The sequence below is a fragment of the Solanum dulcamara genome, chromosome 4, assembly GCF_947179165.1.
Source record: "Solanum dulcamara chromosome 4, daSolDulc1.2, whole genome shotgun sequence".
NCBI classification, from domain to species: domain Eukaryota; kingdom Viridiplantae; phylum Streptophyta; class Magnoliopsida; order Solanales; family Solanaceae; genus Solanum; species Solanum dulcamara.
In genome coordinates, this window is record NC_077240.1 from 48,788,212 (window position 1) to 48,932,390 (window position 144,179).

Below are 144,179 nucleotides of genomic sequence, written 5' to 3' on the forward strand. Positions count from 1 at the left end.
CGTCAGTTGATTTTCTCTTACGCTTGTACTTCTCTTGTCCACTTTCCCCTTTTTAGGGTGTACCCATGTCATCCTCCATTTATTTTTAACTATTCACACGCGAATGATTCTTACTCCAACATATTTAACGTGCTGTACTATATCTACATCTTCTGTTAAATCATCCCCACGTTAGGTTGCCTTTCTAGGAAACCCTAGCATAACCGTAGGGTGTTTTAGTATTCGCAATGTATCATATAAAATCACATCTAATGATTGATACTCGAGTAATATCTGTAATGTAGCAGTGCATTCAAAGCCACATTCCATTCATCCCAATCAGTAATTAGCGAGGGCTCATAATTGGTGCAAATTCCCCACTCGAGTGTACTTATACTTTAATGACTCATGTTTCAAGCTTCGTCATTATACTAACTTTATTCCCATGGATACATCTTATTCTTCTAATAACCTCGTAATACAGCAGTTGTTCTACAAATCGACATACCCTCTCCTTGCAGGATCTCACTAACCATCAAGGTGGAGTCACGTATATTAACTTCATTATGCCTTCTGAACTTTCGTCTTTGTCATGTGCTTCAGGCTCCCTTCTAATCCTTCTTAAAACCATATTAACTTCATTGTAATAGGGGCCTTATCTTATTACTCTTTCATCATACTATACTTTCAATTCGTAACTGTCTATCTCCCTTTTTGTTTGGTACTCATACTTAATTAATCACATCTATCTTAAACGCCTATATTATAACTTCTCTATTATTCCTCCAGCTCATTTCCATTTTTGGTTGGGCGCAAGGAATTCCATATTACTCTTTATTTCCTTGTACTAGCTATCTTTTTTGTCATCACACAACCTTTATTCAAAACTTTCCTTACTAAGCTTTACTTATTCTCACAACGGTTTTTGTTATATTCACCTGGTACCCTGTTCACATTCAGTCCCATAGTATAACACCGCTTGACTTTCTTCACGATTCTTACTATGGGCTACCTACCTTTCTTAGCTAGTATTATCCTTAATGTTTCACAAGCTGTCTTATTAACACTTCATATCCGTCACAATTCTTTATCCCTCGTACTCTTGTCTTAATCATACTATTACTTCCTTCAACTATAACTTGTCATAGTTTATCCCTATGTATCACTTCAGGCAATGCCTTACTATATCATTTTATCCCGATCTATCAGTCCTCTCTAAGTCATCTTCTTTGGCTTATAGGTCCTTTATAACTTCGTTCTACTATTCCAGTATCGACCTCTAAGTTTCTATTGCCAATAACTCAGCAATTAACTTATTTCTCGAGTTCAGCCATACTCGTTTAGTCAAATCTCATCATTATTGCGAGAACAACCTTTCAAGACATACTACAACCCTGTATCTCATTCTCCTCTTATTTCTAGGAAAATTTGGGTAGAGTTTCCTCTGTATTTCTTACTATCTCAATAGCTGCACACAGAAAATACCAACAATGCCTCACAGGGCACACACATATATATTCGTATCGTATCATATCGCAGCCACCCAGGGCACACATATATATTCATATCATCTCATATCGTAGTCACACAGGGCGCCCACATTAGCAGTATGAACATGGACTTACCTCGTATGTCCCCTCAAACTGCACCTGTTGCACTTTCTTGTATAATTTTCCTTTCATTTTCCAACTTTATATATCAATTGTATTGCAACACCTTACCTGAAATAGGTCCTTCGTGCCTTTGCTTACCTGCGTGCTTCGTAACATCCAATATTGTCAGTTACCTTCTTCTATTGGCGTTGTCCTCCTGCTAAAATCGCAGGTTAGTATGAGGAATTTCATTTCCTATGGCTCGGCTCTATCGCACGATCTTAGATATGAAAGAAAGTAACATCCTAAATGTCCTATAGCCTCCTATCTATAGATGTGGTGCACAACACACCGATAAACAAGACTCTACTAGACACGGTCTGTAGACACTCCAAGGACGAACTGCTCTGATACTACTTCTGTCACGACCCAACCTCGTAGGCCGCGACTGGGGTCCGACCTGGACCCACGTATACCTACCTATCAGTTGTAGTAAAATTGAACCATGAACAAGGTGATACAACTCATACAAAACTCCAATGAGTTAAAACTTTTCCGTGTACGTATGGCCTCCTTTACTCGTCTCATAACACATAAGGGCATGCAAGCCGACAAGGCTGCTATAACAAAAAAACATTCACAACATGCCGTATAGGCACAATCGAAACGAACTCACAAACAACCCACATCCATATGTCTATAGACCTCTAGGAATAGTAACAGCAACATATGGCGGGACAGGGACCCCGCCGTACCCCTGAATGTACAAATATATACATTAAGTGACCAGTATCAAAAATTAAGCTCCAGAACAGTGAAGCACTTCCGACATAGCTGAGAGGAACTCCTAAGCTAACGGATCTCCAGAATAAACATCTGTACCTGCGGGCATGAAATGCAGCCCCTCGAGAAAAAGAGGGGTCAGTACGATATATGTACTGAGTATGTAAAGCATAACACATCGTAACTGAGGCCATAACTAAAATAGGGATGCAGGGGACAAGTATAACAACTTAACGAATTGCTGTACCTGCACCTTAGGACACGTAAATCATACACATCATCATATGTTGTGCCCGGCCCTCTAGTAAACTCGGTGTCATAAGCATTTTCTTACCACATCCAACCAACAACAACAACCTGCATCTCATATACAAGTAGAACATGGCAGCATTACACAATATAAACTCCACCCAACTTGCTGAAAATTGTAATACCAAAATAGGGTTTCTAGTTTCTATTTTGCGAAATCTTTAACCATACGAAGAGTGGAATCTTGTGGCTGCAACAAGAAGCTCCCAAACCTATTTTAGAACACATTTAGACCTTTCAACAGACACCACACAACCATAAGCAGCCTCCAAACACACCACGCCTCACTTCGACTACAATTTAACTACGGCGACTTCAATTTAGATTGTTTCTTTCGCTGAGCATCCCCACGTTTTTTTCATACTTACAGCAGTATAAAAGGTACATAATACACTCCATAACAACCTCATAAAGTCCAAATTTAAATGAGAAACCTTACCTTACCCGAAATTTGCCAAAACACGCCAAAACCCGCCTAGGAAAATCTCTTGATGTGCTGAAACGGAGTGGACTGTTTGCTGTCCGTTTGGTGCTGCTCCAAACATTAAATTAACATTATAAACACACTAATAACATGTAAAAACCCTTAAAAATGTGGGAGAAGAGAATCAAGCCATAGCTTATCAAATGGCCTTCAAAACACGCTGAAAAATTAACTTCGGAACCTTCTTGACGCGGCTGAAAGGTTGTGGCTGCTTGTTACTCATTTTTGCTGCCCCAAATAGGTAAGCTACGTTTTTAACCACCTCCACTTGATATAATAATACTTTATCTAATTAATTTACGGAGAGAAATCGGGACGTACCTATTTTTCTCCTCCAAGCCGTCATGTTTTTCTCTCTTGTTCTAGGGTTTGTTCTTGAGTTTTTTGCTGAAGCTTAATGGATCAGAACTGAAGTATAAGACACATATACATGTATATATGTGGTCCTAGGAGGTTACACGTTTCATCCCCATATGGTGACACGTGTCCATCCCCTATTGGGACACGGATCCATGCCTTACCCCTAGGCTGCCACGTGTCCTTGTGGGCCCCACCTCCCAAGTAGGTGGGTCACCTACTTGAACCTAAGTAGGTGAGTCACCTGCTTGCTTGAGGTCTGCCATATGTCGCTCCTCCATTGGCTTCCATGTCATCTTTTCCCCTTCCTCGTGGGTTCGTAATCTCGTCTTATTTTAGGAGCCTATGTAATCCATGCTACGTAAGCTTGGTATGTCCTTAAGCAACTCAAGTATGTAAGACGTCTAAGTTGGTATCTTACGTAGGTAAATCGAGTCCTACGACTCATTATTTGGCCTCCAATTCCTTTCGGATTCTTATGACTCCATTTCCAACCTTCCTTCTCACGAGGTATCACAATTTTCTTTCCTTAGAGTTGTTTGATAGTGTCGTAGCTTATCTAGCTCACATGATAGTGTCTAAGGAACTTAAGAAGACATTCCGAGCTCGAGAGTGTGGGGTGTAACATCCACTTCATCGAATGACCTTATAATAGTCCAACAATTACAACAACACTATATCCTTAACTACTTTTAGTCCTTCAATTCAAAAAGAATTTAGTCCTTCAATTTAACAAGAATAACAACCCACCCAAAGCATCCCCTAACTAAAAACATAAAGAGATGCCCGATACTCTCATGAACACCTACGAACATGCCAAATAGACCATCTACGTTCATTATACATTACTTAATACATTCTTTTCGTCAAGTTCATGAACTACTCCAACAATAACACGTTAACAACATCACCTTCTTATGTGCAAGAAAATTACATTAACATCATATAAACTTCTACAACAGCCCACACAATAATTACAACTTCTACTTTAACCATTTAATTCCTTCATTCTCATTACATAACCCATGACAATAACAACCAAAATATTAATCCAATTCAACTCACCGACTTTAATTAAAACAGCCCCTACGGTTTCAACAATATTCCAACGCCCACATACGTAATTTTATATATCCAATTCACTTTTACACATTCACAACACATCCAAATTTATCCTAAAACATATAAAATATGATTAATTCTTACCTTAACAAGTTGGTTTCTTAAGGTTGCTGAAACTTGTGGATTACACGTTAGGCCTTCTTCCTTCTCCAATTATTAGTTCATGTTGTTAATCACCTCCAATTAATCAAAAACTACCTTACAAAATTTATGTGGGGATCGGAATTTGGGAGCTTGATTTGCTCAACCATGGCCGTGAGTTGCCATGGCTTGGACTCTCCTTGTTTTTCTCTATATTTCTAATGGTTGAAGATGAAAGAAATGAGCTTCTTAGTCATCAAATTAAGTATATATAGGTTGACTAGGGGTTGGACACGTGTCCACTTTTATGACATGTGTCCATTGTTGACATGTGTCCCATTATCATTCACACACCAATCAGATTCTGCCACATGTCTTGGTGGGGCCCACTTAGTGGTCTAATTAAGTTAATTAATCATAATTAATCACTAATCCCTACTTAATTCCTGCCACAAGTTTGTAAGTAATTGCATCACCCACTTGCCCTTTTCATTTAAAATGTAGCCCACCTATTTTAAGTAGGTGCATCTACTTGTTCTTTTCGTAGGTTAGCAATTAGTCTTATCTTAAGAGCCTGTATGATCCTTGCTATTTAAGATAGACGTGTAATCAAGTAGCTTAATTATGTAAGACATCCATACTAGTATCTTAAGCAAGTAGGTGGATTACTATGACAAATTATTTGACCTTGAACCCATTTCAAATCCTTCCAAACCTATTTCAAACCATGACTACCCATATAGAACTAGTCTATGCAAAATATGAGGCGTTACAACCTCCCCTCCTTAGGATCATTTTGATAACGTCATGGATAACATGGATCACATGGAAGCTTTAGAGAAGCTTAAAAACATTCAAATGTACAAAAGTATGGGATATAACATCCTTTCCCCCTTTAGAACATTCATTCTCAAATGTTAACTAGACTCATAAGGTCTTACAAGGATTCCGAGAAGTCTTTGTAATAGTTATCACATATAGTTTTTTTATTAATCAATATAACCAATTTAGGGGTTTAGAGTACCTATGGTTATAGGGAACAAGTGAGGATACTTGTTCTTTATCTCCTTTTTGTCTTTCTAGTTCATCTCTTCTCTATTTTTGTTTTGCCACAATACTTTGACAGAAGTCACGTCCTTGGTACACAACCATCTGACTTGGCGATCGAGTATAGCCATAGGGTTTTCCTCATAGGACAGATCCTTCGTCACTTGGATATCATCAATGGGGAATACTTTAGAGGGATCACCAATACATTTGTGAAGCATCGACACATGAAAGACTGGGTGCACTTCTTTCAAATTACATGGTAGGTCCAACTCATATGCAACCTTGCCCACCTTACAAATAATCTGATAAGGCCCAATGTACCTCGGGCTAAGTTTTCCTTTCTTGCCGAATCTCATTACACCCTTCATGGGTGACACCTTCAAGAACACCCAATTATTAACCTAAACCTCTAAGGATCGTTGTCGATTATCAGCATATGATTTATGTCGATTCTAGGCCTCTAATAGTCTCTCCTGAATGAGCTTCACTTTATTAATAGATTGCTGAATCATGTTTGGGTCTATTAGTTTAGTCTCACCAAAATCAAACCAATTAATAGGTGACCTACACTTCCTTCCGTACAAGAATCGAATGGTGCCACCTAAATACTTGAATGGTAGTTGTTACTATGAGCAAATTCAATAAATGGCAAATGATCATCCCAGCTACCTATCAAGTCAATAATATAGGCCTGTAGCATATCTTGTAGTGTCTGAATAGTGAGCTCAGCCTGTCTGTCAGTCTGAGGGTGAAATGTTGTGCTGAGATTCACTTGTGTCCCCAATCCCTCCTAGAAGGATCTCCAGAAGTTAGTTGTGAACTGGGATCCTCTATCGGAGATAATAGCTATGGGAACCCCATGTATCTCACTATCTCCTTAAGGTACAACCTGGAATAGTCCTCAGCTGAATATGTAGTCCTAACTGGTAGAAAGTGGGTAGATTTTGTAAACCTATCAATGATGACCCAAATAGAGTCATATTTTTGCAAAGTGCGAGGTAAACCCATGAAGAAGTCCATATTGATCACCTCCCATTTCCTTGTCAGAATCTCCATCCCCTATAATAATCCCTCAGGCTTCTGATGCTCAATCTTAACTTGTTGGCAATTTAGACACTAGGCTACGAACTCTGCTATGTCCTTCTTCATGCAATCCCACCAATATAAATATCTAAGGTCATGATACATCTTTGTTGACCCTGGATGAACAGAATAATGGGAATAGTGTTCCTCTCCCATAAACTGTTGCCATAGCCCTATAATCTTAGGTACACATAATCTGCCCAATATCTTAGCACTCCATCAGGTGTGATCTCAAATGGGGTATTTTCCTTTTGAAGGGCTGCATCCCTATATTGTGCCAGAACAGGGTGGGGGTCCTCGTATTGGCATAGCTTTACTTCTCCCTTGATAGAGTATTCAGCAATTTCTCGAATAAAAACTCCACCATCATCGGAATTAGCCAAATGGACTCCAACGTTAACTAACTAGAAAATCTCATGGACTATCTTATTCCATTCTGGTTGTACGTCTGCCAAGCTACCCATAGATTTATGGTTGACTGCATATGCTAGTACAGTTGCTATCCCTGGGTGGTATAAAATGTCAACATCATAATCTTTCAGCAACTGTAGCCACCTTCTCTGCAAAAATTCAGCTTCTTTTGCTTAAATATATATTAGAGACTTTTTTTATCCATGTAGATATCAACATGTATGCCATATAGATAATGCATCCATATTTCCAAAGAATGAATTACTTCTACTAACTCCAGATCATGAGTTGGATAATTTCTTTCGTGCTTTTTCAGCTGCCAGGAGGCATAGGCTATTACTCTACCATGTTGCATCAATACACAACCTAGCCTAACACTGGAAGCATCACAACAAATGACATAGCCATCTAGTCCTTCAGGAAGAGTTAGAACTGGGGTCATCGTCAACTTATCTTTCAGCAACTGAAAGCTTCGTTCACAAGCATCGGTCCACTAGAACTTACCCTCCTTCTAAGTTAGTCTTCTTAAAGGTACTGAAATCGAAGCAAAGTTCTCTACGAATCTCCTGTAATATCCTGATAGCCCTAGAAAACTACGTACCTCAGTAGGTGTTGTAGGTCTAGGCCAAGTCTTTACGGCCTCAATTTTCTATGTATCTACTCGAATACCATCAGTTCCAATAATATGCCCCAAGAATGCTACTGAAGTCAACCAGAATTCACATTTAAATAACTTGGCATACAATTTCTTGTGCTGGAGCACCCCAAGTACTGTCCTTTAATGATTTGCATGCTTCTCTTCCGATCGTGAATAGTCCAGAATATCATCAATAAATACAATCATGAGCAGTTCTACGAATGGCTTGAACACTCAGTTCATTAGATCCATAAACACTATTGGAGCATTGGTTAGCCAAAAAGAAATCACCCTAAACTCATAATTCCCGTATCGGGTCCTAAACGTAGTCTTTGAAATATCTACTTCCTTTAGTCGTACGTGATGATAGCCTGACCGCAGGTCTATCTTCGAGAAACACTTAGCACCCTGTAACTGGTCAAATAAATCATCAATCTTGGGGAGGGAGTATCTATTCTTTTAGTTGCCTATAATTAATACACATTCGCAGCGACACATCTTTCTTTCTCATAAATAGTACTGGTGCTCCCCAAGGTGACGTGTTAGCCAAATAAAGCCCTTTTCTAATAAGTCTTTTAATTTCCCTTTTAATTCTTTTAGCTCTACGGGTGCCAATTTATAGGGAAGAATAGATATAGGTTGAGTATCTAGCAATACATCTATGGTAATCTCTATCTCCCAATCAGGAGGAAAACCTGAAAGTTCATATGGAATACATCTGGAAATTCATTAACTACTGGAACTGACCGAAGAGTCAGTACCTCTGCTTTTAAGTTATGCACATGAACTAGATGATAAATAAAACCCTTTCTAATCATCTTCCTTGCCTTGACGTATGAGATAAACTTACCCCTCAGCGATGCCATATTCCCCAGCCATTTTATAATTGACTCCCTTGGGAACTGAAATCAAACTACTTTTTCTCTACAATCAATATTTGCATAACAAGAAGCTAACCAATCCATGCCTATAATAACATTAAGTTGTGTCATATCTAACTTTATCAAATCTGCGTTGGTGTGACGACTATATATAATCACCGAAAAATCTCTATACACTTGCTTAGTTATAACAGAATCTCCTACCGGTGTAGCTACTTCAAATGGTTCTATCAATTCAGGTTTTATCCCAATTCTATTAGCAATAAAGGGAGATATATATGATAAGGTGGATCTTGGCTCTATCAATGTATATACATCCCGAGATAAAATTAATATACCTGTAACCATGTTTGGTGATGCCTCTTGCTCCTGTCTACTAGCCAAGGCATATATGCGATTCGAAAGGCTGCTAGAGCTAGGAGCTCTACTATGGCTTCTACCATGGCCTGCTAGTGTCTGGTTACCCTTCCCCCTAGGGCGCATAGCCATAGAAGAAGATGAAACAGCAAATAACCCAGTAGGCTGAGCAGCACCACTTGGACTACCCCCGAATAGACACTCCCTCATAATATGGCCTTGACGGCCTCAAGTAAAGCAAGAACATATAGTTAAGCGGCATTCCCCAAAATGGGGCCTACCACAACATGAACATAGAGGCAAAGGTGGCCTCGACTAGCGCGAACCCCTATTCATCTGTGAACCTGCAACCCTGGAGCTCTGACCGGCTCCTGAATACCCTATGCTATTGAATATCCTACATGTGAACTAGGGGGGTGCACTTTGGGATGACTGAGAAGGATATCTACTATACTGCTGAGGCTGCCCACCTCGAAACTCACCCAAATAACCAGTCGATCTAGCTCTCTTATGCTGGCCTCTATCATGATCTCTATCGGGATGACACCCTCTTTGCCGATCCTCTACCCCCTGTGCATATGTCTGTATCCGAGCAATATCCATACCTGGCTGAGAAGCTATTACCATATAACTAATAGTCAAATAACGATCCAGCCTCATCACATAATGATGCACTTTATCAACCATATCATCTACAATAGTGGGTGCATGTCTCACCAATGAATCAAACTCAAGACTATAATCTTGAATAGTCTTGCCATTCTGCCTCAAATATAAGAATCTATCAACTCTAGCTGGTTTCATCGCCAAAGGTAGAAAGTGACCAAGGAAGGCCTCCACAAACTCATCCTATACCACTGGAGGAGTACCCTCACCCCTAGACAACTCCCAAGATTTATACCAATTAACGGCTACGTCACATAGCTGATATGAATCCAACTCAACAGACTCAGCCTTAGAATCCCTAATTATCCTTAACGTATATTGCACCTGTCAGATAAACTCCAGCGGGTCATCCGCAGGCCTCGACCCATAGAACACTGGAGGGTTACAAGTCAAGAAGTCACGAACACTTAGACTATCATGTCTATCTACATAATCAACTCTTAGCCCATGCCTGTGAGCCTGTCCTACCATTAATCTGGTTAGTAACTGAACTGTGTCTCTCATGGCTCTATCCTCCACCCGTGGCTAGGGAGCGGAAGGCTCAGGTACTGGGGCTTCAAGAGTTTGCGGTGGAGCCGCCACCTGATCTGTAACTACTGCTTCTCTAAGCTCCTCTGGAGGTGGTAGTGCAACAGAGCTCGCTGACTGAAGTATAATCTCGGGCACGGACTGGTCACTAGCCCTAGTAACTCTCTGAGTCCAACTAGTCTCTCCTGCTACTAATTTTCCCTTCTAGGCAGTTGTCGCTTTCGTTTGAGGCATAGCTGTAAACATAATAATTTGTTGGGGGGATTATCGTGATAATATAGCTCTATCGCACGATCTAGAATAAGAAGGAAAGAAAACATTCTAAATGTCCTATAGCCTCCTATTTATAGATGTGGTGCACAACACACTGATAGAAAAGACTCCACTAGACATGGCCTGTAGACACTCCGAAGTTCAACTTCTTTGATACCACTTTTTTCACGACCCAACCCTATAGGCCGTGACTAGTGCCCAAACTGGACACTCGTGTACACACCTTCTATCTATAGTCAATCTGCAACTAGATATGACATGAAACTTATATGGATGAAATGCTGTCTCAAAACTATCACACATATATATATAAAGCCACATTTCTCCTGAGAAGTCACAACCATAAAAAGATAACATAGTACGTAAGTTGACAGAGCTGCCACTACATACAACATACCAAAATATATATATATGCAAACCGACATGGCTGTCACTCCAAATGGGAATGTTCCAAAATACAAGTCATATAGACACAACTGAACACATATACACACAAGCCACACATATATCTATAGAACTCTAAGAGTATCAACAATATCATATAATGGTACAGGGACCCACCATACCCCTAAATAAACATATATGTACATCAAAAGGATTTGTACCAAAAGTCTAGGCTCCGGGACAATAGAGTACTCCAAGACAGCTGAATAAAAGTCCTAAGCTGGCGGATCACCAAAGCGAGTATTTGCACCTGCGGGCATGAAACATAGCCCCCTCCCCCTCCAAAAAGAGGGGGTCAATACGAAATACATACTGAGCATATAAACTATAAAATACCATAAGAAACATCATAACTAAAGTAGAGAGTCTAACAGACAAGTATGATAATCAAGAACTTACTATACCTGTGCCTTCCGAAACAAATTATGCCTATCATTATCACATAACATGCCCGACCCATTATGGGACTCGGTGCCATAATTATATCATTATATTATCATATCATCATATACATATACCATACCCATCCCTCTAGTAAGGGACTCAGTGAACAAAGTCCTGCGTACGTATACCGTACGCGGCCCATCATGGGACTCAGTGCCATAACCATATCATTGCATCATTATATCATCATATAGCATACCCGGGCCCCTATTAAGGGACTCAATGGATAATGTAGTAAAATGTGCGTAATAACATACCTGGCCTGGGACTAGGTGTGAGATGTAATAACAGCATGCACGAGCAGAGTATTGAGTAACCATATGCATTTAGATCATCATTCGAAACTCAATAGAGAAGTAGACTAATCAATACTTGAGTATTAGGGCGACAGTCATGTTCAGTACTCTTTGAATATTATTATGAACTATATTCAATAAAGCTTCATGGATCATAGACACGTATCAAGATAATACGAGACAGCTTATAAATATTAAGGACATTAATCATTATAGAATCTTTAAGAATAGGGACTTTCACATACCAACTACTGTAAAACGTATAGAAGCCTCATGGCAGTAGCTCAACTACTTTAAGAGTTTTAACGTCAAGAAGTGAATAAGAATCATGAATCTACTCAGAATCGATGAATAGAATTACCCCAAAGCTCATATCATATATCACTTATATCTAAGACATGCCAAAAGAAAGAAGGGATAACTGTACATACCTTCAATGCTTATCCGTAATACAATACGTATACGCTGCCCGCAGTCTCAACCTATATTGAGATATCAAGAACTGTGGTTAAGCTATGTGAAGGTTTCAAAACGTACTCCAATGTTTGCAGCTCATTTCTAGAAAATTAGGCGGCATTTCCCTTATATTCAAACCAACTACGTAACAACCAAGTCAACATCAACAGCCATATATTCAAGTACTATATCAAAGATAGACAAACCATGATTCAAAAATATTTCGAAATAGTCCACACAATACGACGTTCCATAATTTTTAACGTAACAACTACGATGTAATCAAGTTACTCTTAATAATATATAGCCACTACACTTCATTGAATGACCTTATAATAGTCCAATAATTACAACAACACTATAGCCTTAACTTCTCTTAGTCCTTCAATTCAACAAGAACAACAACACACCTAAAGCAGCCCCTAACTAACAACGTAAAGAGATACCCGATGCTCTCACAAATACCTACGAACATGCCAAATGTGCCATCTACGTTCATTATACATTATTTAATACATTCTTTTCATCTAAGTTCATGAACTACACCAGCAACCACAAGTTAAAAACATCACCTTCTTATGTGCAAAAAATTAACATTAACATTATATAAACTTCTACAACAGCCCACACAATAATTATAACTTTCACTTAAACCATTTAATTCCTTCATTCTCATTACATAACCCATGACAATAACAACCAAAATATTAATCCAATTCAACTCATCGACTTTAATTAAAACAACCCCTAAAACTTCAACAACATTCCAACACCCACATACATAATTTAATATATTCAATTCATTTTTACTCATTCACAACATGTCCAAATTCAACCTAAAACATATAGAAAATGATTAACTCTTACCTTAACAAGTTGGCTTCTTAAGTTGGCTAAAGCATGTGGATTACATGTTAGGCCTTCTTGCTGCTCCAATGATTAGTTCACATTGTTAATCACCTCCAATTGATCGAAACTACCTTAGAAAATTTATGTGGGGATCGGAATTTAGGAACTTGATTTGCTTATCCATGGCCGTGAGTTGCCATAGTTTGGACTCTCCTTCTTTTTCTCTATATTTCCAATGGTTGAAGATGAAAGAAATGAGTTTCTTAGTCATCAAATTGGGTATATATAGGCTGCCTAGGGGTTGGACATGTTTCCACCCTTATGACATATGTCTATTGTTGACATGTGTCACATTATCATCCACACACTAATCAGATTCTGCCACATTTCTTGGTGGGGCCCACTTAGTGGTCTAATTAAGTTAATTAATCACTAATCCTCACTTAATTCCTACCACAAGTTTGTAAGTAGTTGCATCACGTACTTGCCCTTTTTATATAAAATGCAGCCCACCTATTCCAAGTAGGTGCATCACCTACTTGTTCTTTTTGTGGATTAGTAATTAGTCTTATCTTTAGAACCTGTGTGATCCTTGCTACTTAATCTAGACGGGTAATCAAGTGGCTTAATTATCTAATACATCCAAACTAGTAGCTTAAGTACGTTGGTCGATTACTATGACAAATTATTTAGCCTTAAACCCTTTTCAAATCCTTTCAAACCATCACTACCCATATAGAACTAGTTTATGCAAAATATGAGGCATTACATCCTTCCCTTCTTAGGATCATTTTGATAACTTCATGGATAACACGGATCAAATGCAGCTTTAGAGCTTAAAATATTCCAATATACAAAAGTACGGAATATAACAGTGAGTCTATTTTATCTTAAAGAGTCTATCATGATTGTAAAGTGTCTATTGATCATAAGGATACCTCTACAAACTTAGTTGAGTTAGACAAGGTTAACTTTGATTTCATTTTTGGCTTGGACTGGCTTTATGCTATTATGCCTCATTTTATTTTAGAACCCGAATTGTCAAGTTTCAGTTTCTGAATGAGGTAGTTATTTAGTGGAAGGGTAGTTTAACTTTGCCTAAGGGTCGATTCATTTCATACTTTAATGCCAGAAAGTTAGTCTCTAAGGGGTGTATCTACCACATTGTTCGAGTTAGAGATGATAGTGTAGAGACACCATCCCTTCTATCAGATCCTGTAGTTGAATGAGTTTCTTAAAGTCTTTCTTGAGGATTTGCCTGGATTCCCTCCTGATAGGGAGATAGACTGTGGAACATATATTCTTCATGATATTCAGCCTATCTATATTTCTCCATATACAATGGATCTCGCACATTTAAAAGAGTTAAAGAAAAAATTCAGAGATCTCTTACATAAAGAATTCATTAGGCCGAGTATCTCACCTTAGGGCGCTCCTTTCCTATTCTTGCAAAAGAAAGATGGTTTATTAAGTATGTGAATTTACTATCATTAGTTGAACAAGGTTACCATAAATAATAAGTATCCTCTTCCGAGAATAGATGACTTGTTTGACCAACTTGAACGTGCCACTTGTTTCTCCAAGATAGACCTCAGATTGGGCTATCATTAGTTAAAGTAAGAGGAGGTAACATTCCAAAGACAACCTTCAGAACCAGATATGGTCACCATGAGTTCCTAGTTATGTATTTCGGTTTGAATGACACTCAGGCACTATTTAGGGATTCATGAATAGAGTTTTCAAACAATACTTGAACATGTTTGTTATCGTCTTTATCAATGATATTCTGATCTATTTGAGAAGTGAACAGTAGCATGCTAACCATCTCAGAATAGCCCTCCAAACTCTCACGTAAAAGGAGTTATATGCTAAGTTTTCAAAGTGTGAGTTCTGGCTTGCATCTTTGGCATTCTTAGGCTATATTAGGTATTTGAGTGGATTCGCAGAAAATTGAAGCCATTAAGAATTGTCCTAGACCCACATCTCCGATAGACATAAAAAGTTTTTTGGGTTTGGAAGGTTTCTATTGGAGTTTTGTGGAGGTATTTTAATCTATATTGTCGTCATTGACTAAGTTGACTCAGAAAAAGACAGTTTCAATGGTCTGATGATTATAAGAAGATCTTCCAAGAGCTAAAGACAAGGTTGACTACTGCTCCAATTTTATCCCTACTAGAAGGAATAAATGGCTTTATCATATATTGTGATGTGTCTAGAGTTGGATTATGTCGCGACCCAAGCTATGACCTAAGTGTGGCACAAAAATTAGGATTCCTGAAGAAAACCTAATCAAGCCTCTTAGCATATCATAAGCATACAATTAACAATAAAGCGGAAACTCAAAATCCAAGAACATAGCATAGAAAGAATGAAGTAACACAACATAGATTCCATACACATATGCAACATGCCTTTATATGAACTAACATAGGCGGGGACTAGGACATGTTTCTAGCAAACCCTCAAAGAAAAGTAATGACATAACATGGACTAGTCTCAGTGTATCATCATAGTCAATGAAAAAAGAAGAAAAGATAGACCCAGCTTGCCCTTGAAGCATGAAGACTCACCAAACAATCTTCGACAAATCACCAACTAGCCACAAGAATAGGATGGAGCGTCCGTCCCTACATTGTGATATAAAATAGGCAATGAAATATGCGTTAGTATATTGCAATGTACTAATTATGTAAGCAATATAATATAAAATAAAATCATGTTGTGCAAATAACCATTTCAAATAGCATGATAAAGAGGTAGTAAAATCAAAAGTAGACATGAGAAGGATAAATGCACAATTAACCATAAGTGTATAACGTAAAAGTAATGGCTAGGATTGGTCAAGTAAATCATAATAAGGGACTATACATATGTGGGATATAACTATAACCGAAAATAATATCATGCGAGCAATAACATGAAATCCCAGTGTCTCCCTATACAACAGAAAAAAGAGAATCAACTTGCTAAGGTAGACTCTACCCCGCTAAATGGGTAAGCATGCTACATGTGGATCCACTAGCTAGGTCATATTGGCAATGATCCTATGGATGCAACGTAGTTAAGGGACTATAGATTGCTACTAAGGACCCCTTAGGTCGAGTTTCCACCTCAAAGACCTCTTGATGCTAAGTTAATATCCCACGGAATACATATCATCATCATAAATCAAACTCTTCATAAATCATAGTTCATACTTTTATTGAAAACATAAACTTATCATGTGGAAAGAAAATCAAAAGCTACCAATCCAATTCATAAAACTCGTTCATAAGAATAACTCATTATCTTGTTATTTGTGTAATGTGGGTGCAGGCCTTCCATCATTATAGATCTTATTTCATAAAGAGTGTCATTAGGGTCTTAATTCACCATTAAGTATCTTAAGTCACCCTTTTTTCATAAACTTGCTTGAAAACTTGAAATTTCATGATCTTGACTTATACTTGAAATAAGGTGAAAGCATGAATTCAAAATCAATTGACTTAGAAATCATGAAATTGAATTAAATACATGCATGATCATATAATTTATATCAAACCATACATAATTCATGAAACTAATATTAACTGAAAGTATAATTGAAAATATGAACCCTAAAGACTAATGTAGAAAATTCATAGAAAATTCTTTTCCATGCAATAATCATTAAATCATGTTGAAATTGGTTCAAAATCATAATTCATGTAATTGAAATTGATATCACAAAACCCATAAAATGCATACTTGAATTGATTGAAAAAGTTGAGAATTTATAGCCACATTCGTGGAGCACTGTAGCCGCATTCGCGAAGGCCAATGTCCTAGTCATTTAATAAAGACCAAGGATGATTTTCAGCTCCATTTCCAAACTTCTAACGTAGATATCTCCTCCATGTTAAGCTCAAATTAGGTGATTCTAAAGTCCAAATTCAAGAGATTTCCGTGGGGTATCTAGTGGTGAGCTCAAAAATGTGAGGGGAAACATAGTGTGAGGTAAACACTTGTATTTAGCTATTGCTTTAGTGATTTTTTGAGTAAATAATTATTGAATTTTGGAGAATTGTAACTTGGCCAATTTAACTCCGTTTTTAGTAATTTTTTAGGCTAGATTATGGGGGTTTTCACTCAGAACGTTGTAGTATAATTTGTTTGATTTGAGGGAGTTTCTTTCTTGAGTTATAGCTATCAAAGAATCTGCCATTTTCATCTTTTTGTTGGAATTCTGTGAATTTTAGTTACATGCACGTCTTGCGTCGTTTTTCCACCATGAATTGTGTAATGTTGATTTGTGAGATTAGGGTGATTTTTAGAACCAATTTTTGGATCCCACATTTCCCGTTTTATTTCCCAAAATTGGTCCACCTCCGAATTTGATAATTTTAGTGTTAGAACGATTGTATTAATGTTTTGATTCTATTCTTGATAGCATGGAAGCATTCGGAGGCCGCTCAGAAAGGAAAACCTATGGTTTAGTGAGTTAGAGCGTGTGTGATCGGCTTACAGGTAGGCTACGGTTTTTCCCTCATAAAACTGAGCATGTTTAGGCAATTGCACATTGATTTTATGAGTTTGGAGGGGTTTGGGTGTCAAGCATGTTAAGTTCCTAGAATCCAAGTCTTAGGCCTTATTTCAAGTAATTGTTGTGTCGAGCATGCTTAAGTTCCTAGAATCCAAGTCTTAGGCCTTATTTCAAGTAACTGTTGGACTGTGTAAGCATGACTCATGTGGTTGTTGGTTGTTTTTATCTTGCAATGATTGTTCTTCCAGTGGTTTTATGTTTGGAAGCATGTTTGGCCATAGTCTAGGCTTAGACCAGTATTGCCTTATACTTGCGTGGTTTTGGTGTTATTTTGCCTTAGAGGTTTTCCGATGTCATTTCGGATGGTTAACTCCCTGTAGACTGATATAGCAGACTTGAGTCTGATAGTTTGAGCCTTAGTTTGGCAGTAACTCAGCTTATGACCTTACCTCCATAATATCTTATTCTCCTATCTGTCCTCTATCATTCGGTTCTTGATTTTTAGAAGCTTCTCGGCAATTCTGGTTATATTTGGTTTGGGCTGGAACGGTGCATTGATGACACTTGGGTTAGGTATATTTCTCGTTATGCATAGTTGGTCGCTGATTCTAACTCGATCTGGCTCCTCAGCTACAAGTACCCGATCAAAATTTTTGGGGTCCTTCTTACTTGTGTTCAGGCTTTCTAGCTACAGTTACTCAGTTAAAGTCTGTTGTCTAGCTTACAAGTGCTCAACCTTTGGCTACAGTTACCCAATTAAAGCCTATTGCCTAGCCTACTCATGTGAACTCATTAGCTATAATTACCCAGTTACAGTCTATGCTCTAACTTGTACGTGGTTAAATTCCTGATTTCCTGATGAATCTTCGGTTAATTCTTTATCTACTATAGTTATGGGTTGAGGTGTGAGGGTTGGAGATGGTTCATTTTAAGTCCAGGAAATAGTGATGTTAGTAAAATCCTTTGGTTCTATTCATTTTCTTTTAGTTATTCTTGCATCTGTCGGGCTTATGGGAGTCCGTGCAGGTGGTTTCTCTTTATTTTTGCACGAGTATACCGTCGGGTTTATGGGAGCCCAGTGGAGTTAGTTAAAATCTTTCTCTTTGTTTACTAGTACGCTCGTTTACATACCCACTTTTAATTCTTGTCATGTCTTTGATAGTTATCCTTGACTCGCATTTCAGTTTTCTTTTGTTTATCTTGCTCAGTCGGCCTATGATTCCTACTGGGAACCTTTTTCTTATACTCATACTATACTCTGCATCTATTTTTTATGATGCAGGTCTAAGTACTAGACACTGACGTTTATTTGAGCCAGTTGTAGTCGAGATCAGAGGCGAGGGTGAGCACATAACATCCTGGATTTACCAACCTTATTCTGTATATACATTTTATCTGTCTTTTAATTTTTGAGACAGCTTTGTTTTCGTGGTCCAAATATGAAACTTGTGCCTTAAGTGATTGATATACGAAATATGGGGATAATTCCATTCATAGAACTCCAAGTATGAATCATAAGTCTTATTCACTTCTCGATGGTAGAATTTTTATACTAGTTGAGTTATTTCCTCTCAAGGCTTCTATATGATGGAGAGTAGTAAGTATGTGAAGTTATCTCCTTTCTCTTGGCATGTTTTGGCATAAGTACGTAAAGCTACCCTTCTTGATATGTATTTGACATAGGTGTGGTGCTAGGATGGTAAGGTAATGCAATAAGAAGGTTATGATATCCAGCCCATGATGGGCCGGGTACGATATATGTAAATGATGACTCTTCGAGAAAAAGTAGAGACTAGGTAAAGCCTATTCTTTCTCTTTCTTTGGCATGTCCTAATTGTAAGTAAAATACGATATGAGCTCTTGGGTAACTCCACTCTTAAGTCTTAAATGTAATTCGTATCTCTTATTCACTTTTGAATGTCAAACTCTTATAGTAGGTTGAACTACTTTCCTTGAACTCCACAGGTTCAAAAGTACTGGATACATAAGCTCCTAGTCCTAAGGACGATGTGACGACGGGTATCCCTGATTCTATGAACTGTTAGTATTACTTTAGTACATGTCTAGGGTCCCCGAGATCCTAAGTGATATAGACCTTAATGGCATTTAGAAAGCACTCGAGATGGCTACACTACTATTCTGGTCCTTAGACGATAGCTTAATCTTCTTACATTGTTAAGTCTCTGATAATGATTTAGATTGTATATGGTTACTCACTACCTTACTCGTGTATACTATAATACATCTTTCACCGAGTCCCATAAAGGGTTGGGTATGGTATATGATGATATAATGACACTAAGTCTTATAAAGGGCCGGGTACGATATATAATATATGGATCGGGTCGAATGTTCCTCGGTATTACTATATAATATACGGATCAGGCCGAACGTTCCTCGGTATTACTATATAATATATGGATCGGGCCGAACGTTCCTCAACATTACTATATAATATACGAATCGGGCCGAACATTCCTCGGTATTACTATATGATATGTGGATCGGACCAAACATTCCTCGGTATTACTATATAATATACGGATCAGGCTGAACATTCCTCGGTATTACTATATGATATGTGGATTAGACCAAATATTCCTCGGCATTACTATATGGTATATAGATCGGGTCGTACGTTCCTCGGCATTATTATATGAGATAGCATTAATAGTATACAGATGCTTATGATAACAGAGTGATGTAGTCGTTACACCAATTCCTCGAATGGGACGGGTACAGTACATGATGATAGTATGTACGACCTTATGTTATAAGCTACAGGTATAGTAAATGATTGGATGTCACACTTGCCCCTGCATCCCTACGCCAATTGTAATTACGTTATGATGTCTATGCTTTACATACTCAGTACATATGTCATATTGAACCCCCGTTTCTCGGGGGAAGGGGGTTGCGTTCATGCCCGCAGGTACAGATGCACACTTTGGGGATCCGCCAGTGTAGGAGTTCCACTCATCAGTTCAGAAGCGTTCCATAGTGCCGGAGCCTAGTTTTGGTATTAACCCTCGATATATATATTTATTTGTTCACGGGTATGGCGAGGGCCCTGTCCTGCCTTATGTTACTGTTCTTACTCTTAGAGGTCTGTGGACATATATGTGGGTTGCGTATATGTACGTATGTATAGTTGTGTCGATATGCTATGATAGCCTCGTCAGCTTATATATTATCTTGCCTGTTGGCACACTATGACTCAAATAAGAGACAGGTTTACTTATGGTTAGCAAGGGTATACACGAGTGTACAGTTCGGAAACTCTTCGCGGCCTATGGAGTTGGGTCGTGACAAAAGTGGTATCAGAGCGGTTTGGTCCTCGGAATATCTACAGACCATGTCTAGTAGAGTCTGGTTTATTGGTGTGTGGTGCACCACATCTATAAACAGGAGGCTACAGGAAATTTAGGATGTTAACTTTCTTTCTTATCTTAGATCGTGCTATAGATCCGAGTCATAGGAAAACTCCTTATACTAACTTTGGACTATAGCAGAAGGATGACATCAACCGGAGAAAGTAATTGACGATATTGGAAGTTACAAAGCACGCCGGTAAGCAAGGGCATGAAAGGTATCTGTTGGATAAGGTATTGACATATGATTGAAACATAAATTCAAAAACTGAAAGGAAGGTAGACCGGAAAGTGTAACGGATGCAGGTTGAGTCGGACACACGAGGTAAGTCCATTATTTCCATACTATTGTTGATATTGAAAGCCCTGTATGGCTGCGATATGAGATGATATTGAAAGCCCTGTGTGGCTGTGATAGGATATAAATATATATATATTGGCCTTGTGAGGCATTGTTGGTATTTCCTACGTGTAGGTTTTGGGGATACTAAGGAGTATAGAGGAAACTCTGTCGAAATTTTTCTAGAACAAAAAAAAGGGGGGGAATGAAATATAGATTCTTAATATGTCTTGAAAGTTGATACCGAGTACCCCTATTATGTTAAACTAAAGCTGTAAAAGGTACCCTCCAGGTCGTTAATGAGGGGCACCCTTTTTACTTTAGAAATTTTATTTCAGATAAACAAAAGCCTATCTGAGAAGTAAAGTTCAGACTAAGATATCTTCAGCTATATTTCGCCTTAGGAAAAGCTCACGTTGAGGGGAAAGATGCCCGATGATAGAGTTTCATTATTGTTGGAAAGTATAGAACCCTCAACACTTATTAGAGGACAAGATAAGTTGTTTATGACTCAAGAATAGAAGGACTACTACAAGGAGCACTCAAGATAGACGTGATCAATTAAGTATGAATATCAGACGAAAAAGAGAATAGATAGCTATGAACTAAAGGTGTAGTATATCAAATGTGTTGGAACAGAAATATATGCATATGAAAAGTTGAAAATAAACAAGAGAATGACGTGGGTACACCCTAAAAGGGAGGAAGCGGACAATAGAAATACAAGCGTAAGAGAAAATCAACTAACGCTATCATATGTAAATGCGAATGATTAAACTTCAAACGAGATCCCATAAAGGATGGATGTGATCATACCAGCAATAACGAACCGGATCTCATCAGAACTCCAAAGTTAAGCGTGCTTGGGAGAGAGTAGTACTAGGATTGGTGACCCCTTGGGAAGTGAAAGAGAAAATGAAACACAAGTATCCGTACCTATTCCCTACGTCTACAAGTAATCCTCACCTTTGGAACTCTGATATTGATTGCTCGATGAAAGTATATGTTATGACAATGGGATAGAGAAACTCTCCATATAGTCGGTATAAGATTCGGAAGAAGGTTTTGGTTCACATTCGAGGACGAATATTCTAAAGGGGGGAAGGATGTTACACCCCATACTTTTGTACCTTGAAAGACTTGTATCTTGAGATGTTTTGAGTTTCTTGAAGGTTCTCAAGCTTTTTAAGCTTCTTAAGTTTTTATTTAACCTTCTTAAGTTTCTTGAAAGGATCGTAAGTATCATATAAGTTGTCATGTGAGCCGGATAATCAATGACTCTATCAAATAACTCTAAAGAAGGGAGAATGTGGCACCCCATAGAAGGGAAGATTGGAAATATGGTTATGAGAATTCAGAAGGAATTGGAGGCCAAGTAATGAGTCGTAGGACTCGACTTACTTACGTAAGCTACCAATTTGAAAATCTTATATACTTAAGCTACTTGAGTACATACCAAGGTTACATAGTAAGGATTACATAGGTTCATAAAGCAAGACGAGATTATGAACCCATGAGGAGGAAAAGAAAGCGACACGTGGCAGCCCATGAGAGAGTGTCATGTGGCAGCATGAGGAAGTGCCATGCGGCAGAAACTGCAGCAAGGGGTGGGCCCCCACATGCCATGTGGCATCCCCTAAGTGTAGGGGGTGATGTGTTGGCCCTATAAGGGCTTGACATGTGTCACCACTTAGGGGTTGACACATGTCACCCCTTAAGGTGGCCTATATATAGATATGTTTGAATACTTTTAAGTCATACTTATCCTTTAAGTTTCTTTTTATCCAAAAAAATTCAAGAAAAGTCTAGAAAAAAAAAGAAGAGAAACTTCAGCTAGAGAGAAGAGAGAGCTTCGGTTTTGGAGGAGAAAAAGAGGTAAGTCTCTAATTTCTTTCTGCGAATTAATTACCTAGGGTGCACCACGATGTTATGAAGGTGTTAGTAATAAAAATTTATGGTTTCGAGAAACCCAAAACATTATCAAATAGCCACGAAGTTTTAGGCGCACTAAAGAAACTTCCGAGGCAAGTTTTGGCAAGTTTCGGACAAGGTAAGGCTTTCTCTTTCAAATTGAAGTTTATGATGTTATTATGGGGTATATTACATGTCTTAAATGAGGATGGAAGTGTAATAATTACATAAGGATACTTGACATTAGAAACAAACTAAATTGATGTCGCTAGCGTTAAATCAAAGTCGAGTAGTAGGTTGTCGTTGTGGTGCTGTGGGTGCAGCTGGTTGGGTTGCATGTTGCAGGGATTCAAAGTGTTTTAACAAGGGTGTGGGTTCTGATGCTTTCAGTCACACGACCCTCCGTTTGGTATGGTTAAAGATTTTGCAAAACAAAGATTAAAAACTCTATTTTTGTATCGTAGTTTGGAGCTAGTTGTTTTGAGCTTGTATTGTGTAAGGTTGAAGTGATTTACTTGTAAATATGCTACTGTTTGTTGTTTTTGGTATGGTTGTTGACATTGTTTCTGAGTTGAATTCTCGGGGATGTTGAAGTTATAGGGGAGATGCTACCCGATTTTCGGTAGGTTTGGAACTAGTAACAAACTAGTCGAGGGTAACGGATAAGGAAATAAATCCTATGATTACTTGGGTGTAAAGTTGGAAATAGGAAAGTGAAAGTTCATTAACCTTAGTATTATGTTTATGTTAAATAGGTTCAAGAGACGACGAGGCGAACGTGTAAGAGTAATTCATAAGAGATATGTGAAGTTATCCTTCTTTTTTTTTGGCATGTCTTAGCCTTAAGTGATTGATATACGAAATGTGGGGATAATTCCATTCATAGAACTCCAAGTATGACTCATAAGTCTTATTCACTTCTCGATGGTAGAATTTCTATACTAGTTGAGTTATTGCCTCTCAAGGCTTCTATATGATGGAGAGTAGTAAGTATGTGAAGTTATCTCCTTTCTCATGGCATATTTTGGCATAAGTACGTAAAGCTACCCTTTTTTATATGTATTTGACATAAGTGTGGTGCTAGGATGGTAAGGTAATGCAATAAGAAGGTTATGATACTGATCCCATGATGAGCCGGGTACGATATATGTAAATGATGACTCCTTGAGAAAAAGTAGAGACTAGGTAAAGCCTATTCTTTCTCTTCCTTTGGCATGTCCTAATTGTAAGTAAAATATGATACGAGCTCTAGGGTAACTCCACTCTTAAGTCCTAAATGTAATTTGTATCTCTTATTCACTTTTGAAGGTCAAACTCTTGTAGTAGGTTGAACTACTTTCCTTGAACTCCACAGGTTCAGAAGTACTGGATACATAAGCTCCTAGTCCTAAGGACGATGTGACGACGGGTATCCCTGATTCTATGAACTGTTAGTATTACTTTAGTACATGTCTAGGGTCCCTGAGATCCTAAGTGGTATAGGCCTTAATGGCATTTAGAAGGCACTCGAGATAGTTACACTACTATTCTGGTCCTCAAACGATAGCTTAATCTTCTTACATTATCGAGTCTCTGATAATGATTTAGATTTTATATGGTTACTCACTACCGTACTTGTGTATACTGTAATACATCTTTCACCGAGTCTCATAAAGGGCCGGGTATGGTATATGATGATATGATGACACCGAGTCCCACAAAGGGTCGGGTATGGTATATAATATATGGATCAGGCCGAACGTTCCTCGGTATTACTATATAATATATGGATCGGGCTGAACGCTCCTCGGTATTACTATATAATATACGAATCGGGCCAAACATTCCTCGGTATTACTATATGATATGTGGATCGGACCAAACATTCCTCGGTATTACTATATAATATACGGATCAGGCTGAACATTCCTCGGTATTACTATATGATATGTGGATCAGACCAAACGTTTCTCGGCATTACTATATGGTATATAGATCGGGTCGTACGTTTCTTGGCATTATTATATGAGATAGCACTAATAGTATACAGATACTTATGATAACAGAGTGATGTAGTCGTTACACCAAGTCCCCAAACGGGACGGGTACAGTACGTGATGATTGTATGTATGACCTTATGTTATAAGCTACAGGTACAGTAAATGATTGGATGTCACACTTGCCCCTGCATCCCTACGTCAATTGTAATTTCCTTATGATGTCTATGCTTTACATACTTAGTACATATATCGTACTGAACCCCCTTTTCTTGGGGGAGGGGGGGCTGCGTTCATGCCCACAGTACAGATGCACACTTTGGGGATCCGTCAGCGTAAGAGTTCCACTCATTAGTTCAAAAGCGCTATATAGTGCCGGAGCCTAGTTTTGGTACTAACCCTCGATGTATATATTTATTTGTTCACGGGTATGGCGGGGCCCCTGTCCTGCCTTATGTTACTGTTGTTACTCTTAGAGGTTTGTGGACATGTATGTGGGTTGTATATATGTATGTATGTACAGTTGTGCTGATATGCTATGATAGCCTCGTCGGCTTATATATTATCTTGCATGTTGGCACACTATGACTCAAATAGGAGACATATTTACTTATGGTTAGCAAGGGTATACACGAGTGTCCAGTTTGGGCACCCGTCGCAGCATACGGAGTTGGTTCATAACATGTACTCTGTTACTAGTAACTCTGTAAAGGTGACTTCCAGGTTTTGGGAGAGATTCTTTTTGGTTTGTATATATTTAGTTGCTTCCACCCATTCATGCATGCTCCTGTTATTTTCCTTACTTTTTTAGATTAAATTGTTGGTCTTCTACCCTGACATCCCATTGCTCATGGTTCTGGTATATGGGTCGGCTTACCTACTAGTGAGTCATAAGAGCCGCCATTATGAGCTGAGAAATCAAGTCATGACAAGTTGGTATCAGAGCCCAGATTCACCGGTATCACTTGTACAAAGCTAATGTCTAGTAGAGTCTTGCAGATCGGCGCAGAGATGTCTGTTACTTATCTTTAGAAGGATACATAATATCTTATGAATGGGTCTCCTTAGTATCGCTGTCGTGTAGTGTGTGTCTTATTGGTTTTTGGAAATCTCAGTTTTTCCACTCTTTTATAAAATGGCTCGCATGTATAGTGTAGGTAGAGGCCGACCACGGGGTTATGCTAGGGTTGCAACACCAGAGTGGTACTGAGAGAAGATTCAGGAGTTGGAGGTGGAGCCACTAGTAGCTCTAGCATATCAGTAGTTGGTGAGCCCGGGACCAATTAAGCCACCGCCCGAGCCATCCGTAGCTCCAGACCTATTGGCGGGGCTCGCCCATATTTTGGCTACCATTAGGGGTATGCGACAGTCCATAGCTCCAACTGATCTAGTACCACAGGACCAGCAAGCACCAGCACCATCGGTTGTTCAGTAGCCACTGGCACCAACCGCTCAGCCTGATGATTTGGAGGGCATCATGCCACTCTGGGAGTAGAAGATGCTCTGGGTGTTCTGTAGAATATTACCATCGAGGTTTTCTAGGGTTGTGGGTGAGGATGCCCCCGGGTTTCTACTTTTCGCTAGCGGCTACATACCTTGGGCTTAATGGAGTTGAGAGGAGCTGACTTCACTCCTTATCAGTTAGCCGATCCTGCCAGTAAGTAGTGTCATACCTACCTAACGACCAGGCCAGTTGGGTCCCCATCGATCATATGAGATGAGTTTTCAAAGGCTTTCTTAGCTCGGTTTATCCCTCAGAGCGCTAGATATCAGCTTCGAGATCGGTTCTCATGGTTGGAGCAGGGCTCCATGACTGTGTGAGAGTACGAGGCCTGAATCTATGAGCTATCCAGGCATGCTACCATGGTACTCCCCACAGAGGAGGAGAGACTTCGGTGCTTCATCAGGAATTAACCCTCCAGTTGTAGATCAAGACTCAGTCTTTAGTCTCAGCGGGCCTCTCATTTATAGAGGTGGTAGACCATGCCTGCACGCTTGAAAAGCTCCATTGCGAGCCCCAAGGGGGAAGCGACAAGACAGCTAGGCAGGAAGATAGCCGTGATGGGCGCCATTTTAGACCTTGGGAATCCTATGATAGATCTTGCCAGAGATTTCAATCGGGTCAGTACAACAACCTTTTCCAAGCCTTTCTTCAGACATCGGAGGGTGATTAGCACTGTCAGATTAGTTCTAGTGTCAGTCCAAGTCAGAGCCGAGGTGGTTTGCAAATGAATTCTTCAGGACAGGGTGGCCGACCTCCAACTTGGGGTCTGACTTAGACCCCCGTATACCTAACTATTAGATATGAGTACAGTATACAAGAACTCCAGTGGTGATCGCACTTTCATATACACATGGCCTCTATCATTTGCATCATACCATGAAAGGGCATGCAAGCCGACAAGGCTGCCATAACGTACCAACATATATAATATGTCACATGGACACAGCTAAAACAAATCGGTAAAGAACCAACATACATATCTACGGACCCTTAAGAGTATGAACGATAACATATGGTGGGACAGGGCCCCCGCCGTACCCCTGAATAACAAAAAAAATATATACATCAAGGGACTAGTACCAAAACTAGGCTCCGATACAATGGAGTTTCTCCTAACTTGCTGATTGGAGACCTAAGCTGGTGGGTCTCCAAAATGTGTGTCTGTATCTACGGGCATGAAACTCAGCCCCCCCGAGGAAAGGAGGGTCAGTACGATATATGTACTGAGTATATAAAGTATAACATATCATAAATAATAACACAGTTGGAGTAGAGGCTCAGGAGTCAAATGTGGTATCCAAGGAACCACTGCACATGTACCTTGTGAATCATAAAATCATGCATGCTCATATCACATATTATAGCCGGCCCCCTTAGGGACTCGGTGAAACACATACCTGTAGGACCATCATTACCTTATCACATCACATCATCATATATATACATACATATCCGGCCTTCTAGTGAGGGGCGCGGTGAACAATCATATCATTGCATTATCATGTCATTACGTAGCGTACCCGGCCCTTTAATGAGGGACTCAGTAGACAATGCAGTGAACTATGCATGATTATGTATCCGGCATGATACTCGGTGATAGAAGTGTTACAGTATGCACGAGCAGAGTAGTGAGAAACCATACATAATTTAAATCATCATTTGAGACTCAATAGGATAAGAAGAGTAAGCTATGACCCAAAAGAACTGTTTAGGATCCCAACGGACACCCGCTTTCAAGTCATACAGTCTGAGGACCAGAGTAGTAATGTAATCATCTCAGGTGCCCTCTAAATGCCATTAGGGGCCATATCAATTGGGATCTCAAGGGCCATAGACATGTACTAAGGTAATGCTAACCGCTTATGAAATAAAAAACACCAGTTACCATGTGGTCCTTAAGGCTAGGATCTTATACCTCCGTTACTTCTTAACATATAGAAGGTGCAAGGAACATAGCTTAACTATTTCAAGAGTTTGATATCCAAAAGTGAATAAGAGACATGAAGCCCATTCGGAACTTCGGAATGGAATTACCCCAGAGCTCGAATCATATTTAACTTACATCTAAGACATGCCAAAAGAAGAGAAAGGATAAACTTTACATATTCTCCACCTTCCCTCATGTAGTCATCATATACATATGTGCCGAAGAATGTACGGCCTGATCCTTATATAGTAACATGTGCCGAGGGACGTTCGGCCCGATACTTATATACATATACCATACCCATCCCATCAAGGGACTCGGTACTATAAACATCTCATCATAACATTCTATTTACGTCAAGGACATATTGAGAGAAAAGAAGGGTAGCTTTACATACCTTCTTATAGATTAACTATAATCCAGCTTGCCTCGTTATCTCCTTAACCTATTAACATGAAAGTAATACTAAGATTAATAACCTTTCACTTTCCAATTTCTAAATCTACAACCAAGTATCCATAGGAATCATTTCCTTATCCATTTCCTTTGACTAGTTTATTACTAGTTCCAAAGTTAGCGGAAATCGGGTAGCATCTTCCCTATAACTTGCCCTATCCAAATTCTAATCTTAGAAGATATATTACAAAAAACAACCAGAATCTATATACAATCAAATTACTCCAATACAATGCAATACAAGTTCTATACAACTCGCCCAAAACCACGATACCAAAATAAGGTTTTCTATCTCTATTTCGTAAAACCTTTAACCACACGAACCAGAGGGTTGTGTGGATGAAACCAGAAGCACCCACACCCCTTTTGAAACACTTTCCATCCCTGCAACACATAACCAAACCATCTCCAACTGCAGCACCACAACCACAATATACTACTCGACTTCGATTTAACTAGAACGACTTCAATTTAGTTAGTTTTTCACGTCAAGTATACTTATGAAATTTTCCTACTTCCATATTCATTTAACACATGTAATATACTCCATAAAACAACATTAACTCCAACCCGAAAGGGAGAACCTTACTTTGCCAAAAATTGCAAAAACTCGCCTCGAAAGTTTTTTGACGTGGCTGAAAATGTAGTGGCTGCTCGTTACCTTTTTGGTGCTACTCCGAACAGTAAATTTACATCATTAACACCTTCATTTCATATTATAATTAATTCACGGAATGAAATCGAAAGACTTACCTTTTTTTTGGCTCCAAACCCGTAGCGCTCTCTTTCTAGTTCTAGGGTTTCTTTCCTTTTTTTTGTTTTGAATTTTGGAGGAAGAAGTGAATTAATAGTCATCAAACATGTATATATATACACCTCCTTAGGAGGTGACACATGTCACCCCCTAAGGGTGACACGTGTCCAGCCCCCATTAGGCCAACACATCCATGCCTCCAATCAGGGGCTGCCACGTGATAGGTGGGGTCCACCCCAAGCAGGTGGGCCACCTTCTTGGTCCAAAAAGGTGCATCACCTACTTCCACGTGGCCTCTTCACCTGCTTCCATATGTCACACTCCCTTGCTGCCACATGTCTCCTTCTCCCCCTTTCATAGGCTCGTAATCTCATTTTACTTTAAGAACCTATGTAATTCTTGCTACATAAGCTCAGCATGTAATCAAGTAGCTTAAGTATGTAATACATCCAAGTCGGTAGCTTACGCAAGTAAGTCGAGTCCTATGACTCATTACTTGGCCTTCAACTTCTTTCGGATTCTTATAACCCTATTTCCAATCTTTCCTATTATGGGGTATCTCGTTCTCTTTTTCTTAGAGTTATTTGATAGCGTGGTATATAATCTAGATCACATAGCACTTTAAAAGAGACGTAAGACAATGTCCCAAGGTGCGAAAGTATGGGGTATAACAGTATGACCCGCCTAACGGGGTAGAGTCTACCTTGGCAAGTAGATTCCCCTTTTTCTTTGCTGTATGGGGAGACAACGGGATTTCATGTTATAGATCGCATGGTATTATTGTTGGTTATGGTTCCTATCCCACATATGTATGATCTCTTATGTATGCTATGGTTTTAAATTATGCTCTTTAAATGTTTTGGTCAATATAATTTTCTCATGACTTTACTTATTGCATTTTATCCTGTGTTTTGCTTGACCATTGCATTCTATGATTTACGTTGCATATCACACCCTCATACTTAGTACATTCCAATGTACTAATGTATACTTTTTGCCTACATTATCTCATAATATAGGGGTTGAGGTTGAAGATCATACTCGTCTGCATAGCTAGTTAAGCTTTCCTATCTAGTGATGTTTGTGGTGAGTCCTCATTTATTGGGGACTAGTTATCAAGTTAGTTACTATTTTCAAAGACTTTTGTTATGTTTCATATTGAGGGTGAGCTAGGGACATGTCTTAGCCCCCACCCATTTTCATAAGTAGAGGCATCTAGTTGGATAAATGTTTCGAGTTTATGTTGTCATGTGACGTTCTTAAATTTTTATTCATAGTTTAGACTCTCTTATGATGTTTCCTCTTTTTCTTTACCTTATGTATGCTTATGATATGTACAAGAGGCTTGGTTGGAGCCCTTCGGGGTTTCAATCGTCGTGTTATGACTAGGCCCTAGGTCGGGTCATGATAACTTTATACATTAGTCTACTAAGCCTTTACAAGATAGACAAACTTACCCTTAACTATTATACAATACCAAAATGCATCTACTAAAGACTTAATAAAGCCCCGAATCAACTTGGAGCTCACCAAAAGTAGTTGAGTGTCATGTGCTCCTATTGAGAAGGTCTACTAGACAAAGTACTTGTACCTGCAATGTGAAATGCAACGTCCCCCAAGAGGGACATCAGTATGAAAGAATGTATCGACTATATAAGGCAGTAGCACGTGTAAAACAAGGGCTCAAATTAAATCAAGTATTAGTATATAAATATGTAGGTAAGGATGAAAGACCACCTTTGTTTACTCTTGGGGGATCATGTACATTATATTATTTTCTTTACTCTTCTTTTCTTTGTAATCTTTATTAGGCATATGATACAATGACTAACTGATCAGTGGTATAAGAGGATGACCCATGGTAGGCATTTTAATCCCTGGGATGTTGTCCTTATATATAAAAATTGGGATTGACCCACGCTAGGATTCGGCCCCTAGGCTGCCACCCTTATACACAAATTGGGATCGACCCATGCTAGGCTTTTGCCCTTGGGCTTCCACCCTTACACACAATTGCTTCAGGTAGTTTCTTTAATCTTTGAGATTGCTTCTTTAGTGGTAATAATCATTTTTGAGCTTTAGAACTACCTTAATTTTTGTAACTTATTCTTTTAACTTAAACTCTTCAAGAACTTCTACTTCCCTTCACTCTTAAACCAAAGAAGAAAAGAAGAGTTTCTTAATAACCCAGAAAAGATAGCAGTTAACTTGTGGAAACATTCTGCCCTATACTTATATGTAAGGAAGAATAACATGCTTTCTTAGTCTTTCATGGAAGAATTAAGCTAAATCCATAAGCGTTTTCACTTACCTTGGCTACAAAGATGGGGGTTTCTTCAAGAAACCTAGGAGGAATTGTAAGGTTGTTGTTCTTATGAACAAGGAAAAAACCTTGATTTCTATTCCTTTAGAATGAAGGAGATTATCTCCTTATAAGGTTACAAGAAAACTATACATGGAAAAATACTATACATGGTAAGTACTATCCATGGTAAATACAACTAAAGAAGATTATATACTAATATTATGTAATTAACTATATATGGAGAGATTGTAATTGATGGTGATTAACATCCTCCCTCAAACTGATGGTGGTCAACCAACAATTTTCCAATAAAAAACTGATGACGTTTCTTCATTTTACACTTGGTGAAAAAAACCGCCAGTTGATCTCTAGAAAAAACATGAGAAAGAGAAATATCACTGTCATCAATTTTTTCCCAAACAAAGTGACAATCAATCTCGATGTGCTTGGTTCATTTATGAAAAATAGGATTGGAGGCAATCTTTACAACATTTTCATTGTCAAAATATATGGGTGTAGGAGAGGAAAAATGATTTCCAAAATCAGTCAATAAAAAGTAGTCGACATGGCACAATATTCTGCTTTAGTCGATGATTTGGATGTTGTTGCTTGTTTCTTTGACTTCCAAGACAACAAAGAATTGCCAAGAAATACACAATACCTAGTGGTTGAATGAGAGTGTCGAGGCACCCACTATAATCAGCATCCGAGAAGGCATACAAGAGAGTAGGTGAATTATGACTATAATGCATGCCCATCGTTGTGGTTGATTGAAGATAAATGTAGAAGACAATGAACAACCGTAAGATGAAAGGGTCGAGGGTCAGACACAAACTGACTAAGATAACAATATGAGCAATGTCAGGTCGAGCGACAGTTAATTAGACCAAGCTCCCAACAAGACATCGATAAAGGGTCGGGTCTGAGAGAGGTTCCCATTAGTCTTAGAGTAATGAGTGTTATGTTCCATGAGTGTATCTATATTGGTTATATTAGTCAAGTGAGTCATGTCTAAGCTTTATTTGGTATACTTTCCTTGGTAGAAGAAGTAGCCACAAGCATTGCGAGAGATTTCCAGACCAAGAAAGTAAGACGCATGCCCCAAATCCTTCATTAGGAATAAAGATTGTAACATAGGTTTAAGCTGCAAAATAACTTCGACATCATCCCAGTAATCAAGAGATCATCAATATAGATTAGCACAAAACCGTCTCTCGTGGTAAGGGAGAGATAAAGGAAAAATAATCATTGTGACTCTGTCAATAGCCACCTCGTAGAAAAACTAAGGCTTCAACTTTGTAAACCAAGCATGTGGAGCTTACTTCAAGATATAAATAGACTTCTGCAGTTTGCATACCATGGATGGAGGAGTGGAGAAGCCAGGAAGAGGTTTCATATACACTGTCTCAAATAGCTCACCATTAAGAAAGGCATTAGTGGCATCCATCTGCGAGATGTCATACTGTCAAACTACCGCAACGACTAATAATGTACGAAAGTAGTCATTTTAGCCATATGAGAGAAAGTTTCCTCATAATCGATCCCATATTTTTGCTTAAAACCTTGTGCCACCAAGCGAGCTTTATATCAACCCAACGTGCCATCAAACTTTTGCTTCAAAGTATAGACCCATTTACACCCAAATACTGTTTGATCTGATAGGGTTGGAACTAGAAACCACGTATGATTTTGGGCTAGTGCATCAAGTTCCATTTGCATAGCCAAGTTCTATTGTGTATTCTTTGTTGTCAGTCGCCTACTTGTAAGATCTAGGAATTAAGATGTGATCAAGTGAGGACAAAAAAGATAATCGAAAAAGATGTTTACTGACACATCCAGAATGAGTAGTGACTACACTATATAATGATTGAAAAGAGGGAAAAACATGAGTAGAAGGGGGTATACCTGGATCCGAAGATGGAAAATGAGGAGTAGCATACAAGGGAGCTATCGCATAGGGATCAAGCTCATCATCAAAGTAGGACGACAATAGAGTCGAGTGACAAATGGCATTTGTAGGTCTTTAGTTGAGTGAAAGAAGAATGAGTCCTCAAAGAAGAGAACATTGTGTGAGATCCTCATCTATATAGCATCTCATTCATAACAACAATAGCCTTATTGAGTGTTTGAATATCCCAAAAAATACATTTGCGGACTTGACATCAATTTTAGTATACTCAAATCTTGGAAGAGTCTTTGTACCAAAAAACTTCTATAGAGGGGACTGATATTGGAGAACCGTAGTGGGCATCCAATTAATGAGGTATACTATCATGTGAACACCATCAGCCTAATATAATATGGCAAATTATCATGAAGTTGAAGTGCACGGGCAGTTTCAATTTTATGATGATGTTTCTTCTCCGCAACACCATTTTTCTAAGACTGATTAGGACATGTTTTCTGATGAATAGCACCTTTAGTAGCCAAGAAATGTTCAAAATCTTTAGAAATGTATTCACCACCTGAGTCCGTGCGAAGGATCTTTATATTTTCTCAAATTGAGTGCACACCATGATATAGAAATACATAAAGTTTCTGAATACCTCAGACTTGTGTTGAATAAAGTAAACTAATATAAATCGAGATACATTATCCATAAAATATTACATAATATGAATTGCCAAAAAGTGACTTGAAGCTCGCAGGTCTTCAAACATCAGAATGAATAAGTTCAAATGGAGAGATAGTATGATGTATACTTTTATGAAATTGCCACAAATGTGATTTTTCAAGAGTATAAGATTCACAATCAATACTAACATTATCCTTAAAATTAATCTTAGACACTAAATCGCCAGAGGAAAACAAAGACTTTAAATTTTGAGTATTAGGATGTCCCAACCGCCTATGCCACAATTTCCAAAGAGCATTGGCTGAGTTGATATCCTGAGAAGACAGAGCAAGAAAACATTTGTAAGAGTTGGAGGATGAGCCCAGATCCAAGATGAAGAGTTCTCCTTGTCTACGGCCCTGACCAATCACCTTCCCAGTTCTCAGATCCTGAATAAGACAACCATTAGGTGAGAAAAAAATTAAGCATCATTGGTTAACAAGCTGATTAACAGAAATCAAATTAATAGGTGATATAGGGACATAAAGAGCATTAGATAAGACTAAAAGAGGAGAATCAGGGAAAGATAAATTGTAAAGTTCCACTTCTTTGAATCTTGAGGTTCATTCCATTGGCAACAGTGATAGTACTAGGGACAAAAAAAGGCTAGGAGGAAGAAAAGGTTGTCAAGTCACCAACCATGTGATGAGTGGCACCCAAATCTATAATCTAAGTAGTAGTCGACTTAGGCTTTCCAAAACCTGCAACATAAAGACCTTTGAGAAGTTGTTGCATGAGGTCAGCAGGTATAAGAGATGAGGAACCATCAGGAGGATTGACAGCAGAGGTAAAAATAGTGGGAGTGATCCGATGGTAGGTACGTGGTAGACGAATTCGATAATTTTTTATCAGATGACCATTTTTCTTGCAATATCGACAAAATAATTTAGAGGTAAACCCTATTTGGTTGCGGCAATGAGAAACATAGTATCCCTTTTCATGACAGTTGAAACACATAGTAGATAGGTAATAATATTTCCCTTTGTAAGAAACGGGGAATTATGAGGGGAATTCTGAGAAGAGAGAGAGGCAAGACTAGTCTCTTCGACAAAAAGATCATCAAGGACATTATCAAGCGACGAGGTTAAGTTGTGGTTGAGAATAAAGGCTCGAATACGTTCAAACTCTGGTCGTAACTTCATAAGGAATGTACGACAATGAGATTCTTTATCACAAGTTAAGGACCACGTCGAGCGCCGCTGCCACAATACTTGTGTCATTAATTATGTCCATCTCATTCCAAATCAACATGATGGAATAATAAAATTCTTAAATGCTAGTGGACTCTTGAGAAAGAGATGTGAGAGATTGTTCTAGTTGATAAATTTGTGCATCATTATTACGCTGATAGGTCCTTTGAAGGTATTCCCACATCGCACAAGCAGAGGACATAAGGGTGAGATTCAGAGCAATGGTGCTGTAGACGGACTCCATGATCCAAGTATGTACCTTTGCCTCAGACACACACCATTTGGAAATGATTGTTGAATTGTCGGTTGTGGCTTCTGGTTTGGGCAAGGTAACATGAACCCAAAGCTCTTTTACCTCAAGAAAATTTCAAAAAATATGAAACCCACAAAAAATAGTTCTTTCCATCAAGTTTCATTATTGGGTGTTGATTATGTGAATCCATTGGAATAGACTGGAAAGAAAAATACTCAAGTAGAAGGAGAAGGAAAAGAGGAAAGGCAGAGAAAAAAATATTCAAAGCGCTGATACCATATGAACAAGGGGAAAACCTTGATTTTATTTCTTTAGAATGAAGAAGATTATCTCCTTATAAGGTTACAATAAAACTATACATGGTAAGTACTATACATGGTAAGTACTATACATGGTAAATACAATTAAAGAAGATTATATACAAATATTATGTAATGAACCATATATGGTAGGTAGAGATTGTAATTGATTGTGATTAACCGTTCTAAGACTTGAGAGAAATGGAGAAAGTTGGAGTTAAAATCTGAAGTGTGTGTGTGAAAATAAAGTTTTGGATCTTTTCCAAGTACAATTTTTAGTTATATTTGAAATTTTCATGGCCAAATACTGTTTTTAGAATGGAGTGAAATAATTTTCCAAAAAAAGTGAAAATTCTTATGGCCAAACATTTGGAATGAAGTATAAAAGGTTATTTGAAAATTGCAAATTAAAGTTGTGTGTTGGTTTGGTTTGGGGGGTAGGGGATTTTTTTCTGTTTGAAGAAACTATTTTCCCATGGGAAGTTTGTGAATAATTAATTCTTTGATAACGAGCAAGGTATCCATCTAAAATGTAGTGTAACACTTCAAAATAAGCTTCCATAGAAACTAGGCGATCCAAGAAGTTTTACGATCCCTTGTACTCTGAGAGGGGCTCATTATGAAAAAGTATTATGTGATTCAAGTGCTTCGATAAACCTTATGCCTTTTTCAATTTTCAGAAAATTGAAACGTAGGTTGAATTTTTATATTAGGTGTTTAAATAATCTTTTTTGCAAAGTATAAAAGATTGTTCTTCTACGTGTTATGTCATGAAAGTATTTGATTCATAACCAACTTATTCTAGGACATTTTACTCTACATTTGTAAGTCTACAATTATCTAATACAATAATTTCAAAGGGAGTAATCTAGAAACCAGGTCTCTTTAATGCTGAATGTTGAATGTGTAAAGCAACTTCTAATATTGACCCAAAAAGAATCTTTCTAATGAAGAAGCTATTTTGTTCCCTTGTTCTGAATAAATTAAGTTTCTTGTCCTCCAATCAAAATTCCCCAACCCCAAAAATGATTTTGGAAAGTAGATGTATAAATTTTGCTAGTGGAATTTATCCACTCACACTCAACTTTCGTCCTTACCCGAGTGTTACCGAGCAACACACCTTAGCAGCACGCTTCCATCTATTCTTACACCCTTTGCTTGTTGCCACCGCTCTAGCTTCCCCCATTTCTGCCACTCCAAATGTTGCCTGCCCAATCTTTGCCAGCGACTAAACCCAGCTCTTCCCTTTTCGACTTCATCGATCCTAATTGAGGCTCCTTTTTCCTCAATCATCTAATTCAGTCCTTCTGCTACTGCGAATCTGGTATATATCCTCGTTTTGTATTATTCACAGTATTAATGCTGGTGAAAGCAATTAAATAAACGCTGAAACGATTTGCACTGATGTTCAAAAGCAATAATGTTACCGCCAGGCTTTTTGAGCGCCAGATTTGCACCCCTGCTCCTGGCACCAGCGTATTTCTCGTCTTCTCTTCTTGTTCTCCCTTTTGATTTCCCTTGTTTCATATTTTCATCCCTGTTGTTTTATTTATGCTTACTGTGAACTTGATTGAACTGCTGAACCCTTTATAATTCAACTGCAAGTTGCAATTCTGAGAGTAATACTTGCTTTGGAATGTTTCTTAACCTTTTCAATAGTGGGTGATTTTGTCACCGAAAACGGTGTTCTGTATTATTACGTTAAATTGTGAAAATGTTTTGTAAGGAATTTCTTTTTCCGCCACAGGGGAGAAAAGTATTCCCCTCACTTATGGGCAGGGGCGGGACCACATGGAGATGTATGGATGCTCCAGTACCATACTCTCAAACTCTTATGTATTTGTAATGTCACTAGTATTACGATATATTTTTAGCGAGCAGCCATGGCAACAAAGTTGTTGGGTGCATTAGCTGAAAGGCAAGACAAAGTCTCACAAACATTTTCAGGAGGGATCAATACTATGCTTTTCCATTTAAATTCATCTCAGTCCGGCATTAATAATAAGTACTAGCAGTTTTATATATTCTCAACATGCATTAAAAAAAATCTCTAATAGGCCTATAAAACTCCTAGAAAGCATATGACCTAAAGTATATGTATTAACAAGACTAAAACATATAATAAAAACAACTACACTGTAATCCCAAATTAGTTGGAAGTCGACTAGTTGGATCCTCGATACCATAAATGATCTGTTTGCGTTCCGTAATATTTCATTACTCCATACATAGGGACTAATACATATTTCCAACTAATTGAAATCACGTATATAGATTTTATTCTTCCCTGACGCCCTATCTTTCGCTAAATCTACATGGACTCAGAGATTGCAGGTCTTTCGAGAAATTCTTTTAATATGAATTTTGGTCTACCTCATCCCAGTTTAACACATTAACTCATCATGATTCACACTGATTGACTGGTGCATTTGAGGTCGAAGCAAGACATGACCAAATGTCCAAGTCATCTCAACCGACCTTATCTCATTTTATCTTTAATGTGTACTACTTGCACCTCTTGCGAACGTGGTCCGTTCTAATTTCATTTGATCTTGTATGACCGCATGTCCATCCTAACATCTGCATCTCTGCAACCCTCATCTTATGGATGTCTTGAACTCTTTAGCAGCTCAACGTCCATCTCATATAACATTTATGATCTTATAACTGTTCTATTAAACTTACTTTTCACTTTAGTAGGCATCCTTGTATCCTGTACACCCAGTAGCACTTCCCAATCAACCATCTGATTTTGATTCCATTTCAACCATCCAACTACTAATTTTAAAACTTTGTGAACTGTCAATTGAGCTACAAAGCATAATCACGATGTTCCTTTTTTTTTTTATTTTTTTGCTTTTGTATTATCTATACCAAATCTGGCTGTCATGTTTCCTTTGTTCTTTTCCTTCTTATTCATGCTGATTCTTTTTTTCCCTTTCCTTTGTTCCGTTTTCTTTTTTCCCCTTTCTTTTGCTAATCATGTACCATCCACTGAACTCCCTCTTAGTGTGAATATCAAACTTACAAAGTCGGGTTCTTTTTCTTCTTAAAAAGGAAAAAAAGCGACAATCTTCCGTAGTTAGTATGTTTTTTTCTCTCTGCCGCCGCTGCAACAACAATTTGCTTTTCTTTTTTCACACATGACTTCCAAGTCTTGGGTCTGTCACTGCTTATTGGCAAAATTCATCCTCCTTCATGTTCCAACTATTACTTCATATCACTTATTTTAATCAACTCAAGACATTGTTGTCAATCTTTAGTGATTAAAAAAAATATGGTGAAAATATTGTCATCAAACTTTGTCCAACATATTGCATTGATACTATATGTCTCAAATTCTTATAGCCAATTAACATGATCCAAAATATAATTTCTAATGTACAACATTTCTAAAAGAATCAATTTTCTCCATACCAAACACATCTATCTTTTTCTTCGGATTGTCCATGGTATAATTGGTCAGATTTGGCATCTTTGATGTATACAATGGTACCTAAGAATGCTGGTGCACCCTTTGCAGGTTCATCGTGCTAGAAGATTTTATGAGAACGTTGTACCAAGTCATACCATATATGATGTTGAATGTCCCGACCATTCATTTCGCAAGTTCACGGATGATGGTCTATATCTTGTAAGTTTCAGCCGAAACCATCAGGATCTAGTTGTTTATAGACCAACATGGTTGACATTTTCCTGCAAAGAAGAAGATTGTGATACTAATGATCTTCCTTTGAAAGCTAGAAAGTTCGAGAGCTTCTTCACGCAATTGTACAGTGTTACTCTTGCTTCTAGTGGGGAACTTATATGCAAAGATTTCTTTCTCTATATGGAGAGCAACCAATTTGGACTCTTTGCTACTTCAACTGCACAAATTCATGATGCACCTCCTACTGGAGGGGCAATTCAGGGAGTCCCTTCAGTTGAAAAAATAACTTTCCACCTTTTGAGGTGTGTAATCAGTCTCAACTATAAATTTCATGAGCACTTAACATGATTTTCGGTCTTTGAAGTTATCGTGGTTGCTTTTGTTGTGTTTTGGTTTTATTAACTTAGGTTGGAGGATGGAGCTATACTTGACGAGAGGGTTTTTCACAATGATTATGTTAATTTGGCACATAGCATTGGTGCTTTCTTGTATGATGATTTGCTTGCTATAGTGTCTCTTCGTTATCAAAGAATACACATCCTTCAGATCAGAGATTCTGGCGATCTTGTTGATGTACGAGCAATTGGGGAATTCTGCTGTGAAGATGATGAACTTTTTCTCAATTCCAGTTCCCAGGTAACTATGGCGGTTCATGCTCTTTAAGGGAGTTGGGGTTCAATTTCAACTGATTCTCATTCTTTTTTTGAGAATGGTAAGGTTGTATAAATAAAGCACAAGATTGTGCCAGAAATTACATAAAATCCAGTTCCTTAAACAATTACTGTAGTAATCTGAGAAAATCTGTCATCCTATCAACTGTATTAACATTTTCTAGTCTACACTAAAAACCCAAAAAGAAATACATTTATACTTTAAAGTATGGATATTTTCATATTTGCTTTCAAAACCATCATTTCTTTTGACTTAAAAGTACCAGGATTTATTCGAGGTGAAATTGAAGTTAAATAGTTTCCTTTTCAGGTTACTTTCCTGTTATAAAATAGTGAAACACCTATAAATGAGCCAGTAGAAGAGAAATGGATGGAAGTCCACTAAGTTGTATTTCACTGAAGGACTAACCAAAGGCGATTGTGTTTTCTTTCCCTCTTTTTTGTTTAAATGTTCACAACTTTGGTATAACCTAGAAATTGGACTTCTATCGTCTCTCCACAGTGACTCACCAATATATCTGTCCTGTTATTCCTTATAAAAAAAAGATATCTGTCTTGTCATTACATCAAAGTGGTCTAAAAGATCTTGTTTGTTGTTCTTTAAAGCTTTTGAGCGTTCCTTGTTAGTCATCCTAAAATCCATTCATTGCTCACCATGGAAAGAATTTCTGAAGAATGCATATTTGATTTTGCCCATTTCTCTCTTCATATTTTATTTTATTTTTGGGGAGGCACGGGTTCAAGCCTTGGAAACAGTCTCTGGCAGAAATGCAAGGTAAGACTGCGCAGAATAGGCCTTTGTAGTCGGGCCCTTTCCCGGACCCTGCGCATAGCAGGAGCTTTAGTGCACCGAGTTGTCCTTTTTGTGGGTTAGGTGAGCAAGGAGGATGAAAATTTTATTTCTCCTTTATCTGAAATTTATAAGGGCTTGTGCATAATGATCTCTTACAGTAGCCTATTGCATCAGGTGCTTGTAAATCATGTTGGAAATGGTTTTCATCATAGTCTGCCTGAATCAGAAACTTCTTTCCTGAGTGGTATAAAGCAGCGGTTGCTTTCATTTATATTTCGAGGTATATGGAATGAAGAAACTGACCAAACCATGGTTAGTAAGAGAAAATTGATTTCCTTATGTGTTAAGAGCTATAGTGTGTTGTTTGCTTGTCTGCTTATGTAATTTATTACGTCATCAAAGCTGCAGATCATTGATTATTCTGATTGAAGCTTGAGGTTATTTTACTTTTCCTTATGGTGTTATCTTATACTGATTTTGACCTCATACATATTGAGGCATACAACTTCTGGTTTTATGTTTGCTTTTTGGGAGGTTTCTCTTTTCTGGATGAAAATTTGTTTGGTAGTTCTGATAAAGTGGAATCAAATTATAACTGTAATCATCACTTGTTTCGAATTTTACACTAATGTAATTGCTAATAACAGAATATCAGCTTGAAAAACTCATTTCAGAGGAGAACAATGTTTCTTAAGTAGTGTTGGACTGCTAAAAAGGAATGAGTTCGTAATTTGATGCCTCTAACCTAAAATGCAATTCATCAAGGATATTCTTTTGAAATACAAACCTGTTAGAAATTGCAATTCATCAAGCATAACTCTTTCTGGATCATGTGTTCATCTATTTTGTGGAACCTCGATCAATAGGAAAGTGTTCTCTCATGTTATGAATAATTTATGAAAACCATTGTGAAATGGACGTCTTAGTACTCTATCATGTTATAATTAGTTTAAGAAGACCATGTGAAATGAGCGTTATTTTTGTGGAGAGCAAGAAGAAACTACCAATCATCTTTTCATGTACTGCAAAATGAACAGTGAAGTTGATATACATGTTTTTGTGTTTCGGATGGAATGGGTAATCCTGGACTCAATTGCTATTTTATGTGTATGGGGGATCATTTAGTTTGTGAGGTAGTAAAGAGACTGTGATGGCCCAGGTCCAACTGGCAAGGTATTATCCACTATGTCTCAACTTTTGGGCCTCGTCTCCTTGTCTTTAACCCAAAAGGCACCTTAACAGTTGAATCCTGACCTCACCCCTATATGGTCCCTAACTTTTCTCTCCTATTCCAATGTGGAACTTGCTTAAGGGAAGCTTCACAACGAACCCGCCTTCGAGTTCAATCGCTTGCGGTTTGTGGCTGTTGCACTTATCCCCCTAAGGTACTCATACTACTTGTAGCGGTCCAAGCCTAACTGTCAAGGTATTCTTCACTCTGGCTCAAACTGTGTCTCACAGTTATGTCTCTTTCGATTTTAACCCAAAAGACACCTCAAGACTTGAATTTCCGGTTCCACCGTATATGGACTTAACTTTCCCCTCCTATTTTGATATTGGATTTCCCCAAGGCACTTCAATCCTCAACTGGTAGCGGTTCTTGGGCTTATCACACTAAAATATTGCACCCTGTAAATATTGGATAACTTTTGACATACTTTAATGCTTCGTCGTTCAGTTTTATAAGGTTAAGCTGTTGGGAATAATGGAGTTGTTGTAACTGATGTTGAAATAATGTTATGTATATCTAGAATTTAGTTAAAGTTGGTTGGGATGGACCTTTTAGTTATTTACCTCTAGTGTAGTTCATTTTAAATGAGTTGTATGTGTATGAGATACAATTTGAGAAATGTAATTATGATATAGTAGGGAGCTAGTGGGTTGACTTTGCACAACAATTAAATTCGTAGTTTTGACAGTGGATTGAAGGCAGAAAAGAAAATGGCGCTTTATACGAAGATTGACTTTGGAATGTGGCTGAAAGTTTTGCAATAGTAATAAGGGACTTTATATGGTGACTTTGAAATAAAATATTGCTGAAATATTCATCTATAAATTTGCTACATATTAAAAGGAACATTACTTGGTGAGAAAGTTTCAAAGGTATAAAGGTGGAGGTTTTGTATGACGGTTTTTGTTTGAATACCCAGCTGAATTTGCGTGGTTTTTGATCAGGTATGACGTGTAAAAATTGTGATTAATTAGGCTAGTTTTTAGGACGATTTTGCTGATATGTAGTGGCTGAATGCAGAGCTTATAATCTGCCATGTTTCGGGAAAGACTTCAAAAATTGTTATGCATGCTCAAAAGCAGTGAAGGGACAAACTATGTTTTTCTTCCAATAGCAGCAGCGACGAAAAGGGAACCAAGCTGATTTATTTGGGTTGTCTTGGCTGAAATATTTGACTGCTTAATGAAAACTTTCCCGGATTACTGAGTTGCTTCTTTATTGTTCTTGCACCCTAGTTCTGTTTTCCTTAATTTTTCCTAAAAGTCAAAGAAATCCAAGTCCTTTTTCCCTTTTGATTCGACTTGATTCATCCTTCCATTTTAATTGATTCTGTCTAAAAAATCATAATGTTCAAAACTTTCTCGTAGCTTTCTATTGAAAAATCAAATGTGGATTCTTAGTCGCTTAGAATGCATGATCGGTGAATTGCCATAGGTAATACTTAATAGATTGAACTTTATAGGACAAGGCTGAAAAGCTCTATTTATAAAGTAGCACGTTTTAGTAGTGTGAAGAAAATTGACCTTTGGCCGAACTCAACCTCAAAAATTAGCACATGAGGTGAGCATTGTCCACAATCATATATAGAGTCCAAATCCCTCATCCACAATTGATGTGTGAAAACTAACACCCCCTTCACACTTAGGCTTGCAACGAGAGCATAGACAATGTAATATGGGGCCCAACATTAGGAAAATCAAGACATTAGATGAGTTTGGCTCTGATACCATGTAAAGAAAATGAATGGGCCTAACTTAACCTCAAAAGCCAATTCATAAAGTGAGGATTGCACAAGGCCATATAAAGAGTCCAAATTCCTCGTCAGGAATTCTTTGTTTCATTGATAATTATCCAAAATATACTTGAATTTCTTAATGAAAGATCGTTATGAGTTGTTTTTTATATTCAATAACTTTTGTGCTAAAATACAAAATCAATTTGGTGTTTTTATTAGTCTTTTTTTGTAGTGATAATGCCTTAGAGTACTTATTCACCTAGTTTCAACCGTGTATGAGTTCTCAAGGAATCATTCATCACATATCTTGTTTGTGTACCTCTCAACAAAATGGGTTAGAAGAGGAAGAATAGGCACATCATTGGGACTTCTCACACTCTTCTCGTTCAATCCCATGTTTTCCTGTGTTTCTGGGGTGATACAATCCTCACATCTTGCTATTTAATCAATCGGATGCCTTCATCTTCCATTTAAAATCATATTTGACATTCAATATTGTTTTCTCAGTCACCTTTATACTCCTTTCCTCGTGTCTTTGCGTGCACGTGTTTCATTCAAAACTTATAAGTTAGCTCATCATGCTCTTATGTGTTTTCCTTGGTTATTCTAATGTCACATTTTTGAGATTTGACCTTTACATCTTTTTTGATTATCCTGTTTTTTTTGAGGTCTTACCTACACAGACTTTTGAGGAATCTACTATTACTCTGACATCCCGGGCTTAAAGCCACCACTTCTAACTTATCATCATCATTTTCGTCCAGTATCATGCCTAAATGGTTCACATCCTATATCGTATCTTACACCTACGACATACTTGTCTCCTTTTAGTCCACCGATTGCATTTTGAAAAGATAGGTGGTCCACTTGTAATACCAACTCCTATTTTACATTCTTTAGTTATCATCATCTATCATCATCCCATTATGCATTTGTATTATCTGTCTTCCGTTTCCATTCCTGCTATTGGTAGAACACTTTCTCATCCAAGTTGGCAACAAGTTATGATTGACAAGATGCATATTGTATAGATGATGTGAGTGGTACTTGTGAGCTTGTTCCTCTTCCTTCAGGAAGATCTACCATTAGTTGTCGATGGGCTTATGGTGTCAAAGCTTTTCCAGATAGCCAAATTTTGATCGACTTAAGGCCTATTTTGTTGCAAAAGGGTATACATATTTGGCGTAGATTATAGTGACACATTCTCTCTTGTGACTAAAATAGCATACGTCGGCCTTTTTTATCCATGCTTGCAGGTGTCCATGGACTTCTTTATCAGTTACACATAAAAATGTTTTCCTTCACGGTGACCTTGTGGATGACGTTTATATAGAGGAACCATCTAGTTTTGTTGCTTAGGGGGAGTCTAGTGGCCTGGTATGTCGATTGCGGTGGTCACTTAGTACTCTGAAACAATTTTCTCAGACCTTGTTTGATAAATTCAACACAACTTTTCAGGTTTTTGGCATGATTCATAAAGAAATGGATCACTTTGTATTTTATCGGTATTCTTCCCTAAATCTATGTATTCTTTTGATGTTATATTGAATATATCGTTATCACCGCCAATGATTAGGATGATATTACTAACTTGAAGGAGCATATTTTTCTGCACTTTCTAGACTTAAGTATTTTCTAGCAAATTAAAGTATTGTTTAGGTGTGGAGGTTGCTTAGTGCAGGTCAAGCATTGTTATTTCACAACGGAAGTATTCGGTAAACATTCTTGTGGAGACAAGAATGACAGGGCACGGCCTTGACCCTTTAGTACTTTTATAGATCTGAATGCTCAACTCTTGTCAAGACAAGGGGAGCCTCTTAGTGATCCTATGGGCGAGTGATTGGTACGTTGAATTATCTCATTGACTAGATCTAACATTTCTTTTCTTGTGAGTGTTGTAAGTCATATTATAGATTCTCCCCATGATAGTCACTGGGATACAATTGTTTGCATTTTGTGATATATAAAATGAGCCTGAGGCAAAGGACTATTATTTGAGGATCGAAGTCATGAATAGATCCTTGGATATACAAACACTGATTAGGCAGGATAACCTTTTGATAGACATTCTACGTCTAGATATTGAGCCCGTTTGGATAGGCTTAAAAAAGTAACTTTTATGTATGAAGTACTTTTAGAATTTTGAAGTGCTGAAAGTTATTTTTATAAATAAGCAGTTGAGTGTTTGGATAAAAGTGCTTATGTTGAAAAATAAGTGTTTGAATTTTAGTGTTAAAAAAATAAAAAGGGTAGTTTGGGAATTTAGTTAAAATATAAGGGATATAAAAGTAATTTCCATGGTCAAACAAAATGACTTTAAACACTTAGAAAAAAAAAGTTAGAAATCCTAACTTTTCATTTTTGACTGACTTTAAGAACTTTATGGCTTAAAGTTAGCATTAGGCAAACACGTCCAAAAGCTAAAAAAGGGCTTATAAGTTGGTTTGACCAACTTAAAGCCCATCCAAAAGGGCTCATTGTCATTTAGTAGGGATGAAATTGGTGTATTGGAAGAGCCGGAAGCAAAATGTGGTTGCTCGATCAGGTGTGGAAGCAAAATATCGAGCAATGACTATAGTAACTTGTGAGCTTTTTTTGACTCAAATAGTTGTTCAGAGAATTAAACTTAGGAGAAATTAGTCAGATGAAAGTTGTGTGATAATCAAGCGATCCTTCATATTGCATCAAATTGCTGTTGCATTAGAGGATGAAGCACATTGAAATTGATTGTCACTTTGTTAGAGAAAATATTAATGATCAACTCATATTTATTTTTTCCAAGCCCCTCAGATTTTGTTTTGGTATTAGTTGCATATGTAACAAGCTTGCTACATTTGACTTTTATGCATTGGCTTGATTGAGAGTGTTAGATAGTGTATATAATATATGCTTAGAGTCCCTCATTAGAAAATAGGTATTTCGTATTGTGTGCGGTGTATATAAATAGGGCTTAATATAAGAGACTTAAGTTATGCATCATAATAATTTTCTTTTGATCCTTCTTTTCTCACGTGAAGCTTTGGAAAAAGGTTCAAGGACCATGATACGTGGTTGTATGTCAATCATGTTTTAAAGCTTTGTGGATATTATGTGTATATAGTGAAATGTATTTGGATATTTAAAACACTACAAACTCCGAATATACCATTGGGAAGTGATTCAGTACTCGGCGATTCAGTACTCGAAGCTTCGTGACTCCAATTTTTTTCTTGGAGTCCCTCGAAGCTCCCTGACTCCATTTTGGTTCTTAAAGTGTCACGACCCAAAATCAGACGTGATAGCACTCGTCTTATCTCATCAAGACAAGTCAGGCTAAAACTCAAATATTATGATAAAATGCGGAATTAGAAATACAAGTGAAAGCCTAACAACTAATATAAATGCACATAACAAAGTCAACTTAATTAAACCCCCAAAATCTGGTTGTCACGTGTACCAGCCTCTAATGTATTACAATAGATTTGAAAGAAAAACACAAGTCCCAAATGACATTGTTTCTAAAGTAGAACAAAATCATAAATAAGAGAAACAAGGTCCGCTGAGATGGCAAACAACTACCTCACAAATCTCCGTAGGAAGCCTCAGAAAATAAGAAAAGAGAAAGTATTATGAAGGTCCGGGCTCTTAACCTATACAAATGTAGAAGCAAGGGGTGAGTACCAAATAACACGGTACTCAGCAAGCAAACTTCTAAACACAAAGTCAAGTAATATAGAACACGGGTACTCCTAACAATCCAATCGAACCTCCACAACTACAACTTGCATAAAATCAGCCCAACCTAATAGTTCACAATTTACACAACACGTAACTCAACAACAACACTCCAACAATCACAAATCAGCTACACACGAGATCAAGTTCATCAATCACAAGTTCCACAAAAAGGCGAGCAAGTCCACAAATAATAAAGATATACAATGCAATGAAATGCAATGTCAAGCATATTTATACATTTCTGACCTAGCGATACACACCCGCTGTCTTTTAGTCCGGGACCCATGGGGGACATGTCTGTCCATGCATCTACCATGTATTGTGGCAAGTACCCTGAGTATCTTATATTATCTAGCATGGTGTGTGGCACGCCCCTCGAATATCATATAGTATCTACCACGGCGTGTGGCACGTCCCTCGAATATCATATAGTATCTACCACGACTTATGTCACGTCTCTCGAATATCATATAGTAGCTACCACGGCGTGTGGCATGTCCCCTGAATATTTTATAGTATCTACCACTGCGTGTGGCACGTCCCTCGAATTAGTACATCCTCTTCAATTTCTTATTCTCCCTTAGTTCACATAACACTCGTCACAACCTTGTCTCCAAACCAATGCAAATAGACATGTTAAGACAAATAATGAGGTAACCGCCTGGAGAGTCATTTTTTCGTTTTAAGTGGAATGTTCATTATCATAATAAGTAGTCGATTAGGTGAACAAATAATGAGGAGATGACCATTTTCATAACAATGCACAATTCACAACAACACAATCGTGATACAACATCAACAATGAATCAATAGACCTTCCAAACTATTCTCAACACATCACGCATCAATCTATAAGCAAGTTGCCTTTTTTACCCCGTTTTCATTGTTAAGATTATTCAATATGAACAAGTCAACCCATTACCACGTCCCATTACTCCCCAACACAAACAACAAGGAAATACACAATTCTATTCACTTAATAAGGGTTGAAAAATCCACTTGCCTCAAATAATTGGAGAATCACTTCGATACTTGAGCCTTTTGTAACGCTTTCGAACGATCAAAATCTGTTCAAATACATAATGTTCATAGGAATACGAATCCAATGACACCCATATTGCTATATTTATTTTCGACTAAAAATCGGGTCAAAAAGTCACCCTAGCCATTGAAGTCAAATTTGCAATGTTTTTTCATATTATGTTCACCCATAATAAAACAAATTTACACGTCGAATTTCAGCTAAAACGGGTCGTTATTCGATCCCTAAGTCAAGATTTTATGCTAAGAACCCTAAGGTCATATTTTCTTATTTTAGCATTATTTCCTCATGAATCTACCCTAAAAATATGTTCATAATCTACCCTAAAAGTTTAATAGAAAGGACGAGAATAATTACCTTGACGATTTGGAATGAAAATCTCTATTTTTCTCTTCTCCTTTCTTTTTCTTTTCCCCCCTTTGTTTTCATTATTAGTAGCAACAGAATAATCCTTTACTTAATCTGAAAATCATGCCACTCATTCCCACAAGTCATAAATTATTTATAAAAGCTAAGAGTTAAAATAGGAAAATCAATAACATACACAAAACAATTAGAAGGGTCGTTACATAGAGTCCCTCGCTTGGTGCGGATGGATCACTTTCTTTTCAAGAATACTAAGTACTTTAAAAGTCTCCTTCGATTCTAGTTGATATGCAATGTTATTATATCATCATTTTAACAAAAAATAATTGAGCTATTTAACTCATCAAACTCACGTCTCTCCAATATATATAAATATAAATTACGTGGGAATTTATCTCGAGATTGTACAAAAAAATTGCAAATAATCTAATTTCCTGCAAATATTTCTACCAAATAAAATTCAATGGAAAAATCTTTTTTGGTAATTATTTCTTGATTTTTGAGACCCTTAGTAAATTATCTGGGGATTTTAAGCAAGTAATTTTTCATAAACATATTCAAATAATTCCGTAAGGTTGACATAGAGAAAAAAAATGATAAAACAGAGAAATTTATTATTTAACTTTTATTTTCAATTTAATTCTTTATTTTTATTCTTTTGTGACTATTATATTATATTTTATCTTATCATACAAACACCAATATATATCCTTAACTTATCTCAAATTCATGAAACACAAATAATAATTAGTTGGGTTGCCTATTTTAATTCAATGACATACGCATTATACAAGATTAATATGCTCATTAATCAATAAAGTTCAAAATTTCATTTTCTTTAATTGTTTTGGTATAATAATCTTTCTTCTTCTTTATCATTCATTAAACAAATATATAAATATTATTAACTTTTTATTTTTTTATAAGAAAGATATTGTATGTATGAATTTCAAAGTATATAATTAATTTTTTTAATGATTAATTGATCTTTAATATCATTGATCCATTATACAGTAGTATGATTAAATAATGTAAGTTAATGTTCATTAAGTGGTTTGTATATCATGGTTCAGTTTGAACTTCAACTGATATTTTTAAAAGTCCAATATTTTCTGAATATATATATCCATAACTATTCAAAAAATATGGCATTATAGTAAATGTTAAAAAGGTATTCTTCGTAGTAAAAAAATATAAAATTTAAGTATGGTAAAAAAATCATAAGTATGAAAATTTCTTCTTAATAAATTAATGTAATTTTTTAAAGAAATAAGATCATATTTTTATTTGAATGAGTTTAATGAGATAATAAGTTTATTATTAAAAAAATGAGGCTTAATGATATAGCATGCCAACTAGGAGAGTAGGAGGATTTTTGAGGTCTAAAATATTTTTTTAGGGAAATAGTGATAGTTGAGTGATATTTGTATCCTAAATGAAACAAAGGTGATATTGGAAGGCAATTCTCAAAACATGGATGATCATTTAGGGTTAACTCCACAAAAGACACTCATGTCAGGGCTCAAAGACATATGATGCCTAAAAAAGCCTCGATGGGAGGACAGTTACCATTGTAAAAAACAGCCTCGATGAGAGGTACCGCTTGGTCACATCCAAATTGGACATACTTACCCACCGTTAGTTATAGATCTTCTAAAAAAGTCATTGCACAAAATTTTAATGGCACATAGCCCGACAAATGATTATTTACAATAAAATGTACTACGCCACCACGAAACAAATGCAAGACTTACCACTGAAGCTCTATGTCATGGTGCTCAAGCTTTGTAACCAAAAGCTTCAATTGAACTGGGAAGACACAAAGGTCAATGGAGTGAGCATGAAACTCAATAAGTGTCCTCGTCGGTCTCTAACTATTGGAGCAAGGCCTAAAGTAAACATAATATGCAACTTTATCATTAATCACATAAAAAATCAGTAAGCCACATATAAAGCTATAAGGTAAATCCATATGATCATCACAAACATACATACCTGGGAAGGATACCACAATACTTTCCGTAACCATGTAATAACACAACCTTGGTGACCTACCGTAGTTCATTGAAAGGTTGAGAACATTAGCAACCAATCCAAAAGGATACATCAATGCCAAATCAATGACATCAAGGTAAGGAGGGCATCAAGTCTAAGGCCGCACACGATATTGAGGCCAAAGCCACAGGGCCATCAAATAACCCACTTTTGACACATGGTTCTAGGGTTAAAGCCCCATTCAATGAAAGGAGAACACCCAACTCAGATGTTGTAGTATATCTCAATAAATATTAAAAAATGAATAGCTCGGTGCACGAAACATCCTGCATTCACACAGGGCAAGGGGAAGGGATGCACCCCAAGAGGATGTAGTGCAGGTAACCTACCCTACATAATTTCATATCTATTAGAATAGGAATAGATTATAGTATCCTACTTAGAATAGGAATAGAATGAGTAGTTTATAGTATTCTACTTGGAAAAGGATTGTTTTATAGTGTCTATAAATAGGGTCTTTGTGTAATTACATAAAGACCCTATTTATAGACACTATAAAACAATCCTTTTCCAAGTAGAATGTTATAAACTACTCATAATTCTATTCCTATTCTAAGTAGGATACTATAATCTATTCCTATTCTAACACTCTCCCTAATATAATTAATATGAGGACCGGTGAGGGACTTGGTGAAGATATCTGCAAGTTGATCACTTGACTTCACAAACTTTGTAACAATATCTCTTGAGAGTATCTTTTCTCTGACAAAGTGACAATCAATCTCAATGTGCTTAGTCCTCTCATGAAACACTGGATTTGATGCGATATGACGGTAAAACACGGAGTGATAAATTCCTGAATTGCAATGTTGAACTTCCCAAACCAAGTTTGAGAAGACTGTTTCAGACCATAGATTGACTTGAGAAGACTGTTTCAGACCATAGAGTGACTTACACAATCGACATACAAAGGCTACCAGGATATCATCATAAGGTCTCAAACCATACGTAACATTCATTTAACACAAGTGTTCTATCTAAATGTAGCATCTCAACTTTATCATAAATACATGTAACATATTTGAAAGATCACTTTGGAAGTCCAAGTAATGTCATAAAGCGGATAAAGTAGTCCAAATAATGTAATTTTCATAATCTAAGATTTCATTTGATAGTTTTCATAACTTAGTGATGCAAGTACATGATAAAGGTGGAGGATAACTTAATGATGCAAGTACATGATAAAGGTGGAGGTTTTAATGGGCCAACAAGCTGTGAAAAACTCACAAAGGTTTTCTTTTTTACTCCCCTCTCTCTCTCTCTTTCTCCATTCTCTCACCAGCCATTGCCCCTTTTCTTCCGCTGTCTTTCTTCCCTTCGTTCGTATTAAACCTACACTTAAATCTTTGAGGACGTGGAATTAATAGATGTTTCACTACATGTAAGAGCTTTACATGGGTCAAGGGTGGTAATTCAAGGGTGAGAACTTGAATAGAAAAGTATCTCTTCTCGGTAGAATCCAAGGATTAATTCAGACTTGTAAGATCATCTCCATTATCAAAGCTAATGCTGAACTCTGGACATTGGAAGAACTAACCCCATATTTCTTGTTCAAAACATGTGGATTGAGGACTTCAGGCTATCGAGTTTGTTGACATGGTGAAGCAGTGTTGGGAGTCTTTTGAGTTAGAGGTAGATATGACTACATTCGGACCAATATGATTACATTCTCACCCAAAAGTTGAGAATGCTGAAGATGATGATTGAAGGTTGGAATCCAAACAACTTTGATAGTCTGGGAAGGAAGAAACACATATATTGCAGAATATTGAAAATACAAAAAGAATTGAGGAGAAGAGAGTACTAACCAAGGAAGAATCAATGGTATGTTTTTTTGTTCAGTGATGAAATAAGTGGTATATTGATAAACAAACCATCCAGCTGATGCATAATCACAAAAATGGGAAGAATCAGCTCCAGGAATGGACAAAAGAAAGCTATCACACGACTAGTGACCTGACAAAATCCAAAAATACTTCAGGGTTAAAAACCAGTGTAAGATAAACCCAACAAAAGAGTAGAACTAAGCATCTGGCCTTGAGCTTGGAGTCGGCAGTTGAAGTACCATCAAAGCATCTTTGATTCCTCTGTCCAGAAGCACCACAAAATAGTAGCTCGAACCATAGACCAGATTCTTTTGTGGATTTCTCAACTAGCCAGAAGTTCCGGTTAACAAAAATCTCTGATACTAGAGGGCATTAATCTACTGTAGGCCAAAAAGGATAGGTACATAGACCAGATGTCTGAACTCTGAAGCAACAGGGCAATTGAAAAATAGATGACTGACAGATTCTAGACTGTTAAGGCACATGTAGCATCTGTTAGCTAGGTGAAGTTTCATTTTAGATGTCTTGAGTCAGACAGTTATTTTTTAAGGATAACCAACAGAAGGCACTTATCTTGGAAGGCATTTTCACCCCATACAAGCTTCCAAGGCCACTGATCAATTAGAGCTTTATTGGAGCTCATGAGTTGATAGTTGGCTTTGACTGATTATAGGCCATCAAAATTGTTTCCCTAGCTGAGCATGCCCTTCCGAGGATTGCTGGCAATATGCTGTAAAATGGTAATTCTTCAAACTCCCAGTCATTCAGATTACTTCTCAAGCTTGGACACCTAGTATTCCCCTCCCAATTCTGGAAAATAGTAGAGTCAGGATTGGAAGCAATGGGGAAAATCATAGGGTAAACTTCCTTCAGAGTCAATTGGCCTAACCATTAGATCTTTCCAGGAAAGAATATGATTCTCATCAAACTTGCAAAAATGAATTCATTGAGTATTCAGGCCACAGGTTCCTGATTCCTTTCCAGAGTCCACAACCATGAGGGATCCTGCTGATGTTGGACACCCAATGACTATCACTGCCATATTTGGCTTGAACCACCTCCTTCCAAAGGCTCATTCCTTCTTGATTGTATCTCCAATGCCATTTAGGAGCATGTTTTTTGCTGTGCAGAGCCAGATCTTTTCACAATGGTAAGTTAAAACTAGAAGAGGAATTGCAGGAAAAAGCAAATATTGAAGAGATATCTTGTAGACAGAAGTCTAGAGAAAGGAACACCTAATTCTCCCAAAAAAGGGTAATGCCACCAAGAGGTACGACTTAAAGTTAGAAGTTGGAAATTGATGGGAATTTAATATGGGATCAGTAAGTGATAAAGGAGAAAATTGTAGCTTAGATATAATGCTTCTAAGAGGAAGGATGAAAATCAATCTTTAGAGGAACAGGAATGACCACTTCAAAAGAGGAAGTGAAAGGATGGCTATAGATAACATTCTCTGGTGAAGAGGTAGAAAGAGCAGCTAGAGAATGTTGAGACACTCTTATATTGAATATAGGGAAAATAATGAGAAGAAATAGAAAAACTTGATTATGCTTGGTTGAGAATTTCTAGTAATTACAATTTATACAAATTTGTAAGTGTATTGTTAGAATAGGAATAGGTGTACACAATCGTACGTAGAATAGGAAAAGGAATAGTATATAGTATCCTACTTGGTAAATGATTGTATTATAGTGTTTATAAATAGGGTCTCGGTGTATTAATGTAAATACACAATTTAATAATATTCTTTTCTAATATTTCTCACATGGTATCAGAGCTTGTACGGTCTTGGTAGAAAAAAAAACTTGCGTTGCCGCCGGGCAGCTATGACCCATATATGTCGCCTGGCTGGTCGTTGGTTATGATAACAAAAGTAAGGCCAATGATATGCATGAACCCCATATTCAGGGGAAAAAACTCAATCAAACAGGTTATCGTGCATCAATTTTGTGGCGACTTTCTAGGGCTTTTTTGTGTCAATTCCATATCCGTGAATGTTTGTGTAGCACCGTGCATGTTTCTGGTGACTACTTTTTTATATCTAATTTGTGTAGCACCGGGCCATCTTTCTGGCAACTACTTTTTCATATTTAATTTTTGTAGTACTGTGCCATCTTTTCGGTGACTACTTTTTCATATCTGATTTGCGTAGCACCACATCTTTCTGTTGACTATTCTCTCATATCTGATTTGCGTAGCACCGTGCATCTTTTCAGACTACTTCCCATATTTAATTTGCGTAGTACTGTGGATTTTTCAGAATTTCTTTCTCATATTCTAGTTGCATAGCAACGTGTGTCTCTTCGGTGACTCCTCAAATTTGATTTGCATAGTTCTATGTATCTTTCCGATGAAGGGGAGCCTTGGAGTAATTGGTAAAGTTGCTGTCATGTGACTAGGAGGTCACGGGTTCAAGCCTTGGAAACAACCTCTAGCAGAAATGCAAGGTAAGGCTGCGTACAATAGACCCTTGTGGTAGGGCTCTTCCCCGGACCCTGTGCATAGCGGAAACTTTAGTGCACAGGACTGTCCTTTTATGTGTCTTTTCGATGACTCCTCAGATCTGATTTGCATAGGGTCGTGCCATCATTTTGATTCTACCCATATTATTTCTCTTTTTTAGTAGGGTCATGCCATCATTCTAACCCTACCTATATAATTTTTTTCTTTGTAGGGTCGTGTCATCATCGAGACCCTACCCATATAATTTTATTTCTCTAATTTTGACCACTTTCAGCCATAAAATCTAGTAATCTGGCACATGAGCATGTTTCGGCCAGTTTGACGTTGACTTTCTTGTTTAAGATCTACTCATCCCTTGATTTTGAGATGATCCATATATGTTATATCATATTTCGAGTACTTTCTGTTTCAGATTTACTTTTGCCAAAACAAAAAAAAGGTATACTGAGATATATGGGCTTTTACAATGATATTCTCTCCCGTGGCTAAAATAGCATATGTCCACCTTTTCCTATCTATGGTTGTCATTCATCATTGGCCTTTTAATCAATTGGACATTAAGAATGTTTTTCTCCATGGTAATCTCGAGGAAAAAGGCTATATGGAGCAACTATCTGATTTTGTTGCTCAGGGAGAGTCTGGTAGTCTTGTATGTCGATTGTTTAAGTTACTCTATGGTCTGAAACAGACTTCTCAACCATCGTTTCGGAAGTTCAACACTGTAATTTTATCACTCTGTGTTTTATTGACATTATGCATCAAATTCAGTATTTCATGTGAAGACTAAGCACATTGAGATTGACTGGCATTATGCATCAAATCCAGTATTTCATGAGAAGACTATGCACATTGAGATTGATTGCCAATTTTGTGAAGTCGAGTGATCAAGTTGCTGATATCTCACCAAGTCCCTCATCGGTTCTTGTATTAATTACATTTGTAACAAGCTAGGTACATATGATTTGTATGCATCAGCTTGAGGGGGAGTGTTAAAATAGGAATAGGTGTACACAATCGTATAAGAATAGTATATAGTATCCTACTTGGTAAATGATTGTATTATAGTGTCTGTAAATAGGGTCTCTGTGTAATAATGTAAATACACAATTCAATAATATTCTTCTCCAATATTTCTCACATGTATGATAATGAAATCAGTTCCTAATAAAATCCCCTCTTTATCAATGTAAGCTATCTTAACACCCCCCTTTAAGTTGGAGAATACATATCATAACCTCAAAGCTTGTTACAAATGTATTCAATCCAAGGCCCTTTTGAAGGATTTAGTAGGAACATCTATTAGCTGGTCATTTTAGACTACCAAGCTGGTGGATATGTCACTGGGTATGTTGTTGTTTGTAAAGCTGGTGGATATGCAGCTGGACTCAATCTGAGGTCTGATTAAATGTCATCCACCTTTATACATTTATACTCTCATGAAAGCAGGATTTGAGGCAATGTGAAGGGCAACTTAATTGCACATATTAGCTTCATCTATTTGACTTCTACGTACCTCAACACTTGGAGAAATTGTTTCAGTCAAATAAGCTCAGAGGTTGTAAAAGACATTGCTTGATGTTCTGCTAGCACTAGATTTAACGACGTCTTGCTTCGTACTTGCTAAGAGATTAGACTAGATTAAAAGACGTCTTGCTTCGTACTTTCTAAGAGATTAGACGCCTATCATGATATAATATTCAGCTGAACATCTATCTGATGAAGAACCAGTCCAATTGCATATATCCAAAAAATGTCTAGGTGACAATCGTCTTCATATAACAGTTCTTGTGCTGAAGCTCCCTTGATGTATCCAATGATACAAATTACTACATTCCGATGGCCTTTACAAGAGAAATAATCAATCACTCATTACAAATGAAATATTCGATTCTGTAATGTTGAGATATTTAAGTTTGCCAACCAGTATTTAGTGTTTTCCAGGGTCTTCCAAAAGCTCATTTTTTTGAAGGTTAAGTTTGACATTCGGATCCATAGGACAATCTACAGGTTTGCAGTCTATACCTGTCTTGGATTTTGCCCCTTGATCTCCAAAAAGTACCTTCAACTTTCCTAAATCTGGTTTAGAAACTGTCGAACAGATGCTGCTTAAGTTAAAAAAATTGTTCTTGATCATTTGACAATGTCATTGACATAGACTACTAGACATATACTTTTTTCGGAAACAACATGTCGATAAAAAATAGAATGGTCTGCGGTGCTTCGAGACATTCTTAAATGTTGGGTCACAAACTAAATTTTCCATTCTAGGCTATTCGAGATTGTTTTAGACTATATAGTGACTGCTTTAGACAACTTACCAAGTCTGACTCTCATGAGCAACAAACCCTGATAGTTTCCATATGTGCCTCTTTGGCTAGCTTCCTATGCAAATAAAATTCTTAATATTCAACTGATGTAGTGCCTAGTGACCTTAATGGTGTCAAAGATATTAGTAGTCCGATAGATGTAGGTTTCACAACTGGAGAAAATGTGTCACCAAATCAAGACATGAACTTGAGAAACTCTTTGACAACAAGACGTTGGGAAGCTCCTTGACAACAAGATGAGTTTTCAACCAATCAATTTTCTCTATCAAGACCCATTTCACAGTATAGATCCAGTGGCTTTGGATTGTAGATTTTCCCTCTTGATAAGAATCAATTCCCAAGTGCTATTGGCCAGAGAAGCAGTTATTTCTTCCATCGTTGCGTGTCTCCACCCTGAATTTTCCAGTGATTCTCTCATAATCTTTGGTATAGGAACATTAGACAAAGTAGACAGACAAATTTAGTAGAATGGGACATATGATGATAGCTCAAGCAAGTAGACAAAATATTGATATCGAGTAGTACAAATTCCTCTGTAAGTGATAGTGGGCGGAGTCGCTATATCTGAAGAAGGAATGATTGGAGCAGGTAACGGAGGGGCACAAGTCATTTGGAGCTACCGGTGTACCTAGTCAGGAAAAGTGCTATCATCAGCAGGGTGATGACATTAGGGGTAATACTCGAAAAGGAGGATGACTAGCTTGAGGGCTGATGTATGGGTCCTGTAGGAATTGGTAGAACTTGAGGAATTAGATTTCTACGGAGGTGTTTGGTTAAAAACATGGAGATCTGTAAAGAAGGTTATCTCTTATATAATATATTATTTGTTGTTGGATCACTCTTTTTTCTTACATTTTTGAAGACGAGAGTACCCTAAGAAGACACATTTAATCAACTTTGCTTGAAGTTTATTTTTCTCAGAATTGGAACTATGCAGGTAAAACCAGATACTCGCTACAGAAGATGGTCAAGATTTGATATGGAAATAGAATTAAATGAGGACTGACAACACAACAAAGTAGATGACATACAGTTAATTAGATAACAAGTTGCAAAAGACATATTCAAAAGAAAAGAGAAACATGATGGTGTATAAGAACTCATTGTTTCAATGAGATGCCATTTGTTACATTTGAGAACTCCATATCACTGAGGACATGACCTTAGATAGAAAAGAGTGGAGGTCGCGGATTAGGGTAGAAGGCTAGTAGGGATAGAATGGTGTCTTACCGTGTGTTGGTTGAGGGTGGCCGTAGGTCTAGGCGTGCCTTTATAGCTGTGTTGCTATTGCCTTTGATTATTGCAGTACTTTGCTATAGTTATTGTTCTTGTCTTGTAAATTTTGCATTGCATTTTATTTTTATTTTTATTTTTATTTCTTTTTTTACTTTTTATTTATTTATTTATTTATTTTTATTATTGTTTATTTTTTTATTTTTTATTTTTTCTTTATGCTATATATATATATTTTTTTCTCTCGTACTTGGAACTGTGACTTTCGAGCCGAGGGTCTTTCTGAAACAACCTCTCTATCTCCATGAGCTAGTGGTAAGGTTTGCGTACATCCTATCCACCCTAGACCCTACTTGTGGGATTCCACTGGGTTGTTGTTGTTGTTGTTTTTGTTGTATTTCGTTAAGAAGTATATGCACAAACCCTTCGCTGGGATGGGGGGCCTCATATGGTTCGGCTTGGGACTTCCATAATGGAGGTCTCAAGTTCAAAACTCCTTGCCTGCGATAGCAAGGTGTTATCCTTCTGATTCAAACTCGTCACACGGGGTTTACCTTATGCGCACCCAAAGTTTAGTTGCGCGTTCCCTTGTCATAAGAAAAAATAAAGAAGCATATGCACAAGAACTCTGGTGTGTTATTCCTTAAGAAGACATGAAACTGGACAACATGAATAACACGTACGTTGGGTATTATCACTACGTAATACCTTTATTGGTACTCCAAATGGGAACCTCAGCACAAAATTTTTGCAAGATAGAAAGTAATTCAGAATGGTACTTCATTAGAAGCTCTTATGTGCAACTGGAGTAATCAACAATGGAGATTACAATTGGGGAAGTAACAGGGATGGCTCTTATTTTGTCACGACCCGACCTAGGGCCTAGTCGTAACATGACGATTGAAACCCCAAATGACTCCAACCAAGCCTCTTGTACATATCATACGCATTCATAAGGTAAAGTAAAAAGCGGAAACATCATAAGAAAGTCTAAACCATGAATAGTAAATGAAAAATGTCACATGACAACATAGACTCAAAACATTTGTCCAACTATATGCCTCTACTTATGAATATGGGCGGGGGCTAAGATGTGTCCCCGATATGAAACATAACAAGTCTTTGAAAACAGTAACTAACTCAACAACTAGTCCCCGATAAATGAGGACTCACCACAACACCGCTGAATAGGGAAGCTTAACTAGCCACGTAGATGAGTATGATCTTTAACCTCAACCCCTACATTATGAGACAATGTAGGCAAAAGTATGCATTAGTACGTTGGAATGTACTAAATATGAGGGCATGACATGCAGACGTAAATCATGGAATGCAAAGGTCAAGTAAAACACATGATAAGATGGAATAAGTAAAGTCATGAGAAAATCATATTGACCAAAGCATTTAAAAGCATAAATTCAAAATCATAACATACTTAAGAGATCATACATATGTGGGATAGGAACCATAACCGACAATAAGACCATGTGAGCTATAATTTCGTTGTCTCCCCATACAACGAAGAAAAGGGGAATCTACTTGCCAAGGTAGACTCTACCCTACTAGGCGGGTCATACATACGCTATATATGAATCCAATAGCTAAGCCATGAAGGCAACCTACGGTAGCACGTAGTTTATGGGACATGAGGCTGCTACTAAGGCTTTTGGTAGGGCCCCCACCTCAAGTCCACTCGGTGCTAAGTCAAATCCCACGGAATACATACATAACATAAAATCATAATTTCATGTATCATAGTCATGATCATAGGTTTGAAATCGTAGAGTAGCTCATTTTCATAACATACTTGTAATGTGAGAATTGTCCTTTCATCATTACAATCATATTTGCACAATTCATATTGTTAGGCCTTAGGTCACCGCATAGGGCCCTAAGTCACCTTTTAGGCCTTAGGTCACCACATAGGGCCCTAAGTTACCTTACTTCATAACCTGCATGAAATTCATACCTTGAACTTAGAGTAAAACTCAATTGCATAATCAATTGACTTTGCAAATCATGTAATTCACTTGAAAACATGCATAATCATAAACTTTATATCAGCCCATACATAATTCATATAGATAATATCCTTTGGAAGTATAATTCAAAATACTCATAATTTACATCACGAACCCTAGAGATCAAAATAAGAGAATTCATGGGAAAACTCTTCAATTCAATGCAATAACTATCAATTTATATCAAAATAGACTTATGATCATATTTTGAATCATAATTCATGCAATAGGAATAGAGATCATAAAACCCATAAAATATCATACTTTAATTTGATAGAAAACCTTGAGAAATTGATTGGGCTTCATGGATGAAAGGATCCATGAATCAATACCCACATACCTTAAGTGAAAACGCCAAATAATTTGGAAGAACTTGAGAGTTTTGATGAAGAGCTTGAATGAATTTACTTGAAGTCTTCAATGGAGTTCTTGAGAGTCTTTTGTAGAGAGAGAAATATTTGAGTAGGTGAATTGTAGGAGAATGAATAGAATTAGAGGTTTAGGTCAATTTATATAATTGCATTAGGTCCTAAAAACGTCTAGGTTCATTAGCTAACAATTAGGGAAAAGTCTAAAACGCCCTTATTAAAAACCCAACTCGGCCAGACAATCCTTGCCAGGTCCGCGATGCGGACCTTTCTGTTTCGTGTAGTTTCTTCAAAAATCTATCTTCCGATTTATGGGTCCTAAAAATCCCCCGAGACCTTTTTCCCGCAGGTTTTGACCTCCTGATCGATATTCCGAACTCGGATTTTCCAAAAAGATTAAGGATAACGCATTACATGAGCTGCCTATTCCCAAGGCATTTCTTAAGACACTTGTGCATTTTGAGGAACGTTACATATTCGGTCAAAGAAGGCTACTTACATGTAAGCTTAACGAAGACACTATTGATCTGTGGCCCTAGAACTTATCTGGAGAACTAAGATGCCTCCAAAAGTCATCTGCTTCAGCTGGGTCAGTCTTAATGGTTCTTGCTTAACTCAAGATAATCTTATGAAGAAGAAGTTCCGTATAGCCAACAGATGCTACATGTGCTTGTGCAACCCAGAATCTATCAATCATTTGTTTCTTCATTGCACTGTTGCCACAGACCTTTGGAACATGTTCTTTTCTCTCTTTGGACTGACTTGGGCCATGCTGGGCTCTTTGAGAGAGGCTTTTGTGTGTTGGAGTTCCTGGAAAGTTGGGAAGTCCATCAAAAAGATCAGGTCTTTGGTTCCTGCTTGTATTTTGTAGTGCTTATGGATAGAGAGGAATAAAAGGTGTTTTGATGGCATCCCAACACCCATTTCCTCTCTTAAGGCTAGATGTTTGATTAGTCTTTTTAGTTGAGTCAACCACTCCTCTGTAATTACTGACGCTGTTGAATCATTCCTAGAATTTATCAGCTCCATAGATCTATGTTGATATTGTGATGGTTTTTTTTTGCCTTCCTGGGAGCTGATAATCTCTTTGTAATGCTTGCATCTTGCTGATGCTTTTTGTATGATATCCTTCTTATTTCATCAAAAAAAAATGGAGATAACAAAATAATGAAATTCTAAATTAGAAACAACTTTGCTTGGACGCCATATGTCTGAATGTGCTATTATTAAGCATAAATGAGGCCCTATTATAGACTATTTTGAAAAATCAAGTGCGAGTGTGTATCCCAAAATGATGACTGGCATTCTAGAGAAGACAGAAAGACTAGAAGTTAATCTCTGAGTTTTGCAAAGACTGGGGATGGCCAGACGCTTGTGAAGAAGATCATCGGAGGCAGTAAAAATGAGAGCACCTGGTGATTGAGGCTTGCACAAGTGGTAGGGTGCCTGTTACTGATGTCCAATTCCTATCATTTTCCCCATAATCTGGTGTATGCCAACAGAGTTGGCCATAAAGATGACAAGGCAATTGAAGCTTTTAGCTAATTTTGTTAACAAAATTATCAAAAGATTGTGTTTAAAAAGGTAGAAGTAAGAAGTTACACCTTTTATTAAATCGGACATCCATCTCATTGAGACTGGATGTAATTTTATTAATATCCAAAGAGTACCAAGGCAGAGGAAGGGGATCCTCTGGTCCTATAGTTGGTAGGCGGTAACTACTCCGACTGTTACAAAATGTAGGTAGAATTGCTCTCAAAAATTGGCTAGGAGAGTTTCCATTCAAGAATCCTCCCTATAAACATAAAAGGATGTTGTCAAGGAACATCAAAGTGATAAAAGCCTAAGAAGTTGTTGATCCAAGACGAACTTGTTCTTGCTGCAAACCCTTCAAAATGATGGAAGCTGACTTTTTTCCAGATTGACTTTAACTCGTATCTCTCTTGGAAGTTGCTGGAAAGACTCAAACCAAGTGACACTGTTACACTGCAGTCCATAATTATAGACAGTAAATCTGCTGGTTTGTTCCCCTCTGTATAGCAATGAGTAATCTTGATCTCTTCAAAGGAGTTCGTTCAAACTTTAATGTCTCTGACGTCATCTTGCATCCTCCATGGAATTTTGGTATCCTTGGTTAGCCAGTTAATCAGAAGCAGAGAGTCACTCTCAATTTCCAGTTTCCTGATTCCTTTGTTGATACACTTCTCTTCCTTTAACCACAATTTGTGAACTATTAGCAAGTGTAACTGTAGAGAGATTTAGGGAAGGAGCAAGATTAGAGAAAAGAATTCTTATTACCAGAAACATGGTCAGATGTACCAGAACCAAGTATCTGCAACAAGCGGGTGAATGCTTGATTAGACAAGTAAATGAATTGCCGGTTTGTGAGGAGCTAAATTGAAGTGACTACTATTTTGAATCTGCATTGCTGGTAATCATTGTAATTTGACTCGGTAAAATCTATGGAGTAGGTCAGTTGGCTTTCTATATCTCCACCGATCGAGCCATATAAGCCGCAGGGAAGTTGTTAGGTGGCGGTCGATTATGTTGTTTTCATCAAAGTGCCTGGAGTATGGCCTGGCTTGTTACAGTGGTTGTATAAGGATTCGAGCTTTTTGACTTTTCCCTTTTTGATAGCTATTTTATACATTTAACATAGATGCTTCATCTTCATTAGTATCAACGGTGTGTGCCTATACACAGTAACTGGACTGGGAGGTCTTAGAACCATGGGACTTGCCCATATCTGATCTCTTATCAAGCCAAAATCAGGTGACTAAATTTGTCGGTGATGACTCTAGCTTCTTCTGTGAGTACAATTTACTTGGCTTTGATACCATATTGGAGATATGGAACAGAATGAGAAGAAATTGAAAAGCTTGATTGGGAATTTGATAGTAATTACAAGAGTACAATTTGGTAAGTGTTTAATTATAAAATCAAACAAATCCCTAGTCAAATCCTTGACTAAACGACCTTAATTATTGTAAATCTTTTACTATCTTAACATGGACCAAATGCTTGTATCTTAGCATTCTACCAGAAATGTGGAGTACCAATTAATGAAGATTTCATGAACACCATCAATTATTTTATTAGCAAGAAAAGCTTGATAGAAGCTTCAATATTTCATGTGTATACATTGGTTCCTTAGAATTGATATAGAAGAATTAGGAGATTTTTGACCCATCAACTTGGTTTGGAGATCATGTAATATCATATCTAAGCTATTGATCTGAAGATTGAGAAGCACGGCAATATCTAGGATACAAATCCCTATTATGAAAATAACACAAATTATTGATGCAGTTTTGTGTGCTAATGACGTACTGAATTGTCGGAGAAAAGAGGTACACCTGCTTTACTATATAAATTAGATTTGGAGAAGATCTGTGACCATGTAAATTGATCATTCTTTGCTCAATCTGATGCGAGATTTTATCTTTGGCGAAAAAATGGATAAATTGGGTAAAGTCATACATTTCCACTGCCCGATTCTGTGCACTTATTAATGGGAACCATGAAGTTTTCTGCTCCATAAGAATAATCTTAAATAGGTTGATCCGTATCCCATTTTATGTTCTTGTACCCAGTGTAGTCAAAGGCGCGCTTTAAGCGCGCTTAAGCCCTGAAGTGAGGCTCAAAACATGTTGAGCGCTTCGCCTCGCTTTATGTGCGCTTCAGTGTCATCAACAAGGTTCTAAGACAAACTTTTCCTTGCCAATGAGCCTCTTCTAAAGAAGTCAAGCTAAACAATTGATATTTCACTTTATCATAGTTTTTTTTCAATTTCTTTTGTTATATATTTGTCATTCATGTTTATAATTATTAGTTTTGGACTAAACATATATATTTGTACTTTTTTGTCCCTTTGCGCCTTTTTTCACTAAAGCCCACGCTTTATTTGCACTTTGCACTTAAAGCCCCAACAGACCTTAGAGCCTTTTTGCGCTTTTCGCCTTTGATAACACTGCTTGTACCAGTGAATATGCCTTGTTAGACTTTATTAAATAATATTTTTCTAATATCAGAATATTAGAAAAACCTTCAAATCCAGATAGATTCTTTTATTTAACAAATATCATTGCATTTTATTCATCTCCTAAAATTGGCTTTTAATAACAAAAAAACCGGCTAGAATTCAAGTTTTAATCCATTTGCTGTTAACATCAAGATATATTTTTTATCTCTAATTTTTCATCACTCAACAATTTTAGTCTTCTAGAGCTACTTAGGTTTTTGTGTATTCTGTCAAAGTAAAACTATATTGTTTTTTCTTAAGAAACATTTGCAAAGGATGATAAGGTGGGGAAGCGAGACTGAGATGGTTTTACATGTGTAAAGGAGGTGTGTTGGCTGGTTGTAAGGGATAACCGGAGGGGTAGAGGTAGGCCGAAGAAGTATTGGGGAGAGGTGATTAGGCAGGCGCAACTTCATATTGTCGAGGACATGACCCTAGATAGAAAGTAGATGAAGACGCGTTTTAGGGTAGAAGGATAGTAGGGGTGAAGGTTAGTGCAGTATTAGCGCATTTTGTGGTGTATCGTGTTTCTATTATCACACTATTTTGCTGTTATTATTGTTTCTTTCTCGTAGACTTAACATTTGCCTTTCTTATTAATTGCTATGCCTTCTTCATTGTTTTTTTTTTCTTCTTTTACTTGGGTTTGGGGCACTTAAGCCGAGAGTCTTTCGGAAACAGCTTCTTTACCTCCTCGAGGTAGTGGTAAAGTCTGCATACACTCTACCCTCCCCAGACCCCACTTAGTGGGATTTCATTGGATATGTTGTTGTTGTTGTTGTTGTTAATAAACATCTACAAAAAAAAACAGAATATCAAGAAAAACTTAACTCTGTATGGGCATATTCGTAATAAAATTTTAAAACATGATTTTTCCTTTGTATAATTAGTATACGCATACAAGTATTTACCCTTCTTTTTCCCCTTCATTAGAGTTGCATATTAATGTTTTTATAATTTTCTCATTTTACAAATTCTAAAAAAAAGTAGAAGGCAAACAATAACTACTACGAGAAAGCAACATAAAATGAAAAGGCGGTGTGGGGTGAGGTTGGCTGGGGGAGCATACTGAATCCATCAATTCCAAATTTCACGCAGAAAATTGTATGATCATTGTTTCTCTATCATTAGGAAAGTGATAAAGGAAAACGGAGAAAAAGCTAAAGATATGGGGAAAGGAAAATGTAAACAAAGACAAATTTTTGCCAGAGGAAAGGCCAAATTATCAGGCTCTGGAATTCTCACTATGGAAATCGCATCAAAGCCAACAGATCTCAAGGCCATGTAGTCCGCATCATCCACGTCATAAATAATATTCTTCTTCCAAAACACTTCTCGTTTCCCTTTCTTCTTGACTAAATTGTTTTCAGTATGAATTATTTGAATGAAAGTTTAATTGAGTTGCTTTTTTATGTTTTTTTGATCAAGGTATGTTTAATGGTGCGGAAAAATTGAGAGGAAAAGGATCATAATTTGTTCAGCTGAATGTAGAATGTATATATAATAAAAATCTTTTAATCAAACAAATAAGCTAACCTCATCCTATCATGCATTCAAATTAAATGAAGGGAAAAGGGTCAAATTTGCTCCTAAACTATGCGAGATGGAGCAAATTGGGCAGGAGCAGATTTGCCCTACGTTAATAGTTGGGGGGTCAAATATGCTCTTGCTGTTACTAAAATGGGCTAAATTTTCCCTTATTTTCTAGAGGCGGAAATTTAGCACCCGGTGATGCCACATGTCCCGCAATTAAGGATTAACTTTTTTACAACAGAGGGTAAATTTTAACTTCGCAAAGTTCAGGGGCAAATCTGACCCTTCTCTCTAAATTTTTTATTCCTCCCCTCTCCTCCCTGCTACATCTTTTGCCAATCAACCTTTATTTCTTCTCCCTTCCTCCTTCGAATCCTATGTGGCTATACGACTGCATTAAAATAGTATTCTATGTTGCATGATCAAGTCATTTAGTGCATTCCCTCCAAGTGGTGGCGCCGCGGCGGTGTGGGTGGCAGGGAAAGAGAAAGATCAAGGTAAGAGAAGATAGTTGTGGAGAGAGACAAGAAAGGAAGTTGAAAGGGTGATTTGTTGCAGACGTAGTGGCGGGGATGGAGAAAGGAAGAACCAAAAAAAATTTAAAACTCAAAGTTAGGGTTAGGTTCAAATATTTCCCTAAATTATGTGAAAGGTTAAAATTTGGCCTTTGTTTTTAAAAAATAATCCTTAATTGTGCGACACGTGGCATTACCGGGTGCTTCCTTAATTGTGCGACACGTGGCATTACTGGGTGCTTCCTCCTCCGTTTTTTTTTCTTTTTGAAAGATCAATTTTAGCCTATTTTAGTCATGGTGAGGGTATATTTGACCCTAACTATAAACACAGGACAAATATGTTCTATCTCACATAGTTCCGGATTCAATTCTTGCTTTAGTACAAAAATAAATTAGGATATTTCATCTTGAGTACGATAAGTTGCACACTGAACAATACATGATTTTACCTTGTTCCTTTGCTAGGTTAACATGGCAATAAAACTTCTATCCATCTAGGATAGTAAACGGATGTGATTCATATATTATCGAACTCCTTTCTAAGGTAGAAAAGTTTGTATGCAAACTTTCCAGTACAATCCTATCATAGGTATCTGAGTCAATGGACAATATCAACACGATAACAGTACTTCTACTTCTAGGGACAGAGGTGATGGTTTGAAACAAAGGCTACAAGAATGATAACTGTCAATTAGAAGCTAATTTATAAGTCAGGTTGTGCACACTTTTACGACTGCAAGAAGGTTAAGACAATCTCGTTTCCTGACTCTGGTTTCTCTTTTTAATCAGCGAGTGCAGTGCCTGAAGAAGAAGTTTTACTTCCACTTTCAAGATTACATTGACTTGATTATCTGGAAGGTAGCACTTTAACTTCAGTTTTCATATTTTTTATGACCCAGATGCTCTGCCTTCCAGAAAAACTGGACATATTCAGTTGCATCTGGTACCTACTCTAAATTTCCAGGGGGTGATTCATTTTCCGAATCATTGAACATCTTGCTACTTCTTGACTGCAATATGAGCAGGTGCAATTTTTGGACCGACATCACCTGTTGATCAAATTTGGCAGTGTTGATGGTGGGGTGAGATTTCCTTTTTTTGCTCTATGATTTTTGTATTGTGGTCTGATCATTTATTCGAATCGTCCATTATGTGATTCTACTGAGTTCACTTGATATACGAAATTTTGTGGAAACAATAAGAATGAGGTTGGAACGGTACCCCAAAATAAAAGGAAGATTTGGGGTTCAAAGTTTTTAATATGATGATTCTTTTTAAAAAAATGCATACTAGAGCAGTATCCGACTACTTTGTTGCATAACTCTTATCTTAAAACACATGGCAGTAAGTCATTCAACTTGTCTCGGTGGCTATAGCTTGACAAGTAGTTAAAGAGTAGCTGCATGAAACTCTTTGGATATTTGCTTTATTTTGTAGTACATACATATTGCTGGTATGGATCATTATATTTTACGGGTATCAAATCAATTAATATTATTCCGGTTTAGCGTAGATATGTTTGTAATTGAAGTCCCTTTTTCTCATTAAATAAGAGAGCTACTTTTGAGTTCAACTGTAATTATATATATAAGATCATCTTGCCCTCTAAATTTGCTTGGAATTTCCTTTCAATGCAAGCCAATATAATTTGTCACAACAACATATTACCAAAATTTTAATCCAATTAATGTTGTGGAGCCGTATATAGAATCTATTTATTTCTACTATTTTGGTGGCCTGATATCTCTTGTACTATTCAGTTTGAAGCTTTTGTGCTCTTTGGGAGTAGCCCGACACCCATGCATGTTGAATATTGTTGAATCTGCAGGTATCTCGAAATGCTGACAGCCATCCTTCTTTTTTTGCTGTTTACAATATGGAGACTACTGAAATTGTTGCATTTTATCAGGTATATCTAAGGCTTAATGCAAGTGTTGTACTTCTTGTCATGAAATGTTCTATCAGCATTAACTGTTTTTGTATCCTTCAGAACTCAGCCGATGAGCTTTATTTCTTGTTTGAGCTGTTCAGTGACCATTTTCATGTTTCATCCAAAAGTTCATTACATATGAACTTTATGTCCTCATACTCAAACAATATCCACGCCCTCGAGCAACTAAGGTGTACAAAGAATAAAGCAACCAGTTTCTCTCAAGTAATGTTCTCCTTCTTTGAAGTTTCTAGATCTTCTCCCTTATCTGAAGCTTTGTTCTTTCCTTTTTGTTTTGTTTTTTATTTTTCTTTTAGCTTTTTGTCTGATTTTTTTGGTGTGGGCTCTGGTTTGCTGGGCTTAAACACCTCTTGTGCTTTTGGTGATTTTTTCTTTAATAAAGGGCTTTGACTCACTTTGATTAAAATAAAAACAAAGGTTTTCCTGAACTGTCAAGTTTTGAAGTGCTTAGGTGGCATTATTTTTGTGATAGCTTATCTTATTAAAAAGATAATTGTTTACAGAAAGTGATAAAAGTTATTTTTGACAAAACTTTTTCAAGTTTCCTAATTTTATTTTCAACCAAACATTACTGGGGAAGAGTTTCTAATTTTTATTTCATATTTTGATTTCCTAAATTTTGTTGCACCTGTTTTTGAAAGAAATACGACCTAAGTTCTTTTGTTATATCCATGTGTATTTTTTTAGTATGAGGAATGTGACAGTCTCTGTGCTTTGAAACTGATGCCATGGTGTTTCCAAATGCAGTTTGTTAAGAAGATGATGGCTTCCTTGCCTTTTAGTTGTCAGTGTCAGAGTCCTTCCCCATATTTTGATCAATCTCTTTTCAGGTTTGATGAGAAGGTCTGGCTCTAGAATTCAATCTATATTTATTATGCAAAAGCTATATAGGAAATCCATAACTGGAACTAAAATTATGACATAGTTAATTTGAATTTCTGACGTGATGACCAGCTGAATGAATTGCATGAATGGAATCCTTACCTCTTTTTGTTGGGTTGGGAGTGTATGCTAGTGTTTGAACTAGTTAGGTTGATGACTGAACCTTATGTTACTTTGATGGTTTGACTTTTCCCTACATCTAGATCAATCGGAAGAGTTAGTGGCTGACAGTCTTTGATAGAACCCATCAAGGATCTTTTTGATCACCATTTCTATGCCAACCCCTGATGCATGCAGTTTTTCTGTTTCTCGGAAGGTTATGCATAATACATAACTAAGGAAATGTTTATAGTGCATCCATTACCCGATAATACGATCTTTTCCTGCAAAAATATATCTATTCTGTATGTTCGTCTATAGCAGAAACTCCAGAATCTAGAGCTTATGATGGTCTTAGCAGTTTTAGTATTAGAAAAAGACTTAGTAGGCCTACATGCAAAATCTTCCTTGAGTACCTGGAAATTAGCTAAGCATTTAGTTTCTTCTTAGTTCAAGTTAGAGACATTCATAATACTACGACTGAGATGCTACTGGGGAATTTAAAAATTCTTTACTAGTTATCAACACTTCTTCCTGAAAATGGTAGCAATCATCATCCATGGGTGGGGAATCAAATGGAATTGCATTATTCAAACAATTTTTATGATATACAATTGCATGTATACGTGGTAAAGGAATTTCTTTTCTTTTCTATGTATTGAACGTGGTGAAGTAAGCTACTCCAAAGTGGAGGTAGAAAGTAGTTCTTGACATAGGCTTGGAGCAAGGTTGTCAAGTTTAACCTACAAAAGTGTAACAATCCCATCTTGAACATGTTCAATGAGGGATATATTCATTGATGTACACCCAAATTAACCTGACCAAGAGTCTGGATCAGGGTAACCCTAATTAATCCTTCAGAAATTTAGGAAGAGTTTCTTTTTGTAATACAATGCTAACTGAGTAAGCCTAAAGAACAGGGATTGGGAACTGTTCTTGAACAGCTGACTCGATTCTTCCAGAGAAGAAGATAAAACTTGAGAGAAAAGATAGAGAAAAAGAAGATTTCTTATTGATCTCAACTGATACCTTTAGATTGGAACTGTTTGACTATATGTAGATGGACTATGTCCAAGAGTTAGTTATAACTAACTCTTTTAACAGAATTTCCTAACAACTTGTAACAATCCACGTGTTAGTCGCGTGCTGACCTATGAACTAACACACACTCCAATTAGCTAAAATGCAAGAATTACCAATTAGAATTAATGGAAAATCCCTAACTCGTTTGACATGTAACAGCACTCCCCCTCTTCAACGAATCCTTGACCTCAAGGATTAAATTGTGGTAACTGCTGAGTGAAAGACTGATAATCTTCCTAGGTGCTGTCCTCTTCAGCTGCATAGAACCACTTGACTAACAACTGAGTAGCAGGCCAGTCATGCTTCTTGACAATCCTCCTATCAAGAATAGCCTGTGAAGTTAAGAGGATGTGACCAGCATCAACATGAACCTCAGGAAGGGTAGCAGAAACAACATGGGAGCCTAACTTCTTTTTGAGCTGGGAGATATGAAAAGTATGGTGAATTTTTGAGTCAGGAGGTAACTGGAGAGTATAAGCAACCGAACCCACCCTTGCTAGGATTTGGAAAGGGCCAAAAAACTTGGCTGAAAGTTTTTGGAAAGCATGGGATTTTAATGATGTCTGTTTGTAAGGGTGTAACTTGATGTAAACCCAATCCCCAACTGCATGAGACCTATCAGTCCTCCATTTGTCAGGTTGAGACTTCATCTTGCTCTGGGCTCTGGCCAAATGAGACTTTAAGCAATGCAAAGTTGCCTCTCTAGCTTGTAGACTCCTATCCACCATGTCAAGTTGAGAATCAAAAGGCATGTAAGGGAGAAGAGGGGGGGGGTGTTTGACCATAAACAACAGCATAGGGGGTCATGTTAATAGCAGAACGGAATGTGGTATTGTACCACCATTCAGCCAAAGGCAACCATTGGGGCCATTCCCTGGGCTTTTCAAATGTCATGCATTTGAGATTACGCTCGAGGCGTCTGTTTACAACTTCAGTCTGCCCATCAGTTTGAGGATGGTATGCAGAAGAAGTAAGCAAGGTGACCTGCAATTTGAACAATTCTTTCCAAAATCTGCTTGTAAATACAGGATCTCTATCTGAAACTATGGTCTTTGGCATGCCATGGAGTTTGAATACCCCATTCATGAAGGCCTGAGCCACCTCCACTGCAGTATAAGAGTGCTTGAGTGCCATAAAGTGAGCTGCCTTGCTCAATCTGTCCACTACCACAAAAATGACCTCATGTCCAGCAACCTTAGGGAGACCCTCTATAAAGTCCATAAAAATATCTTGCCAAACCTCGTCTGGGATTGGAAGAGGCTGAAGAAAATCAGGGTATGCTACAGTCTCACCCTTGCATCTCTGACAAACATCACCACCTCTTACATAGGCATAGACATCCTGCTTCATCATCTTCCAATAACAATCTTGTTTAAGCCTCTGCAAGGTAGCTATTATACCAGAATGGCCCCCATAGCACTGTCATGGTATAAAGCTATTAAATCTTTTCTCACAGTAGCCACAGAGCCTACCATCATCCTCCCTTTTCTACTCAAAATACCAGCATGGTATCTGTAGTAAGATTTAGTTGCACCTGTAGTCTGAATGGAAGTGATCAATTTCTGGAGAACAGGATCCTGCAATCAAGAGTTCTTAACCTCCTCAAGTAAGCGAGCTTGAACCCCAGAAATGCTGCAAAGCTGGATGGGTACTTCTCTTCTAGAAAGAGCATCTTCAACAACATTGTCATTGCCTTTCTTGTAGGATATAATATAGTCATAACCGAGTAATTTGACCAGGCACTTCTGTTGGCTAGGAGTGGTATCTGCTCCATCAGGTATTTGAGGGGTTGGTGATCAGTTTTAATTATGAATTGTCTCCCCAAAAGATATGATCTCCACTTTTGAACTGCTGACACCAGTGCTAACAATTCCTTTTCATATACTGATTGGGCCTGATTCTTTTCAGCCCCTGACTAAAGAATGCTATAGGTCTGTGACCTTGTGCAAGCACACACCAATACCTCCTCCAGATGCATTTGTCTCCACTATGAATTCCTTGGAGAAATCTGGTAAAGCGAGAATAGGTGTTGAAGTGACAGCTAGTTTTGAGTTTGTCAAAAGCTTGAGAAGCAGCACCAGTCCATTTGAAATTTCCCTTTTTCAACAAATTATTCAAGGGTCTTTCTATAATACCAAACCCTTGAATAAATCTCCTGTAGTATCCTGCAAGTCCCTGAAATCCTCTCAACCCTTTTAAAGTTGTAGGTTGAGGCCAGTGCACCACAACATCTATCTTGCCCCCATCCATAGCAACCCTTTCTTGAGAAATGACATGGCCTAAATAGTCAATCTGTTGAACCCCAAAAGCACATTTGCTATGCTTCACATATAAGACATTTTCCCCAAGAATACTGAAAGTTTCTCTCAAGTGAGAGAGGTGATCAGTCCAGCTAGAACTGTAGACAAGTATGTCATCAAAGAATACCAAAATGAACTTCCTGAGAGGAGCAAGGAAGATCTGGTTCATCAAACTTTGAAATGTGGAAGGAGCATTGGTTAGGCCAAAAGGCATGACCATGAATTCATAATGACCTTGGTGGGTTCTAAATACAGTTTTTGCCTTTTGGAATGTCAGGCTCAAACACCCTAATCTGATGATAGCGTGATCTTAGATCCAACTTTGAGAAATACTTTGCACAATGTAACTCATCTAACAACTCCTCAATCAAAGGAATTGGGAACTTATCCTTGATAGTATGGGTATTCAATTCTCTATAGTCTACACACATCCTCCATGAACCATCCTTCTTCTTTACCATGACTATGGGTGAAGAATATGGACTGGTACTAGGCCTTGTCACACCTGAATCCAACATCTCATTTACCAGCTTCTCAATCTCATCTTTCTGAATTGCAGGGTATCTGTAGGGTCTATGTTGATTGGAGAAGTGCCCTCCTTCAATACAATCTTATGATCATGATCTCTAGATGGTGATAGCTCTGTTGGTACCTCAAACAGATCAGTACAATCTTGCAGCACCTCCTGCATGTATGCACTGTCTATCCCAACAACATCACAACTGTTTAAAGAAAAGAAACTACCTGGTTCTCCACTGTTCTCCCCCAAATACATACCCACAGAAAGCATGCATCACTCTGTTGGTTTAGCTAACAATTTAGCCATGCCACTCTGTTAAACCATCTTAGCTGCAGGTGGTTTGATGCCCCTCGAGGAAACCTTGTGGCTCATTATGTTGAACTCCATCTTAAGTTGTTTGAAATTCCACATTATGTCCCCCAAGGTAATTAACCATTGCACCACAAGGACCATGTTACACCCTCCAATAGGTAGTACTAGCATGTAAGAATCAAATGATACCCCTTGCATTTTCCAAACCAGCTTCTTACATACATACTGACAGTGCATCTTCTTCCCATCAGCCACAGACACAAGGAAAGGGGATATAGCAGTTAAAAACAAGTTACACAGACACTGCACTTTCGATGCTGCATCCATGTCGGATTCTCCAAAAATACACCACTTTTGGAGAATTGACATTTTTGAAGAGTCCGAGCAACAGAGGTTAAAAGGCATCCCAACCTCTAAGCAGTGTTTAAATCAAGAAAATTGTGAGTACTTCCTGCATCAATTAGGACATGTACAGCCTTGCCTTTAACAGATACTGTAACTCTCATAGTCCTAAAGTCATGTTGCCCATTCATGGCATACACAGACACATGTGGTAGAATGGCCCCCTGATCATTAGTCTCTAAAGTTTGGCCTATCATAGTCAAGATTTCAGCAGGATCTACCAAAACTTCCTGCTCTAATTCCACAATACCCTCACTGTCCTCCTCTACTTCCATAGAGAATAACTGTCTCTTCTTCTTACAAACATGCCCATACACATACTTTTCATCGCAATTAAAACATAGTCCCTTGCTCCTTCTTTCATCCATCTCAGCAGGTGTTAATAATTTGACATTTTTCAGGTTTGGTTTGGGGTTATTAGAGAAGGTAGTTAGGTTTTTAGAAAAGTTCTGGTTACTTCTGGTGGGTTGGTGGGTGGATCCATAAGAAAAAGTGGGATTAGTGGTGTCAAATTTGGGGGTAGTCCTTGGAATGGAAGGCTGCGAAAAAACTTGCTCTGAGCCAGAAGTGTTTGTTCCTGTATCCCAGCTAATCTAACTGCTTTAGCTAGAGATCTAGGTCCCAACATTTTGATAGGTAGACCAATTTCTGGTTTAAGACCCCTCAAAAAACAACTAACAACATAATCTTCTGAGAGTTCTACTCTAGTGAGTAACTCATCAAAGATATCAACATAAGCTTGGGCAGAATTAACTTTCCTTAGATCTTTGAAGTCCCCCATAGGATCATCATACAACGCTCTTCCAAATCTGGCATACAGGCATCTCATATAATCTTCCCAGCTAGGCCACTCTCTGCTCAGGTGATGCTTCATATACGATTGATGCCATTGCAATGCCTTGCCATCCAACTTGCAAGAAACTATCTTCACCTTTGCATCTGCCGAGGTCTCATCCGCATCAAAAAATTGCTCACACTAGCCAGTCCTTCAATCCTATTCCATCAAAATGAGGAAGCCTGGTAATTACGATTATCCGCGGGGTAATTGGGAATAGGAAATCTCCTATCCCTGTTATCTTCACGCGCTCCCAAAACACCTTCATCTCCATTAGCTCCATGATCAACCACCCTGGGGCTCACATTTCCTGTCAGTAGCCTCCTCTTAATATCCTCCATGTCTTGCGCCACCTTCACATCCATAGATTGCTGCAATTCCGTAACAGAATTGACAACACCTTCCATAAAACCCTTCAACGTGTCAACTTCCCACCGTAATTCTTGCATACGACTTGCATACGAGTGTTGTGATCGCCCATTGCTGCAGGTCAGAGGATACCATAGCTCTGATACCAATGATACAATGCTAACTGAGTAAGCCTAAAGAACAGGGATTGGGAACTGTTCTTGAACAGTTGACTCGATTCTTCCGGAGAAGAAGATAAAACTTGAGAGAAAAGATAGAGAAAGAGAGGACTTCTTATTGATCTCGACTGATGCCTTTACATTGGAACTGTTCGACTATATGTAGATGGACTTTGTCCAAGAGTTAGTTATAACTAACTCTTTTAACAGAATTTGCTAACAACTTGTAACAACCCACACATGTTAGAAAATAGAAGTCGAATAAAACTTTGACCTAAAATAAAATGGTTGATTGAAAAAAGTGAATTTGTTAGTTTTGAGAGGCAAATTTGAGCAACTTCTTTAACGATAAGAGGATATTTGAGATCAAATCCAAGCGAAGGGTAAAATTGTTCTATTTATTAGGGCCCTATTCAAATGGAGGGCAAAGTTATTCTACTTTCAATAGTTGGTGGTATGTTTGGTCCTTTTCCCTTTATGAATACTATCACTATTTACACTTCCAACACATTTTTATCCAAAGTGGAAAAGAAAGTTCCTTTTGGTTTAGGTGGTGTCCAAACAAACTAGGGAAGAGACAAACAATTGGTGAAAGGTTTTTGACTTGATCCCCTTAGGTTATGTCCCATGATAACCGAGGCCTTATTGACCCCAGTAAACATTAGTTAGTTGGGTCATTGATGCAAAGGCTTGGGTGTCAAGCCGAGCTTGAGTCGAGCCCAACTGACCTGAGCTCAGTCGAGCTTTTTACAACGAGCCTAGCCCGAGTCGGCTCTTCAATGTTTAGTTCTATAGACTGCTACGTCATTAAAAAAATTAAATTTATAACAAATTGGTTAATTAAGAAAACTAAGTATTAGAGGTCGTTTATAGGGTGTATAAGAATAGCGCTGAGCAGGGTATATTAGTAATGTTGGTATTGGTTATGTTGGCATCAGTTATCCTGAGATTATTTCTTATGCACGGTTTGGTTTGGTGTATTAAAATAACATGCATTGCATAATATCTAAAAAAATTATTTGTTTATAAAAATACCCTCCACAAATATGGTGGGAAGGATGTGGGAAATTTTTTGAGGGGCAAGTGTGTCTTTTACCATGCTAATGCATGAACTAAAAATCCTTGCATTGCTAATACTATGGTTCATCATGTATTAGTTATACATTGCATAATACCAAAAAGTGTACCAAGTAAGGTATTAGTAATACAGAAAGCTAATGCATTATTTTTTCTAATGCATCCTACCAAATGACCCGGTAGTAGTTTAATTTGGTGATTGTATTCAAGTGATTGAATTATATTTATTATTAGTCTATATTAGAACTCAAATTTAATGAAGGTAACTTAATATTAAACATAGAATAGAATATTCAGTTAAAAAAAAATCAACAATAAATTCAAGAATTTGTACAATATTAAGTTTCTTTAATTTTTGAGTTCTTAAACTTAAAATATTACTTGCATTTTGCACCACCCATAAAATAGTCTTTTGTAACGATGTCTATTGAAAAATAATTACATCAAATTTATTAAAGGAGTACAAAATTATAAATTTGTTATAGTAAATAATAATTATTGAATTAACATTTTTCTAACTAGACTAAGATTAATAAATGAATTTTAATTTTAAAGTTATCATCACATGATCAAAACGAGCCAACCAAGCTGGCTCAACCTAGTCCGAGATTTAATTGAGACAAGCTAAATTTTCACCAAAACTGAGCTGAACTACTAAATACAGGCGAGCCAAGCCGAGCTCCAAGCCGGCTCAGCTCGTTGCCCAGGCATGAATATGTTTTTACTCGCAAAAATTGGGTTCAACGTGCCATTTGACAACCTAGTCTGGGTAAAGAGAGTTATCCATAGTGGATGAACATTTCATCTTATATCTAACAATAAGCCAGATCATCTATGCTTATTTTCTGCAACAGTGGCTGATATTTGGTAATTTTGGAGAAAGTTGATAGGAAGGAATTTTTCTTTCTTTGCAAATTTCAGATCTAACTGCAGATTTATTAATATTGCAAACATGTTGACAATGTTGAGAATCATTTCCAATTAGATTACAGTTGGTCCTCCATGTACAATCTTTGTTTAGTATCATTCTGATACTTCAGAAATTTATCCGAGCGTGCTATTTCTTTGCAGCAGTTTGTTGGATCTATTCAGTCCTCTCATCTACACCGCAATGTGCATTTTTTGCCTAATTGCAATCTATAACTGTTGATTCTATACAAGTTTGGAAATTTATTCATGAGCCCTTTAAATTCCTGATGAGCCTTCTATTGCAGCTTATTTCAGCTATTGACCGCCATAGGCAGTCTACTGACCATCCAATCAAATTCATTTCTAGAAGACAACCCAATATCCTGAAATTCAAAATGAAGCCAGGTATGAACTTTTTGTTTAGAATTGTTGACAAGCTTCATCTTCTGGTTGTAAAACTTGGTTTGTTTTCTTATGCTGCTTACTCTTAATGTACGTTTATTATTAGGACCCGAAGCTGGCAGTATGGATGGGCGAACTAAGAAGATCTGTTCCTTCCTCTTCCACCCAATATTACCCCTTGCACTTTCTGTTCAACAAACCTTGTTTCTGCAGGCATCAGTTGTAAATATCCATTTTCGTCGATAATGTATTATATGTTACCTATTTGTTTATAAATTTCTCTAATAACTTCTAGATTGAAATCAACCTAGAAATTGCAAATTGATCATAAGAGACCTGTAGATGCTAGTTTTCTTCTACCCCTACATTTTCTTTGCTACAAGCAGCAGACAAACCCTTGATAGAGTGCCAAGAGGGTTAGTATGGTCATGGGATTTGTTCTTCTGTAAGTCGTTTATTACAGCCGTTCTATTATTGATGTACATTCAGATATTTATTTGTGAGGTAAGAAACTGATGAAGGCCCCAAAATAAACTATGGTACACAATTCTTTTACCTGTTTCGGCTACGTTAACTGCAGCGTTGGGATGTTCAAGTCAGAAGAAAGGAATATGACATATCATTAGATTTGCCATTTGTTGTATTTCTAATTCTGTGTCCAGCATTCCTTTTGGTTTCAATTATGAAAAGCAATAGAACGACATTTGAACATATTTGGATTAAGCAAATTCGTGCAGATATTTTGGTAGGTCATTTTTTCAGTAGTCACTTGTTTCTTTGTCATAAAAAGTAGACTTCTAAGGCAAGAAATGGAACAATGTACGTTCATTTAACTTTGACCTGAAATGACAAGGAGGTAACCTTGCCCACATGATCTTCTCAGAACATAATCTTGAAAGGGGCTGCAGACATAGTACTGCTGGCTTTAAATATTAATTTTTTTTCGTTTCACAGTTAGTTTAAGTCATGTATGTAACACTATCTGTGTCATACAATTGCATACGAGTAAGTCTTTAGGCCAACAAAATACAGAGGGAGAAGTAGTACTTTTCTTGACAGCCAAAGAGAGGGAATACTTGATGTGGAAGTACATTGACAAATACAGAGAAAATCTGGTCTTAGGATAATTTCAAGAACAGAATAAAGAAGAATTGTTATACATACAACCCTTAGATTAGATTAGCATATTTTAGTCAAATAATTATTTAGCATATGAAAGCCTTAAAAGAATTGTCATTTAATAGCCATATGTGTATTCTACACAAAAATAGGAGAGTGAATTCCTATTCACTTCTCTCTCTTCAAAATTATTTTTCTTAAAAATAGTAAAAGATATTTAATATCATCTCTTTTCTAACTTTCAACCATTTCTCCTTAAAACTTGAAAAAATTATTTAAAATTATCTTTTAAAACTTGAAAAAATTATTTAAAATTATCTTTCTCCTTAAAATTAGCAAAATACATTTAATTATGACTATTCTTCTTTCAAGTGATACTTTAATGAGTCAGTCCACTATCTACAAATTATTTTTCCTAACTATTTGGTAGATTTTATGGTGAGAAACTCAATCCATATTTACTTAACAAATTTGTATATATTTATTTGCATTGTTTTTATTGATCCGTTTTCATCTAATAAATTTGTATATATTTATATTGGATACATTCCTCCGTATTCATTAATAAATTGATATACATTTGTTTGCATTAGTATCTTCTAATTTTACGTAGATATACATTTATATTGATACATGATTCGTCTGTATACATTAAGAAATTGGTATACATTTGTTTGCATTAGTATCTTTCTAATTTTACGTAGATACATTGGTCCGTATTCATCTAACAAATTTATATGCATTTGTTTAAATCGAAATTGGTATCGATTGATCCATATTCTCCTAACAAATTTGTATACATTTGTTTAAATTGAGATTGATATTCATTGATATACATTGATCTATATTTATCTAATAAATTGGTATACATTTATTTGCATTACTATTTTGGAAATGCAGTCAACAAAATTCATTAACAATTTAGATAATTTTACATTGTTATATATTGGTTGGTATTCATTAATCAATTTAGATACATTTATTTGAAATGAAGATAAAGACTGAAAATGATAAATGAAGTCTAGTGGTGATCGGAAAAGCAGGATCTCACCATGACTCTGAATAGACGCAATTAGCTAGATTCGATCAACCGCCACGAGAAACACTCTGACTAGGATTTATATCAAAAGGACAACAGAAGAGGACGTGAGTATTATTTACATGTGCTCAGTAGGCTTGACCGGCTGAGCATAAGATAGATAATCAAAGCTTATGAACATAAACTATGAAATGTTTCCACTTGCATATATAAAAGTCTCATTTTGGCACTGGTGTCACCAATTTATCTAAGAATGGAGCGAGTAAAGTAAACAGGTAAAACTACACACAAAAAGTCATAATAAAAGGCAAGAGTCAGAGATGACCACTGCAATGCAATGCAATGATGAAATGATGTGGTGCAATCAAAGTTGTCGTAAAATAAGGTTAGAAATACGTACCCAATGATTAAATCCCAAAAGTCAATGAAAACCCATTATAAATCGACCTTCAAATCAATAGTTTCATATTTCTCTACTTTGAGTTTTAAAATATCCACTTTGTGAATAGAAATCACGAAATATGAAAGAGATATTCTTGGAAAACGAGTAAAATAAGGTTAGAAATATGTACCTAATGATTATAGCAGAAAAATACATCAAAAATCACCTCAAATAGATCTTCTAGCTCCTAAATGTCAAAAATATGAAATGAGTTCGGATAGATTTTTAACTCAATGATTTCGTCGCTAAAACTTATTTTCTATTGCTAAAAGCCTATTTTTTCGTCGCTAAAAGTGTTCACCAGCAACCTTCAAAATATATTTTTGACCATCAGAATTCCTCCGGAACCCTATAAACATGAACTAATAGGGAAAATTAATTATAAAACATGAATTAGAGCCAATGAAATTATCGAATTTCTGAAAGAAGATTGTTATGACCAAAAGACCCTCTCGGATCTCTTTGAGCCTAAATTCCAACTTCTCGTCTAGACACCCAAAATACTATCTAACGTCTCGAGGCTCCAATCAACCACCCTACTAGATCAAAATCGATGTTTTGAACGCAACGGAACTGACAAAATCACTGTCCAATGCTCGGATCTTAAAAATATTGATCAAAGTCAACCACTTCGCTATTACTCGACTCAAGAGGCTCAAAACCATCAAAATCTCACCCAATTTAATCGGGGACCACACTTACCATTCCTACAACACATAATAAGCATGAAAACACTAAGAGAAAGGGCAAAATGGTCATTTCACACACTAAAGTAATTTCTTATGAAATTGGATGTTACACTATTCACTACAAAAACACGCGTTTGTCCTCGAACGAAAAGTAAAGTAAAGTACCTGATGAGGTGAAAAGCTGGTGGTATCTATTACGCATATTGGACTCAACCTCCCATGTAGCCTACTCAGTTGTCCAATGCCTCCACTGTACTTTCACAGTATCAATATACTTAGGTCTCAACTGTCTAGTCTGCCTATCCAAGATAGCAACATGCTTCTACGCAAAGGAAAAATCCTAATCTAAGGAAACCGAATTCCATGGAATCACATGAGAGTCATCATGACGGTATCGCTTAAGCATCAAAACATAAAACATGGGATGAGCTACCGAAAGCTTCGGAGGTAAAGACAACCTATAGGCTACCTATCCATACTTCTCCAAAATCTTAAAAGGGTCAATAAACCTCAGACTGAGCTTCCCTTTCTTTCCAAACCTCATCATACTCTTAGTGGGTGATACTTTGAGCAAAACTCTATTATCAATAACAAAGAACACATCACGAAAACACCTATCAGCATAACTCTTTTTCCTACACTAGACTGTCACAAGACGCTAAATCAATCTAACTCTATCTATGAAATATCTCAATAAATCTGTACTCCAAGGTCGTACCTCAAATGAATCAAACTATCCAACTGGAGATCTACACCTTCTCTCATAAAAAGTCTCAAATGGCATGAAAATTGCACCTCATCAAGCCGTATAAATTGTTGGAAGAATTAACAGGGGATAAAGAGTCGTTCATCCCGACCAACGCACTTTCGTTACGCCGATAACGCTGGAATGTTGAAGTTATTGTAGAAAAACTGCTCAAAGGGTAAGAGTTGGTCCCAATGTCTACCAAAGTCCATAACACAAGAACAAAGCATGTCCTCAAGCACTAGAATAGTCCGCTCAGACTGGCCATTGGTCTGGGGATGAAAAGAGGTACTCAACTCAATCTTGGTACCCATTTGCTCCTGCATAGAGCTCTAGAAATGTGAGGTAAACTGAGTACCTCTATCCGACATAATAGAGATAAGTACTCCATTAACCAAAAAATTTCACTGATGTAGGTCATATCCAACTGATTATAGCTAATCTTTACCAGAATAAAATGAGCCAATTTGGTCAACCAATCCACAATCACCCAAAAATAATCATACTTACCCAATATAACACCCTAAAAATTTCTAAGATAAGAGTCAAACCATTCTTAATATGCATATAGGATCAAACTAGGTGATTCTTAATTGTGCATCAGTGTTAAGGTTAATTATTTAGTGTAGGAATATATTTGGAGATGAATTAAGTTCACAAGAATCCTCTATCACAAAGTTGAGTTGAAAGTTTCCTTAACGATTGAGTTTCTGTATAAGATTTTACTTCGGTCAACTTTATATGATCATATATCCTATAATATAAAGATTTAGGAAATCCATAACCTATAAAAATTAAAGGTCTATGAATCTTCTATCCAACGCTACTAAGTTTGCCTCATTTAGAGTTCAGAGTAAAATGTTATGCTTGTCTCAGCTAAGCCCTATCATACAGTCATACTTTCACGTACACCTATTTGGCCGGTCAAAGTTTTGACGGACTATGAAGTCATCCGTGAAAGCTTGCTGCATTTTACACCAGAAACTTTTTGCACATCTTCCAGGGTTATTTTTGGTTCTTTTCAAAAAAATTTATCCCTATTCTTAATTGTTTTTGGGTGATTTAAAGGAATATATCATTCAACTAACTAGTTTTCCTCTCATAATCATTAATCTAAACATTTCAGTCTCAAGAAACTCTCTCAAAACTCACCTAGGGTTCCAATTCTCCAACAAGAACCCTAAGTCTTTCAAGTCAAAAAATTCAAGAATCAAGAGAAGCCTTTCATCCACGGTTTTCCTAAGTTCTTCAACTCTAAGAACTCCACAAAAGAGTTTCTTTTCTCAAGATCAAGCACCAAAATTCCAAGATCAAAGATTTCCTCCAAGAAAGCTAGTTTTCTTCCTTCGAATCAAGAAAAATCAAATCTCCACCATAGTTTTTAGTCCAATAGCTTCATAATCAGATCTGTAAGGCTACTCAGAGGTTGGACTAAGTTCATCCTCATGCCCTAAATCTAAATTCAGTCAGTAGAAGGTCAACCTAGGGTTCTAATCCGAGTTTCTTTGAGTTCTTAAGTTGAGATAGCATTTGTTCTATTGTATTTTGAATATTTTCTTCTTCTTATTATTGAGTATATATTCCTCCAAATGCAAATTCTGATTTTTCTTGAGTTATAGTTCATGAACTCCACATTAGTTGAGAAGTTAAACTAGTTGCATTGCTTTAAATTATGCATGATTTTCAGAGTTTGAGTAAACTAAAGAATTTATGCATTAATTTATATTGAGAACGAGTTTTAGAAATAATAACTATTGTAATTGCATTTACTGAGATTGAAAAAGTATAACTATTTTAAAGAAAATACAATGAGTTTGAGAAAGAGTTGAGTTAGACTGAGTTAATTTCAAAGAAACTTGAAGAGATGCATTTTGAGTATTTTAATCATAGTAATATATGAGCACTAAATCATATTTTTGGGAGTGGTATTGTGCACCAATTTGGGTAAGAGTTTAGACATCTCGAACCCCATAAACTACATAGCCAGCGTAGGATAGGATCGTGTTGTTGGTTCAGTCGACTCCTCACTCCAGTCCCTGATAAGGACTTTTATATAGATCCATGAGTTTAATTTGCATCCCTTATCCTGTAAAGATAATCAACGGCTCTGACAACGTGAGCAGTCTGTTGTATCATCACGAGGCTCATAGTGATGGTTGTCGATTAGAGAAACTCCCAAGAAAAGTAAAGTAAGATTGTTTTTAGTATTCAATATTGCTGCATATTTTTCAGTTATAAAGCATTGAGGTTTTTCATTACACTTGCATTGTTTTACTTCCAGTCAAGGTATTTTCAGTATTTCGTTCAACATGGGTATTTATTCAGTTCAATAATTTTATTCAACTTTATTATATACCGTGCATTTTATGTATTGACGCTATTTGGCGTTGCATCATTTTATGATGCAAATCTAGGTACTCACAATAGTAGACGTTTAGCAAGATCTCTTTCCATCAGCAGGTTGTGATACCTCCTCATTTTCGTAAGGCTCTAATATAGTTAGTTCAATTTTATTTGAATTATACTCAGGTAGCCATAGGGGTTGTCTCGACACCTATCTTAAGTTAGTATAGGCTTCATAGATAGTCATATTTAGTGAGTCAAATCAGTTTATTTATTCTGATGTTTTAAATATTATTACTATTTATATTAAGAGCTAATTTCAGAGTTTGCATAAATTGAGATTGAGATCTTTTGAGTTTTTGTTAAATGTTTTAAAGGTTCACTTTATGAATCTTCTTCATGTATATTTTGTTTTTCGTTCAGTAGTCAGCCATGCCAAGGATTTACTTGGGACCAGCAATGGTTTTCGAATGCTGGCCACATCTAGGGTGTAGGCTCGGGGTGTGATACCCAAAGTCAAGGGTAATCCAGCTACGAGGTCCATAGTAATGCGCTTCAATTTCCATTAGAGAATGGGAATCCTCTACATCGTACCACCCGGTCTTTGATGCTCATAATTCACTTGTTGGAAATTCCAAACACTTGGTCACGAAGTCCACGATGTCTCTTTTCATACCACATCACCAATAGTGTTGTTTGAAGTCATGAAATATCTTTCCCCCGGGTGAATAGAATACTCTGAAAATAAGCCTCCTCCAATATCATACACACCTAATCACCAACTCTAGGCACACAAATATGACCACTAATCCTCAAAACTCCCTCAAGATCAAAACAAGACGATTTAACTTCACCTTTCAACACTATCCAAAATCACTTTCAACTTGTCATCATCAAACTGATGGGCATGAATCTGATCCATCAAAGTAGACCTAGTCTCAAAGAAGGCCAAAATACGATGACGTGCTGAACTATCAAGTTGGACTAACTGTCTAGCCAACGACTGAACCTCTAATGAAAAAGGTCTTTCCTCCAATTTAAGAAAGGATAAGCTATGCATGCTAGGTGCTTTTTGACTCAATGCAGCCACCACCATATTTTCCTTTTTCATATGATAAAGATGGTAATATCATAGTCTTTCGAAAACTCCAACAATCTATGTTGACTCATGTTCAAATTCGACTGAGAAAAGAGATACTTAAGGCTATGAAGATCAGTAAAGACTTCACAATGCGCACCATAGAGATAATGCCTCCAAAACTTCAAAACAAAGACCATCGCTGCTAACTCTAAATCATGAGTAGGGTTGTATTTTTCATGAGCCTTTAACTGTCAAGAAGAATAAGCTATAACTCACTCCTTTTTACATCAACGCACCACCCAAGACAACACCCAAATTATCACAAAAAACCACAAATGCCACAACCTCCTCGGGTAATGCTAAAATAGGTGCCGAAGTCAATAACTCCTTGAGATTTTGAAAACTCGTCTCACACTCATCTGTCTACTGAAACACCATAATATTCTGAGTGAACTTAGTCAATAGAGATGCGATAGAGGAGAAACTCTAAACAAACCAACGATAATAACATGTTAACCCAATGAAACTCCAAATCTTGATAAGGGAGTAGGTCTCACACAATCACAAACTACCGCAACCTTGGCCGAATGAACCATAATCCCTTCCTTGGTCATCACATGAGCCAAGAAAGACATGGACTCAAGCCGAAGCTCACAGTTGGAGAACTTTGAATACAATTTCTCCTCTCTCAATCTCTGAAGCACAGTCCTCAAGTGACGAACATGATCAGCCTCATTCTTGGAGTAAACTAAGATGTCATCAATAAATACTATCACGAAAGAATCCAAATAAGGCCAAAATATTCGGTTCATCAACTCTATAAAAGCGGATGGGGCATTAGTCGGCCCAAGAGACATGACTACAAACTCATAATGCCCATAATTAGTCTTGAAAGCGATCGTCAAAATATCAAAATCTCAAACTCTCAACTAATGGTTACCCGACCTCAAGTCAATTTTAGAAAACACTGATGCACCTTGAAGCTGATCAAATAAATTCTTAATGTGAGGAAGAGGATACTTATTCTTAATTGTAATCTTGTTTACCTATCGATAATTGATACACATCCTCATAGTACCATCTTTCTTCTTCAAAAATGAGACCAGTTCGTCCCATGGTGAAACAGTAGGCCGAACTAACCCTTTCTTCAACAAATCTTCCAATTGTTCCTTTAATTCCTTCAACTCGATGGAAGCCATCTGATAAGGAGAAATAGAAATGGGCTTGGTTCCCAACTCTAAATCAATCGAAAAGTCCATATCACAGTCCGGAGAAATGCCAGTAGATCTGTAGGAAATACATATACAAACTCTCTAGCCACTCTGTTGGATTTCACAGAAGGTGACTCATTCAAGGGTGTTACGAATACATGCTAAATACAACAAACACCCCTATTGAACATGGACTAGGAGAACCCTCTCACCCTAATCGAGGTAAACTTAGGTAAGCTAAAATCATTGTACCAGCGCATCACTCAAGAATCACATGATGAGGAAATAGCTAGTACATACCTAAAAATAACACAAAAATCAATCATCTCATGGTAATCAAGTCTGTTTGACTCTTTCTACTTGAAAGTCACAACACCCTCTCGGTACGCTTGATCACCACACATAAATCATCTACTAGGGTAAAAATATAAACCCTGTATAGGAAGAGGCTCACGTCTAAAATTAATCAATATACCTCAAAACACCTGATCCATCACTAAGGAATTACCCAACGAGGTAGGAACACTAATAGGCACTACAAGGGTCTCACATACAGAATTAATGCCTATGACAAAATAAGTAGACACATACGAATATCTAAACCTATGATCAAATAACACTGTAGTAGAGCGATGGTAAACTGAGATGATACTTATGATCACTGCATCTGATGTCTCTGTCTCAGATCTATTTGGTATAACATAACATAGTCTTCGATCACCACTAGCCTGAGAACCACCACGAGCACTGCCTCGAGCTCCTTGAGCTCCACCCTTGTACCCTTGGAACAACCTCTAGTATCCTATAAAGCACCTCGAACAACTAAAACTTGTGTATGACGGACAATCTATGACCCTAGTTGGATAATAGAGAAAGCATGTCTAAGGCAATCCTTTGCCTTGTGCTCAAACACATCATAACCAAAACAACCTCGAGGACCTGAACCTCACTGAGAATAACTAGAAGAGTTTGTACATCCTCCCTGACCCAAAGAAGAATTATGCGTACCATGACTAGTCTGACCAGGCATGGGTATACTAGCACTATCTGTACCCAAAATCACTATATGTACTGGTCCACCCAGATATCCATGGGTGCCATGACCTGAATAATCTCGACCTCTAGATGAATGACCACTGAATTGACCCTGGCGATGAAACCTCTTAGCGCCACCACACTGTTAGCATGTCGAATACTCTCAATCATCCTGGCATGGTCAATAATACTCTAAAATGTACTACCTAATAAAATAAGAGAGGCTGTGGCCTTCTGAAGATAACCAGTGAGCCCCTTTACCAACTTACAGATCCTCTCAAATTTGGTAGGAATACTAAATAAAGCATAATGAGATAGCTCATGAAAATAAGCCTCGTACTCCAAAACTGATAGAGAACCCTGCTCCAATCTGTCGAACTCATCCCTACGCTCACCATACAGACTATATAGTACGAGCCTTTGGAGGAACACTTTAGTAAACTGCTCTCAACTTATCATAGGAGAACCAACAGGCCTACGAGCAAGAATCAATATCCACCACTCCTTGGCCACTCCCATAACCTGATAAGAGTTGTAAGATACTCCATGTGCCTCTAAGATACCCAATTTGAACAATCTATCCTAAAAGTCGGTCAAAAAGTCATTAGACTCCTCACCAGTCATACCATCAAACTTATAAGGTAATAATCTAACGAATGTCTCAAAACTCTTTTTTATGAAGCAGACATAGCAACACTAGGAGGAATAAGGTGGAGCCATAAATCTCCGAGGAATGACAAGTAGGGCTGAATAGATATACAAAATCTAAAATCCAACACTCAAGGTCTAACCAACCATTTCCCTACTTCTTTAGTCTGATGCTCCACATCCTCCTACTCATAATAAGGCTTAGGTAAGGCCTCACTAGATTATCCTTGAGCAAGTGTTGACCTCTCAAACCCGACAATTACCTCTAATGTAAAACAATAGATTAGAGGCTTACAAAACTTAATATAAATAACCCTCATGAAAGGAATCAAATGGAAGGAATTTTTATTAAGTATCTTATAGCCTCTTGAAGATAGGTGCAAACTTCTATGTACTGAGTGGCAAGACTCTTCTAGACACCCTACCCTTTTGGTTATAAAACCTGTGAACCTAGTTCTACGATATCAAGTTGTCACACCCCAAAAACTGAGGTTATGATGGTGCATACCACAAACAGAACCTGGTGTGTAAGACGAACTGTCTAACTCATAGGTTTTCTTTTTATCTAAATCCTACGAACTCCACGATGTGAAAATTCCCACCAACCATAGCTTAAATAACAATCTCAGATATTTTGAAAAATGATAAAACTATATACGACACTCATAAAATAGAGTCAAGCCATAAAAAAAGAAAAACAAGATACAACAAATAAGTTATAGAAACCTGGTATTATAAGCATAAAGAACATCTATAACATCTCTAGAACTTGAAATACAACTTAAGTCTTTGAAATAAAGATAAAGACTCTAAATGATAGATGAAGTCATGTAACACCCCCCTAAAAACGTTGTATATGATATTCCAATTCTCGATGAAAATGATATTGCTTCTGTATTTTAGGCATAACTTTTAATAGGATGGTCCAAATTAGGTGATTCAAATTTATAAATAACCCAAACATTATTACCTACAACTTTTATGAAGACTATTATTAATTTTCGAAGGTTAAGTAGGTCAAATAAATTAATTGTTGCAAGATATGGTGTTTTGATGAAATGGAGTATTTGTAGAAGAAAAATCATATCTCCCTATAGGATGCTCCAAATTGGCTGATTCTTAAACAAAATGAACGTAGACTTCCACAAAAACAATTCATATGAGACACTAAATCCTAATGAAGAAGTTATCTTTTTCAAACGCAACTCCGAAAAAGGGTATTCTGTTAAAAGAAGGTTCATCTCACCAACCATGGAAAGATCTAGATCCATCTGACATCATCCATGACATCAATAGTCCTTCATTTGACATCACCCATGACATCACAATATTCCATTAAATTTTTAGATTTTTCTTTATAATTATTTTAATTATTGTTAGGTCCCTCCTTCACAACTATAAATACCCACTTTATTTCATCATTTTGTTCATCAAACTTTCTCAAGTAACTCTTCTCTCTATACACTTCTTTATTCATTTCCAAAATATAGTTTTAGTTCTTAGTAGTGTAAAAATACTATTTTGGTAATTCATATACTCCGGGTAGTACACAAAATACTCTGACGAGGAGAAAATACTTGGATTCAAGAGTCTTTATTAAGTCCTTTGATTCTGAGTAACGCTTTAGATTCCAGGTATGTAAGGCTTCAATGAGAGTATTCCTTCCACTCTCATGCCTAAAGTATTTTGATTATATGATAAATTATGTTTATTTTCTTTAAGCTTTACTCTACGATATGTGGGTGTTTATCCATGGGTTCTTCCACCCATGTAGTCCAAAACTCTTTCAACTAAATCTTTTGATTTCAAGTAAGATTTTCTTATGGGTAATTCTTATTTCTAATTAATAGCATGAATCATGGTTAAACTGATTATTATTGATCTATTTTGATGCAAAATGATTTCATATGTATGAATTGATGGTTTGCATGTATTTTCTCTATTTAGCTCTTTAAAGATTCTTGAAATTCATGGTGGGTTGTTTAAAACATTATTTTTAATTGATGGATTTCAATTTATTTATATATAATTTCATTTACATTCATGTTGAAAAGTTGAAGTGATTTGAACCTACCTAGTTTTACTATATTTTCAATGAATTTTGACTTGAAAGCTTTGACTCCAAATGAATGTTTATAAAAGCAATATCTATGATCAAAAGGGAGTCTTATGAAATGAAAGACTGATGAAATGATATGAATGGTGGATTCTTTATGCAATAAGGACAATTCTTTTATATTTGAATCACTAAAGCTTTTAATGAGCTATTCCACCGAATATGATATTTGGAATTATCAAGCTATATGCTATGAATATTTTGAAGTATTAAACTATTCTATGGAATTGACTTAGCACCGAATGGGGCATTGAGGTGAGATTCGGTAAGGGAATCCCAGTAGCAACCCCTTGTCTCATTAACTATGTGCCAACATAGGAGCCCTTGTAGGCTTAGGCTAATGGATCAATGAAATCCCTTAAAGTTAAAATTAAAGAAATGAATGAAGTTGACGGAGTTCTACCCAGCAAGTAGTCTCCCCGGCCAACGTAGGGGGTTATGTTGGATTCCATGTAATAGCTCACATGGTCTTAAATTTCGATTATGGTCATCTTCCCATAAAATGAATGCTTTAAAGGATATCTATATGATTGATTATGCATGCATTGCATTATATTTCATATTACATAAATGTTTTAATGTTTCCTCAATGTTCATATATGCTTACATACTTAGTACATTCAAAGTACTAAGCAAGTCCAACAACCAATTTGCAACAAAAAGTACTACAAGAGTCAACTATACAAGGAAAGAATGTTGAGGATCACCGCAAATCACATAACAACCTCAAGATTAATCCAACTCAACCTAACATGGATTACCAACAAGAAGTCCAAAATAAGCCACATACCAGCTACTAAGGCAACACCAGGTAAACATAGTTATAATCAAACAACAACCAACCGGACTTTCATACCCTTGGAAGGTACAAACAATAACAAATATAACCCCCGGTCCAAATAAAACTAGTGGTGCAAAACAACAAACAAGTATACTAGTGATAGGAGATATGTATGAATACAAGTCTATAGTAAAAACCCATAGTATCATCGGTGGATCTCAGTAACCATCAATAACCAAGTGTATAGACCCATCTCGGCCCTCGTCCTACCAGGTAGGACCCATGTGGCTCCCTTTGTAACGAATCAATTCTCTCATGACATGATGGCACCTACCACAACCCACCAGTAGATAAGACTAACCCATAGCCTGAAACTAGAGGAGATGGGATATTATGAAAAAGATAATCAAAGTAGGCAAAAGATCAACAACAATACAAAGAAAGAAAGATCAATGATAATATATATAGAAAGAACCATTCCCAAGACCTGACATTAGTTGATGTTTGAGTATCTAATAAAAATAAGAGTACAAGGCTTTTATAAATACAAAAATAAATACAAATTGCCTCAAAAGCAAAGTAAAGACTAGTCCTTGCCTAAAGTAGATAGAAATCGACAACTCCGAACACCAGGAGCTCACATAATCTCCGAATCAACAACCACTCTGCACAATTCCAAATCACCGCTGATAACCCATACTATGATTTATAGGGTCTAGAAGTGTATTATGAGTACAAAAGGAATGGTACTTAGTAGGAATAGGCCAACCGAGCTCTACAAATAAAGCAAGCATGAATAACATAAAAATAAGGTAAGTACATCATAAGTAACTACATAGAAGATAAATCAAGATAGAATAAGCTGTAAGAGGAAATAATAAGATGCCTAGTGAAAGGAAACACAGTCAAGGAACATACCTTAAAGTGCAAGCCAACGACCTATTTACAACAAGGAAGACCTATAAAGTTGACTAATAAGAACGAAATGCTGATGATCACCACTGATCGTATAATCACTTAAGGACTAATCCAACTCAACCTAGCAGGAAGTACTAACAACAAATCTCGAATAAGATCCCATATTAACCAATTATAAACAAAATATAGGTTAAGTACAATTATAATCAAACAATAATCGATCGGTGAGTGTGAGAATGTGCCATACCCCCAGAAGGTACAACCAATACAAAGATACCCCCAACCCCATAAATAGGGGGACCAAACATCACAAAAGTATATTGGTGATAAGTGATGCGAATAAATGCAAGTTATAGTAAAAACCAATAACATTATTAGTGGATCTCAAAAATCAACAATAACTAATTTTATAAACCCACCCCGACACTCAGGTAAGACCCATGTAGCTCCCTCATCCGATATAGTGGTACTCACGGCTAAAGGGGCCCATAAGGGACACATGAAGTTTGTATACACTGCCTAGGCCAAAACTAGGTCTTATACATTACACACAATATCCTCATCATGGTATCAGAGAGTGAGTAGCCAAGATGTTTCAGTAAATGGAAACTCGGCACCAGATAGTCAAGTAAGGCTAAGTGCATCCCAGATGCACCCAATGTAGAAAAGGGAGACGTTGCTAGAAATATCAATAAAAAGCTGAGTGCATCCTCAATGCCTTTGATACTGCCAGTAGAAAAAGAGTACATTCTCGACGCATCATAAGTCTTAGAAACTAGTATGTCCAAGTGATCCAGGTGGTCAACTCCTATTAAAACTACTTTTAAAATAGTAAAAGTGTGAGAATGTGCCTTCTCAAAATAGTAGTGAAAATCCAATGAATGAATCGAGATCATGCCATAAAACATGTGAAAATACTCAATCAATGCAAGCATGCCATCACCAGCATCTATACAAGGTATACATAATAAAAAATATAATACCAAATATTACCACACTCCAAGGAATAGGAAACTGACTTGGGATCCAATCTCTCCTCGAACACGGCCTCGGACCCATCAATATGCCACTAGTCAATGAGGCATCACAAGCATACCGATAAATATAAAGCAAAGTAATCAATAAATGGATCAAAATCAAATAGGGGGTGAAATATCTCTAGGAAAAATACATTACCTACGGCTATGACGAGCCACTGAGGTCTCAAGCACTAGCACAAGGTATACCTTTCAAACAAGCCCTACCAGAAACTACGCCTAGCATTAAGGGAAATAAAGCACCTGCTAATTCATCTAAGGCTCAAAACTGGCCTAAGGCCATCAATATCAATCCTAAGAAGGATAATAATGCTAAGTAGAAACCACAACAAGGACCATAGCCTAAACTAAGGATTTTACGAGACTACTCTAGTCTAAGACTCAACTGGGAACTAAGGAAATGAAATGGAAGGAAGCAACCCTATATTCGGCAAGCATGTAATTCATACTAATAGTATTTAATAAATCTCAATCAAAGTAGAAGACCGTAGCCTACCTCAAAGTAGATCACGTGCGCACCAAATCCTTTAATTTGAAGCTTTCCACCTCTAAATCACCTCCAATTTCTGCCATGCGAATAATATATTGATCACGATGTCAATATAAATGTTTTGACACCAAAATCGCATTAATCAAGATAGATCCAAAATTAGGTCTAAAATTGGTTTGTGGGATCTGCATCAGGAATCTAGAAATTGACTCCGTGAAAAGGTCCTAATTGACCTAAAGATCTAGCATCCCAAAATGAGCTCAATTCGATGTTCGAAAAGGGAAAAAACTGCTCATACAAATAAAATTCTATTAAAGATAAAGAAAGGAGAGAGGACAGTCTCTTTGATGAGTTGGGAATTTTGACTCATTTAGGACTTGTTATTTAATGAAATAGTGTCCTCTTTGCCTATATTGTGTCCATAATTTACATTGAAGTATTGATTTGTAGATATAAATGATTAAGGAAAAACTAAAGGCACTACATTGAAATATAGAAGCTAAGAAGTTGAGAAAATGGTGAAAAAGAAGGTTGTTACTCGCAAAGTGGTACTTGGCGATTACATAAGTGATCCCTCTGATCGCCCAAGTGTCATGAAATATGGGCCAACTTTCAAACAATCTTGGCGAGCCAAAATCTTGAAAGGCGAGCTTGCTCAAACTCGCCAAAAAATCCAAAAAGTTTTTCTTAGAGGAAGCGATAAAACGGTGAGAGAAATGTGAAGATGGCAACCAACCGACTTGCTCGATCTCGCCCAAATATCCTTCGATTTATGAACATTCTAAGAGGTAAAAAGGTGAGTGAGAGCTCCAAATGGCGACTTTCCAACATGAAAAGCGGGATTCTTTGAGCTCGCTAAAGGGCAACCTGAGTACTAAAGAGTTGAACATCTGATACACGAGAAGACCTTCCCTTTTGGAGACTCGTCGAACCCTTCGGCGAGCATGACTAACATCGCTAAAGTGGTCACATAATTTTTCTGCCATATTTTGAAGAAGGTATAATAGTCTGGTAGAAAAAGAAATTGACATCCTTACACTGCTCTAAATTATGAGAAGATAACTTTCCAATTCTTTAGGGTTTCGAACATTGTTTTTGGGGGAATTTGGTATTTTGGCATTGGGTACAACTGAAACTGATGGGAGACAATTACTTCTGTAAAAATTCTCTTTTGTTTTACAATGTGTAGCTAAAACCCATGCTTCAAGATGTGTGTGTGTGTGTGTGATAATGTAGTTATATTGTTGTTTTTGAACATGGGTTTTATGTATTATCTAAATACTTTATTAATTTGATATGGGTTTTATTAATTCAGCATATTTTTTTACTTATGAATTAAGGTTACAAACTCAGTTCTACTTTTTATTTCCATATTTTCTTGAGAGGGTTATAAAGATTGGGTGAATGAATGAATATCCATTGATGCATTTCACTTATGAATTTCTCTCTCGAGAGGAAATTGTGCTAAGGTTTGGGTTGATTTGTGACCACACCCATATTTAGGTTTGAGAGAGCTTGCATAGAAAGTCGATTAGTGATCAAAATATACTTGTCTAATGTTTGTTTAATCTATCCTATTCATCGATAATTAATGATATTGAGGTGTACTCTTAGCCTCATTCGAACTATGATTCTAACTATACACCTCCCTAGAAGTCCCTCCTTTACTTGTTTAAATTCCGTGATCATTGATCTTGTTGATGATAGACTACTAAACTCTCTTTATTGATAATTGAAATTTACTGATTTACATATGTTACGTTTTCTTTATTTTGACTCTACAAAATTTAGAACACATTCATACTTCGTATTAGAATTCATTTCAATACCGTTTCTTGTGGTATTCGACTCCGACCTTATACATTAGGTTTATACTTGCTAACGATCACCTATACCTTGAATCATAGGAGGTATACTTGAGCATTATCAAAAAATGGAAATTATCTCAAACATCAAGTCCCCAACATCCCCCGGCACTCCAATGCATATCTGACTGAAACTCAACACGACTCAATTTGGAGTTTCTTAGCTCAAGATATGTGACTTTGAAATTTTGAGAATGAATTGAAAAATGGGTTGAACAAAAATATATCTCAGTCAAGGTTCTTCTCCAAAAACGCCGGACCTAGTCTACAATCACAGAGATCAACCTTTATTGTGCCCAAGTGAACTTCTCTGCGAATGTGGGACCTGGTCCACGAATGCAGAAGAAACCAAAATCCTTCTCTGCAAATGCGGGACCTAGTCTGCGAATGCGAAGGGTAACCTCAATAAGGGGGCTCGAGATTCGATCAAAAGTCTTAAAAAGTGCGTGAAAGGTTATCCTAGACAATACTCGACATTCCAAGCTAACCGCACTGAAGAAATTTTCATTTGAGTGTGTTTTCTAAGAATGTTAACCAAGGTCAATCATAGGGCAAAGCTTAATGGATAAAATGTCTAATGGCTCAAACTCGCACCGAAGGCCACGAGAAGTGATCAACTAAGCCACTAGCCTATATGGAGATGATGAAACCATTAAAATTCCATTCTGAGGTCATTTTGCTATAGTTTTGACTGAAGTCAAATGTTCAAACTCCAAGAGCTCCAAAATACAGAAGCTGACATAAAAACCAAATGAACGATCAGGCAACCAAACCGTTAGTTCCAGCAAGTCATAAATGACTTGAGGTCACTACATGAAAACTCTAAATGCTGAAAAGATCGAAAAAAAGGAGATGAACTAGAGGGTCATTACAACATCCACTACAAAAAGGACTTTTGTCCGCAAAAGTAGAAGTGTAGTTACAACTTCTAGGCCCAAAAAGATGAGGGTACCTTATGTAACGCCCCTAATTATTTAAGATAATTTTCACATTTAAAGTGGATATTTCTTGATGATATGATCACATCCTACTTACCGATTCCTTTACTTGAATTTACTTATGTGAGAAAAGAAAACTTGATTTCATTAAATTATGACAGTATTGTGATGGATTGTCTTAGGGTAGTTTAGTAAATGTCCGTGAAATATATATATATATATATATATATATATATATATATATATATATAAGCATATTATTTTGATAATGATAATCAAGGTGTGATTGAATTGTTTTTAAAAAGACGAAGTTGGGCAGCCTTAGTGACTCTTTTGGACAGCCACCTGATTTTCAGCAACTTTAATGATGGATATCACTTCTATATTATATCTTAATGAATCTCCACCAAGAATTTCAGTTATTTTAGACTAAAGAAAATTTATAATTCTTTTACAATGAGTTATTTCACAAAAAACTCACAAGAAAAGCAGTTTCTACATAGCTGAAACTCAAGATAAACCTTAACTCTGGGTAAGTGGTCAAATTTATTTTCGAAATTGTGTACCTAATAGTATTTCATGCATATCTTGTTGTGTAGACCTTTGATTTTAGTAAATAAATATTTTTTAGAAAGATAAAACACGTACCTAAAACTCTTATGCTTATGTAGGAGCCTAAATCTGCTATTATTAAGTCAAAAAAAGACAATGAAGCTTAGGACAAGTTTTGTCTAGATTCTTGATTTAAAAATCCCTCATGTATAACTGTTAGTGTTTTGATGATATATGTTTCTACAAAATATTTTTTGTGGTGACTTTTTTTGTTTTGCAAACTTACGACATTAATCTAAAAGTTTTATGCAGGACATAAAGTCCAGTTTTGTAGTTTTTATTTTTAAAATTTAGATACAACCTGAGGTACTTAGCTTGCCGAATTTACTTTTTTGGTAACATAATTCGGTTAAAAATATTCTAGGCTTATTTTTAATGATAAATCTTGTTTTATGTCAAAATTATGGAGGTTCTGGAAATTAAAGAGGGCATTTAATGGTATTTTCAAGGTTGTTTATATCGTGTACAAGTTGAGGAACTTAAGACATTTGTTGGTCTACGGTTTCAACTCTTGAAGTCATGTTGAATTGTTGTATGCTAAAAGGCTAAGGTTTGTGTATAAACTTGTACTTGTACTCTTGTTACCTTCTAGAATATTTGAAAGCCTATCTTGGTACGATTGTTATTTCTTAAAATTGTGTATTGTCATTTTGGTATCTTTGTAGATTTGCAAGACACTTGTTTGACTCGCCCACTTGTACGAATTGCTCGATCACTTGACATTCTTGAGGACTTTGTCCTTCTTGTGGCTGTGACTTTGCCACTATTAGCATTTTTGTTGATTCGGACCCTTTGCCATCTTGATTATGGATTTTTAGTTCATCTTAAGTATAGTAGTTTCCCATTTTGAGTACGAATTAGGAAGCAATTTTTAATACGGTTCTTCATTCTCTTGATTATTGTGTCTTTACCCTTTTTGATACAGGGCTCCGATCCTTCTTGATACTTGATCATGTTTGGTGTGATGGCGTGACGTACATATTGGGTGAAACTTAGTGCTAAATCTGATAAATGTGGTTGTATGAATTTGTGACACTTAAACTTTAAAATATAGAACTTAATACTCGTGATATATTTTTTGGCTCGATTTGTTTATTATGTGTACATTTGTGCTAGTCATGACTTGAGAAAATAAATTGGAGAACCTAAAGTCTTCAAACTTGTAGTTTTGCACCACTAAGCTTTATGCTTAGCGATAGTTGTTTCTATCGTAGGAAATGTCCGAGCAGATGCTTGAAGTTTGCCATTGGAGATAAAGTTTTTGTGAGCTTTAAGGTAGATCACATTTGCATATAGGCATCTATATTTTATAGTAGTTTTTGGGACATGTATATGATCCATGAGGTGCTTGTATAAATGTATTTATGTATTTATTTATGAGGGTTGATCCATTCAAGACACCATGGGTTGTAACCTAAGTTGGTTGCTTGTTTTGTTATTTTGGGGCATGTAAATTCAAGTCTTATGATGCACTAAGTTGATAATAGTTTACAGCATGAATTGTAGTGATATAGAATGATACATGGATATCTCGTAAGTTATTTTCCTAAATTATTTTGAAAATATCGCCCCGTCCTAAATTAGAACTTTTATTTAATTTAATTGAGATAAAAGAATTTTAAAATAGCTAAAATCTTACACCTTTAACTATTTTTAAATGGACCAAATTTCATTTCTAGATTATATAAATATGTCTTACAGAAAGTTTTTTTTAAATGTCATGAGTTTTATATATAGTCTCTTTTTAAGAGTATGATCCTCCCAAGAGGGTCGTTACACCTTGTCCGCATGCTCCGCCAGACCCTCAGACACCCTCTCAAAATAAACAATGCCATCATCGAATTCAAGATGAGAGGAAATCCTCAAATTTGCTTCAAGCCTCCAAAACTCTTCCAAATACCTTTTGAGCTCCAATTCTCGCTCTATCAACCCTAACTTGACCGAAAACACCAAATTAATTTGAGGCAAACCAAAAACACCCTAAAGCTATCAAAATGAGAAACACAGGACTACGATGGATGCAACTCAACTCACCATTCAGAATGCCTGCCTTATTCTCCAAATCCATCTTCTTCTATCCATCAAGGGCGTTCTTTCGGTCCTTAACTATTGCGAACATCTCCAACTTCATCAGAAATTGGCTTACAGAACTATACCACACATCGGAAGAGCTACATTATCTGAATATCAGGGGAGACAACCTCTAAAACCCAGGGTAAAGTCCAGAACCAACTCTCAACTTCAAAAATAAAAAGTCCAAGCTGAAGCTCAACCTTTTGAAATAGAACATTCCACTCCAAAAGATGATTATCCCATGAATGACAAGGCTGTGCTAAGCTCACCTTCAATGACCTTCTTCTATTAGGGGTGCTTCTAGAAAGCTAACGTCACTTGCCTATGAACAACTCTGCTAGCATAAATCTAATCCAACCACTCTTGCACAAGGGAAATCAAGTTGGTAGGCGACGTATAAACATCGATAACCGATCGGTAATGGTCCAAGGTCACCAACTCCTATCATTGAAGACCATAAGCTTTGAATATGGAAAAAGCATACCTTACATCCTGAACAAGAATCAAATCATAGATTCCATGAAGATGAAATTTCTGAGACACTTTCTATTCTCCTATATAGGATATATCTGAAGCCACCAATGAGCACCTCTACTCTAACTCCAAATGACAAACAAACCCTCGAGATCTACCAACATAACCGCAGAGACCTAATAACCAATACAAGGTACAACGAAGATCACACTTCCTAAATTCCCAACTAGTCATAGTCAGCACCAAAACCCTCAAAAGGGATGATTTCAAATAATTGAATGAGCAGACCACCACTTATCAACTAAGAATAAGACTAAGGCAAAGGAAAAAGATGACAACTTCAGATTACCATAATACCACAGGTGGCAATACTACCTTTGTCACAATCCCTACAACTATAAATCTCCCAACTACCACTAAACCAAATCACCCAGACTGCCATAAAAAACCATATAGGTAGGAAAAAAAGTAAACCTCAACTTTATATCCGTACCTATTACTGCTCAAAGGAGCTGTAACAAGGGATCAATTGAGATCGCTTCAAATTTGACATAATCTTTGATTTTTATCATGCTATTCTAGTATCTTCATAAAAAATGTGTTGGGGTTCCTAGGATTGAAGATAATAATAAGGCATAGGAAATAATCAACAAATGGGATCTACCATAATCCAAAAAATGCCACACCTCCATTCACACCCTGCCTTAATAGACAACCACTCTCTTAGAAAACAAATGATGCCAAGCAATAAAGCTAGTTGTCAAATCCAAGTAAACTAAAATAGTAAGAAAGGAATACTAATCAAAGAAAATGTAGATATGCACAATGGTAAGAAGAGCTACTCAATCGCTAATCCAAGGAGACGACACAGAACTAAGATGACGTTCTAAGCCGACTAGGTCCAATAACCACAACTTCCAAAACTAACAAAGCTAATCTAGCCACCTATTTAACAAGGGCCGACAACACAACAAAAGCAAATGGCAATAGAGACAAAAAGGAAAAACTAACTAGCCCGATCGCGCAATGATAACAAACCACCAAGGCAAAGGCATGGGGAGTTGTTGAACCACAAATCCAAGTAAGGCTGCCAACACAATCATGAGATAGATAACAAGTCAAATACACAAGTATGGGTATAAAAACCCCAAAACCACACAATATAGATAATGAAAAAAATACAACGAATTTACCAAAATGTAATTGATACCTGGACCTCGGCCTTTGGCTGACCTGTAGGAGCATAGAATGGATCCTAACTAACCTCGGCCTGAACAAATGAGGTACCACCGTATCACTAAGAGCACTACCTCTAACTTGAGGAGACAAACCCATAAGGCTGACCTAGTTGACCAAAATGCACACTGATCCCACACTGAGACACTCTCTAAATTGGTGGCCAAGCTTCCCCTAGATGAGACAAAGTCCTACTGCCCTAGACTTGGGAGTAGGAGAAGTCTAAAATATCTGAAAGATCAACTCCCATATGGGGAACTCCCTGGACTAGGGATCAAACTCCAAACAATCATAGCTACCTCTATAGTCTGAAGCTTGGCGTGAAGAACACGATAAACTTCTTTGGTTGACCCTAACAAACTATGGACCATCTAAAACACTCTAAGAACCACCCCCAACTGATTGTGCTGAGGTCCTGCAACACTCTCTAACAAAGTGGCCTACCTCACCATACTTGTAGCAACTTTAACTAATATCGACCTACTAGAAAGACCCAATTAGAATAGAATAATCTCCAACACCTAAAGTCCCAATGTGCTCACCCTGAGAAGTCTTACCTGAACTCTATTCGCTGTAGGCTCCACTACATACCTCAGACCTCCTGGAACCTAAAGTGCCATCATCAAAATAGAATGTTGTCACTATTGTACTAATGGCGAGGCCTCTTACTATTATCTCTTTAAGCCTTAAGGCATGCCTTCTATACAAACCTCGCATGAATAACAACTTGGGAAAAGGTACACCCAACCTCTATCAAGTGCTATGATGCCGAACGAAGTAGCAAAGATAATACCCTAATAAGTGCCTAACTCATGTCCCGATCTATAGGGAATAGTATAGGGGTAAGAACTTCCCACTCAAGAAATCCCAACACGTAATCATATACTGACAATGACCTAAGGACCAATCAACCCAACTCTATCCCGAAAAGCACCCACTATACCAAGAACTACACTTGTTGGTGGTATACCCTCAAAGGAACTTAGGCCTCCTAACATTAAATCTCGAGGGTCCAAGGTAGTCACTAATTATGTCGGAGCCTGGGTTTCCCCCTAACTCTCCATCTACTAAAGAATGTCCCCGACCTCAAGGTCTGTGCCTAAATGGGCCTTATAGCCTGACCAAGGGTGGAAGCTCCCATAGGATTTGCTGATGTTCCATCAATGCCCATCGAACACCTCGTGTTGTCCATCTAAGAGAGAGTGGAGTCAAAAGAAGTAGTTTTAAAAGTCATTTAAAGTGAAAACATATGATAAGTAGTCAAAAAGAGTTTTCTAAGAATGCCCTATAGCCACCTAAAGATAGGATACAGACATCAATGCACTGATCCACAAGGCTCTACTAGGCATTTTCTCTCATAATAATATCATTCAACCTAGATCTAGCTTTGATACCAAGTTGTCATAACCCGATTCTCTCAGGTCATGATTACAACTGACATAACCCACCCATAGATATGCCTAACCCATAGCCCGAAACTAGAGGTGATGAAAAGAAAAAAGAAAGCAAAAGATTGACTATAATAAAAAGAAAAAAGAGCAATAATAATATATATACAAAGAACCGTCCCCAACACGTGGCATCAATTGATATTCGAGCATCTAATCAAAATAAAAGTATAAGGTTTTTATAAATACAACAATAAATACAGATTATCTTAAATGCAAAGTAAAGGCTAGTCCTATCCCAAAGTAGATGGAAATTAGTAACTTCGAACGCTAGGAACTCACCAAATCTCTGAATCAAAAGCTTCTCCGCACAAGTCCAAATCACCGGCAATAACCCATACTATAATTTGTAGGGTGCAGAAGTGTAGTATGAGTACCAAATGAATGACACTTAGTAGGCATAGACCGACTGAGCTCTAAAAATAAAGCAAGCATGAATAACATATCAATATGGTAAGTACATCATAAGTAACTACATAGAAGATAGATCAAAATAGAACAGAAGTAAGAGGAAATAATAAGATAAAGGGGGAAAGGATACCGAGTCAAGGAACGTACCTAAAAGTGCAAGACAATAACCTATTTAAAACAAGGAAGAACTATAGAAGTCGACTAATCAAGAATGAAATGCCGACGATCACCACTAATCACACAATCCCTTAAGTACTAATCCAACTCAACCTAGCAGCAAGTACCAACAAAAGATCCAGAATAAGACCCCTTATCAACCAATTACAAATACAACATAGGATAAGTACAATTTTAATTAAATAATAACCGACTGGATGCCCATACCCTCAAAAGGTACAACCAATTAAATATACTACCGACCCCTATAAATCGGTGGATCAAACAACAAATAAGTATACTAGTAATAGGAGATGTGAATAAATGTAAGGTATAATAAACACCAATGAATCATCGATATTGACCAACCCTGTCCCTCGGCCTGCCAGGTAGGACCGATATAGCTCCCTCATCTGGTACAATAGTACTCACAACCAAAGGGGCCTATAGGGGATGCAGGAAGTCCATATACACTACTAGAACCTGAACCCGGTCTTATACATAAAAAATAATATCTTTCTCGTGGTACTAGAGATGGAGTAGCCAAGCCAATGTAGAAAAGGATCACTCTACACTGGATAGTCAAGTAAGGCTTAATATATCCTAGATGCTGCCTATGTAGAAAAGGGCGATGCTATGCCGAATATCAATAAAAGGTGAGTGCATCCTCAATGCCTCTGATACTACCATAAGTAAGAGAGTACATCCTCGATGACTCATAAGTCTCAAAACCTAGTATATCATAGTGATCTAGGTGGTATGACTCTCATTAAAACTAGTATGTCCAAGTGATCCAGGTGGTACGACTTCCGTTAAAACCAGTTTGAAAATAGTAAAAGTGTGAGAATGTTCCTTCTCAAAATAGTTGTGAAAATCTAATGAATGAACCGAGATCATACCACAAAATATGTGAAAATGTTTTATCAATGCAAGTATGCCATCACCAGCATCTAAAAAAGGTACATACAATTAGAAATGTAATACCAAATCTTACCATAATACCAAGGCAAAGGAAACTGATATGTGATCCAATTGCTCCTCAAACATGGCCTCGACATAAATATAACACTAGTCAATGAGGCATCACAAGCCTACTGCTAAACATAAAGCAAAGTAATCGAGACATAGCTCTAAATAAAATAGGAGGAGAAATATCTCTAGGAATGGATCCTTACCCCAAATATTGCACTTCAGCTCCCAATCAAGCACAACAAAGCCAAACCTATAGTGATAATGAGCCAGTAAGGTCTCAGGCACTAGAATAAGGTATACCATCCTAACAAGTCCAATCGGAAGTTAGACCTAGTTATAAGGGCAGTAAAGCACCTGCTAAAGCATCTAAGACTCAAACCTACCCTAAAGCCAACAATTCAATCATAAAAAGGATAATAACACTAATTAAAAACCACAACAAGGCCCATAGCCTAAACTAAGGATTTTATGAGAGTACTCTATTCTAAGGCACAACCGGGATCCAAGGAAATGAAATGGAAGGAGGCAACCCTATATTCAGAAAGTACCAACCTAAATCACATGTAATTCATACTGAAAAGTATCTAATAAAGCTAAGTCAAAGTAGGAGACCATAGCCTACCTCGAAGACGATCACGTGGTCTCCGTATCCTCCAATTTAAAGATTTTCACGTCCAAATCACCTTCAATTGCCTCCATGCTAACAAAATATTCATCACAATGTTACTATGGATGTTTTGACCAAAAATTGCATTATTTAGAGATAGACCCAAAATTGGGTCTAAAATAGGATTATGGGACCTGCATCGAGAATCTAAAAATCGACTCTGTAAAAAGGTCTTCATCGACCTAAAGGGCTAACTTCCCAAAAATGAGAATGATTCAATGCTCGAACAGGAGAATAACAGACCATGCAAATAAACTCGATTAAAGCTAAAGAAAGAAAGGAAGACAGTCTATTCAAGGTTAAAACTACCTCCAACGCGAGTCCCCGATGTTCCCTGAGCACTCCAATGCGTAGCTTGGCTGAAACTTGATGCGTAACAACTGAAATTAGTCAATTAGGAGTTTCATATCTCAAGATATACAACTTTGAAATTTTGAAAATGAACTGAAAAATGGGATTGAACAAAAATATATCCCAGTCAAGGGTCTTCTTCGCAAATGCAGGACCTGGTCTGCGATCATGGAGGTAAACCTTGACCGGGTCTAAATGACCTATCCATGAATGCAGGACCTAGTCCACAAACGAGGAAGGAATCAAAGTCCTTCTCCATGAACTCGAGGAACTGGTCCAATAATGCGGAGGGTAACCTCACCCTTGTCTGTGAATGTAAGGACCTAGTTTGCGAATGCGAAAAACAACCAACTCCTCCTCTACAAAAGAGGGACCTGGTATATGAACGTGGATAGAAAACAACTCCTCCATTTTCATGGCCTACATAGAATATGAGTGGCACCCACACTTAACCTCCTAGGTGGGCGGACCAACGATACAAACCCAACTTATATTAGCAATTCAACTTGTAAAATATGACAATAATACAGAAGCTCAAACTTATGAAACTAAGAAATAACCCAAACCACTAAAGTCTATTACATAACATTCCTCAAAATCTTGAGATACATCTCTGGATTTGCAATCAGAGTAACTATCCTTTTTCTCGCCTTCTTCAGAAGGTTAAACAACATCCCACTAATTCTTTTCCTTTATGACTCTAGCTCATTTCAATTCTATTCGAGCGGTGTCTCAACACATCCTATTACTTTACATACAAACACGTTACTCACCAAAAAGTACCAAACCACAACCTTAGATACTTGCAAGTCGTTATTACCATACAAAATCTATTTAACCAAAAATTCTTTTCATATAGTTGTATCGTGATCACAATCTATCATGAACTCTTGTTACCATCATGCTTAGTTCCCTTGCCGTCACCATTAATCAACTTTTTCATCGACATGACTCCTCAAATTGAGCTACACAAATCAAATACAAAGGCCTAACCTAATTTTATACACACTTTCTTACTAAAATCTTCAATTGTATTTATCTAAGTTTGCTCGTTGGGATTTCCTTATAAACAATGCTTAACCCAAGAGTCCATAGCAACGAACTAGTTAGTTTGTCAACCGTGGATGCAATATCAAATCTCATTATATGAGCATGAGATACAAATGATAACTTTGTAAGTATCCATTTCCATATACCACTCCATACCGTGAGAGTCTGTTAGATCCTCCACTAGAATACATTATACCTATAAAGAAGATGTACCCAGATAGACCGCACATTTCTACCCATTGAATAGTTACAAAACATTACCAAATATGTTTCTTCTATAGCCCAAGAAATGTACATTCTTTCGTAGATCAGGTCATAAGCAGAAGTAACACAATCCGTAACTCTAACCAAGTAAGCATCAATACCATTGTAGTAGTCATATCATGACCCTCTTTGATATACACTCAATGTATAAAACCAAAGTAAATATTCCTATGTCAATCCCTTCACAAGGCAATGAAATCATCTCTTCTAGACTGAAGCAAAGATGAGTAGCAAATCTAGATAAGGCATGGAACCTGGCCTGGAGGCTACAATGCACATCTTACCTTTCCCTACATTTAGGAACTCATCTCCCCTCTTGTCCCTCAAGGTCTGGGGGATATACTTATCCATAAAGAAGTCAGAAAATACTGCCCAAGTTATAGGTCATGCCTTTGCTGGTCGACACTCAACATGAGGCCTCCACCATATTTTTATGAATCTCTAAAACTAGTATGTCACAAACTCTATTTCCATCTTATGAAGCAACTTAGGAAAATAAATAAGTAAATCATAAGCATATTCTGATTCAGTACCCCTAAAGACGGGGGGATTCAATTTCAAGAACTTAACAAAGAGATTATATTGGTCACTAGCCATTACTAGCAGTCTATTAGGGAAATATGCTTATTTTCAAGGATGTATCCATGCAGGAAGCCACACGACTACATGTTGTACTCTCTGAGTCTTAGATGCTAGGGACGCTTGGCCCTAATCTTATAACCCGCTGAGATAGGAGAGAACCTAGTAGTGCGTCCATCTCATTAATATTCTTATCCTCCTTCTCAACATCCTCTCGAGCTACCTTATCACTCTGTAGAAGGGTCACTACTCTTTTCCTAGTTGGCCCAACTGTCTGACCTCTCTTCCATAGGTGGGATTTCTCTTATAACCTCTACCATGATCTCTCATCACTCCTCCTCCTATGGCTGTAAACCTAACAGTTGGCTCAGGCACTGATGTTGCTCTAGTTCTGATCATTTGCAAATAAATAGAGTGGATAAGGTCAGATACCAATTTGTATTACCTAGATATCAATTGGATTCAAGTAATAACACATAAGAAAGAAAGAATAGAGTCTTCCTAAAGTCCTATAGCCTCTCAAAGAAAAGTAAAGGCGCCCTTGTACCCTTCTGCAATACTTTACTAGACCTGTCCTTATGTAATGAGATCAGTGAACTTAAAGTTCTGATACCAAGTTTTTTATGACTCAAATAGACCATGAGTGAAACCCACACTTAACCTCCTAGGTGGGAGAACCAACGATACAAACCCCAACTTATATTAGTGATTCAACTTATAAAATACGACAATAATATGGAAGCTCAAACTTATGAAAGTAAGAAATAACATAAAACACTAAAGTCTATTACATAGCGTTCCCCAAAATCTAAATATACATCTTTGGATTTGCAATCAGAGTAGCTATCCTTTTTGTCGCCTCCTTCCGAAGGTTAAACTACATCCCACTAATTCTTTCCATTTATGACACTAGCTCATTTCATTTCTATTTGAGAGGTGTCTCAACATATCCTATAACTTTCCATACAAACTCGCTACTCAAGAAAATAGTATCAAACCACAACCTTAGATACTCACAAGTCATTATTGTTAGTGTGTATTCACGTGCCCTAGTGCAATTTGTGTGAAAACATGAAGTGAAACAAGTAAGTCCTTATATATTTCTTAGAATTAATCCTAATAAATGGTAGAGTTGTAGTGTTGATGATGCGTACAAACATGGTTTTAGTTCCTTGAAATTGGTGGGCTGATATTTTGATTCATATATGGGAAATGGATAGAGGTAATTGTTGGGATTAATAGGTTCAAATACTTGTCCATAAATTAGTATTTGAGTTATTGATGTTTATTAATGTGCTTATACTGATTGCATTTGCTTGAAATTGTGTGGATGTTGCGTTGTCAATGAGAGGAAGTTCAAATAATGGCAAAACTGTGTGGGTTGGGGATGATGACCTTCAGCATAAACCGTATTGCACTTCACTATCCACGGTGGAGGCCTATTGTATCCACTTCTAAACATTCTCTAAGTGTGGATCATGAAAGGCAACACGGACCGTGAACTTCATCATGGGCCGTGGTGTTGTCCGTGGTACCAATACTTAGAATGTTTTTAGGTAATTCCTTGAAGATGAGTTTTTGGAATTCACTATGGAACCCTTCATGGTCCATGAAGACCTATAAAGCTTGTGAAGATCATCACGGCCCGTGAAGGTCCACCGTACTGAAAAACTTGGAAAAATTTCTTAAAAAACTAAAAATCTCAAAAAGAGTTTTATTTTCATTTTAGCTTTTGATCACCTTATGATAGATTGAGCAACGTCATTTTCTTAGGGTTATTGTCATGCTTTTATAAAATATAGAGAAGTTTGAGTACTAGTTTAAATTCGTCACATTAGTTTCTAAAAATACTAATTGTTTGTCACTGTTTTAGGTATCATAAGACCCAAACAAACCAAACCCAAGTCACGATCATGTGTCGAGAAGCAACTCATCTAGTGGGTATAAGGTGCAGGTCGCCATCAATATTTCACTTCATGTACCCTGTGCCACCAAAGCAATGGAAGCTGCCGAGGCCGATGCTACTCCCTCCAGTCAGAAGAGGAGGCAGCCAAATTGAACTTGAGGCAAGTGGGGATGAGGAATAATTGCGGGTGAAGTAAGTGTAGCTGGCAGTAGTGATGATGTACTAGATGATATTGAGTGATTTGCTCATGAAAAAATGATCTAACCTCATGCCGGATAGTTATTTCCTTTCTGAGAAATAGGTGACTTTTTCTGGGTCAGTACGACATCTTCGCCAATGGTTTGACCAAGGGTTTTTAATGCTTGAATAAACATTCCACTGTGTTAGAAGTTTGAGTGAACACTGATAACCTCTTCCCCTACCCGAGCTTAAAGATCTATTCTACAAGAACCATTTTGAGTGGATGACAAAAGACCCAGGCTAGTATGGTGATAATCTCATTAGAGAATTCTATTCTACCTATGCCGCTGCGATGATAATGGATGGATGAGGAGACCTCAAAAAAAGAAGAAAAGGGGCCTTGGCATTAAAGTCACCACCACTGAATGAAGTTATAGTTCGTAGAAAGGTAGTTGATATCTCTGAGACCACGATAAAAAGGTTTTTATATAATCCAAAATTCTAGACTGATGTTCGGATGAGTCTCTACAAGCATCGAAAAATATGGTTAGTGATGAGGACAAGATGAGAAATCCTGATAAGCGACAACAAATTATGTGGTGGATTGTCGAATATATTGCTATTGAGGGTGTAAATGTGCCTTGGGTCACTAAACCCAGGAAATTCATTACAAAGGCTTCTCTCGCAATCCCGACAAAGTTTTTATGGGCCATTGTCTGTGCTTGTCTCCGACCAATAGAGAATGGCAACATGCTACACACAACACATGCGTCACTAGTTGCCTGTATTATCACTTCAAACTACACAATAGTCGGTTAATTGTGGCAAAGATTCATGACAAAGTATTTAATGAGCGAGTTAAGCTTCTATTCCTGTTTTTGATCAGGAGTTTGTGTGAGTTTCTAGGTACCTCAATAGGCAGACATTTTGACAAGTGCACCACAACGATGAAGTCTACAAATACAGCACTTATAAAGGATTTGGACAACCCGCTCGATAAGACCAAGCCGGGTCGACCTATTATGCCAGTCCCTATGACCACAGGCCCACCTGCTCCTATTCTAGCTTTGGAGGGTGAGACTTCAGTCCCTCCGATGGAGGAAACCATAAAGCATCCCAAGGGAGATACCAGGCCTATCCCTTCCATGCCCGCTACCTCATGTATGATGATCACTGTCCTTTATACACTACTTAAGAGATTGGTACAGGATCAGCAGCACACACGAGTGTTGGTAGATCAGGTAATTAAGAGGCTACCCAGGGTGGTATAGACACAGATATAGCAGGAGGCAACCCAACTTCATTCTGAGCTCAGATAGGAGATTTCACTAGTGCAGGGTTGTATAGATGGCTTGAGGCCCTCATTACTAATTAGAGTGGTCATTTGGGTGATTAGGAGACCGTCTTGCAAGAAGCCAGAGATAAATTGGAAGAACAATCTTCCACTGCTATCCCTGCTAGTTCTACAGATACTTTATTACAGTTGTTATCTACACCTCCTGTACCCATGCAGCTAGATGGGGTGTGGGGCTCCATTTCGGCACCTAAGTTCGATAAAAACAAAAAGGGAAAGAAACAACAACAAAGAGATAGCTCTCTTGACGATGCTAAATAAGCAAGAAAGTCTAAGAAGAAAGCATTAAAGATTTATAAGCATCCCTCCCAAAAGGAAGACATGGAGAGAGAAGAGCTAAAAAGACAACAACTTGATACTACGAAAGTTGGAGATCATCTAGTGGATTCCCTTCTTCCGAGACTGCCGCAATCCCAGCTCTAGCTGTGACTATGAGTTAGGTACCTCCCAGTACACTTACTCCTTCTATGGGCGATGACCATTTTGGTGAGACCATATTATTTAGTGCACCAGCTGTTGCGGGTGCCACTACTCTACCACCGGCTGATGCCTAGGGCATCGCAGGTATGATCACCTCTCTTATATTTAGTTTTGAGTCTTTTGACGTTGTATTGAAGACAATGCATAATTATTTTGACTGGTGTGGGGCATCTTGATGCTTGGAGTTTTTGTTGCCATGTTTTTTTTTCTCTCAATCATAATATCTAGTAGAAGTGGCATGTTTAGGTTGTTTTGTGAATATAAGAGTCGACAGAAGCATATAGTAGCCTATGAAAAAGAATGAGTTCAACTGAACAAAAATGACTCCTAACTGTTTTTTTTGTGAAATACGATGTGATTGGTCTGGACTATGAAAACTGACTTGTTAGGATCTTTATAGGAAATTGCACATATTGGCTTGTCAATAAAATGCTTGGTAGGACATGAATGTGTTGATTGATACTGAATAGTATAATATATGTGCCATGTGTATGTGAGCTTAACTACCTAGTTTGAATAATGCATCTGTAAGCTAGAACTTGCCTGGTTAGTCTCACTAAAATTATTAGATAGCTTGATTAGGATAGGATCATAGGGCATTGTTGAACCTGCTTTCTACCAAAGGTTTTAACCTGAAAAAGACTATTTCTTTGACATAACTCAAATCACCTTTCCTGTCTGACTGTAAACCTTTATCTTGGCCCTAGTCCCTCTTAGGACAATGTGCACCTCAACTCAGGCTAAAAACCTAAGTTGAGGGTGGATACTATAAAGAGAAGCGGAAATATTGGGGTATGAAAAGAGTTGTATGATGAGAAGATTAGTAATAAGCATGGGGGTGTGGATACTAATGAAATAAAAGAACAAGTGTGATACATCATGAAGTTCAAAATTGTAACAAGATACACACTTAGAAAAAAAAAGAGAAAAAGAAGAAAAGAACAAAAGCAGAAACCATATCTGGGCTTGAATAGAGAAAGGAACAAGAGGATGAACTAGTTTGGGAGTTTGAAAAAGAAGTAGCTATCAAATTAATGTCAAGGAGGGGGAAAATAGTCACTTAAATCCTAAATGTATCCTAGCCGTGCCCGAGCCTACATTACTGTCATGAACCAACCCCGTAGGCCGCAACTGGGGTTCAACCTGGGCCCCCGTATACATACCTATCAGCTATACTTAAGTTGAACCGTGTGTGATGTGATACTATACACAAAAACCTCAATGGTTTAAAACTTTTTCGTATACATATAGCCTCTTTCATTCGTATCATAACATGAAAAGATACGCGAGCCGACGAGGCTGCCATAACATAAAAATGTTTACAACGTGTTATATAGGCACAGCCAGAATAAACTTATAAATAACCCACATATACATGTCTACAGACCTCTAAGAATAATAACCGCATCATATGGCGGGACAGGGCCCCCGTCGTACCCCTGAATAAATGAATATGTACAACAAAAGACCAGTATCAAAACCTAGGCTCCAGAATAGTGGAGCACCTCCAACATAGCTGAGAGGAACTCCTAAGCTGACGGATCTCCAAAATGAATATTTGTACCTGCGGGCATGAAATGCAGCCCCACCAAAGAAAGGGGGTTAGTACGATATATGTACTGTGTATATAAGCATAACATAACTGAGATAAAAACTAAAACAAGGATGCAGGAAACCAAGTATAACATTTAATAGGGTACTGTACCTTCACCTCATAAAATAAAGTCATGTATACCACTATCACGTACCGTATCTGGCCCGCTCGGGGACTCGGTGTTATAAACATATCATCTATCATGATAGGTATATATATGCCATTAACACTATGGGACGTATAGCCCGATCCCTGTATATAGAAAGTATATGTCGAGGAACAACAGCCCGATCCATGTATCATATAATAATGCCAAGGAATGATGGCCCATTCCGTATATCATATAATAATGCCGAGGTACGATGGCCCGATCCATAAATAACATAACATGACGTGGAACGTAAGGTCTGATCCTTACATAGCAAAATATACTGAGGTACGTTCGGCCCGATCTATATATATCATAATGCATATAGGTGTACGTAAAACTCTGTAAAATATCAAACATCCCACATATATCATCATAAAGCATGTTTAAGAGCCCCTAGGTATAGGAGCTTACACATCCCAACACTATTCAACCTATAGGAGGCTTAAGGGTCGTAGTTCAACTATTTCAAGGTCCTTATCATTCAGAAGTGGGTACAAGTTATGAGTTACATCCAAAATCTATAAATGGAGCTATCTCCAAATCCATGTTCTATAGTACCTATCGTCCAGTCTTTCTAGAAGTAGGAAAAGACAAGCTTTACATGTACCATTTCCTATCACATGAAAGACTTTGAAAAGTAATGACTCAACTTGTTATAGGAGTTCTATTCAGTAGGAAGTGAACAAGAGCCTTAACTCACACTCAGAGTTTTAAGAGTGGAATAAATTCAAACTTCATATACATAATACTTACATCTAAGTCATGCCAAAAGAGAGGAAGAATAACTTTACATACACTACTTTTCAGCATATACAAGACTTGGGGGATGGGAGCTTAACTACTTTAAGAGTCTTAACATTCAAAAGTGAGCACAAATTATGAATCATGAATCATGTTCAGAGCTCATGAATAGAGTTACCCCAAGATTCATACACATATCATTTGTCACTTAAATCTAAGACATGCCCAAAAGAAAGAAAAGATAGGCTTTACATACTTATTCCAAAAACACGCCAAAAGAAAGCTTCACATACCTCGTATGGACTTCTCTTAATCACGTCCACGTTGTCATCCTTCAAACCAATTTAACATGGAAGGAAGGAGAGTATCAACAACCTTAAACTTTTCAGCGCCTTCGGTTGCACCTAAGTATTCACATAACTCATTTCCTCGCTCGCCTCTTCTACTAGTTCCTTAACTCGTTTAAAGAGTTACTGGAAATTGGGCAGCATCTCCCCTATAATATGCCCTATATGAATTCCCAATTACATACCTAATTACTACAACCAACCAAAAACAACAACCTGCAGCTCATATACAAGTAAAACATGGCAACATTACACAATATAAACTCCACCCAACTTGCTGAAAATTGTAATACCAAAATAGGGCTTCTAGTCTTTGTTTCGCAAAATCTTTAATTATACGAAATGAGGGGTCGTGTGGCTGAAACCAGCATCAACCACACCCCTTTTAAAATTCATTTAGTCCCTGCAACATATCACCACACACCTGCACCAGCACCCTACACGCACAACACCCCATTTCGTCTACAATTTAACTACGACGACTTCACTTTCGATTGTTTTTATCATCAAGCATTTACACTACTTTTTTTATACTTCCAGCAGTATAAAAGGTATATAATACACTAAATAACAACCCCATAAAGTCCAAATTTAAAGGAGAAGTCTTACCTTACCCGAAATTAGACAAACCTCACCAAAACTCGCCTCGGAACTTCTCTAGTCGTGCTGAAACTGTGTGGACTGTTTGCTGTCCGTTTTGGCTGCACCAAGTCATGATTTTATACTTATAATACCTCCATATCATCGTGGTATATTCTGGATAATTAATTTGTGGAACGAAATGGGGACTTACCTATTTGTTCCTCCTAGCCGCCACACTTTTCTCTCTTAGCTTAGGGTTTTCATTTCTTTGTGTTGCTGAAGTTTTTGGTGCTTTGCTGCAGGTTTTTGGATAATTAACTGAAGCTAAGAGTCATTTTAACATCTATATATGGGCTGCCTTGGAGGTGACACATGTCATCCCCTTAGGGTGACACGTATCAAGCCATGATTGGCCACCTTATCATGCTGCCAACTAGGGGCTGCCACATGGCGTGGGGTCCACCTCCCCCAAGAAGGTGGGTCACCTTCTTGACATCAAGCAGGTGGGTCACCTGCTTTCTTGAGGTGCTTCCACGTGTCACTCCTCCATTGGTTGCCACGTGTCATCTTTTCCCCCTTCTCTTGAGTTCGTAATCTCATCTTATTTTAAGAACCCGTGTAATCCATGCTACGTAAGGTTGATATGTATTTAAGTAACTCAAGTGTATAAGACTTCTAAATTAGTAGCTTACGCAGGTAAATCAAGTCCTACGATTTATTTCTTGGCCTCCAATTCCTTCCGGATTCTTTTGACTCTATTTCCAACCTTCTCTACTATGGGGTATCACATTCTCCTTTCCTTAGCGTCATTTGATAATGTCATAGCTTATCCGGCTCACATGATAATGTCTAAGGAACTTAAGAGACATTCCAAACTCGAGAGTATGGGGTGTAACATCCTTCCCTCCTTTAGAACATTCGTCCCCGAATGTTGAATAAAACTTCCCTTAAGACTTTATACAAACTATAGGGAGATTCCTTTCTATTGAAATAACATACATTTTCATTCAAGTAATTAATATACGAGTTCTAGGAGTGGGGGTTACCTGTAGACATCAGGAATAGGTACGGATACCTGTGGTTCATGTCTTCTTCAGCTTCCCAGGTTATTTCTTCATGATTCTTATTCCACCACAACACCTTGACAAAAGCTACATCCTTAGTTCGCAACCTTTTTAATCTACCAATCCAGGATGGAAATAGGTTTCCTCTCGTAGGATAACTCCCTATTATGTGGACCTCCTCCACAGGAAATATTCTGGGAGGATCATTTATATACTTGCAGTGCATTGATCTGTGAAAACTGAATGAATTACCTCAAACTGGATGGTAGGTCCCACTCATAGGCAGCTTTATCTATCATAACCCATATAAACTTATATTTCCGTAGAGTGCGAGGTCATCTTGCACAATAACCTACCTTAATTGCCTTCCATTTTTGAGTCGGGATTCCCATCCCCCATAATAAGCTATCAAGCCTCTGATGCTCCACTCCATTTAAGTTATTATACAACTCCTCTTAATCCAACTTATAACACTTTAGGTATGCTATCCTTCTCTTTTACTCGGATCTTCTTTCGAGTTTGATTACCATACATTATATAATCCTTATACAAACCTGTGTAGGTACTTAGAGCAATTCAGAAAATGCCTTAACATCGCTATACTAGCGGCTTACCTCCTTCAGTCAAGGTTAGGGCTCCCCTATGGCTTTTGTCCTTAATATCGATTAGATCTTAATAGTTCTGCCTCAAACCATCTTACACTTTTCTTGCATAAATTCTAAGTATGGAAATCATATTGATATTACTGACTTCTTTTTATCAAGTAATCACTTGCTCTTACTCTTAGTATGTCAATGCTCGTAGGCTGCACAATTATTCTTGTGCATTTGCATGAGGTGCGTTCAGATTTAGTCATAATCTTTTCTGCTCTTGGCTTACTCTATTCCATATGTGCCATTGCACTAACACGCACTTACAATCTCTTTTTATCATACTGGTTTCGTTCCCTTTTTCACTTCCTAGGGGGTCACCCATCCTAGTGCTACTCTCACCCAAGCACGCTTAACTTCAGAGTTTTGACAGAATCCGATGCAGTAGTGCGGATATAATTGCGTCCATCCCTTATGGCTCATTTGAAGTTTAAGCATTCCCATTTATATACGATAGAGTCAGTTGATTTTCTCTTACGCTTGTACTTCTCTTGTCCACTTCCCCCCTTTTAGGGTGTACCCATGTCATCCTCTATTTATTTTCAGTTATTCACATGTGAATGATTCTACTCCAACCTATTTAACGTGCTGCACCATATCTACATTTTCTGTTAAATCATCCATACGTTAGGTTGCCTTTATAGGAAACCCTAGCACAACCATAGGGTGCTTTAGTATTCGGAATATATCCTATAAAATCTCATCTAATGGTTGATACTCGAGTAATATCCATCATGTAGCAGTGCATTCAAAGCCACATTCCATTCATCCCAATCAGTAATTAGCTCGTGCTCATAATTGGTTCAAATTCTCCACTCGGGAGTACTCATACTTTGATGATCCGTGTTTCAAGCTCCGTCATTATACTAACCTTATTCTAGTGGATACCACTTATCTTTCTAATAACCTCGTAATGCAGCAGTTATTCTGCAAATCTTTCAATTATAACTTGTCATAGTTTTTCCCTATGTATCAATTCAGGCGATGCCTTACTATATTGTTTTATCCCAATCGATCAGTCTTCTCTAAGTCATCTTCTTTGGCCTATAGGTCCTTCCCGACTTCGTTCTACTATACCCATATCGACCTCCTAGTTTTTATTGCCATTAATTCAACAATTAACTCATTTCTCGAGGTCAGCCATACTCGTCTAGTCAAATCTCATCATTGTTGTGAGCACAACCTTTCAAGACATACTACAGCCCTGCATCTCATTCTCTTTTTTATTTCTAGAAAAATTTGGACAAAGTTTCCTCTGTATTTCTTAGTATCTCCACACCTGCATGCAAATAATACCAACAATGCCTCACAAGGCACACATATATATATTTGTATCATATCATATTGCAGCCACATAGGGCACACATATATAGTCATATCATCTCATATCGCAGCTATACAGGGCGCCCTCAATTAGCAGTATGAAAATGGACTTACCTCATATGTCCACTCGAACTGCACCTATTGTACTTTCTTGTATACTTTTCCTTTCATTTCTCAGCTTTATATATCAATCATATTACAACGCCTTACCTAACATAGGTCCTTCGTGCCCTTTCTTACCTGCATGCTTTGTAACTTTTAATATCGTCAGTTACTTTCTTCTATCGATATTGTCTTTCTGCTAAAATCACAAGTTAGTATGAGGAATTTCATTTCCTACGACTCAGCTCTATCGCACGATTCTAGATATGAAAGAAAATAACATCCCAAATATCCGGTAGCCTCCTATTAATAGATGTGGTGCACAACACACCGATAAACAAGACTCTACTAGACACGGTCTGTAGACATTTCAAGGACGAACTGCTCTGATACCACTTCTATCATGACCCAACCCGTAGGCCGCGACTAGGTTCCGACTTGGGCCCCCGTATACATACCTATCAGCTACACTTAAGTTGAACCGTGTGTGATGTGATACTATACACAAAAACCTCAATGGTTTAAAACTTTTTCGTATAAATATACTCTCTTTCATTCGTATCATATCATGAAAGGGCACGGGAGCCGACGAGGCTGCCATAACATAAAAATGTTTACAACATGTTATATAGGCACAGCCGGAACAAACTCATAAATAACCCACATATATATGTCTACAGACCTTTAAGAATAATAACCGCATCATATGGCGGGACAAGGCCCCCGCCGTACCCCTAAATAAATGAATATGTACATCAAAAGACCAGTATCAAAATCTAGGCTCCAGAATAGTGGAGTACTTCCAATATAGCTGAGAGGAACTCCTAAGCTGACAGATCTCCAAAATAAACATCTGTACTTGCGGGCATGAAACGTAGCCCCCCCCTCCCGAAGAAAGGGGGGTTAGTACGATATATGTACTGAGTATATAAGCATAACATAACTGAGATAACAACTGAAACAAGGATGCAGAAACCAAGTATAACATTTAATTGGGTACTATACCTGCACCTCACAAAATAAAGTCATGTATACCACTATCACATACCGTATTCGTCCCATTCGGAGACTCGGTGTTACAAACACACCATCTATCATGATAGGTATATATATGTCATTAATGTTGTGGGACGTATAGCCCGATCCTTGTATATAGAAAGTTTATGCCGAGGAATGACGGCTCGATCCATGTATCATATAATAATGCTGAGGAACGACGGCCCGATCCGTATATCGTACAATAATGCCAAGGAACGATAGCCTGATCCGTATATCATATAATAATGTCGAGGTACGATAGCCCGATCCATAAATAACATAATATGTCGTGGAACATACAGTTCGATCCTTACATAGCAAATTATGCTAAGGTACGTTCGGCCCGATCCATTTATATCATAATGCATATACGTGTACGTAAAACTCTGTAAAATATCAAACATCCCACATATATCATCATAAAGCATGTTTAAGAGCCCCTAGGTATAAGAGCTTACATATCCCAACATTATTCAACCTATAGGAGGCTTAAGGGTCGTACGTCAACTACTTCAAGGTCCTTATCATTCAGAAGTGGGTACAAGTTATGAGTTACATCCAAAATCTATAAATGGAGCTATCTCCAAATCCATGTTCTATAGTACCTATCGTCCAGTCTTTCTAGAAGTAGGAAAAGACAAGCTTTACATGTACCATTTCCTATCACATGAAAGACTTTGAAAAGTAATGACTCAACTTGTTATAGGAGTTCTAATCAGTAGGAAGTGAACAAGAGCCTTAACTCACACTCAGAGTTTTAAGAGTGGAATAAATTCAAACTTCATATACATAATACTTACATCTAAGTCATGCCAAAAGAGTGGAAGAATAACTTTACATACACTACTTTTCAGCATATACAAGACTTGAGGGATGGGAGCTTAACTACTTTAAGAGTCTTAACATTCAGAAGTAAGCACGAATTATGAATCATGAATCATGTTCAGAGCTCATGAATAGAGTTACCCCAAGCTTCATACACATATCATTTGTCACTTTAATCTAATACATGACCAAAAGAAAGAAAAGATAGGCTTTACATACTTATTCCAAAAACACGCCAAAAGAAAGCTTCACATACCTCGTATGGACTTCTCTTAATCACGTCCACGTCGTCATCCTTCAAACCTATTTAACATAGAAGGAAGGAGAGTATCAACAGCCTTAAACTTTTCAGTGCCTTCGGTTTCACCTTAGTATTCACATAACTCATTTCCTCGCTCGCCTCTTCGACTAGTTCCTTAACTCGTTTAAAGAGTTACCGGAAATTGGGCAGCATCTCCACTCTAATATTCCCTATCCGAATTCCCAATTACATACCTAATTACTATAGCCAACCAAAAACAACAACCTGCAGCTCATATACAAGTAAAACATGGCAACTTTACACAATATAAACTCCACCCAACTTGCTGAAAATTGTAATACCAAAATAGGGCTTCTAGTCTTTGTTTCGCAAAACCTTTAATTATACGAAATGAGGGGTCATGTGGATTCAACCATAAGAACCCACACCCCTTTTAAAATACATTTAGTCCCTGAAACACATCACCACACACCTGCAGAAGCACCCCACACGCACAACACCCCATTTCGTCTACAATTTAACTACGACGACTTCACTTTTGATTGTTTCTATCATCAAGCATTTACACGACTTTTTTATACTTCCATCAGTATACAAGGTATATAATACACTAAATAACAACCCCATAAATTCCAAATTTAAAGGATAAGTCTTACCTTACCCGAAATTAGCCAAAACTCACCAAAACTCGGCTAGGAACTTCTCTAGTCGCGCTGAAACTGTGTGGACTGTTTGCTGTCCGTTTTGGCTGAACCAAGTCATGATTTTATACTTATAATACCTATATAAAATCGTGGTATATGATGGATAATTAATTTACGGAACGAAATTGGGACTTACCTATTTTTTCCTCCTAGCCGCCACACTTTTCTCTCTTAGCTTAGGGTTTTCATTTCTTTGTGTTGCTGAAGTTTTTGGTGCTTGCTGCAGGTTTTTGGATAATTAACTAAATCTAAGAGTCATTTTAAGCTTCCTTGGAGGTGACATGTGTCATCCCCTTAGGGTGACACGTATCAAGCTATGATTGACCATCGTATCATGCTGCCAACTAGGGGCTACCACATGGCGTGGGGTCCACATCCCCCAAGCAGGTGGGTCACCTTATTGACCCCAAGCAGGTGGGTCACCTGCTTTCTTGAGGTGCTTCCACGTGTCACTCCTCTATTGGTTTCCACGTGTCGTCTTTTCCCCCTTCCTCGTGGGTTCGTAATCTCATCTTATTTTAAGAACCCGTGTAATCCATGCTACGTTAGCTTGATATGTATTTAAGTAACTCAAGTGTATAAGACTTCTAAATTAGTAGCTTACGTAGGTAAATCAAGTCCTTCGATTTATTTCTTGGCCTCCAATTCCTTCTGTATTCTTATGACTCTATTTCCAACCTTCTCTACTATGGGGTATCACATTCTCCTTTCCTTAGTGTTGTTTGATAATGTCGTAGATTATCCGGCTCACATGATAATGTCTAAGGAACTTAAGAGACATTCCGAACTCGAGAGTGTTTATGTTTTAGAAAATAAGGGCAAGGCTATGGTCTGTACATGTGCATTGGTTGAACTTTATTTTTAAGTGTGAGTGTTCGTCTTAGTCTCTGTTCTATTTATGTATACTGTGTGAGAGACTTATTTATTGTGAGGGCACTATGATTATACTGTCGAGTTGCTATGTTGATTGGTACTTCATTATTTGCATATGCTTGGCTGACTATGAGAAGTGTGATGCCGTAAATCGATCCTTGTTGAGTTAGTTGGACTGTTAGTACATTGCATAGTTGAATCGAGTGAATAAGTGGGTCATAATGGATGTGTTGGGCTATTATATGTCTTCTTATATTTTTTTGTGTTTGCGTGTCGTGTTGTTTTGTCTCATTGCTTGAGGAAAAATAATGGTTCTAAGTTGAGGGTGTTGATGTCTTGCATATTTACGACAATTTCGATGCTCAAAATAGTGAATTAGTTTGCGTTGACTTGATTCTTTGGTAGCCTTTGACTTGATTCTTTGGTAGCCTTTTTGGAAGCCTATTCCCATGTTTTTCTTAGACCATAATTTTGATCCAAAAATCCCAAGAGCTTCAGGAAAGAATAACTGAAGAAATGGGGGGGGGGGGGGGGTTACAACCTTGTGTTTCTAAGAGTAAAGCCATTGGTGCAAAAATAAAATGAAATCTTGTGTTAGGGAAGAAAGGAATGTGAACGTAAATATATATATATATATATATATATATATATATATATATATATATATATATATATATATATATATATATATATATATAAGCACAACTACATTGTGGTTGTGAAGAAAAAAAGAGACATTCCCTACACAGATAAGTGAGTTGAAAAGAGAAAGGGTAAGCTAGAGAAAGAATAAAGTGGTGAATAAGGAGGTTTTGAAGAACTTGCATGGAATGAATAAATGTAGTGTATTAAAAGTCCTTGGGAACCTAGTCACTATACATGTTCAAATCAATACCTACCTATCCCCTAGCCTACATTACAACCCAAAAAAGTCCTAAGTGATTCATAAGTCTTAGCTACCTTAATTGAGTTGCATAGTACACTAAGGGAAAGCCTATGGTTTATCTCGAGTAACTTGTGACTTCATTTGAGAGAGTGAGCGAATTTTGTTTAAATACCCATTGTTATTGGCATCAGATGTAACTGCGAGAATATATGGGTAATTCTTTCTTTGTGAGGCACTTGTTTAGTAGAAGAATGGTCATCTTGAATGAGTTTTGATTAAGAAATTCATATGAGATTGCTGCATGTCAAATTCAACTTTGGAGGTTAGGTTGTTTTGGGTTAGTTGATTGTCAGAATGAAGTTGATGGGCTATGAAAGAAGTAACTATTTGTGATATTACTGTGGTTTATTAGGACTGCTTTACATGAATGATGTGTGTTTTTGTGTGTTTAGGATTGAGAGTTTGTTCGAGGATGAAACTATAAGTGTGGGGTGGTGATCTTGGGTGCATTTATGCATCCAATAACCAAAATAGCCCATGTTCATAGTAGAGTTTGAGAGAAAATTCTTATAGTTTACTTTTTTTTTCGAATACTTATGTATGAATATAGCTAACCAATATGATTAGACACTTTCAGGGCTACATATGGAAGAATGGACATTCAAAAGATAATTGGATTGAAAGTGGATCTTAAAAGAGAAGTTGGGAAAAAACGTGAAGGAAATGTTCTACACTAAACTATGTCCGCGTCGCGCACTAAGCTTCAGTAATTGAATTCTAACACTTGGAATTTATTTGACGTAACAGTGTGATACACGCCAGGTCTGCATCGTGGACCTGTTTCTGGGTAGCACAAATTCTTCCAAAGAAGAAAATGAAAAATTACACTGTGCAGAAACACTTCCGCCTCATGGACTTTGCTACATAGATTGCAACTTTGCATTTTCAGGCTATAAATAGTCCACTTGTTTTTTATTTTAAAACATTCAGTTTTTAATTAAGGTTTTGACGAAAGAAGACGAAAGGAGAACTCTCCTGGTGTTTTATTTCTTCTTCTCTTTCATTTATAAGTTGATTCTTTATGCTATTAATTATGTTTTGGATTCTTTCAAACATTATGAGTGGCTAAAATCCCTTGTTCTAGGGTTATAGCCATAAGATGAAGGTTTTAATATAGTTTACTTTGGTTGAAAATGGTGTCTTTCATATAATTGTTCTTATATTCTTGTTTATACTATTTTAATGCTTGATCGCCATTAAAATACATTAGTTGTCAACCCAGAACTCGAAAGACGGAAAGAAGATAAAATACTAGAATATAAGGAGTATGTTTGTTCTAGAATTGCCTAGGATGATTCATGTGTAGGATGCCCATGACACATACCTATATACCATACTTGGTTAATATATAGGATGATACGATTAATGCATTTGTATTGGTTCATTCTTATCTCCGCTCAACGATGTAGTTAGGTTGTCAATAGAGGTAGGAAAAAAGAGGTCAGGAGACCATGATTGTAAAATCAACCCTGTAAATCAGTAATTGAAAGACCCATGAAATGCCAGAGTGAAGTGTGTTAGACCTGGATGGCGTGAAGAATGCCTAGTTAAGTTACCTCGGGAGCTTGTCGCATCTTTGAGATGTTGTTGGAATGTCTTCAATGGATTTAGCTGGTGATTATGGCTATTATTAGACTCATTTTATGCCTTTGACTTTATTGGTCACGAGTGTGGCATTAGCGCCTTATTGATTAGTTATTGCTTGTTTTGCAGTCGTGTTGATTTTTATATTGTAACAATATTTTTGGTTGGCCAAGCTTCAAAGCAACATCATTTGGGCTTTGGTTGGAAGGTATGTTAAGGCTATTTTATTCTCTTCTAGCATGATTCTGATGGCCTAAGATTGTCATGGCATATTTATTATTGTTATATAACTTGGAGCCTTATCCTATTGAATTGGCTACTGTCGTATGATTAATGTATATCACCGACACTCTACTCCTCGCCTAGTATCCTAGAAAAGTATGCTATGATTATATTTTTCTCAATTATGATTACTTGTTATGGTTATGATGTTTTATCGTCTAGCTACTACCTATGAGCTTGTTTTGGACTTACCAAACACTGACACTACAGGGTTCTTAAGTATACAGACTGATTTACGTTATCGAGCCTACGGCCGGGTAGATCGAACCTATGGTCCAGGTAGACCAAGCCTACAGGATGGGTAGACCGACCCTATGGGTCAGGTAGACTATACCTACGGGATGGCAGGCTGTACCTATGGGGCAGCATATTTGTGTTGTACCACAGAGCTTCAAAGTTGCATTAATTCATGGCACATGTACATTCAGACAGTTCAGATGAGATTATCATTGAGATCTAGGTAGGGAGACTAATAGGAGTATTTAGCGATTGTTTGCACTTGTTAGGACTTACTATGATTGTGTGTTATTTGTACCTACCGAGATTTTGGGGGTTAGGTCAAGTTATTACTTGTTGTGTGTTATATTGTCTTATTATAGGGAAATAAGGTACTCTACTTTGTTTCATCCCTGCCCATTTAGCTTAGTACTTATACTTTAGTTTCATCTTTTTATTTGCCTTACATGCTCGGTATGTTATTCAGTATTGATCCCCCTTGCTAGGGGGCACTGCATTCATGCCCGTAGGTATTGAGTGACGATTAGACAGACATGTCGAGTAGCATAGCGAAGCTTCAGTAGGTTGGTTGTCTCCTTACCTTTTAGGGGTCGCCAGAGTCTTAGAGGTTTACCTTTTTCTATTAATAGTTTTTGGGTAGGTTGGGGCCCTGTCCCACCAAGTATTGTATTCATAGAGGCAAGTTATCACGACCCAACCCCGTAGGCCACGACGGGTGTCCAAGCTATACACTCGTGTATACCCCTGTCGTATGCTTCATATTGGCACAACCTGTCCCACGAGGTGTCATTACTTATCACACCTATTATTTAGGCAATATAACACATAAGCCAACGATGCTACCATAGCATGTGGGGTCATCCCATTATATATATACATACACGCGAGCCGACAAGGCTGCCATGACAACGGGAACGTCCTAAACATAAATCATAAAGACACGATCGAGCACACGTATAAACACAACTCACTTCTATGTCTACAGACCTCTAAGAATATTAATAACAACATATGGCAGGACAGGGCCCCCGTCGTACCCCTGAATAAACAAATACATACATAGAAGGTCTAGTACCCAAAAGCTTGGCTCCGATTCAATGGAGCTTCTCCCAAACTTGCTGAGTGGAACCCTAAGTTGGCGGATCCCCAAAATGTGTGTCTGTACCTGTGGGAATGAAATACATCCCCTCAAAGAAAGGGGGGTCAGTACGATACATGTACTGAGTATATAAAGCATAACATAGCATAAAAGAGCTTTCAACTGAAATAGGGATACAGGCAATAAATGTAACAGTTAACGAATCACTATACCTGCATTGTGTGAGATGAGAGCGTATATCTTCCCTACATACCATACCCGCCCGTTGTGGGACTTGGGGTTACAAATGTATTACCATGTTTTCATATGCATGCCTATATACTGTATCCCACCATTCAGTGAGGGACTCGGTGAAGCTTTCATTTCATCGTGTATCATGCCCGGCCCTTCATGGGACGCGGTGAATAAGTATTTCATCATTTATCATGCCCGACCCTTTATGGGATGCGGGGAATAAGCATTTCATAATTTATCATGCCTGGCCCTTCATGGGATGTGATGAATAAGCATTTCATTATTTATCATGCCCGACCCTTCATGGGACGCGATAAATAATCATTTCATCATTTATCATGCCCGACCCTTCATGGGACACGATGAATAAGCATTTCAACATTTATCATGCCCGGTCCTTCATGGAACGTGGTGAATAAGCATTAGAAGCATATGCGAGTAGATTAGTGAATAACCATATGCGAATAAATTTATCATTTAAGGCTCAACGAAATGGTCAAATGAACCGTCACTTGGAAACCAGGGTAGGAATCATCTCCAGCACCCTCTAGATGACATTAGGGACTTTGTCAACTGAAGCCTCAACTTCATAGTCATACGTTACTATAGTATGAACCATCTTATAGAAGTTCGAGTATTGTCTATCTCAGAGCCTTTTAAATAGAAGATCTTTTTTGTACCAATCATTATTCAATCGTATAGAAGACTTGAGAAATAGGAGCTTAACTTCTTTAAGAGTCTTAACAGCTACAAGTAAACCAGAAACATGTATCAAGGAAGTGCCCAACAACTTATGGAACCGAGGATATTTGTTATTATAGGGTTCTTAGGAATAAGAGCTTATATCTCCACTAACTATTCAAAACATAAAAGACTCGAGAGTAGTGGCTCGACCGCCTTTAGAGTGTTAGCATTCAGACGTGGATAAGAGTCATGAGTCGCACTCGGATCTTATGAATAGAGCTACCCCAAGCTTCATATACACGTCGTTCATAACCTATATCTAGGAAAGGACACAAAGAAAAGGATGGGCTTTACATACATTTGAAACATGCCAAACCAAGGGAGAGATAGGCCTTACATACTTACTACTTTCCTTCATACAGAAGACTTGAGAGGCAATATCTCACTTATTGTAGGAGTTCTAATATCCAGAAATAGATCAGAGGCATGAATCTTTCTCAAAGCTTTATGAATGGAATTATCCTCAGAGAACATATTACATTCCACTTATAGCTAAGACATGCCAAAAGAAAGAAACCGATAAACTTTACATACCTCGTATCGATTGCTTTTAACCCGGCTTGTCTCGTCGTCCTCCAAACCTATTTAATACGAAGGTAATACTAATATAAATAATCTTTAACTTTCCAACTTCTAAATACAAAACCAAGCACCCATAGGAATCAATCCCTTATTCGCCTTTCTCGACTAGTCTTGACTAGACTATTAGTTAGTTAAGAAGTTAACGGAATTCGGGCAGCATCTCCTCTATAACTCGCCCTATCCGAACTTCCAATTAACCTCCAAACCTTAGAAAACATATTAATCAAAACAACCAGCATCCAATACACACTTACACCACTTCAATATTACACAAAAAAAGTCCCAAACAATTCACCCAAAATCACGATACCAAAATAAGGCTTTTAATCATTAATCCATAAACTCACTAACCACACGGAACGGAGGGTTAGGTGGCTGCAACCAAAAGCACCCACACCTCTTTTAAACCACGTTTCAGATCTGGAACATACAATTAAATCACCCCCAACCTGCAGTACCATAACAATAACACACTACTCGACTTTAACTTAACTATAACGACTCCAATTTAGATTGTTTCTAATGTCAAACATCTCTATAAAAATTTTACACTTCCAGCAGCATAAAGGGATTTTAATACACTCCATAACCACACCATAAACTTCAAATTGAAAGGAAATACCTTACCTTACCCGAAATTGGCCAAAACCTGCCAAAACCCGCCTCGGAAGTTCCTTAATTGCGGCTGAAACATCGTGGCTGTTTGCTATCCATTTGGTTCTGCTACAAATCATAACTTTAAATTATTAACACCTTCATATCATGGAAAAACCCTTACCAAAATGTGGTAGAAGAGAACCAAGCCATACCTTGCTAAAACTTATCTCAGAAGTTCTCTTAACATGCTGAAAATTAATAGACTGTTTGTATCTCTTCCTTGATGCCCCAAAATAAGATTTTACGTTATTAAACACTGCTATATAACCATAGGATATCTTAAATAATTAATTCATGGAGCAAAAATGGAGGCCTTACCTTGGCCTAGCTACTGTCGTAGCTACTCTCCCATGTCTCTCTAGTTTTTCTCCAACTTTTCCATGGTAAAAGACTAAGGAAATGAATACTTAGTCATCAATACTTGTATATATATACTTTCTTAGGGTGGTACACATGTCATCCTCTAGGGGTTACATGTGGCAGCCCCCCTAGGGTGCCACCTCATCCATGTATCCAACCCAAAGCCATCATGTAGCAGCGTGGGACCCACCTCAAGTAGGTGTGTCACCTATTTGGTCCAAGTAGGTGCATCACCTGCTTGTTTCCAAGTAGGTGCATCACCTACTTACTTCCGAGTAGGTGCTACGCCTCTTTTTGCTTCTTCCGTGCGTTCGCAACCTCATCTCACTTTAAGAACCTATGCAATCTTTTCTACGCAAGCTCAACGTGTACTCAAGTAGATTAGTCTGTTAAATATCCCAAGTAATAGATTTCACAAGTAAGTCAAGTCCTACGACTCACTACTTGACCTCCAACTTCTTTCAGATTGTTATAACCCTATTTCCACTCTTCTCTATTATGGAGTATCTCCTTCTCCTTTCCTTAGGATTATTTGATAGAGTTATAGATTATCCAACTCACATTACGACTTCTAAGAAACTTAAGAGCCTTTCCAGAACCTTAAGAAGCTTAAGAAGCATTCCAAGGTACAAAAGTATGGGGTTTAACACAAGTAGACTAGTTAGTTGGGTTGTATAGTTGCAATGGTGGACATTTTGGCCTTTAATGTGTATTAGATGCATCTTGTTAGCCAATTGGGCCTTGTTGTTGTGTTAGTAGAATTTCGCAGCTTAATGGCCTAGTTTACATTTTGCATACATGCTTTTAGATAATATATGGAGATCATGGTGGCCTTGACAGCCCACATAGCATTTATACTTTTCTAGATATCATGGCAGCCTTGACGGTCCAATCATGACTTATATGCTACCTACTTATTGCTTTATATGAATTATTGGGAGTAGTTGTTTTCTTTCTATAGTTGTTGACAGGGGTCACACCGGGCGAGGGCTTATTTATAAGCCAAGATATACTTGTTTGTTTTCTTGACTGTGTATGGCTGCCATGCGCCAGTAAGAAGTGGTTCAGCAGGGCTGGCTTTGGCCTATGTTTTTGCATTAGGTGCCAGTTGCGTCCCTTGAGTTTCGGGTGCGACATTAAGGTGCTGCAACAGGTAAGTTTATCATGTTGCCAAATTGACTGACATAAAGGTAACTAATGGTCATCTTAATTTTCATTTGGCATGAATCTTTTATCCTAACGACATGTATCAAGAGCGAGCCTATGAGACGTGTTGTTCTATGTACTCTATTATTGAGAATCAACGAGTTAGCCTATATATTGATTATAAACATCTTGTTGATATCTAAGTTGTTATGTATAGATCCTTAGAGTTAAATTAAGATTTAATGTTCCTAAGGTTGGTGCCAAGAATCTAATTAGAAAAAAGGTTGAAAGAAGGAAGTATATTAAGAATTGATAAGTCTCTATTCACGGTCATATTTAGAACACTTGTAGAAGTTGAATCCAAAATATATTACATGCAAATGACTAGGGCAATGAGTCATTTCATTGTAAAGTACATAGATAAGTAACTTGGTGAATAAATATATAAATGCTATGATTGGCGGGCCCTTGATGATGTCCCTTTATGGTGTTATATTGGGACCTTGATGATGCCCCACTTATTTCATTGAATCCTTGGAGCCCTTAATGATGCTCGTAGTATAGAGAGATATTTATGCTACAAATTTCAACTTGTTGTGTATAAGATGGGACCTTGATGATGCCCCACTTATTTCATTGAATCCTTGGAGCCCTTAATGATGCTCGTAGTATAGAGAGATATTTATGCTACAAATTTCAACTTGTTATGTATAAGATGTTTAGAAAGATCCTTGAGTACAAGTTATATGCCTAATAGGGTGTTCAGGCTCAAGTATGACTATTATTGTCCTTTTTATATCTATTTATGCCTTACATACTCGTACATATTTTTTGTACTGATGCCCAATTATCGGGGATGCTACAATTCATATTGAAGGTTCAGGTAGAGGTTTAGATAGACCCTTTCAGTAGGTGACAGTCGCATTCTGTTGGTAAGCTCCATTTCTTTCGGAGCTCCTGAATCTATGGCTTGAAGTTGTAGTTTAGATGTACAGTGATGGGTAGGTTGGGACCCTCTTAGAGGCTTGTAGACTTGTGATATGTGTTCATATGTTTTGAGTGGCCATGTCGGCCTTACTGTTAGCTCACATCCCCCATTTTGGCCATGTCGTCCTTATGTGTATGTTTGTGTTGGGCTAGTTTTCTGACAAATTGGCCGATATAGAGATCTCGTGGACCCGTTTAGATTTCCTTATTAGTTCGGCAGATGTGTTTATATGTTGGTCCTATTGGTCCAAGTAACTAAAGAGTATAATTATATGAGTTATGTCTGGTATGCTTGGTCAGGTGAGGCACTGTATGCCTTATGTGCCTCCCTTGGATCGGGGTATGATATATCTGGAACTTCCTGAGTCCCATCCTCGACCTCATTCTCATTCTCATTCTCAGAAGACCGGGCTCAGTTCGGGGTCTGCATTCCAGATAGTTGTGAAATCTCATTCTCGGTTGTGTTCCTCTAGCTCAAGGTTCATTTGGAAGGCATGATCTAAAATAGTGAAACACACTATTTCAAAAGAGATTTTATTGATTTGAAATCTATAGCATGAACTCGAGTACTAAATAAGTGAAACAATTCCTAAAAGTCATGTAGCCTTCCTATTATAAATGTGGCTCATTTCACACCGATAAGAAGAACTCTACTAGACTCGACTTCATAGTCACCCTAGGACTCTTGAACTCTGGGCTCTGATACCAAGTTTGTCACGCCCTGAGCCTACACCCCGGATGTGGTCGGCACTCAAAAACCATTGTTGGTCCCAAGCAAACCCTTGGTTTGGCTAACTCAATCAGCAGAAGACCCAACTCATGAAAGAGTAACTCAAGTGGAAATTTGTAAAACATTCTTATTAGTCTTTAAATAATAATTTAAAGTACTCAAATTAAAATATAACTCAGCGTCAATTATAGTTTAAAACAATCTCTGAGAGACTCATAATAACTCCACTCAACTCAATCTATGAAGTCACTATCTGACTACTAAGAAGGTGCCGAGCCAAGCCCATGGCTACCTCAAGGAACTAATTAAATAAAAGAAAACTAATAAAGAAGGACCTCCTCTGAATGCAAAGAGGTCTCACCAAAAGCTAGAGATTATAGATTCTCAACGATGTGCATGTTGATGATCTTTAACACTTGTATTTGCATCATAAAATGATGCAGGACAAATGACGCCAGTACATGGAATTTACGGTATGTAAAATGGTTGAAAAGGAAACATACTCAAGAATACTCAAAGGAATCAATACTAAAATAACTCAACTCAAGACGAAGCATGCAATATAAAATAGGACAATGATTTGCAAAATACAATGTGCAATACAACTTAGTATAAAATAATGTTTACTTCTTGGGAGTTTCTCTAACTGACAACCATCACATATGAGCTAGTGATGATACAATAAATCGTTGTCGTTGCCACAGATTTCTAATACCTTGCTAGAGTAAGGGAAGTCACATCACTGAATCTATCTAAAAAGTCCTCTTTTGGGACAAGTCAAGAGTCGCCTGAATCAATGGCACGATCATATCCTACGTAGTTTATAGGGTTGGAGTTATCCAGACTCTTACCCAAATCAGTGTTCAACACTACTCTCAAAATATTTATTATACCCATATACATCAAGTGAGTATAATACTCAAAATACATCTCATCTAGTCTCATTGGACTTAGCTTAAAACTCATCTCTTCTCATCTCATCTCCTCTTTAAAAGTAGATATAATCTCAACTCAAAGAATGCGTTAAAAACATATATTAACTTCTCAACTCGATCTCAAAAATACATGTTTTTAAAATGTTTTATACAAATTCCCAAAATAATAACTAAGAGACTTTTCAAACTCAACTCATGCTCAAACTTTTTCTCAATTAAATGATGATAATAATCATTATTTACCTCAAAACAATGCATAAAACATTTAACGCAAAATTCATCTAGGTTTCATTGGAATGAAAACATGAATCCTTAATTTCAAAAACTCAACTCATCAATGTATAATCAAACATATACTAGAACTCAATAAGAAATTATATAAATACTCAAGAATTCACTTTATCGGATTTGAAACTCAAACTAAAAACTAAACTTGATTGTATGAAGATGTAGATCACGAGGACAAACATATTCCAACATTAGGATAGCCTTACATACCTTGAACAATGATTATCTAGTCAAAACTCAAAGGAATTTCTTAAGACATTAGACCCCTAGCTTCTCCTCTTCTTTCTAATTCTTACTCTCAAAATATTCTAAGTAATAATGAGAGAAAAGGTACATTGGGTACTGATAAGTGACTAATTTTAGTACCAAAACGTCTTGGGTTGAGTTTGGGAAAGGTGAGAAAAGATCAAACTATCCCTCATTAAAATCGACTCTAGGTCGTCCACAGGCACTTTCACGGACCATTGAGTGTTCTACGGAATGAGAAGACCGGTCGTAAAAGTTAATTCCAAAATCTAGACATTATGGATTTGGGCTCGAGGAGTCTATGATCTCTTTTCTATGGGTCATATTCCCTTGAACGGGTCGTGAAATCTACTCGTATAACTCGACTAGGGAAGTGCTTGGGGAATACGGGTCCTTTTCTATGACTCATAAAAATTTATACAAGTTGTAGACTAAGTTGTAGGGGTGTGGTACTAGAATGTCACACCTCACTCTACAACTGAGTCTATGAGTCGTAGAAGACTTGACGGCTCATGAAAGTTACTCATAGAAAGTTCTTCAGAAACTTAGATTTGGCAAAGAATAGAGGGATTCTACGATCGATTTCTATGGGTCGTAGAACGAAAGATGGATCACAGACTTGAATTATAGGACCAATCCTCAAAATTCCAAGTTTGGTTAAGTGTTGGGACTTCCATGAGCCCCTTCCTAAGGCTCGTAGAACATACTATAGTCTATAAAGATGGGTCGTAGAACACTGGCAGTCACTTTCTCAACTTGTTCTCAGGTTTTCTCTTGGTTCTTGAACTTAATTTAGGCTAGAATAGTACACGATGTTACAAAAATATGTGCATGTATAAAATATGTGTAAGCCATGTTCTTCTTCTTTTTAAACTATCACCATTTACATTTTTACTTTGAAAACTTGAAACCCTAACTGTTTAAGAATTTTTTTAATCTCTGTTTACCATGACAACGATGGTGTGAGAAGGAAATGATGAGGAGGAAGAGCACAGTGAATCTCAAGCAAAGCAAAAGGACGAAGATGAAAAGGAACTTGAAGAACTTAAGAAAACATAAGTTAAAAGAGGAAAGTGAGAAGATAGTTGGTTCAAAAAGTGAAAGAGAAAAAGTTGGGAACTAACTAATTTTGACATTGGTCCATTGGGGGTCCAATAATGGGAGTGGGTCTATTTTATGTTTATAAAACATTAAGAAGTTTTAAATATTATATTTTACCTCATTTAACTTAGTCCCAATTTAAGTGAGGCTTTGAACTTGACTGATCAAAGTCGTCACATTTATTAATCTCAACACTATTTGACATCCTTTACTCATTTTATTCTTATTTCACCTATATCTCGTACCCTATAGATTTCCTGAAACTTCAAGAGGCAGCTCTAGCTGACAAACTGGATACAGGAAAAAGGATATCTTATGTGTAGATAACAACGATTTTACTTGCAGATTACCCTTCTTCATAACTCTTGATCATACTTAGCAACCACTTCAAACGTAATGCTGAAGTGGAACTAATGTGAATTACATAATTAGTAGCAGAGGGTGTCCGTGGTTTGATATATATCGAATTACCATACCATTTCGAAATTTTTGATACCATAATTTTGATATTATGATATTTGGTAATTTTACATATTTTTACATTAGTATTGTGCCCATAGAGGATGTTAAAATAACATAGGATTTATCTTATGAGGAAATACCAATTGTTATTCTTGATCGTCAAGTTCGAAAGCTTAGAACTAAGGAAGTGGCATCAATTAAGGTTTTGGGAGGAATAGTAATGTTGAGGAGATGACATGGGAAGCCAAGGAAGGAATGAAATTAAAATACCCTCATGATTTTAAAATTTGAAGATAGTATTCGGAACGAAGGTATGACATTCAACTTTTGGAAAAAAAAACAAGGTAAGTACCTTTTAAAATTTTGATATTTCATTGAGTGAAGATAAATGAGATGAGTATATATACATATTTGTCCAGTCGTGTATCTATTGTGTATTTGTATCACCCAGTAAGGCCCATAGGTTGGATTCTTCTGTGTTTCAGGTTTTGCGATGGTCCATTTTACAATAGAGACTCTGCCAAAATTTCGAGATAGGTCATCTTAGCACTTAGCCCTTAAAGCATTAATCCCATTCGAGGATGAATGTCCTAAGGGAGGAAGGATGTAACATCTCATAACTACTAGCACATGTGCTACTATATTGATGTCAATAAATGAAAATGAGGATATAAATCAATGATTTTATTAGGAAATGTATATGGAAGTATTTGAAGTGTAAAAACCAAGTTTTAGGATAAGGAAAGCCATAACAAAAAATTTCAAGTTAGAGGTTCATTATAACAAAGTGTTCCAAAATAGTCCCATATATTGCCTATCTTTGAACAAGCATATCTCCCAATATACAAAGAATTAGAGGTCCTACAACATATCAAATCGAAGGTGTACAAGTCTAATTTCCAACTCATTATACCATTTGTCGATATGATACCATAGTTTTCACGATCCAAGCCTAGGATAGACATGACATGGCGAATGAGGAACCCAAAAGTACCCCAAACAAGCCTCTTAGCATTCTTTTCGCCCTTCATAAGTAATGACAATAAATAAATAAGCGAAAATCATAATAGAAAATCTTCAACTTACATATATCCAACAATACCTCTAACTTTTAGATTTAACGGGGCTAAGACAAGTCCCTAGCTCACCCTCAATCTTAATAGAAATAAATACCATAGTAAGTGTCTAAAGATCTCAACATATCATAAGCTAGAAAGATAAAGGGGTATTGTTCCCGGAACATGGGAAATCACCAAAAGTAGTCTTCAAACGAGATCTCAACTAGCCACGTGGAGGAGAACGAGGAGAAGCATTGGTCCCTACATGGTGATATCATGTAGGCAAAAGAGTATGCGTTAGTACTTTGAATGTACTAAGTATGTAAGCATGCATGAACATTAAGAAAATATTAAAATATTTATGTAATATGAAACATAATGCAATGCATGCATAATCAATCATAAAGATATCATTTAAAAAATTCATTTATGGAAAGATGATCATAACCGAGATTTAAGACCATATGAGCTATTACATGGAATCCAACATAACCCCCTACGTTCGTCAAGGAGACTACTTTCTGGGTAGAACTCCATCAACTTCATTCATTTTTTTAACTTAAACTTTAAGGGCTTTCATGGATCCATTAGCCTAAGCCTACAAGGGCTCCTATGTTGGCACATAGCTAATGAGACAAGGGGTTGCTACTAGGATTCACTTACCGAATCCCACCTCAATGACCCATTCGGTGTTAAGTCAATCCCACGGAATAGTTTAATACTTCAAAATAGTCATAGCATATAGCTTGAGAATTCAAAATATCATATTCGGTAGAATAGCTCATTAAAATATTTGGTGATTCAAATATGCAAGAATTATCCCTATAGCATAAAGAATCCATCATTCATAGTATTTCATTATTCTTTTATTTTATAAGACTCCCTTTTTATCATAGACATTGCTTTCATAAATATTCATTTGGAGTCAAAGATTTCAAGTCAAACTTCATTGAAAATATAGTAAACTAGGTGGATTCAAATCACTTCAACTTGCAAACATGTATGTAAATAAATATGCATAAATACTTTGAAATCCATTAATTAACAATCATTCTTTAAAACCCATCATGAATTTCAAGAACCTTTAAAGAGATAAATAGAGAAATTACTTACAAACCATCAATTCATACATATGAAATAATGTTGCATCAAAATAGACCAATAATCATTAGTTTAACCATGATTCATGCTATTAAGTAAAAATAAAAATTACTAATAAGAAAATATTACTTGAAATCAAGAGATTTAATTGAAAGGGCTTTTGGACTACATGTGTCACGATCCAATTCCTTAGGTCATGATGACACCTACTATAACCCTCTAGTAGGTAAGCCAACCCGTCAACCCAGAACTTCAAATAATGGGGTTGAGGGCAGAAACTAAATAAGAGTATCGAATTATAAAAGTAAACAAAATGAATAAGCGGAAGTAAACCAAAACATGTTTTACACAACTAAAGATCCCTCCCAGAATCTGGAAGTCACAAGTACAGAGCTGCTACAAAATAAAATGCTAGTACAAGTCCCGAAAGTGGAACGAAAATATATATAACCACTGGCTAGTCTCAGAAGGCAAAAGATGGGTCATCCATGCTGAAGGAGACAGGAATGATCTAAAAACGCCAAGTACTCACCCTAGTCTCCGAAGTTGACTGCAACAGGCTCGATTTATCCACGGCGATAGCTGGTCTCAGTCCTGCATCACGAAAGTAGATGCAGAGTGTAGTATGAGTACCAAGACAACAGGTACCCAGTAGGCACCATAGGCCGACTGAGCAGAAAAGGTAAAAATAATATGAAAAAGAAGAATAGCCTAAATAGGAGTCAACATAAGCATCAAAAGGGGAAAGAGTACTACCTATGAGAACTACAGCTAACTATACCCAACTGGGACCCCATAAAAACCCAGACGAACCCCCATAAGCCCGTCGAGTACACAGAATAGCTACAACTACCAAGGCTAGGAACCAAGAATCTGCGATGTTAGGAGCCGAAGTACTACATCATTTCCATACTCAGAATCTCTAAGAGTCAATCGATCTAGTGGTGTCTTAGGGGTCGAGGCCGGGACTGGGACCATGATGCTCACTTGAATGTTCAAAGTGGCCAAGGCCGGGACTGGGTACCCGGATGCTTGCCATAATACATAAGTGCGGTCGAGGTCAGGACTGGGTACCCGGATGCTCGTCGTATAACATCGGTGCGGTCGAGGCCTGGACTGATACCAGGATGCTCTTCGTAACATATCGATATGATCGAGGCCAGGACTGGATACCCGGATGCTCATCATACTAGCAGGTCAGCGGAGGCCGGGGCTGGGTACCCGGATGCTCCTCGATAATTCAGAATGGAGGCCGGGACTGGGTACCCGAATGCTCACAGATAATTTATCCCATGATGTCAAACATTCTACTTCCCAACTAGAATACAACAGTACCAAAAATCTTTTCCCAAATGAGTCAACCGATATGCCGCAAAAATTGAAACCGGAGCCAAATTCAACGATCATGAAATCTAATATTGCCGATGCATAATAAAATTCACGATTGTATCGGTTTATGGATGAATATATTTTTAAGAGCAAGGGTAACGCCTAACTAAGGCCAAACTACCAGGCACTAGCCCGCTACACTATTCTACAATGATCTAATTCCATCGGAACGACGCCGGGACATCTAAAACAAGTTTACATCCTATACTAAGACCAACATTCTCCACAGTGTCAACAACATGCTCATTCAACTCTCCTTATAATACTAACAAGTAATGACAAGATACACATGCTTCTAAATATCCGAAAACCCGATAACAAGCCTAAAGCATAATTTCTAACACCTAAAATATACAATCATACTACCCAACCCAAATTTCAACTATTTCAACATGCTTTCACACATTCCATCTCAATCTAAAGAAAGGTAAACCGTAGCCTACCTTTAGACTAAACACGCGGGCTCTAAATCACTATGCCGGAGTTTTTCCCTTCCGAACTACCTCAGAATGTTTCCAAGCTGTCAAAAATAGAACCACGGCGTCAATACGGTCGTTTAGACACTAATGTCATAATTTTTGGAGACGGACCAATTTTGGGATCGAAAACAAGAATTGAGGGACCCACATACGAAATTCCGGATTTGACACCCAAAATAGGTTTTAAACGTCACCCCAAGCTCACAAATCAGATTTATAACACAATTCAGGGTGGCAAATTACGTAAGACGATCAAACAATCAATTCCCACATTTTCAAACTAAGAAAACAATATAAGGCAGCCTCTTTACACGTCGATTTATCAAAAAAAAAATCTTTCGATCAAAACAAATTACACCATGACGTTCCTTGCAAAAATCCCTACAATCTAGCCTCAAGCATTACTCAAAACGGAGTTATATTGACCAAGATACACTCTTCCAAATTCCATAAAATTTTATTCCGAAAATGACTAAATTAGTAACTTAAAATGCATTTTTACCCCAAACGAAGCTTCTCCTCGCATTTCTGATATTACCACGAGATTACTCACGAAATTCTCTTGAATTTAGACCCTTGAATCACCAAAATTGGGTTTATATAGGTCAAGAACTAAATTCTCAAAATTCAACAAAAATTGATTCCGAAAATAGAAAGGACAGCTGCTATAACGCGAATTTACCTCAAACGAAGAGTACCCAGCAGTCCCCAAAACACCAATGTGTATCCATGAACTTCCCGAACACACTGGGCTTCGAATCACCCAAAATGGAGCTCTAGAACTCAAGTTATGAAGGTTCAAAGTTGAGGAGAAAATCTGAAAATCTGCACTCTTTGTTGCAGATTTTTTCTGATTTTTTTGCCACAATTTAAAGTCTCCGAACGAATTCCGTTCGGAACCCGATAAAAATAAACCGAATATGCTAAAACACTAAATTCGATGTTCCGTAATCAATGGCGTATTCAGAATTCCCATACGAGTTTATTTTAATAAAAAATGGGTCTCATATCCAAGTGTCATTTTCTACAACGGGCCTCGATATTAGCTCGGGAAGCGAACGAAAGGTCGTTCCTAACCAAAATCGACATTTCGGAACTAACTGCGCTATCAGAATTTTCATTCGAGCATGTTTTCCAAGAATGTTGATCAAAGTCAACCATAGGCTAAGTTTCAAAGTCAAAAGCGCCAAATGGCTCCAAACTCGTATCGATTGCCTCGATAGTCATTCCAACAGTGCTACTAGCCTAATTTGGTCATTCCGGAGATGATGGAACTATCAAAATTTGAATTCAAGATTTCGTTGACCCAAAACTCAAAAAGTCGCAACTAAACCAACTTAGGCCTTCAAAATACCAAAACGAACTCGGGACCTCTAAAAATTCAACCAATACTTCTTCTAAACCAAAAACCATCTCCCGAATCCAATGGAGTCGTCGGAATTCCATTCCGAGCATCAGAACTCCAAAAGTTGACCAAAGTCAAATATTGACTTAAAGTTCCTCAAATTCTCAACTCAAGGCCTCAAATCTTCGTTACAACTCCAAAAATGATCCCGTAAAGTCTCCTAAGCCTATTTCGACATTTCGGAGCTGCTGAAATTGACGGAATTCCATTTCGAGACCCGTAGCTCCAATTGACCCCAAATACCACTTTTTAATACTTAAAGCTTATGAAACTCAAAATTTCCAAGGACTTAACTTTTTATAGGATTTTCTAAAAATCAACACCCGGTAACAATTAGAAACGACTCGGGGTATCTAAAGGGAGGGGTAAAATGGTCATTTTACAAAAATTCCAAAAAAAATGACCTTGAGGGTCATTACAATATCCACTACTAAAAGAACTTTCGTCCGCGAAAGTAAGGACAAGAGTATACCTGGAGGGTCAAATAAGCTGGGAAATTGCTTCCGCATCTCCTCTTCGGTCTCCCATTTAGCCTCCTCGATCGGACGATGGCGCCACTGGACCTTAATCACAGGGATGGACTTAGAACGAAGCTGGCGAACATCTCTGGCTAGAATAGCAACTGGCTCCTCAACAAAAGTCAGGCGATCATCCAACTTAACAGAGTCATACTGAAGCATGTGAGACTCATCTGGAATGTACCAACGCAGCATAGAAACATGAAAAACAGGGTGTATAGCTGAAAATGCTGGTGGCAAAGCCAACTCATAAGCAACCTCTCCAACTCTCCTCAGAATCTCAAACGGCCCGATGTACCTTGGTCTAAGCTTACCCCGCCTGCCGAATCTCATCATGCCCTTCAAGGGCGACACCCACAAGAACACCTGATCTCCTACCTCGAAGTGCAAAGGCCGACGCCTGCGATCAGCATAACTCTGGTTCCTACACTGAGCTGTCCTTAACCTATCCTGAATAACCTGAACTTTGGCTATGGCATCCTGAAGTAAATCGGTACTGTGCGGCCTAGGCTCTAAAGACTCAAACCAACCAACCAGAGTACGACAACGCCTACCATATAAGGCTTCAAACGGGGCCATCTGAATACTAGAGTGGTAGTTGTTGTTGTACGCAAACTCTGCCAAAGCTAAGTACTGCTCCCAATGACCCTTGAACTCTAATACACAAGCTCGCAACATATCCTCCAGAACCTAAATAGTACGCTCTGACTGACCGTCGGTTTGTGGATGAAATGTCGTACTAAGATCAACCCGGGTGCCCAACTCTCTCTGAAAGGCCCTCCAGAAACTGGAAGTAAATTGAGATCCCCTATCTGATATAATGGATATCGGTACCCCGTGCAGACGGACCACCTCCTAAATATAGATTCTAGTTAGACAATCTGCAGTAAAAGTGGACCGTACTAGTAAGAAATGCGCTGACTTGGTCAATTGATCAACGATGACCCAAATACCATCATTACCTCTGGATGATCGAGGCAATCCCATCACGAAGTCCATGGTAATTCGTTCCCATTTCTACTCGGGAATGGGTAATCTCTGAAAGACTCTACCAGGCCTCTGATGCTCCGCCTTAACCTACTGGCAACTTAAACAATGGGATACTTACTCAGCTATATCTCTCTTTATACCACTCCACCAGTAATGTTGTCTCAAATCCTGATACATCTTCGCGGTGCCCGGATGGATAGAATATTTAGAATCGTGGGCCTCGTGAAGGATCAACTGAATGAAGTCTCCAACTCTGGGAACACAAAGGCGATCATCGAACCGTAGTATGCCATCTGAATCTATAGAAGCTTGGCCACCCTCGCCTCGTAATACTAACTCTCGAAGCTTTACCAATTCTCCATCCTTAAATTGCCGGCCACAAATCTGGTCTAATAGAGACGATCGAGCTCCCACAAAATCCAAAATCGGTCCAAAATCTGAGATTTCCAACCTGACCATCCGATTAGCCAAATAATGGATGTCCAAGGCTAGGGGTCGCTTCGTAGCAGACAAGTAAGATAAACTACCCATACTCCCCGTGTTTCGGCTTAAGGCATCCGCTACTACATTCGCCTTGCCTAGGTGGTAAAGAATAGAGATGTCATAATCGGCTAGTAGCTCAATCCAACGCCACTGTCTAGAATTAAGATCTTTTTGACTCATAATGTACTGTAAGCTACGGTGATCTATATATATCTCGCAATGGACTCCGTATAAGTAGTGCCTCCACATCTTGAGCGCGAAAACTACCGCCGCCAGTTCCAAGTCATGGGTGGGGTAGTTGCGCTCGTGCACTCTTAATTGTCTGGAAGCATAAGCAATAACTCGGCCATGCTGCATCAGTACACACCCAAGGCCTACACCAGAAGCGTCACAATATATAGAAAAGATCTCTCCCTCAACTGGTAGGGTCAAAACAGGAGCGGTGGTAAACAACTCCTTAAGCTTTTGAAAGCTCGACTCACACTCCTCAGACCACACAAAGGGAACATCCTAGCGGGTCAAACGGGTCAATGGGGCTGTAATGGTAAAGAAACCCTCAATGAATCGTCTATAATACCCAGCCAATCCAACGAAACTCCGAATCTCCGTAATAGATGTGGGCCTAGCCCAACCACGAATAGCCTCAATCTTCGTCGGATCCACTCTGATACCCTTTCTGGATACCACGTGTCCCAGAAATGCCACAGACTACAACCAAAACTCGTATTTTGAGGATTTAGTATAAACTTGCTGATCTCTCAAAGTCTGGAGCACAACCCTCAAGTGCTGCTCATGCTCCTTCCTACTCCTCGAGTATACCAGTATGTCATTGATGAATACAATCACGAAAAAGTCAAGATAAGGTCTGAATACTCGAGTCATAAGGTCCATAAAAGCTGTGGGGGCATTGGTAAGCCCAAAAGACATCACAAGAAACTCATAGTGGCCATAGCGAGTCCGAAAAGCAGTCTTAGAAATGTCGGCTGCTCTAATCCGCAACTAATGGTAGCCAGACCTCAAGTCAATCTTAGAAAACACGATCGCACCCTAAAGCTGATCGAATAGATCATCGATACAGGGCATGGGGTAACAGTTTTTCACCGTCACCTTGTTCAACTACCTGTAATCAATACACATCCGCATAGTCTCATCCTTCTTCTTAACAAATAAGACAAGCGCACCCCACGGCGACACACTTGGGCGAATAAATCCCTTACCTAGAAGATCCTCAAGCTGCACACTGAGCTCCTTGAGCTCTGCAGGGCCATACGATAAGGTGGTATAGAAATAGGCTTAGTTTTCGGCTCCAAATATATGGCAAAGTCAATATCTCTCTCTAGGGGTAGACCAGGTAGGTCAATAGGAAAGACATCAGTATACTCCCTAACCACAGGAATTAAATCAATAGTAGGGGCCTCACTGGACACATCACGGACATAAGCTAAGTACGCTAAGCACTCGGACGCAACTAGCCACCGGGCCTGCATAAAGGATATGATCCCCGTCGGTGAGTGACTATAAATACCCTGCCACAAGACCGAGGAAATACCAAGCATGGCTAATATAACGGTCTTGGCATAACAGTCCAAAACCGCATGATGAGGGGATAGCCAATCCATGCCCAGAATAACATCAAAGTCCAGCATATTAAGTAAAATAAGATCTGCCCGAGTCTCATGCCCTTGAATAGTCACCACACAGGATCTACAAACCTGATCCACTACTAAAGAATCCTCTACCGGGGTCGAAACATGTAACGGGACCTTAAGTGACTCATAAGGAATACCCAAACATGGAGAAAAATATATAGACACATAGGAAT

The 144,179-nt window shown here is 37.5% G+C and overlaps 1 protein-coding gene across 5 annotated transcripts; it reads left to right on the top strand.

Moving 5' to 3' along the window:
* Nucleotides 1-37,504: 37,504 nt before the first annotated feature.
* On the top strand, nucleotides 37,505-79,844 carry LOC129887418 (light-mediated development protein DET1). 5 transcript variants are annotated; one of them, XM_055962514.1, is made up of 12 exons: nucleotides 37,520-37,959; nucleotides 40,007-40,117; nucleotides 40,228-40,434; nucleotides 40,540-40,768; nucleotides 41,771-41,908; nucleotides 68,839-68,907; nucleotides 69,075-69,131; nucleotides 69,878-69,958; nucleotides 70,040-70,204; nucleotides 70,748-70,843; nucleotides 79,252-79,351; nucleotides 79,455-79,844. In XM_055962514.1, the coding sequence occupies exons 1-12, from the start codon at nucleotides 37,904-37,906 to the stop codon at nucleotides 79,592-79,594; spliced, it is 1,449 nt and encodes a 482-aa protein (XP_055818489.1). In that variant the 5' UTR covers nucleotides 37,520-37,903; the 3' UTR covers nucleotides 79,595-79,844. The 5 variants fall into 5 exon arrangements, with proteins under 5 accessions (XP_055818491.1, XP_055818487.1, XP_055818486.1 ...); XM_055962516.1 differs by having other exon boundaries at nucleotides 37,505-37,959; nucleotides 40,007-40,434; nucleotides 70,748-70,830; nucleotides 79,455-79,594; XM_055962511.1 differs by having other exon boundaries at nucleotides 37,518-37,959; nucleotides 40,007-40,434.
* Nucleotides 79,845-144,179: the final 64,335 nt, after the last annotated feature.

Bases quoted from the DNA above. Each gene is read 5' to 3' on its own strand.
- LOC129887418 (XM_055962511.1), top strand. From the start codon at position 37,888: ATGTTCAAAAGCAATAATGTTACCGCCAGGCTTTTTGAGCGCCAGATT. The intron at 70,844-79,251 runs GTCTGGCTCTAG...CTTCTATTGCAG, and splicing joins TTTTCAGGTTTGATGAGAAG to CTTATTTCAGCTATTGACCG. The intron at 79,352-79,454 runs GTATGAACTTTT...GTTTATTATTAG, and splicing joins GAAATTCAAAATGAAGCCAG to GACCCGAAGCTGGCAGTATG.